The sequence below is a fragment of the Phoenix dactylifera genome, chromosome 4, assembly GCF_051530095.1.
Source record: "Phoenix dactylifera cultivar Ajwa chromosome 4, Ajwa_hap1_PhDact_Kaust_v1.1, whole genome shotgun sequence".
Taxonomy (NCBI): domain Eukaryota; kingdom Viridiplantae; phylum Streptophyta; class Magnoliopsida; order Arecales; family Arecaceae; genus Phoenix; species Phoenix dactylifera.
In genome coordinates, this window is record NC_143193.1 from 44,026,634 (window position 1) to 44,130,975 (window position 104,342).

Here is a 104,342-nt window from a genome sequence, read left to right on the forward strand (position 1 = left end):
CTTAAGAAAATTAATAACAAATACTAACTAAACTTGTATGAACATGTAAAAATTGTGTACAATCACAAAATATCATGATATAAGTTTTAAAAACTAATATTGGATACTAGTTGACCTTGTATAGGCATGTAAGGACTATATACAACTACTGCATATTAGGTACTACCACTAACTTTTATTGCATAAGTATAAAATGTATGCAAATGATAAGGGATTCCCGTACAGTCACGAAATATCTTGGTATTAGCTTAGGAGACTACTAATGGATACTAATTGACATTTTGTAAGCTTATATGAACCGTGTACAGCAACTAAAATTTATGCATCATTATCAAGCTCTACAAGAAAACTGAGATATGAGTGAAAATGTTATATTATTTTGGGTAAACTATTGGATGTGGGCCTAGTCCAAATCCAAGTCAACAAGAACATAAAACTGTCAGGAGTTTGAGAAGACATTGTAACAAATTTAAAAAGAAGAAAAAACTAAACAAGTGATGCAATTAGTAGAAATTTTTTTTATTACTATGAGAAGAACAGAGACAAATTTTTAATGGAAGCTGAAGTCCCTTTGTTATGCTAATATTACAATTATTTATACTAAAAAGATCCCTAAAAATTCTTAACTAAAAAGATTGAGAGCACCAACGTGCTTCTAAATTTATTCAGCAAACAAAGACTATAAACATTCAAATAATTGACTCCTAAATAAACTGAAGACTAAAACAAACTTAGATTTATTCAGCAATTCCTAAAAACTAGGATATGACAGTAGTCCAGTAAGTTTCACTAATTTGCAACGCACCCCCTTAGTGCAAACTTACTGTCAACAATGCCAAGAGCACTTCGAAACACTTCAAACTTTGCTTTGGCAAGAGCTTTGGTAAATATATCAGCAACTTGATCTTCGGTTCATATTTTCTGTAGCTGAATATTCTGAGTTAGCACCTTTTCTCGAACAAAACGATAATGTGTTTCAATGTGTTTTGTGTGAGCATGAAACACTAAATTTTCAGCAAGCTTAATTGCACTTTCATTGTCATAGTGAATCGTAACTGGATAGTCCAATGCAGAAATCATTTCTTGAATGAGCCTTTTAAGCCAAAGACACTCTTGAGTGGCCATAGTAGCTGCTACATACTCAGCTTCACAACTTGAAAGAGCAATAGCAGTTTGCTTCTTATTGCACCACGAGATTGCGGCTGAAACTATAGTGAAACAATACCCTATTGTGGAGCATCTCTCATTCACGTCACCAGCCCAATCTGTATCTACAAAACCATTCAAAAAAAAAGTATATATTGTTTGTACAGTAATCCAAAATTTTGAGTGCCTTTTACATAATGAAGAATCCTTTTTGCTGCAATTAAATGACCTTCACATGGATTGTCCATAAACTGAGAAATGACACCTACAGAGTATGCAACGTCAGGTCTTGTGATAGTTAAATAGAATAAACCACCAACAAGCTTTCGAAAAAGTGTGGCATCTTCCAGTGGTTTTCCTTCATCTTTAGTTAACTTGAGACAAGGTTCCATGGGAGTTGTCATAGCTTTTGGCTCCCCCATACGAAAACGATTCAATAAACTTGCTGCGCACCCTTTTTGAGAGACAAAATAACCATCCGATTTTTCAACTTCCAAGCCAAGAAAACAGCTAGCTTCACCCAAACTCTTCATTTCAAACTGAATGGACAAGGCATCTTGAAGACGAGTTATTTCAGCATTGTCATCTCCGGCAATGATCATATCATCCAGATAGAGAAGGAGCATTGGGTACATCGAGGATGTTTTCTTAATAAATAAACTTGGATCTACATTTGAAGACTTAAAACCACAAAAGTCAAGATATTGAGCAATCTTACCATACCAAGCGCGTGGAGCTTGCTTGAGGCCATATAATGCCTTCTTGAGTCGGCACACGTGATCAGGAAACTCCTTAGAAATAAATCTCTGTGGTTGTTCCATAAAAATATCACGTTCTAACTCCCCATAGAGGAATGCATTCTTCACATCTAGTTGCCACAATTTTCAGTCTTTATATGCAGCCAAGGAAATAATAGTTCAAACCGTCACCATTTTAGCAACAGGACTGAAAGTCTCCTCGTAATCTAGACCATATTGCTAAGAAAAACCACAAGCAACAAGACGAGCTTTATACCTGTCAATAGTGCCATCAACCCTTTTCTTCAACTTGTAAACCCATTTAGAAGTAACTAATTTAGTGTTCTTTGGCTTCGGAACAAGCTCCCACGTGCAGTTCTTGTTTAAAGCTGATATTTCGTATTGTATTGCTTCTTCCCATTCAAAAATACCTTTAGCTTTATTGTAGGATTTAGGCTCATTTTCACAAGAATCTCCTATAAGAAAGTAGGACAAAAAGAGCAATGATTTAACTAAAATAATCAGTTAAATATTCAAGTTGCTTTCTTTGTCTAGACAACTCTCGAATAGCAGCCTTAGTAGTCTCATGTTGCTGAATGTTTTCCTCGGTTGGAGAAATATTGCTCCCCTTTTCACTGGATGTAGCATCACCAAAGAAAGGTGTAAGATTAATTGTGCCTCTGTCCGCATATGCATCAACTTGATGTGATGACACTTTGTCAAACACCACACCACGGGAAACAACAACTTTTTTTGTTTCTAGATCCATACATCTCCATCCTTTTCTGTGAGTGTCATAACCAACAAAAATACAACTCCTTGCCCTCGGGTTAAGTTTAGTCCGATTACTTTTTGATATATGGACATAACAAACTAAGCCAAAAACTCGAAAATAACTCACATTGGGTTTGCAATGATATAGTGCTTCAAAAGGAGATGACAAGCAGACTGAATAGTTACTGCCCACAATTCTTTCGGAAGATTCTTTGCATGCAACCACGACAAGCACATAGTTGTTAGATGTACCAACTTGTGCTCAGCAATCCCATTTTGTTGTGGAATTTCTGAACAAGTCATTTAACGTTGAATCCCATGTTCCCTGCAATATTCAAAGAATTGATCGGACATGTATTCTCCTCCATTATCTGTGCGCAAACATTTTATTTACAACCCAAATTCTTTCTCCACATGCTGCTTGAACTGAATAAATTTGGAGAGAGCTTCACATTTGTGTTCCAGAAAATATACCCAATTGAACCGAGGAAAGTCGTCCACAACAACCATCACCATGAGATCAGAATGGACCAACTGAAGTGCAGTAGAGGCTATATTCTTTGAATTCGGGAAAGGAAGACGATGAGATTTTCCGTATTGACAACTAGGACAAACCACATCATGATGAATTTCCTTAAAGAGAGGAACTCCATCAAGAAGTTTCTTTGTGGAGATTTTCTGCGGCAATTGATAACCAACATGGCCTAACCGAGCATGCCAGAGTGTTGCATTTGCATTCTATCCCGTCTTTTCAACATATGCATCACTTGCAGACAAAACATATAATGATTCTTTTCTTTTCCCAGTAAATAAAACATCAGCTGCAATGTGCTTTACATTAGAAAGAATCTGTACATCATCAGGACCAAAATGAACATACCTCCCAGAATCGGCTATTTGAGAAACTGAGGTGAGATTCTTCTTTAAGCCTGGAACATGATAAACATCTTTGAGAGAAACACCTCTGTCATTTGAAATATTTGCCTTGACATTGAAAGGTCCTTTTATTACAGGATATAATGAATTATCAGCTGTCACAATGGCTCTTTTCCCTCAATGCGGACAAACATTAGAAAGTAAAGAAACATTTCCCGTTGCGTGATGAGAGCAACCGGAATCAACGATCCATTTATTGCTGTAGTCTATGAAAATATTAGCTTCTGTTTGTGCATCGGTCTGGTGCACAACAAAAGTCACATTAGTCGGTTGATCAATAGCTTCAATGGATAAGCAATGCTCCCCTTTGGGTTGTTCAGACTCACTATTTTCATGTGCAACATTTGCTTCTACTTTCGTAATTTTGACACGACAATTTGGTTTAATATAGCTTGATTTTCTGCATCGATTACACACAATTCTCACATGACAATCGCACTTTATGTATCTCAGTTTTCCACACCAGTAACAACATTTTGAATTTCCTCTGAACTACCCCTCATTTTTGGACTGCTTGCTATCACCTGAAGAATGCTTAAAGGAGTTCTTTTTTCCTTGGTCCTTGGTGTAAAGAACATCCTCCACTTGAGAGAGAGGTTGTTTGTTATTACTGGTCATTTGTTTCATCAAAGCTTCCTAATTAGAGAGCAGATTCTCCAACTCAATGATCGAAGGTTGATTTGCCCACCCTTGTACCGAAGAGATAAAGGGCATAAACTCTTTTCGTAGTCCACAAATAAGATAACAACGCAAACATGCATCACTCACGGGCTCCTCCGTATCCAATTCTGAAATTTCAGCACACAAGGTTTTAATTTTTAGAAAATATTCTAAAATTGAAAGATTACCTTGAGTCATCCCAGCAAGATCATTCTCCAAGTGCAACCTCATCGTATTCTTTTGAGTGAACAACCGTTCAAGTGTCTCCTACACTTGCTTTAGCAATGTTACATCACAAACATGCTCAATATAGTCTTTACTAGTCGAAGTTCGCAAAGCAAATAGAGCTTTGCCGCACTTGATCTTCCACTTCCACCGCAACTCAGCATTTTGGGGTGTCTCATCTGGAATTACAGCTTCATCACCAGAGATAAGATCCCACAAATCCTACTCTTGTAGATAAGCTTCCATGCATAGCTTTCGATAACCTTAATTGTTACCAACAAGCTTTTCTACAGAGGTATGAGAGGCGCCACTTCCACCATTCATCTTTACTGAGTAATAAGATCAAACACTTGGTAGGAATCTGGCACTAATACCCTGTAACAAATTTAAAGAGAAGAAAAAACTAATCAAGTGAAGCAATTTAGTAGAGAAAAATTTTATTACTCAGAGAAGAACAGAGATAAATTTTTAACGGAAGCTGAAGTCCCTTTGTTCTGCTAATATTACAATTATTTATACTAAAAAGATCCCTAAAAAATCTCAACTAAAAAGATTGAGAGCACCAACGTGCTTCTAAACTTATTCAACAAACAAAGATTATAAACATTTAAACTGACTCCTAAATAAACTGAAGGCTAAAACAAACTTAGACTTATTCAGCAATTTCTAAAAACTAGAATATGACAGTAGTCCAGTAAGTTTCACTAATTTACAACAGATATTGCACATCGAAGAAAGTATTTAACCATAATAGGAATTCTTGATTCATATCACTTTGTAAAATGTAAAACATCTTTTAAAAAGATTGGTGCAAACCGACATAATTTAATTTTTGGATATATAAAACCTAATATTAGATATTTCATAAGTCAATAGAATTATAATCCAACCTCAAATAATTTTGTATTTTATCGTATCTTTTGTGGAGTTAGCGCAATGCATGATAAAGATTCTAATGGGCCCCGCTCTGCCAGGTCACCTGCTCCAAAACCGGCAATTGTCGGCCGCAAAGCGCCTTCTCGTTTCCCGTTTCCCGATTCCCAGTTCCGTGCGCATTCCCTCCCGTTCTTCGACCATGGCCGCCGCGGGGGCTCTCCTCCACCGCGCCTCCACCGCCGCCCCCGGCGGCGAGGCTTCTCAAGGCGCAGGCCCAAATCCTTTCAGGCGGAGGGTGACAAGCCGAAGCGAACCAATAACTTCTCCATCTACTGCTGGAACCCCGGCGATCCCTCCAAACCCTACCTCCAGGACTCCCGGATCGACCTTTCCGAGTGTGGGTCCATGGTTCTTGACGCCCTCATCAAGATCAAGAACGAACTCGACCCCTCCCTCACCTCCCGCTGCTCCTGCCGCGAGAGCATCTGCGGATCCTACGCCATGAACATCGACGGCGACAACGGGCTCGTCTGCCTCACGAGGATCCCCTCCTCGGCCACCAGCATCACGCCTCTCCCCCACATGTTCGTGATCAAGGATCTGGTGGTCGACATGACCAACTTCTATAGCCAGTACAAGAGCGTGGAGCCCTGGCTCAAGCAGAAGGACGCGCCGAAGGAGATCCCGCAGAGCAAGAGGGACCGGACCAAGCTGGACGGGATGTACGAGTGCATTCTATGCGCCTGCTGCAGCACCTCCTGCCCTAGTTACTGATGGAAGCCCGAGTCGTATCTCGGCCCTGCGGCTCTCCTCCATGCCCACAGGTTTGTGCCGTTTCCTTCAATTTTCTTTGTAGCTTATAGGGTTGGATTGGAATTTAGCTGTTAGTGTTGGAAAAATTAGATTTTTCTTATGTGCTACTGTCCATTTTCCTTCTTTTCATTTGATTTTGCTGCTAGCTATTGTGATTTGTGTTTGTTCGATATCGGTTGAGTGAATTATACTGTTATCGATGGAAAAATTTGATTTTTCTGATGGTGAATTGTTCATTTTCCTTCTTTTCTTCCGGTTTTGTTATCTGGACTGGTTTGGTTTTGGTTGATCGAATTTTAACTGGTAGTGCTGGAAAAATTAGTTTTTTATTGACGGTTATTATTTATTTGATTGTTTTATGAGCCGGACCTGCTGTTATAGATTGGCGGCTTTTGTGATCATTTGCATGGTATTTGGGTGTCTGGTTGATGTTTATCTTTTGTTGCGTCCATGGATAGTGGTGATTTGCTTCTTGTGTTATGATTTTTGCTAGTAGAGGAATGTGGATAGAGTATAAAGATTTTGATTTGGTAATAAATTTCTATAAGTTGTTGGTTGATGATAGGTTTATATGATTGCTGAAATTTGGTGTTTGTTTGACTGATTTTGAATATCATTGCTTGATGTTTGGACTTGTGAGTTATTTTTATTGGTGGGTCAATAGGTCAGTTGAAAGTGGAAAGTGATAAGCTTCTTGTTTGATGTGTAAGTATGTGGTAATGTTAATTTGTAACCTGCGAGATCACTAATCAGTGATTTATTAAGTGGTGGTGCTATATGTTATCTTGTTAAAAGAAAAAAATGCAAATATTTTTTGGTCTGATTGGCATCTATAGGGGCTTTATGCATGTGTAGGGGCTTTATGCGTGCGTGTGTGCATGGGTGGGTGCGTACGTGTGCATGCGTGCGCATGGGTGCATGTGTGTGCATGCATGCGTGTGCAATCGTGCAATGAAATCAGTTTATGAACAGAAACTTTGAGCCGGTGAAAGATATGATTGAATGGCAAGGTCTTCTTAACATGTTCTGAAAGATTGCATTTTGCCGGTTTACTTAATACGCACAACCCATTTTCTTATGAGATGGACTTTGGAGTGGCCACTATTGTGTGCTATTATTATTTGCCTATGTCACGTGGAGTCGTGGACCCTGTGGATAGATGGATACAGGTGTTAGACTACTGGTGTGACAAATCAACATAGGTCCGTAAGAAGAAATTGTAAGATTTTGGAAATCTTGGACATTTAAACATGTATACTTACTGAACACAAATTCCTGTGTCCATGTAAAATGGATTATTGCTGTTAATATATCTACTTAAATGTCTAAGCTTTATATCGATTCATGTGATATATTTTGTATCACTATAGCACCACTAAAAATGATAAACTTCACATTTAACTGTAAATTGCTTCTATACTGGTAGCCATGAATGTCCATTTGTTCCTGATTTAATTATAAAAAATGGTAATGATTTTGCTAACTTTACTGTAGTCATGTTTTATACTGATGCTAGTATTTACAATGGATCACCTTCTTCAATTAGTCTGCACTGAGATGGTAGTTCTACTTCAAGACTTGAGCTATTTTTTGATATAAGTGAAATGCAAAATGAATTTATAGATGACATTGACGTAGATGCATGTTTAGTACTAGCAATCTCTTGCAAACATTGTGTTTTGTGGAGAAGTTGGAGATGTAGGTTGGTGCCACTAGTGTTAATAATTTTGTGTAGCTTCTACTTTCCTTCCTTTGTGGGGTGTGTTGTGGGGTGTTGATCTTACCCTCTCTTATTTGTTAAACCATGTTGCTGCACATAGTGAATTTGTATGCTACTTCAATCCCCAACACTGTTAAATGTAAAAAGATCAAACTTTAATATTCTCAATTATTTTGACTTAGAGGTTACAAGAAAAGATAAATTTCATTGTAGTTTCGAAGAAACGTAAGACAATATAGATGATCTATGATCTATCAATTAGAGTTAACAAAATAATCAACTGAAAAAAAAAGATATTCTTGATTCCTCAAGCTGTTGTTCCTTTAAGATGTAAAAGATCGGATTCACATCATAACCTTTCTTGTCATGTCATAGAAGCCATTTGAATTACGTTATCCTAATCCATATAGATGCTTAATTTTTTTTGATATATTATTTGATAATTCTCTATCTTTGGAAGCATTTCATTGTTGTTGCTTAAGTGCCTTCTAAAGTTTTAGTTGTGTTAATCACTTTGTCATATGTGTAGAATATGCCTTCAAAGTTTTAGTTGCTAACCACTTTTTTTTTTTGTAAAAAAAGTAAAGTTTCTATCTGTCTTTAAAATTTTTTAGGGCATCTCAGGAATTGATTATAGGTGGTTTACTTGAATCATATTTTTCAGATTATGATCTAGATTTGTTGCGCAATATTAAGTCATTTACTAATGTATATTGGGCATTTTCTAGGACTTAAATTGTTCAGAAGAGAGTGAAGTAAGCATGTGAAATTAGAGCTATGCTTTATCGCAAATTGCTGAACGGAAGTCTGTCCTTGCATACGATATGGCTGTTATGAACTCAATGTTTTCATTTGCTTCCTTCTTGCCCATCTTTTTTTTTTTTGGTGAACCAACGTCTCACTACATGCCATGAGTACGCCTAGAATAATTAGAGGACAAAACACGCTCTAGTGCCATCGGCACATGCTCCAAGACCCCCTATGCGACGATCCCAGAATGATGTGCTGTAAAGGAAGCGACCCAGTCCGCCGCACTGTTCGCCTTCTGAAAGATATGCGAGACTCGGAAGAAGTCAAACTGCCCCACAAGATGACAAATATCATAGACTAGAGGGTGCAAGTCTGTCCTGGCACGCCCGCTCCGAATCCAGTCGACCACTGTAGCCGAATCACCCTCAAGAAGGACCCGTCGAGCACCCAGGTGCACTCTGGCCTGAACGAAGCCCTTCCATGCCGCACACAGCTCCACCACTAGGACAGACTCATCAAAAATACGCCGTCCTCCAGCTGCAATCAGCCTGGAGTTGTGGTCTCTGATCACAAAACCCACACCGCATCTGTTGCCGCCCTCTGAGATGCTGCCATCAAAATTCACCTTGAGAAAACTAGGAAGTGGGGGCTCCCAGGATACCAAAGGTATCATCGCATGCCTAGACGCTGTAAGAGCCAAAGAGGAACCCCAGATGTCCCTGTCACCTTTAGGTGAGCTCACAACTATAGCGCTCACCAGCTCGGCTACATGTGCGAAGGCCCTGTCCACGACCGATCTCGGATAGAACCCTCGGCCATCGAAAATCCGCGCATTTTTGTCCAGCCATATGTGATATGCCACATATGCCTATACCACCCCCTCTATACCATATTGGGTCTCCGAGCTGAATTCCTCAACTGGTGTAGGAATGTCTCCGAAGAAGTGAAACACTGTCGATGAGCCGAGGCGAGGCCCCAAACTTGCATTGCTCGCGTGCAAGTAAACAACACATCTTGTGACCAATAGACTCCTCCTCCCCGGACAACCCTCACAGTCGACGGGTAGGCGAATCTCCCTCCGAGCCAATACCCTACTGGTAGGTAGTATGCCCTATGCCACCCTCCACAGGAATAGAGCCACCCGTGGATGGACTCGTAATCGCCAGATCCAATGGCCCTCCAACTGACGGTTGGGCCCCGAGTCCAATATAGTCTGGAGATCCCTAATTGTAATTCCCGCCCTGCCAGTCGGGCTCCATACCCTCCTGTCAACCGTCCGCTCTAAGAGTAGGGGTGTAGCCAATATGCTCTACGCTAGGGCATCACCAAAGAGAAGGTGGACTTGGTCAACATCCCATCTACTCTCTTCGGGAACCAGAAGATCACACACTCTGCAACCGGCTACTGTAGCCGGGTCGAACATGGTAGGCCATCTGGATAGCAGCAATCCAGCCATCCAACTGTCCTCAACAACATCAATCCTGCGACCATCCCTCACTGCCCACGAGATACATGGGAGCACCTGTGGGGCTCGGGCACACCATAAATCTGATCATTCATCCTATAATTCATGATCCTAGCCTTGGGTTACATCTATATCTCTTTGAACAGCTCCAAGATTTTTTTGGCAGCTTGGTCATATGTAGTATGTTCATGTGAATTTTTCATGATGATTCACTGAACAATTTCCAGTCACTAGTTATTAGTAGCTTCACATTGTCCTTTGGAGGCGCTTGTTATTCAGACCTGTTAAATAACCTTGTCTACTCCAAAAGCTTGCACCTAACATGAAGATGATGTTTCAAATAAATTGATCTTTGTCCTTTCCCGTAGAGAAGCATGCAATGCTCTGATGGAAATTAGCCTACCAAGAAGGGTGCTTCATGGCTTTTACTGCTAGTATGTCCAAATATTCTTGAAACTAGGACTAAAATACTGTTGCTCTTGAGTTTTAGTCTAAGAACATGGCCAGTTCTCCATTGTAACATGCCATATTTATTAAAGTAGGAACATGCAATATTTATCAGATTTGCTATCACAAATTTCATAGTTTTCAATACACTAGAATAGGGAGATTGAGTGCTTCCTGTTTTAGGAGGAACATAATATAAGTTAAATTAGTTAGTGTAATTTCTTGGTTGGGACTGGGAAATGACTGAAATAGTAAGAAGCTAGTTAATTCTAGTTGGGAAAGAACAGAGAAGTAGGTTCTTCCTCCTAAGTCCTAATAAATACTAAAAGAAGCCTTGTAGCAGGGAATATTTAAGACTTGGCCTTTTTTTGGAACAATGGAAGAGCTACAGAACTAATTCCAAGGATTTGTTTCTTGGCCTTCAATGTCTAGCAATGTGGGAATAAATTTGCAATGGATCATGAATTGTTTACCATCCTAGGACACATTTGTTTGCTATATTGTTTCTTGGAATAAGAGTGGTTTGGCTTTGGGTGATCTTGAGAGAAACCATGGGTGATGAGGAGCTTGGTGGCTTTCTTTGACATATCTCCTTTGTACCAGAGATAGACAAGAGACTCTTCAAGTTTGTGTAGACATCGAGGCAGAAAGTTCTGTTGAGCTGTGTTTTTGGTGTTGGCCATATAATATGAGGAGTATAGGTTATAGTTTTTTTCCTTGTCCCATAACTTCATAAGTGGACTTCATGGCTCTGTTTGGGTATTTTTTGGTCCTACCAAGACTGAAAATAGGTGAGAGTGGGGATTAGGGGACTGGGGCAAGGTGTTATTAGAATTTGGTATGTATCAAGAGTAGTAGGATGGACTGATTGCCTTGTAAAAAGATAAAATTGTTGACCAGTTTTTCTTTTAAGAGTAGAGAAGGGGTCGTTAAACATGTGATGGAAGTCTTATCCAAAACATTGGTTAAACCATTGGACTTGCATTTCTTTGTGCTGGAAACTCTGACAAAAGATATGGAAAAGCTTAAAATAACACCACAGATAGCCTAAACTAAGGAATTAGTTGCAAACCAGGATTTGTAATGTTGACTTCGGATAGTTGCAGCAAGCTTGGATTGTTGTGGTTATAATTCTCTAAGCACAATGTTATCTTAGAATTTGCTAGCTAGATTTCATTTGTTCATGTATTTGAGCTATGTGCTTCTATTTGTTTTGTGCTTGTCGAGAAGGGATGCTTCTCAAAGGCATTAAATTCAGTCTAATGGATACAAATTCTAATGATATTTGAGCACTAGCATTGTAAGGCAAGTAGTGGTTGATACACCAATCTGGATTATCTTTGATTAGATTTGAGGTAAAGTGGAGATTCGAATTTCAACTCCCTGTAGCGAGGACCCAATCTTGGTCAAGCTATTAAAACCTGAAGGTTTAGTGCATCTCTTCCAAGTAAGGGTGATTACGGGTCGTCCAGATGATGCGAACTGGCTATCTCTGTTTTTACGCACCCCTAATTGTGTGTAGTAGGTGCAAGTATAATTATCATAATTTATTATTTGTTATTTATTATTTGTCCATTCCAACATGTCACTATAGTTCTAAATGTTTGGAGTGAGATGGACATAATTGATCTAATGAACAGTCCTTTATAAACATTATAGATACCATTTATTTTGCATTTAACTTCTGAATCTCAACAAATGAGTTCTATATTTGGTGGTTATTAGAGAATCTTTGATTTAGTGGACATTTTATTTATGTCTGAAAGTCATCAGAAGAAGTCTTGAGAGTTGAGACGATTTTGATTGTTATAGATCACTAAAGGATATCTAGAATTTGAGGGATTTATTAGGGTTTATTTTATTATATTTATTGTAGTTTGTGTTACTAGAACTTTGACATAATTGATTGTATTGGAAGGAGAAAACTATTGCGTTGTGTCTTCGATGTTCTTATTCTGCAGCCATTGCTATTGTACAGGATAATTCTAAAATCAGCGGGTGTCTGTAGTCCACTTGAGCATGCTATACATTCACTGAGCTGCTCTGGAAAAGAATTGAATGAGAAAAATTTCTTAACATATTTCACTTAAATTGAAATAAATAATCTGCCATCTTGATTTGTCCTAGAGGAATTATGACACGGGCAATCTTTGAGGTGGGGCCAAGGTCAAAAGAAGAGTGAGGGTGGTTACTCCTTTTTTTGAAGCTTTCTCCTCATGGTCGAATCACTGCAGGATAAAGCAAAGGTATAGGGTCCAAGTCGAATGGAGCTAGAATAGGACTTTAGGGCCATTAGGGTGGGCCAGGTGTAGATTTTGTTGGTTTTCGATCGGCAGGATGGTGCAATAATTTAAAAAAATAACATATCAAAGGATTTAGTGTTCTTTATCATTTATTTCTCTTGTTTGTATTGTGGTTTCTGCATGCAGACTTTGAAGAGCATGCTAGTCTTTTTGCACATTGTTACTGTATCAGTTATATGATATGTTTCATCTGGGGAAGATCACAGAAGTGTACAGGTTGATCCTGCAGCACATACTGATCTGGTTATGATATTTGAGTTGCAGTTTGACACCGAATGGGAATATAAGCACTAGAGGATGATGTTCAATTTTTAGATAAAGTGATAAGTTAAAAGCATGGAATTTTTTGATGCGTAACTATTATTTGTTCAGGAATGCAATATGCTACAACCCCAGCTGTAGGACATTGTGACAATGGGATACATTGCAAAATTTTATTGGCTGTGCAATTATGGCCCACTAATACAACAGGGAAGGTGGTTATGAATAGAAAAAGAATCTTCCCAGATTCTTTTGTACCCAAACAAAGTCTGCCATGTACGAATTTTCCGCAACTTAGGGTATGTTTGGATATTCCCGCAAGAATATCCTGCAAGAATCGGGCCTGTTGGCCTGCCCAGCCCGTATTTTCTAAGGCCTGTCCAAGTCCTAGCCTAATTCCCAATCTATGGGTCTGTTTGTCTGCAAAAAGGACCATGGAGGTCTCTTTTTTCTTCTCACAGGATTCAAGCTGAGAGATGTTGGGTTGGTATAAACCATGCTTAAATAGGCAGCCTAATCTACGAATCCAGCAGGAAATTCAGCCCAATCCTACTGGATTACCCAAACAGGCCCTTGGGTTGGAGGGGATCCGTTGCCTTCATTTAAATAGTCCTTTAACTATGTGAAAGAATGTCTTTACATCGCAAATATTATAGTTACTAGCATACAAACCATTTTGTTGGGTTTTAGCCTTGAATGTCATCCTAGTATGGGGTCGAATATTGTCTTACCATAGCAGACAAATTCCTGGGAAATGTCCTGGGGAATATGTTGAATCCCAAGGGATGCTAAGAGGTAGAAATGCCTGGAGACCAGCTAATACAAGCTCTTTTTCTTGTGTTTTTTCTGATTTTCACGCACTTTTTGCTGATCTTTTCCCACTTAATTCCTGGTATTCTATCATCAATTCCAATTGTGGCAACCTCAACAAAATCTGCTTGCATTTATGCTTGTTTTCTATCGTACCTGATTGTTAATTTCAGCAGATTTACCAATGTTCATATATTTATAAAAATCTTTGACACCTGTGAGATTTTTTCCCCTTCTTTGTCATGCAGGTGGATACAGAACAGCCGTGACCGGTACATAAAGAAGCGTCTTGAGGCAATAAACAATGAGTTCAAGCCATCATTTCAAGCTATATCGCTGCCACACTATAATGAACTGTGCTTATGCCTGCCCCAAGGGATTGAACCCTGCGGAGCAAATTGAATCAATTAAAAAGCTCCAACTTCAGTAGACATTAATCGAGTAAATTTTTCATATTCCTGCATTTCTAGATTTAGATCTCCATATTGGGATGTTTTCGCCACTCTCTGAACTGCTGTCTGTGTCAGTAATAATCAAAGAATGACTGTGTCTTGCTGCAGTTCCTACTGCTTGTTTTGTACTAAAAGAAATAAAGGCTTGTAATTTTAACTGCTGCTGTCAGCTTTCAGCCGTCTCATTCGTGCTCTGTCAAATGGTTTTTCATGTTTTTCATTTAACTCACGACTTGGCAGCATGTAGTGAAATTCTTGAATCATTATTATCTGTCTGTTATCTTGATAAATTGGAGCGGATTGAGGATAAAGATTTTGGTGACCTTCGGAAAAAATCTGCTATAATGGTTGAAATTTGTCACGTTTGCTTATTAGAGTTCAATCATTTTTTAGTAGATGACCACAAAACTGTACTTGGTATCTGGTCTTTCCTGCCATTTTTGTTAGAACCAATAGTTCCAAATTTTTGATGATTGTATTTATATCATGAAGAAGCATCTTGTGTGAATCTGTGATATTCATAGAACTCTGAAAGGTCTCTTAATTAACTTTGACGAAAACTCTCCTGCTATTCTGGGTGTGCTTTTACAAGTCTGCCAATGGCATAGTCATTCAAGTTGAATCATAGTATGCTGTCCTTGAGAAAAATAATACTTTGAGGTATGTTTAGTTTCCATTCCATGTGTTGTCGATATCAGTAGTATAGATGGCTATGAAACAGTACCATGCCATGAAATTTTCTGCTGTTGTTCTTTTTCATTAGATGGCTGGACATCATTTCAGATCTGATTTGGTTGATTTGCATGCGTACCTGGGTTTTTCAGGCACAGTTTCGGGTATAGCTTAATCAAGGTTCAGGTTATACTGGTTCCAGTGCAAACCTGAAGATGAAAGATCAGTCCTCCAATCAAATTGTCCACTTTGGAATAAGAATAATAAGTTTAATTTCCAACCTAAATAACCTTATTGGGTTAGCCAAATCAAACCATTATGCCACAACCCATTCTCTGACCAAAAAGTCACTGAATCTTTGAAGAATTAAGAAGTAAAAATACAAACAACTACTTCACACCTGACCGGTGCTGCTGTTGTTTTCATTGGTATTGGACACCAGATAATAAATAGATGTCACAAGATCTATACCAGAAAACTGTTGTTTTCATTGGTACTGGATACCGGATAATAAATAGATGTCACAAGATCTATACCAGAAAATATTTTAACATGGCAAATAGGGATAAGTAGGTGAAATAGTTCTTGTTCCTTCCTAAATTCAACCTACAACATGAGACCAAAAAGAATAACAGACCTATAAATAAACCATTAAACCCGCATGATAGCCCACAGGTCAAACACCAAGTGCCTGATAATTTTCAGAAAGTGTGGTTAAGGCAGTTGCAATGAATTCATGCAGCTCAATCATTCTTCTTTTTCCTGGTTCTCAGGTCTTGCGCTGTACCAGTAAGCGTGGATTCCATCACTGCTCCCCCTAAGCGCCATTACCAAATTAAACCTCAGGAGCTTCCTGCGTCGCAGTATGTAGTCATAACTGGTAAGCAACCAAACTTCCTTCAATCCGGAAGTTCCGAATCTGCTATCTCCTTTTCAGCTTCCATTATTCTCAATAAATCCTTACCATCTAATAGGACACAATATGATTGCACCTGCTGACAAGCCAGCAAGTTTGCTGGAATTAATTAACAAATAATGCTTTCTGATCGATCATTCATGTTCCAGAACATGCAGCCTGCAAGTAAACTAATATTGTCTCATGTATGCAACACAAGGATGTGGCCACTCCCTGATATGGCAAGGGTTTTGGACCTGTACTCTAGTTGGCTTGTGCTTGCACCTTAGTAGGTGCAACTAAAGTAGGAACAACTAGGAGGAGGTGTGGGACTGAGATCTTGGCATTCTAAAGTAACTGGAAGCACCTGAGGACAAGATTTCAGCTAATTAGGTTTGAGATGGAAAAAGTATAGATAAATACAGTGGCTGATTGATTCATCATGTTAACAAGAAGCTAACATAAATGGACACTTCAGAATCTTTTTTTTACAGTAATCGATTTTTCAAACGGCGATTGAACTGAAAAATGAGAAAAAAAAAAGTTTGTGTCAAATCCAAGCAAAAAAACTCAATCACATTCCACCATCTCTTCACCCTTTGAAGTTTTATGGTCAGGTATGGTCGACTTTCCAGGCTGTCCTTGTTACCTTGGTTTGTAGGACCTCTCCTACTTGATAACTTTGTCATGGGTTTGAGGATGGGTACCTCCTTCCCCCTCAAAAAGGTAATATGAGACATCAAATAGTGGGCGAATTCCACAATTGGGGGTCCATGGCTGGTGAGCAGTCATCATAGCTCAAGCATATTTTGCATCATTTTATTTCTGACACAATAGTGCCATGTGATGAGGATTACGAGTTTGAGCTTGGTACAAAGCTACAAGCCAGGGCTCACCCCAAGCTTTGATACCTCTTTTCTTTTCAGTTCAAATAGCTGCAGGTGGGGCGCTATATGAAATGTATGTCGGTCTTAATTTAGCCCTATTGAATGTTGGAATACTTGTGTATAATCAAAGAATAAAAATTAGACACCTTGCAACTTTCCTCCTGGTTTTGATTCCTCCTCTAAAATGATATTGTATGCAATATTCTTACACTTGATTTATAATCTAAATTGCAGCATTAAAGATTCTTGCTATCTTTGTAATCTCTAATTGCATTCAGATTTCAAAAGTCCACCAAAGTTTTAAATGAAATGCTATTATAACATCATAATGGCTCTTCTTAGTACCTGGCTAATTACAGTATGGTCCCATGGATGAGGTTTTTACTATGAGAGATAAAGGCACAAGGAAAGGGAGATTGATGGAAGGAAGATTACCATATCCTGCAACAGAATCACCAACAATAAAACACTAAACCAAAGAGCTATAATTCAGTTCTAATTGATAGATAACATCATATACTCATCCGTTAAGCCAGTTACATAACAGGAGTTTTCCAATCAATATCATGAGTAGAGGCAGTTTAACTCAGCAAGTTTTTCGAGCTTGCACTGTGGCAGCCCTGTAGGTCATGTTTTATGAGATTCAAAAAGAAAGGAACAAGGGACTAGGTTTTCATAGTTGTAGTCTACAGGTGGTGCATATGCTAGATGTATATACAGATGGTACAGATACATGCAGATCAATTTGTTGCATCAATTTTACAACAAACAATGAAAACATTCCAGCACGTTATTTTTCGCTCATATCAGGCAGATCCTGTGTAACAATATACTCATCCGTCAATTTTGCTCCACCATCATGCATGGTCCTGTGGATCCTCCTGTTATGATCAATGCTTAGGTCTGCAAAAGGAACTGTTTTTCAGTTTCACCCACAAAAAAAAAAGAAATTTTCCTTAATTTTGTTTATATTAGTTAATAGGCTACAGAATGTGTCGAGGAAAACCAAGTCACATATGAATATAACTAACATGCTTTGAGTGTCAAAATGTACAGGTAAAATGATAGCTTACAAAACACTAGTTGGGTAGATGTTCATAATTTTGCTTCTTATATAATTGATTTCTGCCTTCAGTTTGCTATTACAAAATGTCCATGTAAAGATGCTGAATGTACATGAGAGAATATATCGAACTTCAATACTTAAATGCATATAGTGCGGACTAACATTTGAGCTTATCTTGCCTCATGTAGGTTGCAATAATAACTGTGATATAGCTTGCTGCTATTGTAATATCCACAAATTTCCCCCATTTTGTGAGAAGTGCTGTGTACCTTCATACAAGTGGCTATTTGATAAGCATCCAGCAAAGGGATATGCTTTTCCGCACAACACTCATTAAGATGGTCCGAATCATGATATCAATATGAAATTCCACCATCTTACTGGAACTTCCAGGTGCAGTTTTTGGGTGTTTGAAGCCTCACAGTAATGCCTATGAATGTATGACATAACCTTTTATGTAAAAGTCGCTTCACAAAAATTTTTCATTTACAAAGATTTTGTAGGTGGTATGAAGCAATCATTAAGGTTCTACTATTAGACTTGGAAAGAGTTCTAGACCAAAGGGAAAGATGAGAAAGTTTTATATAAGGAACAGCCTTTATGTTTGAGAGACTTCAGTGATGTCTTGCATAAAGCAAAAAAAAAAAGTCTAGCTGAACTAGTACATAAAAAGCTTCATCTTTAAAGCAGGGCAGACTTAATAGTTTGGAAAAAATGGGTAGAACATTAGGGTGAAATATAGAAGGGGTTGGATTTGTTTGTCCAACAACCTCTCTGCGGTAACCATATAAGGAAATACAAATAAATTGTCATGTACAGCACCAAGGACAATGATATGGATTATATTAGAAAGTTGGACCAAGATAACAATGCTTCATAATTCCCTAAACAAAAAATACCAATGACATGAGAAAAGCACTGCTGTGTAAGTGAGTATAAGTCCAGTTTAAATGGAAATGAACAGAGTAATGACAGAGTATTTACATAAATAACATATAATACAGTACATAGAAAATAGTATACAGTAGTGTTTTAAATGTAAAAGGGTCTTACCAGGAATGATATAATTATTCATTTTTCTCCTGTGGAGTGGATGTGAGGCGCCATAGGAGGCCTCCTATAAGATTGTTTAACGAATGCGAGATCATTGCAACCACAACATTTGAGGAAATAATTGTTGCTACACCATAGGCAAGGCCAACAAATGTCGCCCTGAACAATTCGCAATACAACAAGCAGTTTAAATTATTTAATTGAGCTATTGTTTGGAGGAAATTCTGTAAGTATCAGCTAGTAATTTTGAACCATAAGGAAGGGCAAGGATAAATTGGCCAGCTTAGAATTATATACTTAATGCTACTCCTGCCATTTGGTGGGAGGGGGTGAGGGTGCACAATGGGTGTGATGCAACACATGCCCATCGTGAGCTCAGCCCTGTCTTGGCCTTATCCAAGACATCAAGATTCCAGGAAGAAACTTCAGAAGGAATTTTTCATATTTCTAATTCTACCTATTGTTAATCTCTGTAGAATTGCTCTTTGAGATGCATAACTATTTACCAGACTGCATAAGAATATCTTCGGCCACTGCCCAAGTGAAGACCTCCAAAAATAGCACCAATTGCCAGGGCACTTTTCCAGTTAAGGCCAAAGAGTGGCAGCAGTGCCCCACGGAAAAGCAGCTCCTAAGATATGATAAGTTGATGTGATATGAAAATATAATATGGGTAAAGTTTAGAACCAAAAAAAATACAAGTCAATCATAGCTTCAGCTATGTATTAGAAAGTTTGCATGGAAGGACAGGAAAAATGGATTACATGGTAAAACAGATAAAAAATTATACAATTGTCAAAGATGATACATTATGAAAAGATACAAACATTGAATTGCTGATTATGGGGAAACTGAATTATTTTCTGAAAAATGACTACCTCACTGATCCCAGGCAGAAATGCCACAATAACATAATCCAAAGGCTGTAGCGGACCAAGGATCTGTAATTTAAAAATTGAAAAGCTTTAGAAAACTGAAACTTCATCAGATTTTCATGCAGTAATCAGTGAAAAGTTGAAATTCTTCTTTCTTGTTCTGTTATTTCTTTTAACGATATACAAATTTTCTGTTGTGATGTGCAAAAGTTCAGATATGTTCTTCAAAAAAATTAAATGGAAGCACTAGAGATTTCTTTATGCTTCTTTAATGGATAAATGATTAGATATTAGTATACTGGTATTAATCAATCAAGAAAGTAGTTGTGCTTTTCTAGTTTACACTTAAATGTTAACGCCAAAAAAAATAAAGAAAAAAGAAAAAGAAAGCAGAAAGGTAAATGTCATGCATACTTGTTGGTTGGCAGCTTTGCTGGATTCTGAAAAATCTGGCCATATCCTCAATAGCATGTATCGGCAAGATGATATCAATATAACCAATCCTATGATTAATTCAATATGCCACGTCTCAAAACCAACTGTAGCAAACCAAGTGGTGGAAGAAAAAGAGAGAAAACAAAAGCTCAAATAATGAAACAATCAACAATGCTGTAAAGAGTAAAATGGAAACAACAGTGTATGCAATGCCCATTTGAGCATATTAAAAAAAAAAGAAATAGAGCATAAAAACCACTGGCCTATAATTTAACCACCATACTTCATACACTTAAAGGAAGGTCAAACATTTGATGCAGCATTTTTATACCATGCAAGCATGGATATTTAAAATCTGAAGGCGCAAAGTATTCATTTCCTCAGATGTTAGTTAAACATCAAAAAAAATTAGTCACATAAACAGATATAATTTTCAAGTTAGTCAGGTAGAGGAAAAGCTTTGCACAAACAATGAACCATGGACGTGAATAAGATATGTATAGGAATAAACAAACATGATTATATATAGAACTTGAATAATCTGACAGTGATATGTATAATTAAGTGTTTGAATAGCTTAACAATGATATGTGTAAGTTGGCATGCAAAATAGATCCTATTCAGGTCAAGTCATTGTGGCCAGCATCCAGTATCTAGAAGGAAGGATGGATCAATTGACTCAGAAGTGCTTTCCTGCAAGGAAAAAAGAAAATTCGGTATAACCTTTAACATAGGTTGAATTCAGAACAGTAAAAATAATATAAAAATGGCTGTGGTAAACACAAAGCTTATGGATCGAGAGGATAGAATCCTAAGATTCATTTAACGGAGCAAGCAACTACGAGTATGGTAACGAACTGGAGTACGTGAGAAGGCAATGTGCCATCAATCTGCAAGAGAACATGAAACCTGGAATTAATCTAGTTTAGCATAGTCATGGTTTGCTCCCTACCTTAGCAACCAAATAGGCTGATGGAGCGGCATGTATCATAACTAAAACAACTAGCAGTGGTCCATTGGTGGCTTTTTAAACTAAAAAGATTGAATATGCCAAGGCGATGACAAGTCACATAAGTCATTTACAAAGAAAATGTGAGAAAATGAATATTTTTTCTTAAAATTTTCTATTGAAGGATGAAAGGGCATAAAAGCTTACATGATACTTCCGTATAGGAGTCAAAAATTGCCCACCCTTCCATAGATGCAACATGGGAGGCCTGAATGTCAAAACAGGCAAGGAAAAGTAATCGTTTACTCATAAATATAGTAAAATGTTAGACAATGCATGAACATACAGTGCCAAGTCCGGACAACTGGGTCCTATCAGTTTGCTTGTAAGATCAACTGCATGGTTGATAGCTCAGAATCATACAACTATGAACTGTTTACTAGACGAATGTATGTGGGGTCTACAGAGAGAGAGAGAGAGAGAGAGAGAGAGAGAGAGAGAGAGAGGAGAGAGAGAAAGAGAGAAGAGAGAGGTTATAGTTGCTTTTATTATTCCTTTCCTCTTGTAAGATAATATGGAGGATATTAAATTTCTTAAGCCATCACAAATTACTTTACAGTGAGGCTGGGCCTTGATGCAATGGTACGGTTGCTCCATTGTGACTGGGCATCATGCATTTAAAATATAGAAATAGCATCTCCGCATGTGGGGATAAGGCTTTGTACATCTCACCGTCCTCAGACCTCGCAGTGGTAGAAGCCTCGTGCACTGGAATGCCCCTTTTTTTATCATAGATTAGTTTAAATCACTTATCCAAAAAGAAGATTGCAAAAATCTATTGACATCTATCATACGTAGAAACCATTTTCTTATCTTTGTTCCAGTTTAGCATCACTTTTTGAAATATAAAAATCTTTTATACTAGCTTACTACTTTCAATTACTATGCATATTCTTTCATAAGTTGTCCAAAGGAATGATGACGAGCATCCCTACAGCTAATAAGTGCAGTGATTTACAACATTCTGGTACAGTGAAAAAACCACCTGTCGAATTATTGCACCCAAAGCAAGTATCAGGCCAGAGCTGACAATGCAAGCTTGAAGAACGGCACCTCTAGTACGGCGTGCAGTTAGATCATTTTCATTCAAGTTACTGCTAATTAATTCAACACTAGTGTCACAAGTATTGTCATCTCTTGTTAGAATCTTATCCGACAAATCCACAGTGTCTTCTGAAGAAAGTTGTTTACTTTGCTGCAAAGTTTTACTTTTAGTCTTGGATAACTTCAAATAGTTTCTTTCTTTCTTCTCAGATTTCCTTAATGCAAAGGCTCTAAATTGTAGCCCAAAACCCTACAAGAAGAAATGCCAAATTATTTACATTAAGAATGCTGATCAAATTGTGATAACCCAAACAAAATAGCATCAATCCAATAAAATGCAGAGTAGCACTTACACTGCACACGTTAGCAGGCAGAGATTTCCTTGTAGAAAAGAGGACATTAGACTTCCTCCCTGGTCATATACGAGTTATCCATTTAAGGAAGCAAGATCAAGACATAACGAATGATGAAAACCACTTACAATTCTTGTTTTTGCAAAATCAGAAAAGAGTTTTGAGAAAAAAAAGACCTTCAACAGTTGAAAAAAAAATTAAGATGCAGAAGCATGATAACAGGGCATCAGAACATAATTAAATGTAAATTCTCAAAACTGTGAATTGCATAAATCAAAGCCAAAAAATATGATTAAATGCAGCTCAAGTTTTATAACAGCAAACATCTGATCATGTCATAACGAAGTTAAGTTGTGATTAGGCAGCTGCAAGTAATAAAACCACTACTTTGCAAGCAAGGCCTTCAAATTGTTTTTGCTTTATCCCTAATAGAATTATGTTAATATTTTAATCTAGTGATGCAGGAATTCAAAAATCATGCTATACATGTAGAATTTCCATGGCTTCCTATTTCATATAATTACAGTCCAAAATGTACCTGAGACTTTCAAGAACTAGCATACTACCATAAGACAACTAGATACGACCAAGATATCAAAGACCAGCCTTCTGCTTCATCAAAAAATTTCATGAAATCCTAAAAGTATATGTTTCGACTACACCCTTGTCATCTAGTGATTTCTGCTCCTATTCAGTTGTTCTGTTTTCCATTTGAACTCCTGCTAGAAGTTAACAATGTGAGTCGAGGAAATTTTGGTCACAAAAAAAAAAATGTTGTCTAAGGGCTAAGGATTGTAAAGCTTTGAAAAGCCTTCAGGCTTCAGCAGTATGATCCATGTCTATTAACCACACTCATGCACAACTATATCTGGAAGAGGGAGTAAATGCGTATCCCAACCAACCATGTACCCATCCGATATTCAATAAACCTATAAAGCAACGAAGTGTAGGAGTTCTGTAGAGCAAGAAGTATATGTATGTGTCAGTAATTGTTGCTTTCCATTTAACATATATCTAGCCGACACAACATGAAAAATCATTCCTAAATTATGCTGGTACTACTGAAACTGGCAAGTTATTGTTCCTGATACAAGAATTCAACTAGAACTTTTCAATTTTTAGTTTCTATGGGTAGGATCAATCAATTTGAATTCTTTGCATCATTATACAAGAGTTTGGACTTCATGTCAAATCGCCAGGTTTTATCTTTATATAACTTGGCAGCAGTTCAATATTGCACTACTTGAAGGCATTGTGGCCAGACAAGCGATATGCAGAGTCTCATTTATTGGTGGTAACCCTTTCTTTTGCTGCTAACAGCCAGCCTCTGGCTGGTATTTGTTACTGAAATTTCCATCCAATACTTGTATACCTTGCTAGAATTCATAGGATTTTTCTCTAATATAAAAACAAGAAAGATTTTACACTTCCAATCCCAACAAAGCAGGATCCATGTCTCAAGTCCAATTAAGGGAAGACACTGCGAAATGGCACAGTTCTTGCTATATGAAAGTCTGAAAGCCCATAGCTTAACAAAAACAGAGTCCTTTCAACAAATTCATCGCAAATAATAGCAAAACTGATACTCTTATCAATTTTTACAAAGCTGCTTCAGAATACACAGGACATAATTCAAGTCTCTACGATAATAGCTGCATCAAAAATTTTACGTGCCGTTGGCCAAAGGAACAAAGAAAAAGAAAGAATGGAATCCAGCAAGCAGCTGTGGGAGTTCCAAAGAAGGAAACAAAAGCCATCTAAGCTAAGACAAACGTTCCTTCAAAATAACTTGCTTCAAAATAAACAGCACCGTTGAAATATTGCGATCAAAAAGCAAAGTCGCTCCTTGAATCAATTGTGTATGATGGTGGAGAAAAATTTTGTGAGTATTTGAGCTCAAGCGAGCGACAAACCTTGATGCGACGATAACAACTGATGGCTCCACAGAAAAGCAGTCCCGTGTCTCAGCAATGTATTCACTACAATCATTCTCGTGAACTCTAAATTTCTGCCTTGATTTTTTAAGCTTCGCAAGCTCTACGAGCTCTGCAGTTCAGCCCCGCTATCCACCGCAAGCCAGATGAATGGAGGAGAAGGGGGAGAGGGAGAGGGGTCTGATCGTCAGATGGACCAGGCCCAGTGGACCAGTCCAATAGTCGCTCGCCACATCACCGCTTTCTAGGGAGTGCCTCTCATCGACCTCGCCGTCCCAGTCTAGGAAGCAAGCCCAAAGTACTTATCTACGTCTCTTTGTCATACTAGCATGTAGGTATATAAGATTCATGTTTAGTATAGAAAATAAAAATATAAATAATATATATATATATAGAATAATGGATTAAAAATATTTATTGGTTATAAAAAAAATAAAAAAATTTGAAATTAAGTTTTATTATATGACAAATATTTTTGACATTTTGTCAAATGATTGTTTCATGTAGTTATTGTGCATTCGTTAATGTTTGGCTATATTAAGTAGAAAAGTAAAATTACAAGTATTAACTAGATAGAGTACAAATATAAAATAATACATACCAAGAATTAATTTTATCATAAAAGTTGATGAAAGGTATGAATAAATACAGTTATCCATTTATCCTCTTTCATTTTAATTTCAAATAGTTTATCTATTCAGGAGATAAATTAAAACTTTTTTATTTGTTTTTTCCTTTCGTTTCCAATCAGCCTCATAAAATAATCCCTTGATTTGTAAGAATAATTAGATAGGTGAGAAAAAATCCAATTTCAAGTCTGCTTGCTTAATTTACTCATGTTATAACTATCATATAATAAAGTTTTTCCATAAAATTAATTAATATTTTTTTGGCAAATTCAAAAGACTCCCAAATGCTCTTTTAATGTAGCATTAATTTGTCTTTTTCATATGAAAACTTAAAAATTGTGTAAGATCTTTTCTATTAAAATTCTTTTGCACGTATAGATGGCAACAGAAAATATATTTATGAAAAGTTTCATTTTTGGAATTTAGCTTTGTGTGATTCAATATAGATGTTTCATTTATATATAGTAGATATAGTAGATAATTGTAGATTGTTCTCAATCTAATTTATATTAAAAAGGAGAACTAATAATAAATGGTTGTAATCTCTAATTCAATTAATTTTAGGATAGGGTAAAGATACTCTTAATTTTTGAAGCATGCATTTTTATTATTTCTCTTTCTATAAGTAAGAATATGACTCTAGGTACATATTTTCCATGTTAAAATTATGAGTAGATTTGCAGAGATAGTATATGACACTATCAGTAATATTATTGGATATGATTGATATACCATGAAGTGAAAATACTTTACGGCACCAATTTAGTGCATGAAAAACCTTCCCTATGCCCACTAAATTAATATGACTCAACTTGACATTCAACTAGCCCCCTATGTCTCATGAATTCCTATATTTACACCATTTTCCTCATATTATTAGGGCTGCAAATGAGCAAGGCTGGCTCCTGAGATAATTTAGACCCAATTTGATTAGACTTGTCTTGATCTATTCCTTAAAATGAAAACATCCAAGCAAAGAATGTCTATAAATTGAACAGTGCTCGTATTTTAACTTTCTGAAATGCAAAGACGATCCATTACCATCAACAAATCAAAAAAATGTAAAACGTTCCAGCTCTAGTTTGTGAGAGTGCATTCTCTCCAAAGAGAGTTCCATTGAACCAAGAAATCCCTAGCCTACTTGACAAAGAAAGTTGGATGGATCATAGCTCGGAACGGGGCACGGACTAAGATCCAAAAATTAGAGCAAGTGATAGGCAAAACAGTCAGCTAAAAATCTTAGGTTGAGATAAAAAAATTAAAGGTTGAAAATCAGCTTAGGCCTGCATTGTATAATTTCTGACCTAACTTGGCCCAAATTGCAAATAATTTTGTCCTTTTGGGACTAATAAAGGATATATCCAAACCAACTTAGACGAAATCATATTAAAACAAGCTCATCTTTCTCTCTAAACATCTTTCCCCATTAATTGATTAAACTTCATGTAAACCAATCCATATATCCCTTCACCCCAGAGGCTGAACCTTTAAACCTTCTCTCTCTCACTAGGTTGTGTTAAGAATTTACTTTTTGTCCACATGAGCTTATTTATAATGTTCTCAGATATATTGATTATTTATTATTTTACATGAATATTATTTATTTTATTAAAATTGTAATTTGCAAACTTGATTATTGAATATGTTCATTTGTTGGATCAAATTTATAAGTTCTATTTGAATGAAAAATTCATGTTTAAGTTAACGTTTGTTTAATTTTATTTAAAGTCTTTACTGATTTTATATTTGATAACAAATTATTATATTTTTCTAGCTATAAAAGGATTGCTAAATGCTTCACCCAAACTATAGATCTGTCATGATCCCGATCTAGACTCGAACATTTTGGTTGGGTCTAGGTCATGCATCACCCCAATTAGATGAAATGACCTATTGGGTCTACAATTTTCCTCATGTGCCCGACTTGACCTATCAAGACAACACGTTGGGTTTGGGTTCAAAATCAATATCCAAAAAATAACCTGTGTCAGGTTGTGGTAAAGTCCAACCTGACTCATTTGCATCCTTATGGTAAGAGAACTTTTCATGCCAAGGAAATGGAACAACCCTTCCCACCACCTGCTCCATCCCCAATAATGGTATGATGATGTATGGCTGGGTAAAATTCGTCCTATGTCCGGCACAAAGCCTTTAAGCCAACACATTACAAGGAAGCTCAACCTGGCCTCCATGTAAACCTCACCCAATAACAGAAGGAAAACAAATGACAGAGTATCAAGAAGACTAATAATCTAAAGGAATGATTAACTACATAAAGTTGATGCAAACAGCAACTAGTTTCATAAATTCCAGTAAAGTTCGAGCTGGTTTGACCTGGTCCAAATAAGTTCATATTTAGATTGTTTTTCTTTGTTTTTTTTTTTTTGATCCAGTTCTGACCGAAACGACTTTGGTTTGGACTGGACCAGATTATTTTTCAGTTCAGATTCCGGATATGAAACAATTCAGTCCAATTCACTTGAAGCCTGACCTAGAGGATTCAGATAGGTATAGAAACCCCAAACCTGTTTCAACCTGTTTTAGAGTTTACCTCTCTACATGCTTGCATTGAGAAGCAGTCCATTTGCCTGACCCTTTTAAGTCAAAGATCTGCTCAAGACATCTGTGACTGAACTCGGCGGAGCTGGAAAAACCTGATACATAGAGACCTTATCTCGCATGTTATCCATCTGGTATCGGTCCATGCCGAGATATGTGTCCAGATATTTGACTTCAGCATCAGGTAGAGTGGTTGCCAGAACCGTGACTAGCTCACCATTAGATCAAACCAAAGCAATGCATCCCCAACTTGAATGTACCCAAAAGTGATATTATTCTTATGGACTTATATCCTTGACTTGTATGATATCCAATGAATGACCGAATACAGATTTAAGCGGATGAGGGAAAAATGAATGACTTATAGATCATATGTAAAAATAAAATAAAATAAAAATAAAACATTCTATGGTACAATTTGCGAGTTGTAAGCGGTGGCTACTACTTTGCAATGTTACAGAATGGTGCCCAACAGCCATAGATGCAAGAAGATCCAATATGCTATGAGACCTAGCCTTGCTCCTGGGCGACTCATTAATATCCGACCTCCAGAAACCCTGCAAAAGCACCAAATGCAGAATAGAATAACTTCATCTGCTTAAATTTAGAAAAGCTGATGATCTTCAGCCATAAATAAGGGCCTATTTCGATGCCCGATCACCTATATGTAAGATGTCATGTTGGGAGCTATGTTGCCAGGTCCATTAGATTTAGAAATTGAAAGGATGCAACAGATGGAAAAATACCAGCACCTGAGACATGAACCCGAGTCCATGTAACATAAGGTGGGAATAGCAACCCAGGGAAAGGGAAGAAAGAGAAGTAGGATGGACTAGAATGTCTCCCATTCTAGATGGGGCCTCCAAGACAGAAGAGAGACAGGAGGAACCAGAACTCATCCTACCCCGTTCCAAGTTGTTTGGGACATTGAAATCCACCCAAACAGGTAATTCTGGAATCCAAAAAAAATAAAGGGTTCGCAGGACTCCAATGATCCCCATCCCATTTTTATCCTTCTTTCTCATGTCTCCACCTTCCCCCTTGGTGGATACTAACAGGTAAGCTAGTTGGCAAGCCAAATAGATCTACTTGTTGATACTTGATACAGATGTAAATCCTAAACAAAGGCAGCTTTATCTTTATATCTACGTTTGGTTTTATCAAACTAATATTCAAAAGAAAAAATGGGTGGACAATCTTATTGCAGAACTGATTCCCAAATATCTGAATAAATAAAATTTTGTTTTGTAGATTTACTACTCAAGGATCAATCATTGCATGAATGTAAAAACAAGTAGAAAGCATAAGCATCAGTGAAGTTAAAAGATGACAAATTTACCAGATACCATCAACCCGATCTGCAATCAACTTTCCTTGCCTTGGAATGAGACCAGATGTGTTCAGAGATTTGAAAACATGACCTGACATGAAAGGAATTGATATTCCATCAGGAAGGTACTGCACATAGAACTACAGTAAGATCACAGAGGCTGTCAATATCAAACCTTTATCATCAGTTTCCTGGGCCGCAATTAACCGATCGGACTCAGAATCAATACTAAGAACCAGATGTTCATTTGAGCCCTTCCGCATTGTTCTCACATGTGCAGCAGTGGTGACAGGTGATATTGAGTTCTTTCCAATTGGCCCCTGCATATATGCATAAGCAAGTTCAGGATCTCCAGTATGAATAATTAAAATTGCATGCACGTTAGTATTTCAATGATAAAATACTATGTTGCAATTTGGTTTCATAAATCTGATGATCTATGATGTACTGGATAAACTGATACTGGCCCAATAAAGATACTATCAGCATAGAGACAATGACAACAGCTGCTAATTTTGGGAAGTGCTCGGATGCATAGAGGGATGGGAAGGCAGAGAAGATGAAAGAAATGAGACGGTTTGAGTTGAAAGAAGAGATTAAGACTTAATTGGAACAAACAGCAAAGGATTAGTCTTGCTTGTTATGGTTTTGTGGTTATATTTAATTTGTCTGTGTTGTGTTTGGAAACAAGAAAATGTAGATCAAAGCGTAACTAAGAACTTGAAAAGGCTTGGTATGATTATGAATGTAGCCATAAGCTCTAAATTTCCATGGAAATGGACAAGCACAGAATAAGCCTTCTTCGTTACATCTTTATGACTATGAATATTGTTATCCCTGCATACTCTGAACGTGACTAGAGACGCATGCTTTCAGCGCACATGTTTACTACTTGCATGGAAGAGGACATGTTTATAAGTTATAACCTTCATCCTGAACTCATCCAAACCCAACACTCTCCCTCCATCAGAAGTTAAGGGCAAGTGGCAGTTCTAGAGTCACTTCACTGATGACCCTCTGCAGTTCCAACGGTCCACTGCCTACTCGAGAGTCTCTGGCAGCCCAAACAACAGTTACCTGACTGCTCAAAAGCCCTGGACAGGTATTTTTCCATCCCATTTCCACAAGATTCTACCTCTTTTTCATCCCCTTCTTCATTCTTCTTTCTTTGCTCTTTTATCCTCCTCTTATTTAATCCTTTGTTGTCTCTTTTCCTATCCCTCTTTAATTCTTGTCATTTCTTTTACCCTCCCCCAACATCCCACCATCTCCCATACAACCTGCCTTCTTTCGTTCTTTATACTCCTAGTTCATCCCCCCACAGCTATATGTTCTCCACCCCCACCCCTCTTTTCTGTAAATCTGTTTTTATGCTCCCTTTACTCATATGCTTTCCTCTGTTGTTTTTCGCCTCTTCCCAAGTTGCACGCTTCTTTTATCTCCATTCTTCTTCTGTTGTATTTTCTGTTTTTCTCACTTCATCTATGTTTTCCCATACTTGTTTTTTCATCCTACCACAATAGCTCTCTGTTTTTACTTTTTTAGCATGTGTCTACATTTCATGAAAGACTAATGAGTTGACATGCTGATTATGCTGATTGTTTTGAGTTGTTCTCTACCTGTTAGTTGTTACAATTCAAATTGCATACCAAGCCGATAATTCAATCTCAAATTATAATGGTTTTATTTAGTTATTTATATGTATGACATGAAAAAATATAAGTTAACAGTGTTAATTTCCAAGCTTTTGTTGGTCTTTTGCCTTTCCATTGAGATGGATTGGCTAAGTCATTAAGCAGTCCACTTTGGAGCATAGGTGCCCTTCGGCAGTCAAGGAATTCATTCATACGCCTTTGATAATCTCAGGAGAAATTGATACAAGATGCATTCTGGTCATTTTCTTAGAGATTGGAAGCATCAGTACCATTTCTTAATAAAATTGCAAGCTTCAAATCCAGGCAATTTCACCTATTCTTGCTTTCTCCTCTTTTAGCACTTCCCCATCCATCAGACTCTCTAAACATACATTACCTCTGCAGATTCTGGAGTACAGCAGAATCTTTTCATATCAAACTTTCAGAATAGACAAAAGATACCAAGGATGTGAAATGCAGTTGTAACTTCATCAGGGAGACACAATAAAGCAATATTTACTAAAGAAGTGGTAACAGGTAATAATACATGTAGTCATGATAACATACAGCCCCTCATAAGTGTATCTAAAAATAACTTGCAAATAGCTAATTCCTACTTACTAATAACCACTCTTTGTGCTCAACAGCCTCCCGCTTAAGTGCTCTGCATAGCCTATCTGTTGAAATCACAAGAAATTCTTTCATTTCTTGAGACTTCTTACATCTTATGCCAGAATCTAATACATTAACGTACAACCTCATAAAACAATATTTCACACTCCCTCCCCCCTCTCGTGAACTCCAAGAATTCTTCTAGTGGATATCAAAGACATGATGGTTGGTGATATGGATCTTCACAAAGGGATCTAAAAGCTCTCAATCGATTGGATGTTCTGAAACTATTCTGTAGATGATAAACATGGAGAGCTGAGTGATAATAAAACTCCATTTGTTTTACATGTTGCCAAAATCCAGACTCGAGCTCTTAAAAAAGCATTATGATGCACACGGTAAAAGTAGGAAAATGAACGATAATAGTCACCATACCTAGGTTATGAGAAAATCAAGCCAAACAGCTTCTCTAATGATATTGAGCATTGCTCCATACTTGGCCACAATTGTGACGAGAAGCTATATACAGCTTCTTGCCTATCTGGGAGATGAGAATCTCCAAGACATGAAATGCAATGTCTAGAAATAGGGTTTTCATTAATAGACTCACTAGCCGCAACATCAATTAGAGGCTTTGAACTTGCATAAGGAGGTCAAAGAGAGAATATAAGAAGTTATGTTTCCTTAAAGGCAACCAAGAAAGCGCAAGGTCCACCAAACAAGAAACATGAACAGGATAGCCACCACATCAATTATATGAGCATTTACAAAACTGCAAACAGATCTGAACACTCACCAATTGAAAATATGCACCAGGAATATGTAAGGGGTTTATTATCAACAACATGAAACTTCAGGTAACCATCAAATCAATAGAAGGTGCATACTCCAAATAGATGCATGCTATTAATCCAGTTGGGAACACAGCAGTTGCATTCTATTGTGGCAACACCATCCACAAGTTTGAGAAACCTCAACATCCAAGTAGGGAAGGGCTCAAAGTCCATCCATCTATTGCTTTTGAAGGGCAATGAGAATAAAATGATGGCATCTACTTACGAGAGCAGTTTAGAATGCTAAGGGGAGTATCAAATCAGGATAAAATGTCCATGACAGCTTTTGGTAAAGGGGAGGGTTACAAATGGATTCCATGGGAGATTAACGAAACACAGCTTTTTGTGCCAATCAAAAATAGAGGAGTTAATTATACACAGCAGTCAATGAGCATAGTGGTCAACTTTATCACAAGGCAATGTAATAGCATAAATGATGTCAAGAATTCAAGTGGGAATATGCATAAAACAAACAACCCATGCAGTGCTCCACTAAACCATCTGAATGGGTTGCTCAACTGAAACATCTGAATGGGTCTTGCTTTGGTAACTCACCTTGAATCTAATAGTGACCTTCTATGAGGAGGATGAGACAAAATTAGGTTCACTAAAGAGCATATAGCTCCAGTACCATGGTGACCTGCCCCTCTAAATGTTTAACTTCTTCATAAGATTGGAGTTCATGATGGCCACTAATGATTAAAGGACCAAATTTTTCACAGCTACAAGTTAAACATAAGAAAGCCGAGACATAAATTGTGTGTAAAGGATTACAATTGCGCAGGACATGGGTCACCGTATATGTGAGATGAGGCAATGGGTGAAGGATGCATCAGACTATCAGAGAACATTAACAAATGGAGGGATCAGAATATAGGAAATGGTAGTAAATGCTTAAGCTCGACATAAAATAACATGCACAATAATGGTTGAATATCAGATAAGAGGATGGAAAGGCCAAGGATGTGTGGAATGACACAGAAAGGGAAAAAAAATATGGAACCTAAATGGAGAACAATAAAGATTCAGCAATGATATTCAAGGCAGTCTAAATTTAATAGGTATGGACTAGTCATCTGAAAAAATAAATGGAAAATCAAATGAACCAAAACCAATATTTGTAAGGGGACAAAAGAAATTGCATTGAGTTGTTGAAAGGAAAGGATATCTCATGGACAAGATTCATAGGAGATCCCATAGGTAAGGACAAAGAATCAAAATGGTTCCAACAACTCCATATATAGCACCATACTAACTTGGATTGAAGCCAGCAATAGAAAACGGATAAACCTATTACTGATAGACGAACAACAAGGGTTAAATAGCCATACTCCTAAAGTAACATGATGATATAACAACATGTATGTTGAGCTGCTTGATAAGACAGGTCAAATCCCTATGGCTTCAAGCTGTTATAATCTTTTTATAAACAAAAATGTTATTTTTAGAAAACTTAAGATTTAATGAAATTTCAGTTGATTTCATCAATATGGAAAATATGCAGATTAATTTTTTGGGTTTAAAGGTTGGCCAATCTCCCCATCCTTGATCAATTAAAGAGTCCGATTTGTTCACCTCTGAGGTGTGATCATTGAAGACCAGTTCGTATTCCACTCAATCTATGCTGCCTCCTAGTTTGTGTTTCCAATCCAACGTACCAATACACAAATCAGCTTTCTTCCAAAAGTAATTAATCTATATCTCATGTTTCCATTTTTAATCATCCTTGACTTAATCAGTAACCAACAAGCTCCACCCCAACAATATAGAATCTACTTTGTCAATCATTTCTACTGCTACAAGCTTTATAATAGCCAAATTTACCATTAATTTCTACAGCATTTCCTCCATGCAACTTTAGGTCTTCCTCCTTTCTAAAACTTGTTACATGTCAAACCACGTTCTTGTCACAAACACATCCTCAGACAGGATACACCTATATAACACCAATTAGAACTCAATTACTCATTGTCATCTCACATGCCCTTTAGTATACTCCTTTTGTAAATGTATCCTTTCTTATGTTAATACACATCCAATCCAGCATTCCCAACTTTCCACACAACCGTATGTACTTAGAACATGGTTACTATATTGCTGAACATGTTGATCCATGATTTGTTGGCCTATCTTTTAATTTCTTGAATTACCACCCAAGTATAAATGGCATACGAGGATTACATAATACTGTAGAATGACCCCTCTGGTTCATCCAACCTATTCTTTTCCTATAAGATATCTATCCCTCCATTCTTTCCTATAATCAGATAAGTCTTGTCATATATAGTTGTCTTTATTGAGAATAACCCTTCCTATGTCTACCCATCTACCCCCTACATATATAATGACAGAAATCAAATAGAATATGCTTAATTGCTAATAAAGCTGGCTGGTGCATTCCCCTACAAGCACAGCACAGTAAAACTCAAACTCTCTTCCCTTACAGGGTCAGCTTTCAGGAGGAACCAGAACTACCCCTAATCTGAAACCATAATGCTCAGGTCAGTTATGGTTGGTACCAGCTGGCTACAGGTAATTAAAAATAGATCTTTCCATGATTTGTACACTCTAATGGAATATATTTGAAGAATATGGAGACAAGGGATAAGAGGAGAAAAGAAGGCGATTGCAAAATAAATATCCATCTCCTTTTGTAAGTCATATGTGACATTTCTTGTCCGGTGGCAAAGGAAAACAATTTACAACATAAAAACAACTTCAGTCTATTGCTTTCAAGGACGTTGAATAGCAATCTAATACACGTGCACTAACTTTTGTTGGATCTATGCATGTATGATTTAATTTTTTATTTACAATCTTGAAGTTTAATTCTCATTCAAAAAGTTCATGATTGAAAAATATATAAGGCATCAATATAGGATTTATGATGTGAACAAATTTATGCATTCAATATGCAGAACTATACATGAGAATTCCACAGCATACACTTTCAGTGCAAGCTTCTATCCTCATTAAGTCATTTTTCTGCCTTGACTTTTAGATTTTAGATTTATGAATGCAAGGTTTGTTGTCTCGGTACCGGATCCCGTACCGGTGCCACACTAGCACAGTGTCGGTATGGTACGATACAAAAATTTTTTGGCGTACTGAGTGTCGGTACGCCACCCATATCGGGCACCAGTACCGAACTGGTACGGTACGGTACCTCCGTACCGTCCAGTACGACATACTTAATGAATGTATAATCTCAACACAATTCTAGTTTCTTTCACTCCATATATTTTCAGAGTTAAACATGCTCAATTATATTCGAAGAAATAGATAGCATAACTTTATGAACTCAAGTATTAACGACTACTCATTAACTGTTTTTAACATCTGTTTTATGTTCAGAACTTCAGATACTTAGTGAGTTCTAAACTTTTTATTGATTTTTATATATTTAACATCTTTCTTTTGAGAGGAACCTAGTTCATTGTGCAGCAACCAGTATATCACTCAGAATTGGTCTTGTACCCTTATCAGCTTTGGCCAACAAATCAAGTAAAAGGACTTTGATCCCTCAAGATAAAACATTTTAATTTTGTTCCTACCCATTTAAATTCTTGCAAGGATGCAATAATCCCTAATCTGAGGCATGCCTCCATCAACTCTAATAATTAAACATACTCAATAGTAAAGATAAAATATTCCTCTCCAGCTGAAAACAGAAAGGACATAAAAATGAATCGTACCACATCTTCAATCTCAGATATCTCTGATCCTGTTGCTGCTGGAGATGCTTCAAAGGCAGTCCTTTCTTTTACAATGTCAGTCTGTGCAGGGCGAGAATGAAATGACTCTTCAAGCATCTTAATTTTTGCTGTCAATTCATCCACAGCCTTTTCCTTTGCCTGCAACTTAGCTCCCAGTTCCTGTATCCTTGACTTGGAATTTTCAGAATCCACACTTGAAGCTATTGCCAGTCTTTCCAAAACAGTTACAAGGGCTTTTGCCTTAGGTTTCTGATCTTCAATTGAATCACTTCCTCCCAACATCTGTATAACTTTTTCCAGACCAACAGTCAACTCAAATAACTCTGACCTCTTTGACTCAAATTCCTGATAATTAGTACCAATGGCCTCAGCAGCCTTTTTCAATTGTTCAATTTCGTGAACATGCGATGCATGAATCAACTGCATATCCTCATTCTCATCAGTGAGGATATCCAACCTATGCAGCAGCTCACTGAATTTATCTATAATATAAAAGAGCTTGTCAACAGGACTTGAGAAATGAAATTCTTCACTCTGTGTTTCCAACTCGCTGAAAGGAATCTCCATGTTATTGATTTTATGAATAAGGGTTTCCAGTTGGTCTTGTGAGAACAGCTGATCATCTATCCGTGAAAAGACAAAAGAAGTACAAAAAAGATGAGAACTGAATATGCTAGCAAGGACAAATGTCTAGGGAAAACAAAAATGCTGGTTTGCACTTACCTCTTTCTTTTTCAGTTAGAGTGCGTTGTAGAGACAAAAGTTCTTCTTCTTTATTCCTCAACATCTTCTCTATAGCCTGATAATTCTCTATCTGAGAGTTCATTTCATTGCAGGTAGCTTGCAGTGCTTCAAGATCCCTCTCCAATGTAGAAACTCTTTCTTGGCTCAGATGCCGATCTTGAATGGCAGTGTCAACAGTCAACTCAGCTTGTTTCAATTTATCTTTCAGATCATCTATGGTTGTCACCCAGACTTCCTTGACATTGCCTAATTGTTGACACTGAATTTTGACTCTCCTGGCAGCATGTAATAAATCATCTGCTGCCTTAGCATAATCATCAGCATACCCCCCTTCTACCCCACCTGAAACAGCTTGTCTGAATCTTGAGTCCAGGCTAGAATTCATTATGTCCTCCTCTGTGTTAGAGTCTAAATTCATTAAATAATGGAATTCAATTTGAAGTTCTTGGGTAGCATCCACGCATGCTGAAAAAAGTGCCGTCACCGCTCTTTGTAAAGAAACAATTTTAGCTTCTTGAGACTGGTTATGAGCTTCCAACTTAACCAAATCTGAGTTCAAAGATTCTCCAAGATCAAGCAAATGAATGAATTCACCTCTTGTTGCTTGCAGACCATGCAACACAAGTGCAAGATGGTCATCCATATATTTAGACAAACCTCCAAATCTGACACGGAGAAGTTTTGCTTGAGCATGAAGTCCTTCTATGATTGAAGTCAAGGATGGAACATCACCTAGGTCAGGTGTGCTTGTCATGTTATGAAGTATGTTATCACTGAGAAAATCCTCAAATCTTGACAGGGAGAAAAGCTTTGTAAACTCATGATCATGCTGCAGATTTCCACATCGGTAGATCAATCAGATGGGAATTCAATGGTATGAGACTGTTTAAAAATAAATACAGAGGAATGAAATAAATGGGATTGTTAATATGTCACAGTTTAAGATAAAAAAAGAGAAACAAAAATTTGAAAAGTACTTGAACATCTCTAAAGTTTCTAAACAAGAAAAATGAGATCATGATATTTTTAGCTGAAAGACAGAAAGGCCTAAAAAAATCATCAGATCAACCTAGTGATTGCTTTCAGCAATATAATACAATACTTTTGAAAATCAGGACTTAGACTGCCTATATAATTGTGGAAATACTCTGTCATGTTCCTTTATAACTTGAATAAACCAATAAGTAACTCTGTTAATGCCAGCCTCATGTCCAGCTATAAAGAAGTGCTGGCATCTAGTCAGGTGTGGATCATAAACATTTCGCCAAAATGTAATTTTTGACCCCTAAAGAAAAATGATGCTATGAACTTATACAATAAAATATCTTCCCAAATTATAAACATAAACCAAAAAAATCAGCGGGACACTCTTTTTTGCCATCATCTTTGATTGTAGCCCTCATCTTTCACTTTTATTTTCACTAATTCCTATTCCAAAAACAACTTTGTGGAGCCAAGACAAAGCAAAAAAAGGAAGGTGAGAATGTGACATTGTTAGTAGCTATAAATATATGATCAGTTACTGTATAATGATCATATCCATGACAAGATAACCATACGAGAAATATATGATGGCCAAAAATGAAGCTCTAAAGAAGCAATTATCATGCAAGAGCCATATTACAATGTGATGTAGTGGTAACACTAACACATGACAAAAGGCGCACAAACCACTTGCTGAAAATAGCATAATTAAATGCATGGAACTGACATCATACTTTGGATGGATGTCTATACCCTTCAAGTGCACACACTTATAAGTGCATAACTTTTATTCATTAGATCAGTTGAATACAACCTACCAAGGATAACAAAGAGAAAAGCATGGTGGAAAAATATGGCCACGTGGCCAGTTCAAAATATTGTTTTAATGATAAAGGAAAATAAAGATTCCTTTAAAAATAATTTTCATGTATATTTCCCTCTTTACAAGTGATGTAACAAATCAATAGTTTATCCATGGAGAATCAAGTTCATATCTTATTCCATAAAATCACATTTATAAAAGATATATTCAATCAAACAGTTGAATTACATTATCTCTCTTTGTTTTATGACACTCAGCAGTAAGTTGTAATAAACCAAAAAAGATCAGAAAATCAAAAGAATATGGGTTGTCTTGTCCCATAACATGACAAGATATTAAGTCTAAATTAAAGAAACAAAAGTACAAAAGAAAAGAAACCAAACAGGTAACTACTGAATAAATTTTCCCCTACAAGATTAAGATTACATCACTAAGGATGGGAAAGTGGCTTCATAAACCTAGCAAAAGATGAAAGACCAGCCCTTTCACCATCTGCCTGGCATCTTATATATTATTATATATTGTTATTCTTTTCTCTCCTGAAAAGAATAACTGAACAATCTGATGGTGCACAATGAATCAGTACCAACCATGCTTATGAGTTCCAGCATAATTTACCAAAGAAGAACCAAGAACTTTCAGTACATTTTTCCAATATGGAAAGGTCACATCTGCCGAGGACAATGTGTGAAGTCTCCGACCAAATGCACATGCACAGTAGAAGAAAATTCAAGATAAATTGAATGCATGGGTTCATAATCAACTTAAGCATGGTTTAAGTTGGTCTGAATAATCTAATTCATTGATTGATATGGCACAGCCACAAGTGCATGGCCCATGCTTGCCACGCTGTGGTGCCCATGTGTGCCTACCAATATGGCACAGCTTGGTATGTACCTGCCAATATTAGGCTGGCACAGCAACATGAGATATGTCATTCCTTGAAGAAACCTTGCTGTCAAGTTTGAGAATTGCTTTGTAGACTGGCATGAGTTTTGTATGCATAAAGAAACTAAAGATGCACTAAATGATGAAGGGTTGGCATTTTAGTAGACTTCAGCTTCCAAAAGATTTGAGCATTTCAAATATGGTAGGATCAGTTTATTGTACATTTAGTATAGGCTGAATAACCTACAAGAGGCTGGTCATTCCTAAATTTAGTAATAAAAAGTTCCACTAAATCCACAAGAACATGTACCTGAGCTTTCCTCAACCATTTAGTCACTTATCAATTCCTCATGCTCACATGACATGTCATAGTGTGTAGGCTGATTTGTCAAGCGCTCATGCATATGCAGAACTTCTCTTTGTATAGATATATTGTGGGACAAGATTAATTTTAGAAAATTCTATGAAGAGCACTTCTCACCCTGCCGATTCTGTGTTCATGGCTCATGGAAAAACTGACTTATTGCGATTCAACCAACCCCAAGTGAATCATAACAATTCCCTCATGCCACGTCAGGACGAGGAATTGATAGATGACTAAATGGTGCCATATAGCATTATGCTCAATAAAGATTTAAAATCTCAGTCCTAAAATTGGTATTGATCAGGGACTAGGATGGTGCAATATTTAATGATATCATACTTTTAGTTGGGACGGCCTGGTGTCCTAGTAATTCAATGGGATGTCATTTTTCTCCTTTCTGTTGTTTTTAATGACTTTTTAAAGGATTTTTTCAGGGTTTGGCATAATTTAAGGTTTTGAGCTTATGAGTTGCTCTATGGTGTTGGTACTAGTATCGTCACCAATATGGCATTATTTCTATTTTCTATTTTTTAAGTGTTTATTTGGATTGACTAGTGCTATTTGGGATACAATTTTTCAGTTTATTTGTTTCTTACATTGTGTTACAAGTTTTTACAGTTGTTTGTTAGGTTTCTTGTCCCTTTCTTTCCTCCTCTCGAATGTGTTTAAGGAAAAGAAAGAGATTTGTGCAACTCATTTTGATGCATCACCAACTGGTGTCGGTTACCACTCCAATTCATAATGCCCAATACCAACTAGGACAACCTAGGATCTGTGCTGGAGTCACAAACCAAACCCAGCACTCATCAATTTGATTCGAAACAATAGGGATAGGCCAACATGTTCTAGGTATTCAATCCTTGCTCTTGATTATATTCCAAATCTTGTGGGTCGGATATCTAGATTTAGTAAAAATCTAGAGATGCAGACATCTTATTTTAATCATAAAATAATATATCAAATTTAATTTAGAAAGTAGTGACTTGCTGTAGTTATGTAATTTTGGTAAAATATTCTAGAATTCTATGTAAGGGAAAAGATGTGGTTCCTAGATGAGCTGGTCATCTCAGTTAATGATGATTGCATAAGTTACTAAAAAATGGAAAGAAAAGATATTTCATGGTTGGATTTTTGAATGAATGACAACAATTGTTAAGTTTAGTTTCCATCTTTTTCTATCATTTCTAAACCAAGAATTGTGGACTAGTTTTTTTTTCCACTAGTATCAATGTATTATTAGTAAGGAGCAAGGTATGCGGTACCACTACCAGCACCCGTACTAGTTGGCCGCATTACGGTATCGTGCCATGCCATTCTGGCACGTATCGACAAAGGAAAACTGCAGGAGGGGGAAAGGAAGGAGAGAGAGGAGAAAGAGAGGAAGAGGAAGGGAGGAGAGGGAGAGGGAGGGGGAGGAAGAGACGTCGAGAGAGGTGGAGCAAGGGCAGAATCATGCCAGTTCGCCTTGGTACGGTTTGGAACATCCTAAATCGGATGGTTTGGGATGGTACCGTGTTTCTTGGTTGGGAGTGAGATTTAATCCCCACCAACCAGCAACCCCAAGCTGAAATAAGGAAAAGATGCAGAGGTGGAGAAAGAAGGCCAATAGGATTTTGGCACTTATGACAAGGGTTTAAATCTCGATGCTAAGACTCATCCCGGTCTAGGGCTGTTCTGGGGTCAAATCGATATGGTACTAGGATAATACTGAAAAGGAATAGAACCACTATCTACAAAAAAGAACAAAGACAAAAAAATAAAAAAAACAAAATTAAATTTAAAAATTGGTGTCCATGGGATAACAAGTTGTCCCAAATGTCGAGACGCAACTATCCCAATCCATCCCAACTGGGACAAATTGGGATAACCTACTCTAGAGAGACTTGAAATCCCAGATGCATCGCAAGACCTAGTGTCCTAATTATATATGGTACAATCAGCATAGTCCGGGTCCTATAGTCGATTTCCTCAAAACAAAAACACCATAATTGTTCATTATAATGGAGGCTAACTTGAAGTCTAATTGAAGCTAACCCCATAAAGATGCGATAAGGTTAGCAATTATAGTAAGGTTAAACAATTAGAAACATTATGAGAGAAACTTGATCCTTCTCGCCAATTGCAAGATCCCTTTTTCATGTATGAATGGGGGCAAGTGAATATCTTAAATTTTGTTGGTGTGCCACCCTAAGTGGAAGATCCTTGCTGGTAAACCAAACCTCTATTCACTATAATGAACTTAATCACTCCATCAAAATTTTCATTGAATTAGACAAACATTCTTGCTCTTGTGAATTTTTAATAATTCTTTGAAGTCATTCAGACTTCCATTTCTACAACATAATCATTCTCCTCTCAAAATGTGGTGATGAAATTTAAAATGTTATTAGCATAAATCCATTGAAATCCTTTGATATGTCTCCATTGAAGTTAGGTAATTTCTCAACCCTTCATCATGAAGTGCTTCCCTAGTAGCTACATTATCCAATATCAATCACCCTCTATTGGAAAAATTCTAGGCTTTAACAAGACGACATGTGTATGTTGTTTATAGACAATCATTCATCATCTCCAAGTCATCTATTAGCCATAAGATTTTGATCAAAAGGTGACGATGCGGTAATTCAAGCTGGGAAATAATTGAGTCGCCAAAATTTATTGTGTGTAAATGCCACTTTGTTTGTGGTTGCAAAGGTTCATCAAGGATGAGTTTTGAATTGTTGAATTTGCTTTGTTTGAAGAGCAGAAAACCAGTCATCATCAGCACAAATGCTTACATTTGTTGTTCAAGGTTAGAATTGAAGAAAAAGTTTCAGAAGTGTCAGCCATCGTCAGCAGAAATACTTACATTTGTTGTTTAAGGTTAGAATTGAAGAAAAAGCTGTGGAAGTGTCCAGGTTGCCCATGACCTAAGCTTTGCGGGGTTATTAAAGAACTGGATCCTTTGCGTTTGTGTGGCAGCAGTGGAAGTCCAGCATGTAAATCATCTAGCTTGAAGTAACAGTCGGATCATTGATTTATTAGGACCTATTGTTCTATACCTAAGGAGAGGATATAGACCACTAGATTATATTTTGAAAGGCTCATTGACATCTTTCAATTTGTTTCTTAAAACCTTCCAAGAACCTGCACTACTAATTCAAATTGGCTAGAAGGCTTGGACGTTGCTCATCAACCACTAATGGAGCAACATTCAATAAGGTCTACATTTATTTCAAACTAGTAGCACTAGCAGAGAGCAGGACCCGATGCCCTTTGTACACATATGACATTTTCTTTTCTTACTCCTTCCATTGTATGTTAAAATATACTAGGTTTTATAGTTGATTAGTATATGATGCATTAGATGCTTCCTCCCCAATATATATATATATATAAATGGTAAGAGAGCCCTCTCAAGCCACAGTTGATGCTTCCAAGCCCAAAATTTGTTGATTTAGGCCAAAGATAAACTCTACGTTGGATAAGTTTGAGACTTCATTAGAAACACCAGAGCATCAATTTTTGACTATGTCACTTCGTTTTATTAAAATTGTTCTGCACATATAAAACCATAGGTTGAACCTATGGTGAACTATTGAGACAGTCGTAACAATTATAATGCTTTAAAAATTCAAAATTATATTCCAAAAAAGAAAAGTTTGATCCATTATAATGATTGCTATCAAACATTATACAACAACAATAGCAAAAAAGATGCTTTAACCCATTAAGATGTGGTCCACTATGAAGAGGAACTCAAATCAAAGGCTCCACATTAGACTTACGAACCTACTATCTAGCAAATTTCAATCTACCCATGAATTTGGCTAACATTCTAGATTGTGCCATAAGGCAATTGTGAGAAAGAAACATCAAAGAATGTTGAGAAAAGGGGATGAGCAGGGGAAGGACAAAAGGAAAACTACATGGAAAAAAAATGAGAGACCAGAATAGTAAATTAGAAATATTAAGGGATATAATCTGCCTACCCCCTACTACTATGCAACATCTTCCTATCATCAGGTTAGCATGGATATGTGTGTCAAACCACAAGATGGACACAAGCATGAAAATAGCAGCTTCATGAAACCATATTTACAGTAACAAGTTTACTTTTCTTTGGAAAAAAGAAGCAAAAAAAAAAAAAAAAAACTATAATCATAGTAGGTTTCATTACAAGAACAACAAGATCAACATACTAACCAATCACCTATAGAGCATCACATTTACTAATTTAACCACTGGATTATTAGAATAAGTTTCAATTCCATCATAACTTTTAAAACCGATATTTTTTCCTAGCACTAAGGACATAAACTCAAGCCATAAATTGTTCTAGTACTTGCTTTGTTTGTATATGAATATAGACTACGTGCCATAGAAGTATCATATGGTGTTGTCGTTCTTCAAAGGCTCCACATGACATTTATGACCCTACTATCTAGCAAATGTCAATCTACCCATGACTTTGGCCAACATTCTAGATTGTGCCATATGGCAATTGTGAGAAAGAAACCTCAAAGAAAGGGGATGAGCAGGGGAAGGACAAAAAGAAAACACCATAGAAGAATGAGAGACCGGAACAGAAGTATTAAAAGATACAATCTGCCTACCATCCACTACTATGCAACATCTTTCTATCATCGGGTAAAGCATGGATACATGTGTCAAATCACAATATGGACACAAACACGAAAATGGCAGATTCTTAAAATTTAGTTTGCCTTGGTAACATGTTTAAAGTAACAAGTTTACTTTTCTTCAGAAAAAAAGAAGCATAAATTAAAAAAAAACTATAATCATAAAGTAAAGTTTTAGGTTTAATAACAAGAACAACAAAATCAACATACTAACCAATCATCTATAAGACATCACATTTACTAACTTGACCACTGGATTATTGGAATAGTAAGTTTCAATTCCATCAAAACTTTAAAAACCGATATCTTTTCCTAGCACTAAAGACATCATCACTCAAGCTATAAATTGTTTTCGTGCTTGCTTTTTCACTTGCTTTGTTTGCATATGAATATAGACTACGTGCCAGAAAAGTATCATAAGGTGTTGTCGATATATGTGAAAAATTTTAAATCTACATCTTATATCCAGAGAATATACTAGATTGCAAATAGTATGTCGCAAAAAGAGATAAAGATGGACCACTTGTGATTTATGAAATATTTATCATGGGTCAAACCAGAAATAAGCACAATACACCTTACAGGCACAATTTATCAATCAGAATGTATTTCCATATGGACCCCTAGCTAGTTCTATGTCTAAGAGACGTGCATGGTGTTTCTTAACGATGCTCTAGTTAGATATCAATTAGTTTTCGACGAAATATCTTGAATTTTATAAAGTTCTTCGATTAGGTTCTGCAAAATCATGATCCTTTGTTTAGAGACCAATGAATCCTACATTTATTGATCCTCATGCAGTTGTCAGTACTCTCCAATACTAACACCTCAACCACGTAGAAGAATCCATCTAACAATAAAGCACCCTCTTAACTTCCGTCAATGACCTTCACGTGAAACTATGAAACACCTCTGCACATTCATTTTCTAGGTTATAACCATGTGAGAGGTCCATCCACCTATTCAAGAACTGCCTAGGCAAGAAGAGAAATGAACCAAGTAACAAATTGGTTAGGAAATTGTAAATAACAGGTGGATGTGTTACCTGTTGAACTGCAAGCTCTAATAAGGGTTGACTGTATTCCAATACCCTATATCAGATAATGATAGCCTTAGAGCTCTTTGAAAAAAGAAAGAAAGGAGCCCATGCAAGAAATTGCCTTTTTACTCAATTGGCTTGGCAGAAAACCAAATTTGTCCCATGAAATGCTTATCAGCTATACCATTCTTTTCTCTACCACCCTTTGCATAATCTGGTAACAATGCTTGCTTTATTTTTGAAAATTATGTACATTTCTAGATCACCTCTATAAATACAACAGGATACTACTACAATTCTCTGTAATATACATGTTAGGAATCTTCTTTGGTTTTAAAATTTTCAAAAATTTTGTTAGCCAAACTTGTTCTAGTTCAACCATAATATTCTGCACTTTATCGTAGTACCCATTATTCTTACATTCATAACTCTTCCATGCCTTTCAAAGTCTTTCATTACTTTTGGTTGTGCTATCTATCAATTTTCATCTGGCACCTAGCAAAAATTATCTTAATAGAGATCTCAAATAATGGGAACCATAGTATGCTGAACCGACCGGAACCGGTCGTTCAGCCCGTACCGGACCAGTACCGATAGGCACCGGTCCGATATAGCCCTTGAAATCGGTTCCAACCCTATCTGGGTCAGAACCTATCAGTTCCAACTCCATACTAGTGCGAACCGGCTCAGTTCATGTTAGTACATACCCGTACGGGTGCGAACCGGCTCGGTTCGCATCGGTACGGGTTAAATATTAAATTTGCTGCACGCCGGGGCCGAAACCTAGCCGAACTAGCCTAACCGGTACGGTACCGGTTAGGTTCAGTACGGTACTAGTACCGTACCAATGCCCACCGGTACGTCGGTACGGTCAGTACGCAGACCTTAATAGGAACTGATGTGAGTCTTGTTGCTTCCAGCATACTATGGCATATCCTCTCTATCCTTTTCTTTTTCCAATTTGTGCTCATCAAAATAATCAACAATGATCCAAAACCAACTCATGTAAATATGAGATCTTTGAGAAGAGAAAATAAACAAACATATAAAAAGATCTAATAACTATAGCAGAAAATTGTAGCAATAGACAGTAAGCCAAAAAAAGGGATGCCCAAAAAGCCAATCATAGACAAGTCAATATAAGAAACAGCCTGGCCTGTACAACTATCCTTACACTTTTCTTTTTGTAGATGCAACAAGAGTTTATCAGTTCCTCAGCAACTGAGTGAGTCCAACAAAACAAGTAGCCAGAATAAGTCAAAAACAGTTGCTTCCTATATAATTTAAGCTTACTTGATGACTCCAGCATAATCTTAAATCATTTTGCAAATAGTAATATAACTGCAATTAATTCTCCTATCAGTGCGGGGTTTTCTAAAATTGCAATAACTGTCACTAGCCATTGTAGAAGCATGTATTGTCTTATAACAGTTATAGAACTTCATATGAACTTTTAGTAAATAACTATATGTTACATATGCATCAAAAAACTCATATAAGAAAATGCTAAATATGGAGAAACCACAAATGATTCATTACAGTCATTATGAATAATGACTTTAGCACACATTAGACACTCATAGCATAATAAAGGGCACCTGGAAACATAAAATGTCATTGTATATGCCAAGTAGTACAACCTAACAGGGATCTCTGCTGACAACAACCAAGTCAGCCATCAAAGATTGGTCTAAAACTTTAGCTAACTGGGTTTTAGTAGACATCAGATCATCTCTTTTTTTTTAAAGAAAACATTTTTAAAAAAATTTCTCGACTGTATGAACTAATCCAACAAGAGAGGAAAAAGGAAATCCTAAAGAAATAATCGTTGGATGGTTAGGTTGGTAACTGTTTTGGTCTGGGTTGATGCATTTGGGAAGTAAATTAGGAAACTAAATTCTTGTACATGTTTCCTCTCTTCTGCTCCATATCTATATTAGATGGCCATTAAAACCATAACAAACTTTCAACAATTTAAGTTGTTCTAGTGTACTAAATGCTACTTTCTTCAATAAAGCATGCACATTCAGTGTTGAAAAATGATGAGGAGTGACTGTATTCTTGGTCTTCTGTTTCACTAAGTTCTCTCAAAGATTTGGCAGAAAAAGAAACTAGAGACTTTAACCATTTACTTAACAACAATGTTCTTGCAGTGGATCCGGTTGTGTTATTATCTATATATGCTATATTTGAAGCCTGTGTGAGGCTCCTTCCTGATGTCTTCAAAGCAGACATAACGTGACTCGATGTATCAAAAGTTTTCCCATTTAGTAATTAGGAATATAAGCTCCATCATATCATAAAATGATATAACTGCATTCCTTTTGGAGTTCCCATCAATCTCAATCTAGGTCTATATCATGATGCGTGAAATCTAAATCCAGCAATAGAAAGCTAAGCCACATAATTATACAACATGATAATGTCTATACTCTATAGTATTATTTTCCTGCCATTTGCTGTATATTCCTATCCTGTCTCTTCATCCCTTGGGCCTGCTTATGTAAATTCAATTCCTACTAACATACGGATACCTTACATTCTTTTCTATCTTTATTATATTCATTTGCTTATAAGTTTAAAAAAGAAGAAATTATTTAGAACAAAGACCGGTAACAATAAAGATCATGGACAAAAATAATGAGAGATAACATGTCAAATATAAGTAATTAAAATGGTCATAGCTAATGAAAACAACCACAACTAGCTCCAGATCAAGATGAGTATGTAATCCTCTCAAAGAACACTTTCATGCAAATTCTGAACAGAAGGTTCCTATATCTCAAGCCCTCAATCTTCCCTATGTTTTTCGGTCATTAGATCAAACAAAAAAAAGGATTTTCTTTCTATTTCGTGTGTATTCCTATTGTGCCTTTTGCTTCTCCCTTGGGCCTCCGCATACCAGTTTGGTATGAAATTGCTTCCTATCCCATGGGGCTTTTAGGTAGTCTTCTACCTTTATTGCTTCATTTGCTTTATGGTTTGACTATGAAAATAAATCATTGAGTACTAGTCACCAATGGTGATACTAGTAGCCATACTGGTTGGAGATGGGGGCAGTATGGTAGTGCTGCATACCGTACCAACATGGTATGCTAGTTGGTGCTGACACAACAAAAAGTGGCACTAACTACAATGTGTCAGTAAGGTATGGTACCAAGGGACATACCTGGTACCAGTCCTCTACGGATACAATATAGCACTGCTGGGACAGACTGGTACATACTTCAACCCTTGACAGCAACCAAAAGCGATAGAGACAAACTGATGAAAAAATAACATCTGACAAACACAAATAACAACTACCTCAGGATGAAGATGTAGTCCCTTCTCAGCAAACTGCTCATGCATATTGTGAATTAGAAGTCCCATACTTCTCAAATTTTCAACCTTTTTCCTGAACTCTTCAGTCATTAAGGATAGTAGGCCTTCATCCTTCACAAGCATCTGAAAATGTCCTAAGTGGCTATTCAGCTGAGCTGAATAGTTTTCTAAACTGCCATGAGTTCCTGCCAACTCTTCCATGCACTCAGCTAGTTTGGCATTCAGTGCAATGATCTCCTCTTTGCTTTTTGATTCTGCTTCAGTCTTTTCAGCAACCAGTAGAGAACCGTTTCTTTCTGCCTGTGATAAGGCATCTTCCAAAGATTTTATAGTTGCATAAGCATCTGCTAACTTGCTAGCCTGCATATAATGTTCCTCTCTCATTTTCTCCAACTCTTGCTCTATAGAAGCTCTACCAAGTTGCAGGTCCTTTTTTTCGTCAGCAATGAAAGAAATATGCTTTTCTGCATCAGCTAATCTGTCCTCTAGTGATTTTATAGTTGCTGAGGCATCAGCAAACCTGTTAGAATACAAGGTAGCTTCCTCTTTAACTTTATCTAGCTCTTTCTGCATATGAGCCTCAGCAACTTGTAATTTTTTAATGTGCTCTGCAATCCAGTTCAGCTTTTCTACGGGCCCCACAAAGATATCATCTGTAGGAAGGACAATGTTTTCTATAGAATCAACTAATCTTTGCAATGTACTATTGCTTTTCTGCAAGATCTGTTCACTTTGATCTCTTTGATTTTTCAAGGAAGCAATATCTGACTCTAGCTTCTGAATGTGCTCTGGGAGCCCAGATAAACTGTTGATCTGCTCCTGGTAATCATGGATAGCAGAATCTTTTAGCTGCAGGTCATGTTTTAGCTTCTCGATTTCAGAACTTTTTTCATCCAGAGAGTGTTTAAATCCTTCACGTTCTTGCACCAAACCCTTTCCTTTCTTTACAGCCATGGACAACTTTTCCCTAAGAAGAGAAGATTTTTCTTCCGCTCGCTCAAGCTCTTTTTGCAAGGAGTCTTTATCACTTCTCAAAGCAACCAGTTCCTCTGACACTCTTCCCAACTCATCTGATAGCCTCATCATTGTGGACCTATCAATCAGATCTTCTTCCAGAATCATCTCACAAAGCTTCAGCTCCTGACTGCTTAGATACAATAAACTTTGCACCCTTTCTATCTGTTCACTCTCAGCAAACGAGATTTTGATCCTTTCTCTGATTTTAGCCATGCATTTCTCTATCATCACATTCATGTCAACAGATGGTTGATCATCCAGCGTGATTTCAGAGACCTCTAGTAATACCTTCATTAACCCATCCTTCTCAGAAGAAAGAATAGACAACTTTTCAGCTATCTCTTCATATTTGCATCTGAGGTTTTTGTGCTCGTTCTGTAGATATTCCTTTGCTTGTTTCTCTTCCAAGATAGACTTAGTCAGGTGATCTATTTCCCTGTGTGTTTCCGAGAATTCTGATTCATGTGATGCTACAGCGAGCTGGGTGCTAGCAATTTCTTCCTGGAGCTTGATAATATCATCTTTAGCCTGGGTGAATGAGTTCACTAGCCAATTGATTTGAGAGTTCAATTCACTTGATGAAATGCTTTCTGGTAGCCCAATCAAGGACAAGGCATCTTTAGCTTTGTGATTTTCCAGGAAGATGATATCTGCAAGCCTTTTTTGATTTACAAACCACCTTACCCTATCTATGGCCTCCATGGAATGCAGCTCTTGTGTGGAATCAGTTGACATAATTTCTTCTATTTCCCGAAGAACCATGTCTCTTTGTGAGAGTGACTCTCTTAGGGAACTAACCAAACTGTGTGTTTCACTCAGTTCCTGAGTTCTAGCATTAACAGTCTCTAAGGCATCAGATTTTTGTCGCAACTCTGCCAAGCACTTCTCGAGCTCACTGGTCTTGTCCGCTAGTAACTGCTTTAACTCCTCAGCAGTGGCTTCTGCAGTTTGTAATGTATCAGATTTTTGTTGCAACTCTGTCAAGCAATTCTCAAGCTCACTTGACTTTTTGGCCAATAACTGCTTCAATTCCTCAGCAGTGGCCTCGGTACTTTGCAAATCATCATACTTTTGTTGCAAATCATGCAAGCACCTCTCAAGTTCACTTGTCTTCTCCGCTAATAACAGCTTCAACTCATCAGCACTGGCTTCTGCAGCTTGTAAGGCATCAGACTTTTGTTGCAACTCCCGCATGCACCCCTCAAGCTCACTTGTCCTCTGAGCTACCAACTGCTTCAGCTCATTGGCACTGACTTCACTAGCTTGTAAGGCATCAGACTTCTGTTGCAGCTCCAGCATCCACCCCTCGAGCTCAGCCATCTTCTCAGCTACTAACTGCTTCAGCTCATTAGCACTGGCTTCACTAGCTTGTAAGGCATCAGACTTCTGTTGCAACTCCTGCATGCAGCTCTCAAGCTCACTCGTCTTCTCAGCCAATGACTGCTTCAAGGAATCACGATGTTGAACCAATGATTTTCCCTTCGACACAGCAATGCTAAGCTTCTCTCTGGCTGCTGCCAACCTGTTCTCTGTCTGCTCAAGTTCCATCTTAGTTTTGCTTGTTTCTGCATTTGCCTCTCCTAAACTTTCTTTCATCTTCTTGACCTCTTGAGCCAGTTTCCCATTTTCTTCCTCGAGCTTAATCATCCTCTCCTGAAGAAAAGCTTCCTTTCTCTTGCTTTCAAGCAACTCTTCGCGAGCGACACTAAAGACAATACCTGATTCATTCTCTGGTGAATTTGCAAAGTCAGGCCTGATCTCTGCCAAACACTGCCCAACTTGTTGGATTTCTGATAAGAACTGCATGTGCTTCTCTATCAACAACAAGGTCTTCTTCTCAATAAGAGAAATTCCATCAACAGCAGAATCTTCCAAAGAGCCATGTTCTCGTCCAACTACAGATGAAAGGGAAGCTAACAACCTATTGGAAACAACATCAGATGACTCTTTCAAAGACTCAGACCATGCCTCCCGAAGTGCATCCAAGTAAGAAAGGATGACATCACGAGACATCAAAGATTCTGAGGCTTTCACATTGAGGTCTTCGATCTCTTGATCTTTGACATAAAGAACAGAACGAAGCTCCTTGACTGTGCTATCATAATTTAACTGCTCACCAAGAATGCCTTTCAAATGATGGATAAACTTGGAGCAATCACCTAACATCCTGTGTAATGGAGTGGGAGATGACAATGCTTTGTCCTCCTCGCGTTCCTCTGTCTCCAGCTGGTGAAGATGTTCGACCAATTCAGCATTGTTTACAGCAAGTACTGATTGTTGATTAATCATATCTTGAAGTTGTTGGCGTAGACTGACAACTTGCCTCCCAAACAACTCCCTCTCTTCCTGAATCAAATCTACTCCTTGATGAATAAAAATCAAAAATCATTTGTTTTTTCTAGGTGAACAGAAGGGGCACCTCACCTTATACTTTCTGCATTCGGCCATGGTGTCCTCAAGCCGAGCCCGCACCCTGGCAAGATCGCTGGTAGCCAATCTCCCCGGGGAACTCTCCCCAGTCTCAATTACGGCCATTGACTCCTCGAGCCCGCTGCTCCGACTGCCCACGACGCCCAGCTGGTCGGACGCATCCTCGAAAGTCTCCTCCTTCCCCGCATCCTCCCTCCGGTCCACCTCGTCCGGCGGCTCCTGCATCGATCCATCGATATTTACCAGAATGCCACTGTCACGATTCCCCCGCAACCCTCTGGATTCCTGTATTCCGAGTTCTTCAGCATCAATTCAACAAGAGAACCAAATCTGAACCCACAAAAAATCCCATCTTTAACCAAAAAAGAGACAACCTACCTGATCTGGATTGCCCGGGAGCTCGACCAGCACTCCATCGCTGCTCCCGCTCTCATCAGACGATTGCTGGCCGGTGCTCGGGGATTCGGGATCAGCGTACGCGCTCGGATCCTCGCCGGCCTTGGCCGGCGTCCGGATTGCGCCAATCGGCTTCTCCTCCTCGCCGCCGGAATTGGAATCAGAACTGCTCGAAGCCTTCGGACTGGAATCGGTATCCGAGTGATCCGCCATTGGCGATCAAGAAGAACTCCAGAACTCCAGCCACTTTCAACTCAAATCAGAAGCGGCAATTGAAACAAACAGCGAAAAAATAGAGCTGGAATCGACCGGACTATCTGCAGAAACCCTAGATCCAACGGATTCGATCGAATTCGAGCTGGAACCGATGGATCAAAGAATCGAACAAATTAAGAAATTACGAGATTTGGAACCGAGAAACAATATCGAAGAGAGGAAAAGAAACGAACAGGGAGTACAGAGAGACTTGGGGATGCGTTAGGATTATACAACGGATGGAGATATACGAGCGTTGCACGAATCGCGGAGGTGAGGCGAGAGATACGGTTCTCCTCGGCTGAGAGTTAACTTTATGTGGGGCCCGCGTATTTGACGGGAGGGGCTGGGATTTTGTGGTCCGGACGGAGGGAAGTCGGCGTCCGGGGTGGTGGGGCCCGGCCGCGCGGGGTGCACTTGGAGTGCGGTGGCGAGTGGGATGACGCCATAAGTGCATGAAAGCTGGTTAAAGCTCTGGCCCAGTTTGGCACAATGGATCATTAAATTGGCAGTTAGCATCTTAGTTTATTTGTGTCGCTATTATATTTTTTAAAATAAATTAAAAACAAAAATCTTTTTTATTTTTTTAAAATTTTGTAAATAAAAATATAAAAATTTTTTTAGGCCGGCATTAGCCAATGATAAGAGAAAGGAAGGAAGGATGGAGCCGGCAATATGGAGCCAGCAATATGGGTGAGAATAAGAAAGAGCTCGATGTCAGGTGGAGAGCAGCAAAGAAAAAAAAAGCATTAGATTGGTAACATGGCCAGACACTTGAGAACGAACAATGAAGCTAACGGTGAGATTGGGACCATTGGGTGAAAGAAGGGAAGTTGGAAGGAGGAAGGTGCTGAACTAAAAAATTAAAAATAAAAATTTTTTAAATATAAGTTTTTTAAAAATAATGAAAGTTATTTAAAAAATGAATAAATAAATAGAATAACCAAATATTTTTTCTATGTTGGTTATATATAAAAAAAAACAAAAAAAATACAATACCAGACGGATCCTAAGCTGATACTTTATTATTTTTATTTGTACTTTTTATATTGCTCTTGATTCACAATTGGCACGTATGAAGAGTGCAACGTTAGGAAAGGTGGGTTGAACGGCAGTCCTTCAAATTGGCTCTAATCCTGGAATGTACATGTCTGATTGACAGAAAGACTAATTTATAAAAAAGATGTGATTTCTATCAATTGGCGAAGCCATGAATTTTTTTTTCTTCCACATGTATATGAATTAACAAACGCGCCGTTACGTTTCATTGGTGTAATATAAAACTATAACCAATTATTACCTTAGTAGATGTGGCATCATGAAATTATATCGACATGGCTAATAGCAGTGGAAAATTTGGCATAAAGTCCTATGATATTAGATCCATGCATGAACTATGCATTTCTATTTATTAACCTAAATATGATGATGATCATCGATCTATGCCCAATCTTGAATAGTATTCTTTTGACTAAAATATAATTTGATTACACGTAAAAAATATTTTGGCAAAAAATCTTAAATTTTTTATTATTTGGTAGGATCAGAAACGTCCTTCATTGTATTTCTTCCAAAATATCCATAAACCAAACATTTAAGATGAATCAAGTTGCCGTAGAAAAATAAAGAAAATAAAAGGCTATGAGAAAAGAAAACAATTAGGAAAAAAAGTTGTCGATAAGTATAAGTGAAATAGGCTTAATTAAAAGGCATGGTTTAAAATAACATCAATAAAACAACACTCATTTTCCACTGCATTATATATCATATAATAGGCAAAAGGATAATGACAATTATGATAAGTTATTTAATACTATAATGACTTATTATGATACAAATAACAGTCATCGTTTAGCAATTGCATCCATTATCATTCCATCATCGAGGCACTAACTATACTCATAACTTATTCTAAACTGCCACCACAAAGTCAATATTTTTTTTAACTCAAAAAATAATATGATGAATGATCGATCATTTCTTGTCAATTTTCATTATTTTGATATAATTAAAATTGAAAGTACCTAATTTTTGAGATGATTTTTTTGTATTAGGTAACTTCTTTTTATGATTTTATATGTACAACTCTTTTTCGTATATATTTTTGAGATAAACGGGCATGGAGCTCAGGACCCATCTCACCAAAGTCAACCTTCCCACCATAGATAACGAGGCAACTCTCCAACCCTCAAATCGCTCCAAGATGCGTTGCATTACAGAGGCACTCAATCATCCGCAGTCTCCTCCCAGTGATGGGAACACCTATGTAACTCTACGACCCCTTCTGCTCCCTCATACCAAGGAGTTTCCTAATAGCTTGCTTCACCTGCAACTTAGTTTTCGAATTGAAATAGATAGTGGACTTATGAAGGTTCACTTTTTGACCTAATGCCTTGCAGTAGTCCTCCAAGACGCCTCTAAGGGTCAATGCATCGTTCGTTCTCGCTCTAACTAACAGAAGACAGTCATCTACAAATAGAAAATGAGAGATCGATCGGGGACTGGCACATAAGCGTCCATCACCCGCTCTCGACATGCAGCCCGTAGGAGTCGAGATAACATATCAGCACACATAATAAACAGGTAAGAGGACAAGGGACAACCTTGATGTAGCCCGATAGTGGAGTCGAAAAAAAGCGATGGCGTCCCATTGCTCAGGATGGAGAAGGACGACCTCTGCACACGGCCTAGAACTCAGTTGATCCAGGTCTCGTAGAAGCCAAAACTCTCCAATGCAAATTTGAAAAAGTCCCAGCAAACTCTATTATAAGCTCTGTCTATATCCAGCTTCAATGGTATGTAACTTCATCGACTTAGGTCTCACTGCATATCCTACATCATCTCTTAGGCAACTAGGATGTTGTCGGCAATGCTATAGCTCCCCACTAACGCCCTTACTCCTGGCTGATGAGTCTAGGCAGCAACATCTTCATCCTCCCTACCATAATTTTTGTCACTATCTTACAAAGTGTAGTGCAAAGACTGATCGATCTGAAGTGGCTAGGCTCCATCACTTCCTGACGTTTCGAAATAAGAGCGACGTAAGTTTCCTTCTAAGTATCTGACATCGAAGTCGTACTGAAGAACAACTGGACTACCTCCACTATTGCCCTCCGGATGGTGCACCCTTCTAAAGAAGAACGGGGGAAAGTTATCTAGCCTTTGTCCTCCACCAAGGCCCAAAGTGCCCCTCGCACCTCACTCTTAGAGACCGGCCCAATGAGGCCCGCGTTTTCCACCATCCCAACTCTAACGTCTAGATGCAGAAAGTGGGGGCTACCCCTAGGTTGCTGTCCTCTGTCCATATGGAACTGAAGAAGTCAAACAAAATCTTTCTTACACTATTCTCCTCCTACACTCTTTGCCCATTCTCATCTCTCAAGGATCAGATCATGTTCCTCTACCTCCTGATGATGGTCGACTGGGGGAAGAAGCAAGTGTTCCTATTCCCTTCTCTGATCCACTAGACTCTGGGCTTCTATCTCCAAAAGACCTCCTACTGGCCAGCTTCCGATGAAGAACAGCCACATCAGCCTCCAATAGCTCGCCACTACCATCCTCTCTTCCTTGAATGTCAACAATGGAAGCTTCCACCTCATCCAAGCGTCTGAAGATGTCACCCACCACCTCTCGATTCTATTTTCTCGGCCTACGTTTGGTAAGCTCCAACTTGCAGGTGACTCTCTATATGGCATCCCCTTACACCGGGGTCCCCCAAGCCCCCTAGACAATATCCCAAAATTGGAGTACGACAGTCATACCTTCTCAAACTAGAAAGGGTTGTGGTGGTTGGAGCTAGAGATAGGGCTAATCAAAAGAGGGCAGTGATCCGAAGTGATTCGGAGAGGGTGGCAAATCTAATAGGTGGGGAAGCACTGGACCCAGTAGGCTGACACAACAGTCTTGTCGATGCTCTCCCATACTCTAGCACGATCTGAACGATTGTTGTACCATGTGAATCTCGGTCCAAAGAACCTAAGATCCACCAACCCATTAGCTGTCAAAAAGTCACGAAACTTCCTTCTTTCTATCTTGTCTAATATAGGCCTTGCCTCCTCTCTTCTTGTGGGCCCTTAGATGCAGTTGAAATCACTAGCAACCATGGTCGGAATCCCCTGTATAACAAGATTGGTAACCTCTCTCCAGAAGACCCTCCTCACCCTACAATCAGTGCTAGCATTCACTCTCGACATAATTTAAGGTGTTTCATTAAGTTCCAAAATTACCATTACAACTTGCTGGGGATAGTTATGGAATATATCCACAGTGGTGGCACCCCACTTCTACAAAACAATGATGCCCCCACAAACCCTGGGACTCAATAGCATAGAACTTCCAAGTGGCTGAAAAGCGACACTGAGCTCGGCGGAGTCAATCTCCAGAAAGCCACGTCTCACACAAGAAACAAATATCTAGGCCATTCACCTGAATCAATCTCCTGAATGAGGTAGTGAATGAGGTAGTGAAGGAGGGCATACCCGCTCCTCTGCAGTTTCCCACAAAAATCTTCATTCTGCGACATGCAACAAATCAGGACCCTGCTTCTCGCCTCATGGGCCCCCACTTCCTTGATCTCCTAGTTGGGTTGGCCCACCTCCATCTCCATCTTCAACTTTCCTTCCCGCAACACCCCCCAAAACAATAGCCTTGGCCCTCCTCACCATTACTTGCTGATTCACTCTCACAGCAGGTGGGCCCGAGTCCGGCTAGCCACCCACCAGAGCCCCACCGTCGGACGCCTTCCCGGCTGCCAGCATCGCCGCCTCCCTAGCCGAGCAAGGGACCGACGCCATCAGATCAGGACCAACAAGAGCACCGCCACCAAAAATGGCAAGAGCTTAATCGGCCCCAAAGGTCAGAGTCTACGAAGCCCTTAGTAGTGTCGGAGAAGAGCCGGGGTTTGCTAGAGCAGGAGACACCATCATCGGGGAGGACATCAACGCTTAGGTGGAGGGGGGCGGCAACCAGCTCCCGCTCACTAGGGCCCCATTCGATCCCAGCTTTCCACTCAGGAGCCTTGGGCGAGCTAGGCCCATCCGCCCGAGTAGCCCAGTCCGCACCATCGGGCCGGCCCAAATCTTTCGGGCCCAGGCCCACACCAACCAACCTAGTCCCTGGGCTCCTGGGCCTCTTATTCAACTAGGCCATGCCCATGTCCACCATAGTCACCTCTGGGCTGGTCTGCATAGTATCCGACCCAACTCCACTTGAGTCATCCGCCGAGTCGACCAGGTTGTTCAGTAGGTTGAAGCTTGACCCAGTTCGTCGGCTTCCCTGAGTCGCCCCAAACCTAGATCCCGAGTCGGCACCCTCACTGGCCTACCGGTCCTTCGGGGGAGATGGCCGCCATGCCATCTTTGCCGACTTCTTCCACCTGTCCAAGTTCAACAAACCAGGGGAGTTCGACCGGTTAGGAGGGACCACGACCTTAAGGACGACGACCCTGGGGTTGACTGAGCCGTCTTCCTTGGTTGCGGCAGCCCCTTCACGGCTCACAGCGGTCGGATCTTCATGGCCTCCAACCAAGGGTCGATGATCGGCCGCCGGGCTATCTTGTCAAAGCTCAAATCCGGCTCCCCACCTCCTTCCAAGTCTCCACCTGCCTTAACTACCATGGGAGCAGGGGACTTTGTTTGATCCTGCACATCGCCCTCCACCATTGGGGCCGGGAACTTGCACACCACTTCAGCGTGCCCGATTTGCCTGCAACCGTAGCAGAAATTAGGCACATTTTCATATACAAAGGGTTGCCAGAGAACCTTGGACTTGCCTTTGATCTGGACTCCGGGCCGTAATGGACTGGTGGCATCGATGACCACCTTGACCCTTGCAAATCCTATCATCTTCTGCTGCTTCGTGATGCCATCGACGACCAGTAGCCGGCCGACAACCGTGACAATTTTGCAGGATGGTCTCACTCGCCTAGTACTCCACCGGGGAGCTTCGGCATCCGAATCTAGACCATCGTCGTCTTCTTCGTGTCCGACCTCATGACGAAGTCGGGAGCCCATGGCTTCATGGCTAGCAACTGCTCCACCACCACCCAAGGATCGCCGGTGAGGGCGATGTCTCAGTCAGCCGCCGTCTTGAAGCGAAGGGCCAAGTAATTCTCGGCAAGTGGCATAGCCTCCATCTCATGCACAGCCCCCAGAACCGGGCGGCCAAGACTCCAAATGACCATCGCCCAGTTTTCTCAAGCCTTCCTCAAGGCTTCAATCCACTCCTCCGGTAGTTCGAGAACCACTGTGAAATGTCGCCAAAGATTCTCCATCGCCTCTTCTGAGATTTGGCGCGTAGCCCATCCCTTCGGCTTCACCCAGCCTTCCTTCTCCTCGCCCGTACCGTCAGTCCCTAAGTCCCACCGACGGCTGAACTGTCCGCTGCCTTACCCACTATCTCAGCCATTACCGATCGCACACGAATATTGATGCAATCACTAACTTGAGCGAACTAACTTCTAAAAATGTTCTTAAGCCTTTAGGTAGAATATGATAATTTTTTTTGTTAAAAATATAATAAATATTTTATATATTTTTTCCAAAAAATAAATCCTAAACCAAACGTAAGCTATTTTCAAATATATTATTTTTTAAATATATTAAACAAAAATTATTTTTTAAAATATTATATATTCAAATATAAGTTTTTTTAATATTTTAGCATGAAAAATTATCCCTGCAGGCCAAACAAGTCCAACCTATCAGGCGGGACAAAATGAGTTGGTGGGTATTTTCTCTCGTTCTTTCCTGCCTCTCTTGACTCCGCCTCACGAGGAAGGGCAACCGCCGTGGCTCTGCCAGCGGAAGCGAGGACTGCAGCATCCCCCCTCCCCGAGACACCTTCAGACCCAAGAGCAGGTACCCTCTTCCCTTTTCCTTTGTTCCAATCAGTACTCCACCCCGGAAAGAACTCTTATGCAACCCGAATCCCTAATAAATCACAGACTCCTTTAATCTTTCCCCTAAATCTTTGTTCTTGATCTCATCATCTTCTTGCCAAGTCTCCGGAAATGTTGGTACGAGTGGCAGATTATTTCATCTCACCATCTTTTTGCTCCGATGGAAGAGCAAATTTGTTCTAGTCAATGCCATTGTTCGCACCCGTGTTTCATGTTTGTTATCGCCGTCCATGTTTAAAACTTTAATCTTTAGGTTTATGAGATAAGCTTAGCATCAATCTTGTGCTCAAGAGGGGCTTCTCATGAAAGAGTTGGTGGGAACAAAATTTTGGGAATAAAATTTGATCAGAAAAGAAACTGCAGAAGGATTTTTAGACCTGAACCGAAGCTTATCGAGTCATGCTTGTTTTTTAGGGCATGTTGAGAAGAAGGCATCAAAAACTTTTTTTGCATGGGAAAATGATTATTCTGGTTGTTTAACTTACAGAAAGGCATGTGATAACAAAACAAGCGGCAATTTTTGTTTTCTTTCTCAATTTTCGGATATGTAAAATTTGACCACCCCCACCCGAAAAAAAAGAAGGGAAAGGAAACTGTGGATTTAGGGCGTGGAGAAACCTTTTTTTTCTTTTGACGAAGCAATGGGTACTGTGTTGAAAGAATTTTATTAAAAGAGGCGTAGAGAACTACTTCTGTTCAAATACTGACTTTTTAACTGGACTAATTTGTTGAAAAACCGAATTTCCCTTTTATTTCCAGGAGAATAAAAAAAAGGTTACCTAACTGAACTTTGATATGCATGGATCTGGTATGGCAGTGTAAATGGGAACAAAATTGGAGCAAATACCTCAATATTTTCAACTCTATCATCGGGGTGGTCAATTATTCTGCTTAGGTCCCAAATGGCCCCTTATTATGATTTTGCCACTTAGCCTAGAAGCTCCCATGTCTTAGTTAGTTGATTAGATTCCAAGCATAAAAGGGAACATCAGAGGAAGGATTGGTCTTGGGTGGGTAAAATGCAGTTTTGAAAGGCAGGTCATAATACGTTGCAGGTTTGCTTCTTTTTGTGTGATAACTGCTGAATGAGCAACACATGGGAGGAGAAATTAAGTGGACTCTTTTGCATGGGCAACTACTGGGATGTGGAAAGTAGTCTTCTAGTGGATGGTGGATGATGATGCTTCAAAGAGTTCCTTCATTATTGCTCTGACTTTTATATTGTAACTTGGAGATGAATTTGATTTCTTATGTCAAACCCAGTCATTTGCTTGTTTAAACTCATTCCTAGCCTTGGGAATTCTTTTTTACTTGCTTTCTAGAGGCATATGTTTAATTGTGTCATCAACAAGGTTGGCCTTTCTGCTGCTAACTATGCTTTATGTTTCAGGCTAATGTCTCTCTCTTTTCTACAGCTGCCACTGTTGATAATTCAAAACCAATTCATGGTTGGTGGGAATTAATTCATAACATCTCGATTCTTAGATGGATAATATTTTAATTGATATAATGACCCTATCATCTGAGGCAAGACCTGGTGGCAAAGTGGCTGCATGCTATTTATAGGATTGATGAATACTCTATTGTCCATCTGTTGCAGTTTGACACCAATTATCTCTGGCATATACTCTATATTTTTCTTACATGATATTCAGCTCATTTTCAGACCAAGCCATATAGTTAAGCTCTAGAGCTGTAGAAAATATGTTAAGGTGTTCCATTGACAACTTTATTTGTTATACTTATTCATAGCAGATACCTTGGAATAAGGGTTTACAAAATGAGATGCCTTGAAACAACATATATCTATCATTAACCTTAAGTTGTTTTCTTCAGAATTAAAAGTTTCACTTAACTTATTCATAGCAACATCAGATAACCTGTGACAACCAACGGGAACTATCATGCTCAGCTTGGTTTCTTAGTCACTCACTGCTTTTTGTTAATAGTCGCTTTTCAGACCCCTGCTTTTTGTTAATAGTCACTGCATCAAAGGCAGGCAGTGATCATAATATGCTCAAGGCCATCTCTTTAATTCACTGTCCAGTCTGATTTTGTTATAGATGCCTTTTTCATCTCTGCATTTGATAATGGAATAAAGTAACAATAGTTGTTTTTTTCCCCTTGGTAGCTGTTATAATTGCAGTCACAAAATTTGTGTTGTTAGTTATGAATGAGAATGATTGCACCATTTGGTCAATTTAAAATTTGGCCCATGTTCTTTAGCATTCCCATTGTAAATCCAAATTGGCGTTCCCTCCTCCTCTAGTCTTATCATTTATTGCTATCACATATACAAGTTATATGCATTAGTGTGCCCTCCCTTGAACAGCAACAGTTAGTGCATTAATATTTTTCTTTTTGCTTTTTTCTTTTTTTTTGGTAGAGAGATAGAAGAGTTAGGCTGAAGCCTAACTCAAATTTATTGCAACTAAAATTGAACTAGGTCAGCAGGGGCTAACCGACCAAAGGAGAGGAGTTAAATAGGAAATATGAAAGAGTATGGTGGAAGAGATTAAGGTAATAAGGTAAGAACAGGGTCCATCTTCCTTCTCATTTTATCAATGCAAAACCTTGTCAATCTTCCTTCTCATTTTAGCAGTGCAAAACCTAGTCCAGTCCCTATCAGGAAGTAGATGTTGTCATAGACTATTGGGATGTTCTACTATTGCTTCTAGAAACTATTGAATTCCTTTCCAATCATAGACACCAGTTTGTAACTGAGATGATAACATCCCATCCAACCCTCTTTTTCTTGATCTCCAATCAGTCCACAGCTCTCATATTGTTGTAGGGAAGTCCATGACTCCAAACAAAGATCCAAGCTGAGCCTGGATATCATTGAAGTAGATGCAAACCAGAAATAGATGATCTGTCAACTCCTCATGGTTCTAAGAAAAGGGCATGTTGCCAGATGACTTCAATTTCATTTTCTTTAGTTTCATGCAGATATCTTATTAAGAATTAGAGGCCAGTTGAACAACCTGACCTTCTAAAAGAACAGGACACTTCCATATCTTCGATGGATGCCTTTCTTGAACTCCTTGGTTATTTAAAATTCTGTATGCCTTATTAACAGAAACTATTTAGCCACATGTCATTCCAATATGTAGGTCCATCATCAACTAAAAGACATCCTCTTGTAGTGGATGCCAGTATCTCTGATAAAAGAAGCTGGGAAACCCATTCAACCCTGGAGCCTTGTCAGTAGGCAAATCAAGAACAGCGTTCTTCAGTTCCTTTGTCAAAATGTCTTCCAGTGAGTATAGATCCACTTTCTCTTCTACGTACAGATTACCCAATCAGCAACAACGCTACTCTGTTGAAGAATGCCAAACGACTTTGAAAAGGAGTGGAATTGATCTTCTATTACTTTCTGCTCATCCACAATATTGCCATCTGTGTCCAGATCATTTATCTTGGAAAAAAGGTTTTTTTTCCTTCTCATGTTAGAAGCGGACCTATGAAAAGAGGATGTATTTTTATCACCCTCTTTGACCAAGTCATGCGTAAGGTTTCCTCCTTCTTAAGTACATCTTTTAGTTCTACTTTGAGATTATACTACCTTTAATATCTTTCCTCCAGGGATACAAGGTGCTCATCTTCTTCACAGTCTAGCCATCTAATTTAGGAGGGAGTTTCTTTTCTTTTTTTTTGTGGCTTCATTATGTAAGCCTAGTAATTAGAAATCAATGCTTAGCCACCAGCCTAGCTGCTGGTGAGTCCAGATTTTGTCCTTCATTCAACCATTTCTCAATTAGTTGATCAAAATGTGGATATTCTAGCCATAGCTCAAATTTGAAATTTTTGCTGAGCTTCTCGATGGGGATCATTCTGAGCATCAGCAGTGCATGGATGAATGAGGAATTGGGTAAAAGGAATTGCCTGAGAGATAGTAAAAATATCATGCTGCTCTAAGGATACTAGGAATTGATCTAATTTGGTGAAACTAGGGTCCTCTCTTTTGTTTGACAAGGTAAAATTTATCCCTACCAAAGGAACATCTATTAGATTCCACTGCTTAACAAAGTTATTACACTAAAATTTGCTAATTCTGCCACTAGCTATGCCCTTCCACTCATTGCTGAATCTAGCACTATTGAAGTCACCGGCATATACCAAGGACCGGCCCATAAGGATTACACAGCCCCCAATTCCTCCTAGAAAGTATCAAATTGAGATCTCGTATAGGGTCCATAAACATTTTAACAACTCAGGCTTGATTGGTAGACTTAGAAGCAGACTGATAGAGAGAAAACACCTTTCTGAAGACAAGCACCATTCAAACTCTGAGTCTCAGCAAGTCAATATAATATACCATCTGAAGAATTTCTTTCTCATCCTGCAAATGAACTAGAGTGCTTGATTCCTCTGCAACACATGCATTTGAGTGCATTTTGGTAGGTAGTTATGTAATGTCCTGACTCCAATAGAGAAGAGACCAGGTAAGGACACCTCACAATTGCTAGAAGCCTCTCCTTTAAGAGAAGAAATGTTGAGGCAATAAAGGACCCACCTTGGTTTGTGGAGTTTTTTTGTTTGTTTTTGGGTAAAACAAGTTGTTGAAGTTCAACCTGTCGGTTAATAACTCCCTTAAAAGCAGAGTAAATGGGTGAGGAAGGGGACTTGATATCTTCAGTAGAAAGAGGATGGATATTCCTTCTTGCAACATGCCTGCTTGGTGGGGATCCAGAGAGAATAAATTTGAAGGGCTGAACGTTACATTACTGATCTCTTCAGAATAGTTATGGGATAGTGGTTTTAATAGCTATCTAGCTGTTCCCCTGCAATTATGGTGCCCTTCAAACTACACTTGTGACAGCTGCTATGGATATCTCCAAATTGACCTAGTAAGGTGCTTTGATTTCTTGCTAACCCCCCAATCCTCATTAAAATAAATAAATATTGTAATTTCCTTCTGTGTCCAGATCCTGACTGTGATGGATTTTTATTTAATAGTAATAAGGTCTTCTCCAGTATATTTGTACATATCCAATCATCTCTATCTATAGGAGCAAAGATAGGCTGTAATTGTTAGTTGAAGCAAAATTTTTGATTCTTTGTTGTCCACATACTTGTTGGAAGGTTGGGAAATTAACTGCAGCAGTGTTGCTTTTTAACTGGCGGGCAGGATCTGCACTCTGGAAATTGAAACCATGTTGAGAGTTCGAAAATAGAATTTATATGCCATAGCTGATGCAAGACCATGGTGCAATATTCTTTCTCCTACTCTTCACTCTCTACCTTTACTCCTAGAACACCCATTGCTATACATTCTCAGTTTGTCTAATTGTTTGTATATTATTTTCATCGGTAATAGTTCAATCAGAATTGTGTAACTTGGGAATTTCTTTCTATGTGATGATGAAAACCAAAAGTGTTTAGTCTTCAACACAATCAACTTAGTTTGCCATCTAATTTTCTTGATCTTGATAGCTTTAGATGTTGGGATTACCTTGTAAGATTGTAATAATTTTATCCTTCACCTGACCATGAAATATATTGAAGCAGGTCGTACGGAAAGGAACTGTGCATATATTCTAAAATCTCAGCAAGACTATTGGCAGAATAGACAGTGCTTTCACATGTTTGATATACATAGTCTTTCTGCAACATTTTAAAAAGACTGCTCTAACTGTATGATATCTCGCTATGGATTTATATTGTTCAATGACCGGTTCCTTGCTATATTTTCTGGTTTCTCTTTAGCACAACTTCCTAAGAGGAACTGATGGCTGTGGAGGCATCATCAGAACATACAGTGCAAGAGGGTGCACAGCATGTTAAACCACGGATTCTCCTGGCTGCTACTGGAAGTGTAGCTGCTATTAAATTTGAAAGTCTTTGTCGTAGTTTTTCTGAGTGGGCAGAAGTGAGAGCAGTAGCTACAAAGTCATCCTTATATTTTTTAGATAAAGCATCGTTTCCAAGGGATGTGACTCTTTATACAGATGATGATGAATGGTCTAGTTGGAATAAAATTGGAGATGGAGTGTTGCACATTGAATTACGAAAATGGGCAGATATTATGGTAATCGCCCCATTATCAGCAAATACCCTAGCCAAGGTATGTTTGATATAATCCATTAAACTGCTTCTTTGGACTTAAATGGCTCCATAAATCTGTGTCAAGGGGGATTTTGAAGTGTTTGAACGCATATTCATGTAGTAAGGCAATGCAAAAAGAATTTGTTGTTGATTTCTGTTGATCATTATGTCTTTCTTCACTGAAGTACTAGCAATTCCATAGTCTCTGCTACTGTAGTTTTACTTGATACGTTGCTTTATATGGTGTTGATTCATTTTCTTCTTCCCTTGAGTAGATTGCAGGAGGACTGTGTGGCAACCTACTAACATGCATTGTGCGAGCCTGGGATTACAGCAAGCCTTTGTATGTTGCTCCTGCCATGAACACCTTCATGTGGCATAACCCCTTCACAAAACACCATCTGGAAGCAATCAACGAACTTGGTATAGTCTTGATCCCTCCCATCACGAAGAGGTTAGCTTGTGGAGATTATGGAAATGGGGCAATGGCTGAACCTTCCATGATCTATAACACAGTGAGGCTTTCTTACAAACCATCACCTGTAAATGGATCTGGGTGACACTTAAATGTTCTTAGGTGTCAATCAAGTTTTCATCCTAACATTTTCTCTGCAGCTGCCTTGTTATGTTTTGTATAATGAAATATTTTATTTTAAAAAAAATGCTTTTGGTGTTTGAAGTTTCAACTTGTTAGATTTTAGGTTATCCTCACAGGAATGTGGTTCTTTTTTGTTGCTTCTAACTGGAGTGACTTTGTAAGTAGAGCTGTTGAATACTTCAAAAATCTTCTGTAACCTTGAAGGGCTGTGATATGCAGGAACGAAATGGACTGCAATCGATCTGTGATCCCAATTTTAATGTGAGTAGATAGATATCAAGATAGTTGGAATACTCGTTTGGTTTACTGTTCTCTATAATAGTCTTTAACACGGACCTGTAATTAGGAATCGCTTGACAGGTTGACAGAATTTTTCCAGTCACACTCTCTGAGCTTTGCCTATTGATTGATTAGATTCTGTATGGATGAAGAACGATTGTCTAAGGGCTGTGAGGAAGAAGTAGGATTTAACCAAATCCAGTAGATCACTAGAACAGTCGTGGACTGCTCTGGCATCCCTGGATAGGCTCGGAGAGGGTTTTTGAGCAAGATACATCATATTTGAAGGCTAATTTCAACTTCTTAATTTTTGGTGTCTCAAGCATTAAAACTAAGCTCTCCATAAGTATTATGGGAATATGTTTTTCCCCTAATCTTCAATAAAATAGGTTAGTCAAGATAAAAGGTTTTTTTTCAGGTGAAATTTTGATCGGCTGTGATTCATAATTCGGGAGGAAGTGGGAGACAAAATTGATATACGAGTCAAAGATTTAACTTCATAAAAATTATATATTTTTTTATGATTATAGTCACTAGTTATAACTATTTGAGGAAAATTGTGATTCCTTCCAACTATAAGGGAATCTGATATGGATTTTGTAAGGGTTGATCTTTTTAGTATGAATAGAGACATTATAATAAAAGAAAAGGAGATTTAGATCCTTATTTTTATATTTTTGTTATTTTATTTTAAGAAAATCGAGTTGAACAAGTTAAGAATTTTTTTTTTAATTAGATCACTGTCCAGTTGCACTATATATTTATGGAGATAAAAGAACATGTTCAAAATTATTGGCTTTTTTTATTATTTTATTCTAGAATGCAAATTGAGCAAGTCAAAGAAAATCATTTCTTCTTCTTGATTGGATCGCAATCCAGTTGTATCATATATTTATGGAGACAAAAGAGCATGTCCAAAATCATTGGTTGTTGGATACATACATACATGTAGTGTGAGGTTCAAGTTACATCTAATATAACTTTTGTAGAATTGCATCTTTTGAATTGGATGATAAAGATTCTACATTGACGATGTAAGCTATTGAATATGATCTACTACCTCTAAACTACTTAAACATCAAATATCATTTGATTTAAAGATTTCTAGCTTATACATCAAGTGGTCAACAATTGAACAATTTAAATAATACAAAACGTTTTGACAAATTAACACATTGTAAGGAGTTTCCAAATTACATGAATTTTAGTGTGTGAGTAACTAAGATAGTAGATCTCATTTAATGGTTCAGATCATCAATGCAAGACCTTCATCATCCAATTCAAAAAAAGGTATAACTTGATCCTTACCTATATATAGGTCTCTCTCTCTCTCTCTCTCTCTCTCTCTCTCTCTCTCTATATATATATATATATATATATATATATATATATATATATATATATATATATATATATGAGATAATTTATAAGGGTATACACATAAGTAACAAAATTGTAAGGATATTCACATAATTTTAAATATTAAGGATATACATGCAAAAACCCTTATAAAATAAATACATCTTAAAAATAAAATTAAATTACTACAAATGAACATCACATAATCATGTAATATTGATAATTAGAGTAACATAGTTAATCTAAATTATACCAAAACATTAGATATGCAATAAATTATCGTGACAGGTAAATAGACATTACATATCTTAGTAAAATTAAATGCTAAATAAAGATGGACAGCATATAATTATTTATATACATATATAAGATCATTTTAATCTATATACTCAAATTTATTCTAATTTTAGAATTACATTAAATGATGAGCATAAATATTTTTTGCAAAATAAAATCATTTTAACTAAGGATTATTTGTTTACATCATGAAATGTTAAAAAAAAAGTTGCACTTTTATTCAATTGGGCATAAATACAAGGACATACAGATAGTTAATGAAGAGCAAAACGAAACAAAAAAAAAATTATATTATTTATAGGTCATATCAACATTATTCTTTTCTTTATTGATATTTTTTCAATCGGCAGGATGAGAAGTGGTTTACTGTATGCACCCTTTTTGAAAAAGTCCTTGACTTTATGCTTTCCCCCATGAATTTTTGCAATAGACTAACGAACACTTAAAAAAGCTTGATATAATACTGGTGGAGAAATTTGATAGATAATATTGTCACATTATATATAGGGATTAGAAGGGTGATCTTGAAAAGTTGGATGGCTAAACCGACAGAAGTCGTGATGGAAATAATAATCATATTTGGAGCTAAATTCTCTTACAAACATTCTTGTTCTATAGCTCATTATCTACCGGCTCCTTCTATCAATATTTTTTTTTTAAAATAACGGATGCTAAAACATCAATTTAACAAATTAATTCTATTTTCACAAAGGTTTAGGGTATTAGAAGTATTTGGATATCGAATCCTCCAAGTTTGGAGGATTAAGTATATGTAGAGAAGGGATACCTCCCACATGAATTTAACAAATTAATCCTAATTTCACCAAGGTTTGGGGTATTTGAGGTATTTGTGTATCAAATCCTCCAAGTTACAAGATGGCAGCCATTGTAACAAGTTCATTTGGCACAAATAAGAACTATTAATTATAACCTTGGTAAAATAACATCTCTCTTCAAAATTTAAAATTTTAAGAATTTTCTCTCCAAATTTTGTACCACCTTAATATACATAACTTTTGATCATGTAAACAGTGATTTGGATAATAATGCCTGCTATTATCTGTTATTTTCCATTTCAATGCTGCTATAACAGTTATTATTTTAATATCATATAGTTTCAGATGCCATAGAATGGGACAAATACAGGTTATTATAAACATCATAACAATCAATAATAATTTTACAGTAAAATATATATATTTTTTTATCTTACCATATAATGTTAATTCTTGTGATGTGCCGCTGTAGGTGTTCCCCACTTCATTCATTTTTCTTTTCGTGAGAATCTGTGCGGTTATATATTTAGTCCTACATCAGTTATTTGCTGGAAGATTTTAAGTATTTATACAAAGCTAAATAATTTAAAATATACCTTTTGACTATTTTTTTATATATGAGATTTTAAGTTACGACAAATAGTATAAAAGCCGATCCATCCGATAGCCTATATGGACTAGGGATACTACAATACGAATTCATTAAGGCTGATCATGAATCGATAATTATACTTATGATTAGATTTAAATAGATTTGGACCTTTAGCCTAAGAGAACGTCAAAGCTTCAACAGAGAAGGATGTGAGAACCGTGCGACATATATTTAGTCCGATATCGATTATTTGCCGAAAAGACCTTGGATACTTATATAAGCCTAAAAAAGCCAAAAATCTGTGCGGCATGTGTTAAATCCCATCTCAGTTATTCATTAAGGACACCTTAAGTATTTATATAAGACTAACGGGTCCAAAATATATTTTTTGACTTTTTTTTTTTTAATGCGGTGCCAAGCAGTGTTACGTTTTCTCATTCCTATCTCATCAAAATTAAATTGACGTGTAATCACAAATTCTAAAATCCATCTTTTTCTTATAATAATTATTTATTTTATGTAAATAAATCTTTTTACTATTTTTTTATAATATAATCAGACCTTGTTCTACATGTGTGTAGTATTTATTATTTTATTTTTAATACAAAACGCATGAATCTCACTTTCCCAGCGGTTATTGAAATCGTGAACCAGATAAACTTTCTTAAAAGTCACCTCCAGTTGGTGCAAACGCGTCCACATTCATCTCCACGACGCACTTGTCCTACGTTCCAAACCAGCTTCATCCAAACCCCGCATACATCGTAAAACTCCAACATCAGCTTTCCGGAAATACCTCTCTTTTCAGCAACAATAACACTTCCTACCGATATGGTTCCTCCGTAAATAATATTCAAATCTAAGGGCCTTATTTCCGACAGTTGGCCACGTTAGTTCTTCCTGTTATTAAGTATCGAAGGGGAGAAAAAGAGAGAAAAATTCGTAAAAAGAGAGAAAAATTCGTAAAAAGAGGGGAAAAAAATGGCTTCTTGGAATTCTATACACCTTGAGGTTACCTATGAGGTTCTTGGATGGATCGCATTCGTCTCATGGTCATTTAGCTTCTACCCTCAAGTCATCCTCAATTACAGGCGAAAAAGGTTCGATTTTTTGTGACTCTTGTTGTAATTTTAGCCTCAAATTCCGTTTTCTGGCGGAAAGATTGAATTTTTATGGTGTATTTTGATTGTTTTTTGTGCTTTTCTTGGGTTTTGGTTGCTGTTAATTGACATTATTTGGCTTTATTGGTCGGGCATTGCAGTGTGGTTGGGCTGAATTTTGATTTCTTGGTGCTGAACATGACGAAGCACTCGTCGTATCTTGTATACAATGCGGTGATGTTCTTCAGCCCCACAGTTCAAAGGCAGTATCATGAGAAGTATGGATTTAAAGAGGTAGGTGGTCATTAATATGTGTTTGTGTTTCTGTGGATTGGAGCACTTTAGCTGATTGCTTAGTGTGGAAGTGTGTGTGTCTTTGGAGCTGGAAAACAAAACTCCATGCAAACATAAAATCTATATGACTCTTTCTATTGCTGCCGAATCCGGGCTGAGGTCGAAGCGGAGCTCGATCCTAAGGTCGGCTGGAGATGAGTTGAGTGGGTTGGTCGAGGTACTAGGGGTGGATCTCCTCCGTGTGTGGTCTGCAAAAAGTTTGCTTGCCGGAGAGTTTTTGATAGAGGATCCTCCGATACCTAAGTCAGAATAACGAGGCAACAGCATAGAAGGGAGAGAATTTCAGCAGAATGTAGTCTCTGTGAATAATATTGCATGCGTATCTAAGGTCCTTTGGGCTCCCTCTTAATATAAGGGTGCCCACGTTGTCTTTATCTAGCCTGACATGGGGTGCAATAATGACCACGTAACAACTGGTAGTATGGTCGCGGCATAGGAGCAAGTCCACTAGGCGGCGGGCAGTCAATTAGTAGTTCAAACAGGGGTTCTTGAGAGTTAATATTCCATGCTATTTAAGAATATTAGTAAGAAAATGCAGATATGGATATCATTCTCCATAATTACATGATATGGAGGTTCTGTATTCACCATGTTCACAAGTATAAAAATAAAATATTGTAAACAGTAACACAAGTCTCCTCAAAGACATATGTTAGTAAGATACCTTGTTACCAATAATACACCTTTCATGAGGATTGTCATATGAGACCTCATTAGTTTTGGTGCATTGGCTAGTTCATTCTTGTTTGCCACTTTTGCAATTTTTTGATGCGTTTGCTTTAAAACTGGGCCAAAGTGTTTTGGTATCTGGTCAAACTAGAACTGAAACTTTAAAATTTATGAGGGTTTAGTTGCATGCACATTCAATCCTTTGCATAGTGTTTTGGGCTTTCTTCATGGTGTATATATATTTATATATTTTAATTCCAATAGGAAGTGACGTATGTGGATCATACTCAAATCTGAAAATTTGGTTGACTTAAAATTAGTAATAAAATGATTTATTTTTGCTATTTTAAATGCAGTCTAGAATACACATAGATTCTGCTTTTGTATTTTAAATTTGGAGGTTGACCAGTCACTCCTCGCTTAAAAAGAAACAAGGCTGAACGGTATATTTCACATTGTATTTATATTAAATTTAGTCTATGTAATGAGATGTGATCCAATAGGCTATGCTGTTTCTAATTCAACGTTTTCATATCTCTAGAATCTGTTTTTGGGCCACTTTAAAACGATAATGACTATTTATGGTGATGCTGATAGTTGATCATGACATTACCGTAGATTTTTGGTTACAAGTATTTCCAACCTAAACACAGTATGTAGTGATAATACATGTAAATAGTTCATCTATACATCTTTTCTTTCCCCCATCATGGCAGATGATTCCTGTGGCTGCAAATGATGTCGCTTTTTCAGTACATGCTGTTGCATTGACAGCTTTCACTTTGTTCCAAGTTTTAATCTATGAAGTAAGTGATCCTATCTTAAACTAACTAAGCCTTTTGGCTTCTAGATTAAGTGACAACCCAATCCCTCATTGTAAGTACTCACTTTTCACCTTGTTTTTATGTCTGTTTACAAATGCAGCATGGCAATCAAAAGGTCTCAAAAACTTGTATTGCAATCACTACAGCTATTCTGGTTTCTGCTGTGGTCTGTGTGATCATAGCCTCGCCGAAACATTCGTGGCTCTGGCTCATCTCTGTATTCAAGTAATTCTTTATAGTTACCTGAAGAGAAACATTTATAGTGGCTCACTGTTGTGATTTTTGTTTGGAGGGCAAAGAAAAAAGAAATAAGTTATCACAAATATTTCTTCAATTTTTTTTGTTGCAATAATCTGATAATGTGATTAATCTTTCCTTATTACCATGTGTGTTTTAGCGCAATACAAGTAATCATGACAGCGATCAAGTACATTCCACAGGTAAAGATACTTCTGTAGTTTAATAAATTTTCTATTTCCTGTCGATTGTTCTTGGTTTTTAAAATATTATCATATTTTAGTGTGCAATTGTAGGAATACGATAAAATTGGCTTTTTCATCGGAAACTTGCAAAGCGTAAGTTGATGAAGTATAAAGTTAACCTTGATTGACTAATTCAAGCTTTATGAGAGACATTCTAATGTGATTACCAATCTGAAAATAGAGCAATCATATATTAGAAGTTAGAATTCTGAAGTTTCCTCTCTCTAATAGCTAATTCCATTCAATTCCAAATTTGGCCCGCATAAACACAAAATAGGAAAAACATATATTTAAGGAAAATAAAGGATGAGATAGAAGCATTTTACCCTATGCATTGTGAATAACTCATCTCCCACTTAAGTTTCTATCCCAATTCTACATTGGAAATGCACCAGTATGTTAGCTTATGCTTTTTTCAGCATTCATATCTGAATGGTCTTTATTGGATTGAGTTCTACTTACGAAAGAAACTACTTCCATTTGTAATGGTTAATTTTTTGAAGATGAAGGCTAGGTGGCCAACTTAGGTGATTTCAAGTCTAGAAAGCACTCTTTTTAACTTAGAATATAATTGCTTTTCGAGTTAGGAGATTTGAATTCCCTATAACCTCAACAGAAAGATATGTAAACAATTCTGAAGTTAATCAAAATAACTTTCTCTCTTTCTCTACCAACTAGCCTTAGCTCAGCTGGCTGTCATCCCTCTCCACGTAGGAGAGGTCCAGGATTCAAACCCTGGTGGTGGCATCCCTAATTTTATAAAACTCTAGGTCTTCTTTTGTACAACTGTCAACCAATAAGTACAGCAGGTTGTCAAAAAAACTGGCTGGAAAAAATAAGATTTATAAGGATGCCAACTAGAGAATAAAAGAACTCGGATCATATTTCACTTAAGGGCATATTCCTTGGGAAGGAACTTTAAGTGACCCAAGCACTGGTGCTTCAAGTTGGATGCTTTATTTGGTAAACCCTTAGGGATCACCACGTATTGATGTCACCATAATAATGTGGAGTTGAACAACAACAATGGATCAAATTTTTTACTTGTGATATTGATGGCTATAAATTTAAAGTTATATATTTGAATCCCTTACCTCATTTTAATACTATATGAGTCAGAAGATCCATTTTCATTAAGAACGGATAGCCTGGTTCTTCTAAACTTAGGGAATTGGTAGTTTTCCATCCAGGTAATGTACAGGAATAGGATGTACTAGGTTTTATGGAGCCAAATTATCATGTCAAGCAAACAAGGTGCTTATTAAGTGCTCAGATTTGAAATTTGGCTGGAGTAAGGTTTTACATAGATGAAGGAAACAAATTTTGGTTCAAGTTATCCAATGGGAAAAGAATATTTAATTTAAGCATAATGATATTAGTGTATGGGAGTATCCATGGTAAATTAGGTTGTAAATCTGAGGGTTTGAGAAATTTATGTAGCTTTGAAGATCATAATATGTAAGAAAGAGTTGGTAGGAAGAAAGTTGACCAATTTAGATGAACAACCAGGAAAGTGATAACTATAAGAACCTTTTAGAAGTAGAGATGATATCTGGTGTTGCTGGAACACCTTAATACCTAGACATTGTAACTTGACTTTTAAGGCATCATGCCTTCTTTACAAGCACATTTAATTAGGTAACGGTTGCTAAAAATATCTGGGCAAAATTTCTTCAAAGTCAATTACTTGAGTAATATGCAACTATTTGGTGAGTTGAAGGTCATTAGCATCAGAGTCTGCTTTGGATTCTCCCAATTTGCAGAATTTCTGTCGGTGGAACTCAAACAGGTTGATGTCAAAATTTCAGTGGGTATCACCACATGTGTATCAAAATATATTAGGTTGCTTTCAAGCTTTAAGGAATCCAACTGTTCCTCTGACTTAGTCAAAGTCCGGAAAAGTGTTTTCTGTGGAAGTCCTTCAATATAGGAGCAGAGCCCCTCATTTAGGTTCTAGAGGTTTCTGTCTTTACATGTTAAGGTCTAATGAGGATGTACTTATTTTGAGAAATAGATTAAAAAAATCTCCATTTTGTCACTTGTGTTGGTCAAACCCATCTACTTGATATGATTTTGCTGGCTACATATTACCTAACCTAATCTTAGAAGAAAGAATCAAGGGAAGGAAGTGGTGAAACTTCCCATGGGTCTATCCTAGCATACAATGACACTTTTTCCTCTGTATGAAGTCCCAATCCATGACTTGGAAAAAAAAGAGAAGAGACACTAACCCCCCCCCCCCCCCCCCCCCCCCCCCCCCCCCGCCCCGCGGGAGCCAATCACCTAAGTTCTGCTGAATCTATCATCGGCTGCATCAGATGCTCAAGAAGAAGATAAAGTAGGTTCTCTTAAGATTGCACAATAATCTTATTGTGGATGGATGATGAGCTTGGTAAAAGAAGGATATCAGAATATATATTTTTCTTAAGAAAGTGTATCTTAATGAGAGTGCTAGAAAGCTGGTGATTGATGAGCTTGAATAGTGAATTATCAGTGATCATCTATAAGCAGTGGAAGAGAGATAAGGGCAGATAAGGCCTCCAAATTTCTGAGTGTCCTTGCAAGAGGTTGTTAACAATATCTTTATGTAATTGCTTGGTAAGTTATTCAATACAAAGCTTCATAAGAAATTTGCCCTTACTGTCGTATTTGTTTCATAAGGGGGGAATGTAGGAGTTTCAGCATATTAGCGTCGCAAATGGTATTCATATTATTTTCGCTATTATTTTAGCAAATTAAACAACTTTCTAAATGATTTGATGTTAATGGAATACTGTTGTGGGGCACGGAATCATAGATTTTGCCTTAATGGTTTAGTAGCGGTTAAATTCTAGAATCTAGATTGAGAAAGTTCTGGGTTTTGTTTCAAAATTGATATGAAAAAGAATTATGTAAGAATAGTACATTTGACAGAGGAAAGTAGGTCTATGACTTTGAACTTCTTCTTGATTCTCTGTCGCTCTAGTATCTCTTCTTAAGAACACCACTTAGAGGCATCATGACTTCATGGCAGCAATTTTCATTTCTCTTTCTTTCATTTCTCTAGTATCAATAGCAAAAACAAATAAATATCTTCGTCTAATGGCCTAATGTCCACCCATCTCTCAAACTTTCCGACGAATCCTAAAGATCCTAAAACTTAAGCTCGATCAGACTATTTCAAACACAATCCCTAGGAATCTGAAACCTGAGCTCTGATACCACCAAATCTGTCATACCCCGAGCCCGAGGCGCGGCAGACGCCGCACGCCTGCACGGCGGGCCGCACAGGCGTGCAAGGCATCGGAACATATCGGAACAATCACAGATGTTCAAAATTGACATAAATTTTGAAAGTCATCCAAAAGCAGTCTTACAAAACTCCAAAATAACATATGCTTACGTAAGTCAAATGTCCAAACTAAACTAACTAAAATGCCAATAACTGAAGAATCATCGGAAACTCTAACGCACTCCCCAATCCCGTGCGATCAAGCCTCTGGATCTGAAAAATGGAGAAAACAGAATAATGAGCTACACTAGCCCAATAAGCAACAAAATATCCCAGAGTGGGGTCAGAGCATATCAGATCAAAAATACAGGATAATGTCTGGAATAAATCACAAATAATATCATTTTTCTCTTTTCAAAACTTATTATCATTTTTCCAAAAATCTGATACCAGAATCTCAACATGATAGGCTACGACCATGTAACACAGTGGCATGGGTTGCACAAAGTGCCAAATCCACTATTTTTATCCACCGATGGCAGCCGGTGTTGCACAAAAGTGCCAAATCCACTATATTTACCCACCGATGGCAGCCGGTGTCCAAAAATCACTATTCTAATCACCGGTGGCGCGGTGTCGGAACCGGTTCCTCACAGATTACAAGTCGACAGGTCCAACGTATAATCCCCATTGGCGGGGCCAGAACAGAATAGAATAGATCATAGCCATGCTGAGAATACATATATATAAAAACAGATTTCATAAATTTTTCAGTCATAGTTTACGGATTTCAAAGCATAATTTTCAAATGAAATTTAACATGCCAGACCCATTTTACTAAATACAAAACATATTTCAGAATTTAATCTATTTATCAAATAATTTGGAAATCACACTCGAAGTATTAAGTTACTTACCTCTTCTCGCTTAATTCCTACTTCAGGTAGGCGGATCAGGTTCACCTGTTAACATTTAATTAATTCCTTGTTAATTTCAGAGTTAAGCAAAATTCAGAAATAATACTACTGGGTACGGCCCAACAGGTCCTAGAGTTGGCCCATAATGGGCATAGCCTGATAGGGCCCACATCGGACATGGCCCAATGGGCCCGCATAGACTCGGTCCAATAGGGCCCCCAAGGTTGGCCTCTAATTCATTTATAAGATTCATTTCAGGGACCAATATCTAATTACAGAGTACTGTTCCGTAATAAAACTTGGATAAAAGGACCATAGAATTATATTTGAGGACCTTTATATAATAAATCTTTCTTTTAGGGATCGAACATAAATTTCAGAAGATCCTTTTGTGAAATAACATACTGTCAAGGGCTTAACTGCAAAATTCTATTTATTGGCCAAATGGGTTCGGGTTTCGGGTCTGAATTGGGTTTCGGGTTTCGGGTCTGAACTGGGTTTCGGGTTTCGGGTCTAAACTGGGTTTCGGGTTTCGAGTCTGAACTGGGTTTCGGGTTTCGGATTTCGGATTCAGATTTCGGGTTTCGGATTTCGGATTTAGATTGGGCCCAAGTTGGGCCCACCGTGAATTGGGCCCAAGTTGGGCCCACCATGAACTGGGCCCAATCTTGGCCCAGTTCGGCCCATAACGGGCCTTCTTCCTTCCCAATCTCCCCACGGACAGGGGAGATGGGAAAATAGGGGAGGAAGGGGGGGCCGGCCTAGGTGGCCGGACAGTGGCCCGGCCGGCGGCTCGCGAGGGACACGGCCGTCGGTAGGGCGGTCGTGGCCGGCGGCAGAGTGCCACGGCAGCTCGGCCGTGGAGGGAGGATCCGAGGATGACCTCGGTTTGGGGCTTGAACAGAAAAAAAAAAATGAAATACAGGGCAAGAGAAGGCTTACCGGCGGTCGACGGAGGCGACGGGAGGAAGATCTCGGCCGCGGCTGTTCGATCCGGCGGTCAAGCGACGGTGGTGTTCGAAACCGAGAGAATGGATCTTGGAACAGGGGATGGCCGCGAGGGGGATCCGGACGGCGCTCGGTCGGGAAGAGGACGCCGGTCACTCGGGAGGCAAGAACAAAGGAAGAAGAGGGAGGAGAGGGAGAGGAGGAGACGGAGGAGAGGGAGGAGGAAAGGGGGGTTTTATAACCCCATTTCAACAGCTCTCCGCCGCGAAAATCGCGGCGGTGGGGTGAAATCAACGGCCGCTCGTGCGGCCGTGGGGTGGCTGCGGAATGACCGCGGGGCTGCCGCGTAACGCCCGCGGCGCCCCGCCCTCGCTGCGCCCGAAGAAGCCGGAGGGGATCGCGTCTGCGATCCCCTGCTCTGGCTCCTTCCAAAAAAGGAAAACGGGGCTGAAGTCGGCTGGGGCTGCCGACTTCAGCCCGTATCTCACATTCTCTCCCCCTTAAAAAAATTTCGTCCTCAAAATTTAAGAGATCTAGGCCTTTCAGATGCTCAGCCCATTGAGTAATATAAATCCAAGATCTCATTCTCCTCGATCAAAATCAGTGTGATAGATAGCTTTGGATCAACTATCAAAAATTCATAAAATTCGCAAGATTAACACTAGATAAGTGATTGACTAAAATCTCATATTGAAATTATCATCTTGATGCATGTTCACTAGAGATTGGATCAGGATCGATTCACAACAGGATTGATTAAAATTAGTTGTGTTTGGGATAGAACTTGAAATGAAATAGATCTCATACACTTATCATGGTAGTGTGCTGATCCCTCAAAGGATAATGACCATCCTTAGAGTCAATCATTATATAGCTAAGAATGTAATTCACAAAATGAACATGTACTGATGATCATTAGATAGCAACAGTCTATCTCAAAAATAATTTGCATCAAATCACAAGAGCAGGTCTGAGAAGGCAAAGTATTGATACCATGATTCAAAATGCCACAAAGCTTTTAACTTAAACTTATAAATCATAAGATGAGAGCAGATAATGCATGGTTTATTCAGATACTTAACAAATTAGACCATATTTGGTCAACAATCAACTAACCCGAGTCATGATACGCTCAATTATTATTATTATTATTTTCTTAGCATACCCAAAAATAGCAAATTCTATCCAAGAGATAACATAATCATATCATGATTGACCTGAGAATCAATAGTATACACCTTCCCTTATTAACAAAATCTTTCATTATTGAATAACATAGTCTTTCATAATAACATGTTACCAAAACATAGTCAATATTTTTGATCAGTTTAAATTGACTCAGTCCATCATACTTTCGCTGCGCAACTCTGATCAATATTCTCCAAAATTTCTTAATGATCCCAGATCATCAACATTTTTTTTTTTAATAATATCCAAGCAAAATTTTATCCTTGCTTTCCAAGTACACTAGGTCATGATTAACCCTTGAGATAGTTGTCGTATTTGTACCATCATATAATCAAGTAATCATATTCTAGATCCAAATTTGAACTAAGCCAATTCTAGTTTCCCTTGACAATTCCATTATACAAGTTGATATTTATTCTAAGCTTCGATAATTAAAAGATTCTAGATTAACTTACTCAGGAGCTTACTTAATCATTCTGAATCTTTTCTTTTAGGCTAAACTTATTTGGGCCTCTCATGAAATCCCACTTGCATTTCTTATATGGTGATACAAAATCCATAATCAACTCATGGCCTTGATTTATAAATATTTAATTCACAAGAATCTAATAATCTAGTTCAAAGATTTACAAAAAATTTCCACCAAGATATAAGCTCTATGATTTTACATTGAGATCAACACCTCAAATAAGTAAAATATTTTTATTTGCAGTACTGCAAACATTTCGGGATCTTGTAAATCTACTAGACTTAGAGAATCTACTAATAACACAATGATATCCATATCGATCAAAATCAAAAGAACTATACTTTCCAACGATCTTTTTTTTTTTTTTTTTTTAAACAAGGAAAAGCATCAAGAACTTTTCCAAATCAAACAAGTCCTATTTTCGACCAACCCAAAAACATTTTAATCCGCCAATATTCTCAAGATTTACTAATTGACTTTCCATCAAAATATCAATCTTAATTGTTTCAAGTCTCAAGTAGAGCCAAATAAAAATTCTTAAGTCTCATCCCCAAGTATATTTTCCTTCTATATACGAGTTCCATGCATGATCCACATACAGATTTCAATAAATATTTTTTAGTCCAAGCTTAAAACATCTTTTTATAGATGAATCTTAATTTGCCACCAAAATAATTAACTTCAACTAGAAGCAATATCCACAGTGCCTGATATCAAGTTAAACTTTCAAAATAATTATATTGCACGATAATATCTCATGATTAATATTCCTTCACTTAATTTAGTCAAAATCTAATTAATCATAACTTGAAATACAAATTGCTCTACCAAGAAAACTACCAGAATAACTTATTCACACTTTGGTTACAGCCATAATTAGGTTGCATTCTAATTTTAGCATTTCAAAATTCTGATAAAATAATATAAATTTATCAATAGCAAAAGCAAATAAATATCTTCGTCTAATGGCCTAATGTCCACCCATCTCTCAAACTTTCCGACGAATCCTAAAGATCCTAAAACTTAAGCTCCATCAGACTATTTCAAACACAATCCCTAGGAATCCGAAATCTGAGCTCTGATACCACCAAATCTGTCATGCCCCGAGCCCGAGGCGCGGCAGACGCCGCACGCCCGCACGGCGGGCCGCACAGGCGTGCAAGGCATCGGAACATATCGGAACAATCACAGATGTTCAAAATTGACATAAATTTTGAAAGTCATCCAAAAGCAGTCTTACAAAACTCCAAAATAACATATGCTTACGTAAGTCAAATGTCCAAACTAAACTAACTAAAATGCCAATAACTGAAGAATCATCGGAAACTCTAACGCACTCCCCAATCCCGTGCGATCAAGCCTCTGGATCTGAAAAATGGAGAAAACAGAATAATGAGCTACACTAGCCCAGTAAGCAACAAAATACCCCAGAGTGGGGTCAGAGCATATCAGATCAAAAATACAGGATAATGTCTGGAATAAATCACAAATAATATCATTTTTCTCTTTTCAAAACTTATTATCATTTTTCCAAAAATCTGATACCAGAATCTCAACATGATAGGCTACGACCACGTAACCCAGTGGCATGGGTTGCACAAAGTGCCAAATCCACTATTTTTATCCACCGATGGCAGCCGGTGTTGCACAAAAGTGCCAAATCCACTATATTTACCCACCGATGGCAGCCGGTGTCCAGAAACCACTATTCTAATCACCGGTGGCGCGGTGTCGGAACCGGTTCCTCACAGATTACAAGTCGACAGGTCCAACGTATAATCCCCATTGGCGGGGCCAGAACAGAACAGAACAGATCATAGCCATGCTGAGAATACATATATATAAAAGCAGATTTCATAAATTTTCCAGTCATAGTTTACGGATTTCAAAGCATAATTTTCAAATGAAATTTAACATGCCAGACCCATTTTACTAAATACAAAACATATTTCAGAATTTAATCTATTTATCAAATAATTTGGAAATCACACTCGAAGTATTAAGTTACTTACCTCTTCTCGCTTAATTCCTACTTCAGGTAGGCAGATCAGGTTCACCTGTTAACATTTAATTAATTCCTTGTTAATTTCAGAGTTAAGCAAAATTCAGAAATAATACTACTGGGTACGGCCCAACAGGTCCTAGAGTTGGCCCATAATGGGCATGGCCCGATAGGGCCCACATCGGACACGGCCCAATGGGCCCGCATAGACTCGGTCCAATAGGGCCCCCAAGGTTGGCCTCTAATTTATTTATAAGATTCATTTCAGGGACCAATATCTAATTACAGAGTACTGTTCCGTAATAAAACTTGGATAAAAGGACCATAGAATTATATTTGAGGACCTTTATATAATAAATCTTTCTTTTAGGGATCGAACATAAATTTCAGAAGACCCTTTTGTGAAATAACATACTGTCAAGGGCTTAACTGCAAAATTCTATTTATTGGCCAAATGGGTTCGGGTTTCGGGTCTGAATTGGGTTTCGGGTTTCGGGTCTGAACTGGGTTTCGGGTTTCGGGTCTAAACTGGGTTTCGGGTTTCGGATTTCGGATTCAGATTTCGGGTTTCGGATTTCGGATTTAGATTTCGGATTTCGGATTTTCGGATTTCGGATTTAGACTGGGCCCAAGTTGGGCCCACCGTGAACTGGGCCCAAGTTGGGCCCACCATGAACTGGGCCCAATCTTGGCCCAGTTCGGCCCATAACGGGCCTTCTTCCTTCCCAATCTCCCCACAGACAGGGGAGATGGGAAAATAGGGGAGGAAGGGGGGGCCGGCCTAGGTGGTCGGACAGTGGCCCGGCCGGCGGCTCGCGAGGGACACGGCCGTCGGTAGGGCGGTCGTGGCCGGCGGCAGAGTGCCATGGCAACTCGGCCGTGGAGGGAGGATCCGAGGATGACCTCGGTTTGGGGCTTGAACAGAAAAAAAAAATATGAAATACAGGGCAAGAGAAGGCTTACCGGCGGTCGACGGAGGCGACGGGAGGAAGATCTCGGCCGCGGCTGTTCGATCCGGCGGTCAAGCGACGGTGGCGTTCGAAACCGAGAGAATGGATCTCGGAACAGGGGATGGCCGCGAGGGGGATCCGGACGGCGCTCGGTCGGGAAGAGGACGCCGGTCACTCGGGAGGCAAGAACAAAGGAAGAAGAGGGAGGAGAGGGAGAGGAGGAGACGGAGGAGAGGGAGGAGGAAAGGGGGGTTTTATAACCCCATTTCAACAGCTCTCCGCCGTGAAAATCGCGGCGGTGGGGTGAAATCAACGGCCGCTCGTGCAGCCGTGGGGTGGCTGTGGAATGACCGCGGGGCTGCCGCGTAACGCCCGCGGCGCCCCGCCCTCGCTGCGCCCGAAGAAGCCGGAGGGAATCGCGTCTGCGATCCCCTGCTTTGGCTCCTTCCAAAAAAGGAAAACGGGGCTGAAGTCGGCTGGGGCTGCCGACTTCAGCCCGTATCTCACAGATGGTGAATCAAGATGTGAAGCTCTCTGCATAGTCTTGAACTGTTTGGCAACTCTTTTAATTATTAATCTGGTTTATCATTCACACATTGATTTTCGTAATGCTTTTCCTGAACAAACTAGTTGTGTTTATTCTACACTCTTATGTTCTACGCTATCCATTACCCGAGGTTATGTTTCTGTAAATTGATCATGCTGGTAGTAATAGTGGAGGCAGACCTAACTTGAAGGATGAGTAATTCATAGAGAAAATAGACATTGAGACATGTAGACAAAGATATGCAATTAACCTGTAAGACTATCTTTCTTTAGGTAGGGAGGTGATATTAAATAAAAGATATCTTCTCTCCTCATTACAACATAAGCATGCATTCTATTCTTTGTCGAAATTTTTATGGTTATGTTATATTTCATCTAACATAACAACTATTTTACCAGTTAGAGTAAAAGACTGCAAAATACATAATTAGACATTAAAAAAATTGATGTTCTAGTTGTTATGATTTTCTTACATCAATACCAACATACTCCTATTGATGAAATGCAAAACCATTCATAAATCAAGGCTTAGTTGGGCATATGAAATTAGTGAAGGTCACTGTAGGTAAGATTATTTTCTGGAACTTCATATTAATATTCAAGTAGGGCCACATATGAAACATTGTTTTCTTTCCTTTATAGGAAAAAACACGTTATGTTATTGATAAAGATTTTTGGCTTATTTAGTGGAAAACAAATATTCTATCTGGTCTCTATGTCTATCCTATTTGTTATATTCAGCTCATTGATTCTTTACTTAGGTTTATTTACTTTCTTTCTGAATAGTTCTTATTTATGGATATTACCTAGCTCTCTTTGTTAGGCTGTAATGAACTTTAGGCGCAAGAGCACAGTTGGCTGGAGCATTGGCAACATTTTACTTGATTTGTTGGGAGGCATGCTGAATTTTGCTCAGATGGGTGTGCAATCTATAGACCAGGGTGAGTTCCGTGTTTCTTACATGAAGTTCTCCATATGACGTACAATTTTTTTCCATTTTCTTGATCAAACTCATCATTGGGCAGATACATGGGTAAACTTCTATGGTAACTTTGGGAAAACACTGCTTTCATTGGTTAGTGCTATACTGTTCTCAACTCTTAGTCTAATTTTTTGTATGAAGGAAGATAATGGAAGTTTTTGTTTTTTCTACAGCTGTACTGGTAATGCATTTTTCAAGTTCTAGAGTCTTTCCTTTTCCATTATTATATCTCTTGTTATATACAGCAGTTTTTGACATATAACATGCATATTTTTGGTAGAGCATATAATAAGCTTTTGATTCATTCCATGCACATAGAGTTCGCTATACCTGTGATAGTGAATTTGGTTGGGAAGGAAGCAATTCCACTGATTGTTATTCATAATGCTAGAGGTTAAAGAAGTCTAATGGGTAGGATGACAGTGTTAGGTCATGTTTAATTGAGTCAACCTATAAAGTTGCCTATCAACACTACTTCTTCTCAAAGTGTCTGCAATTCCATAAGCTGAATAAATTCAAAGGATGAAGGTTGTATTGCACTAAGATGAATTATGGACCCTCATGAGAAAGCCGCCTTATCTTTATCTGTGTATGATGATTGTGCGAAAAAGAGCAACTCTTTTAGTGAGAAAATGAGTAGTTTGGTTTGAATCATTTCTTAAGGCTTCGTGCTTGTTTTTAGCAAAACTTAGTTAAGCAGTCAACAGTCTTGCAGGAAAATACTAGAAGAGGCAAAAGCTACAAAATTCGTAATGATCTATTATTATCTGAACTGAAATCTATTATTATCTGACTGAAAGATGCATGAATGGTGGTTCCTAGCTTAAGTCTGTTGTTGATTTAGGTACTATTGATCTTATGAGATCTAGATTTTTGCTTCTGCTTTAAGTTTAAGCCAATTGATTTCACCATAGGAGTATCTCGCTAAGGAGTAAGGACATTACTGTATGTAATTTGATGGCCTGCCAGAAATCTTTGGTCTTGTCAATGAAGTTGGCTCTTCTCAATGGTCTAATTATTCAACTTATCAATTCAACCCTTTTTACACAATAAAATAATCATGTTGTTGGATGCTCCCTTGTTGGTGTAAGGTTGTCTTTTGTAGAAAGAATCTTGTTGATACCATTCCCATGAAAAAGAAAAAGAAAAACTAAAGAAAAAAAATAAAAAAAGAAGTCTACTTATTCTCTTTACATGAGCAATATAGAAGGGCTAGGTTGAAGGTTGATTCCCTGGCCTTTATCGTCTCCAAGGCTACCAGGCAATCGAAAAAAAGAGGAAGAAAATCAAGCTTGTGTCAGGCAGGTGAACTATTTCTATGCGTGTCATTTAGGATTACCCTCATAGGCCATAATCTGTAGAAGGAAAATAGATTTTTAAATGTTTGATTTCCATTCCCCAATTTATTGGACTTCTGCACATAAATACATCACCATAAAACCCTTTTGAATGTAATTAAACCCCCAACTTCTTAATTCTTCACGGATTCTTATGCATTGATGCTAAAGTCCTCCTTGCTTCAGTATAAGGCATTGTATTCTACCAAGACTTTGATCAGATGCAAATATTAGTTGAATTCCTTTGTTATATGAAAATGCTGTGGATATATTTTAATGTAAGTGGATACCTATGCAATCATATTTTGCTTGCACTGAAAGCACTGATAGTAGAATATGTTGAGTATTGCTTGATGAGCTGATTACATGAGAATTACGCCTAAAATATCTTTATCTCAGTCCTAACATAATCCTTGAGTGTCCAAAATTTGATAGCTTCAAAATTGGTCGCTGAGGTCAATTTTCTTTCAATAAATATGATTTTTTAAACTGAAATATATAAATTCTTTTCTTCAGGAAGTTGTATTTTTCGACCTTCTCTTTATCTTCCAGCATTATATACTCTATCCTGCCAAAAAGGAAGAAAGAAATCAGACAATTGTGCAAGAGAGAATCGGCCCACTTACCAAGTCTCCAAACAATTCTGTATCAACAAATGTATAAAGGGATATCTTGGCTTTTTAATGTTTTCTTTTTATTTTGTGAATAGAATGGAGGGGAAATTCCTCCAGAAAACATCTTTTCATTTGATGTGGTAAAACTAGTCATGTGCAGATGCGCTTATCTATATGCCATCAGATAGCATTCCTTATTTACAACACAGAATTCAGGTGATAATAAATAGACTAATTTATAATCATGCAGTTTCATGAAAGCGAAATGCATGGATGCTCTTTTAGCATTTATGGAGGTGATGGTGGAATAATTTACATGGATAAGATTGGCTGACGTTGATCTGATAGAACTTGTATGATATTGTTTCATTATTTTTTTTAGAGTTCCATCAAAGAAACCTTGATCGAGCAGCATATAGAGAAGGATAATGACATGAGAGTCTTCAAGTGTTCTCTCCGGAAGAAGAAAATCTTGAGAATTTGACTCTCTCTCTCTCTCTCTCTCTCTCTCTCTCTCTAGGGGGAAAAGCCATCTTTCTGTAGGAGAAAAAAAATCACTTCAATCATGGTATAGAATTTCCTTCTGTGTCTAATTTGAGTGTGTTATGGAAAAAGTAGCCTCATTATTCACCTATTGGTCACAAGATTCATGTAGACCTGCATTTCTTGGAAGCTCGTCTAAGTTCATCTCTGTTATTCTGACCAAGCTCCCATGTAATATGACAATCTCCCATGTTTGCCTGGTTGCAGTGCATCCTCTAGGATCAGTTGGAGCAAAGTGCAGGTCCGGACTGATATTAGATGCAATTTCATGGTCAATAATTTTTAGTCTGAAATATCAATAGTTGTGTCGTGGATCACTGCATGAAATTTATGAATGATTTGAAATCGACTATTTTGACAATAAAAAGAAATTAATTTCGATTTTTATTGTTGGTTTGTAATGTTATTACCGACGTATGACCTGAATTTGTTACATTATTTTAAACATATACATGACTATATGTACTTCTGGGATTACTATTAAAACTAGAACTATTAGAGTTCATCAAACAGAAACTAAAATGTAATATGTTTTGGATAAGATACTCAAGTAATATCTTTGCTTTATTTTAGCTGTTTAGAAAATTATGCTGCAATTTAATTTTATGGGCATCTAATGCTGCTGCTATAATATGCAATTGGGACAACACAAAACCCAATATGTCAATCCAAGCCATAACCTCATCTTAAGCTTGATTTAAGTTGGGTTAGATTGATGACAGGTTGGAATTTGGCTCGAGTTGTCTTGGGATGATTGAGTTTAATAGAGGTTAAAACTCTCTCACCACCATATCATTATGCATCATCCCACCCCAATTAGCAGATTGGACCGAGAGGATTTAAAGTTGTCCTAGTTGTAGCCACATTAAAGATTTCAAACATTTCAAAATGTGTGTTCCATGAAATTTTTGATTTTATAACCCATCCAATTGGGTGTCAAACATGAACTTAAGTACTTCTTTGGAACCGGATTCATAGCAAATTTAGTAGTAATTGACTCATTAAAAGTTTATGTAAGGTATAGATAGATAAAGGAATTTGAAATTCCACTTAGGGTTGGGCTTGGCATGCTTTATTGAGGTTGACAATTATATATTTATATTTCATATTTGGGCCATATACTGTGGACTGAACTGTTATTTTGAAGCTGAATGTTCTACTGAAACTAAGATGATGCAATGATTGAGTCCAAGACATGCCTTGATTAGATCTGGCGGCCTAGGTTTATACTTTGTGAATCTTCATAAAAAATCTTCAATTTATGATTGATAGCAGCTTTAAGCTAGCTCACACCAAGTTTAGCTTTTAATTGTCCGTGATTGGGATTAAATAATCTTTGTTATAATAAATGAGATCAAACCAAGATTGGGTAAAACCGTGAAAAATATTTTTCCAAAATATAATTGATATAATTAGATTAGGCTTTCAAACTAGGTTTTAGGAAGACGCTTCTAGGCTGAGGCTTTCGAAACTAGGCTTTCCAGGCTACTAACGGAAAGCGCCATAGTGCTTCTTAACGTAGCGAGCCTACACAGGCGGGTGCTTTCGCGTTGCTGCCATGGCCAACACAGGATATTCCTCTAACTCGTTGTTCCCACGCGCGTGTCATCAGTGCAAATTTCGAAATCATCTTACGCATAACTCTTCACTCTGCTTGGGAAGTGTTCGGAGTAGCACGAATATCCTATGAAGGGGTCGATCGCTTCGCCAATGGGACAGCTAACTACGTACTCAATTTGTTCTTGAATAAGATGTCCTCCTACTTCGAGATGTTAATAGCAGCTCATATTGGCTCAAAATTCCACTTAAAAGAGATTTGCCTGGTGGAAGCAATTTAACAAGCCAACTATCAGTCATAATTTGAGCACAGATTGAAAACAAGGCGAGCATAAGTTGGTCCTAGGTAACTCATGTCCAATTCAATATGACTCTAAATAAAAATAAATAAATATTAATTTATTAACTTTGTGTTTATAATTCATATATTTTGACTTTTTCTTATTTAAAACCTCCTTAACTGGCATATTTGGTTCTAATGGTTGGGATGGCATAGAGACCGTGCGTCCATATTGAAAGATAAATTGATCGATTGCTTTGATCGACTCTATTGCCGCTGAATCCTGGATTGAGGTCAGAGCGCAGCTGGCTGACCCTGAGGTCGGCTGGAACCGAATTGAATCGGCTGGTAGAAGTGTGGGAAAGTAGATCTCCTCCGAGGATAGCCGGCAAAAAGTCCACTTGCCATATAGTTTCTGGCGGAGAACCTTTTGATGCCTAAGTCAGAATAGAGAGGCAACAGTATGGAAGGAAGAGATTTCAATAAAGTGTAGTTTTCCGTGAGTAAGTAGTATTGTCTTGCGTTGTGTACTTAAAGTCCTCGGGATCATCCCTTTATATAGAAGAGTCCATTTGGTCGAGGGCGGCATGATGTGCACCAGTTGCCAGGCAACGACTGGTAGTACGACTATGGTGTGGGTAGCATATGACACTGATCGTGTGCCGAATATAGAGTTGCCACAACTGCCAGTTGCTTTCATGACGACCGATTGCCAGAACTGTCAGTCCTTGTCGACACGTGTTGATTGGCTTCTTGATCGGAGACGAAGTCGCTCATCTCGGTTGGTTGGCTCATCGACTGGGGTTGAAGTTGTCCACCGCGGTCTGTACCGAGGTTGTTAAGGCGGTTTGGTCCGAGGTCAAGGTGTCCAGTATTACCCCCATCACTTGCCCCCCACTTCCAAGGTCGAGTTGCATTTCAATTCGGGCAACAAAAGTCACGTCGTCATCTCGATCAAGGACAGGACTTTTGTCAGGGGCAATAAAGGCATTGTTTGGTCTTTTCAAAGCATCACTGAATGTGGGGTATCCTGGGGCACCATTAATGTAGGGCTATCTTGAGGCGTCATTACTGTGGCGATATTGGTGAACCGCTCGTACCGTACCCTGAGTTGACAAGTGTTTCGATTTACCCGGGTAGCCGAACTAGCTCTTCAATCAGGGACATCTATGGCTCTATATAAGGGTGGCCCCTCCCTTCTGTTTATATTTCTTTCTTCATTTGCTCCTCCACCTGCGTGCTCAAGTGTCCAAGCTTCTTGGTGGTGCTCTGGCAAATTTTTGTTTCTCCGGCACTAACATCCTCCATGCTTCTCCATTTTCGGTAGGTTTCCGTTCCTTGGATGCTTGGCCTCTTCCCTTTTTCTTCTTCTTGGCTTGCTCGTCTTCCTCTTCACCTTTTTCTTCATCTCCTCTACTATCATGAGTGGAGCCAAGGTTAACGCTTCGGAGGAGAGTTGGTCATCCGACCACTCTTCTCGAGCTTGACAGCCATCACCCCCGAGTGAGGCTGAGCCCGAGGTATGGTCGAGGCCGGATTATGAGATATATGTCCTTACCCAAGAGAAAATAGATCTCATCCGAGCTCAGCATTTCATACCCCATGAGTTCACTTTTGAGCTCACCAGTCCCCATGCTGGGTAACCAGTCCTCGTCCTTCTCGATTCAGCCTGTATGAGGAGACTTTGAGGGCCAGGCTGAGACTCCCTCTCCACCCCTTCTTTGTCCAGTTGATGAGGTCCTACAGCCTCGTCCCAACCTAACTGGTCCGAACTCCTAGTAGGTCCACATCGGCTTTCTTTCTTTTTGTTTCCTTTGGAGCATCTAAGCCTTGGTTTTTCATTTTTAGGGATGCTTCACTCTAAAGAGGCATCCTCGAGACAGCAACTAGTAGTACTTTTCTCCTCAAAAAGGCCGCTAGTTGCTCCGAGGTATTCCCTCTTCCATCTATGGATGGAAAAGGAGAGTTTTTTTTCATTTCTTCCAAGCAGCCATGGCAGTTTGAGACCATAAGGAAGACACCTCGGAGAGATTTAAATCGGCCCCTGAGGTCGTCTAGACAAACTTCTACAATCTTAATCTAAGATTTCTGCCTTGCAGGAGTTGTTGTCTGAGGCGATGCTGATCAACGCCGATCTAAGTCCAGCTGACCCTTAGGGTAAGCTTCTTCTGAATTTTCTCTAACTTTTCACCTTGTCACATTTCTTTTTGACTTTGTCCTCGATTTTGCAGCTCTTGTCGCCATGAAGATTGACCTTACGATGATTCGTCAAAGAAGGAAGATGAAGAAGAGGTCGACCGTGGATGCCGAGGGTGAGGCCCCCTAGAGGACAAGGTTGAGGGGGGATTCCTCCTCGGCTCCTGCTGCCGAAGCTACCATTGAGGTCGCTGTCGAGGCCTCGGTTTCTGAAGTCTCCCCTTGTAATAACCCCAAAATTTTTTTTTATATAAAAAGGGATAGAATAGTCCTTTAAAATTGATATAAGGGGTAAAATTGGAAGGAATCAAAAGATAATGGCATAGTTGTAGATATGTTGAAGTGTTAGGGGCAAAATGGGAATTTAATAATATTAAACAAAGGTGAATAGTGCTTTGATGTGATTTAAATGGGGTGGTTGGTGGCTCACGGGAATGAAACCGAGAGAGAGTCACAGAGAGGGGGTTCTCAGGCGTGGAGGAAAAGAAGGAAAGAAAAGGAGAAGATTAAGAAGAAGAAAGAAGAAGAGGAAGGGGATTCGAGGAGGAGGGGGATCCCGGTTGCACTTTCAGCTGAAGGAAAAAACGTAGATCTCCTTCCCCTCTACGCAAGGACCTCGATTTCCAAAAAGAAAAAGGTAAATATCCGTCCCTATCTAGTCTTTTGATGACATTAGGCTATACAAAGGGTGGATATAGTCTAGAGGGGTCGGATAAGGGTTGTAGAGGTGGTTAAAAGAGGAAGAATCGGATTTTAACAAATTTTTCCGGCACTACGGAAAAACTGTGTCGAAGTCCCAACTTCGGCGAATTATTTAGGGGGTCAAACGGCCTCCGATGATGATGCATGTTATCTCTTTGGAATCCTCTATGAGTGTAGAATATTAGGTAAAAATTTCATCAAATTTGGAGTCCTGAAAGTGGATCAAAACCGGGATGAAGTAACCCACTGTCAGATCGGGTTACTGTTTATCCGGGTGGAAAATAAGGGATTTCATGCCATAATAGGGTATTAAGCCTAGATTAGGCTAAGGGAGACCTTGTACTCGTGCAAGGGAGTCCCTAATACACATAAATGATGAGTTAATTAATAGAAAAAGAAAAAGAGAAAGAAAAGAAAAGATTTAGGGAACGGAGGAGTTGAATCAATTAAAGTTTCCTATATTATAATTGGCACGTAGATTATGACCTTGATACAAGACTAAATGTATGGTAAATGCATGTCACAGTTAGGCAAGAAGCTAGGGAACGAGAGGAAGAAGTTCTCCACTGCCTGCTGTAGAATTCTAGAGGCGTATCGAGGCCGTGCCGGATTGGCAGGTGAGTGGGAGTTATGTACTTTGCACCATGAGCATCCTTAATTCATTTTCATGAATGTCGCCAAGTGTGAATTGATTCCACTTGAGCATATTGATTGATATTGTAGTAGATTCCTCTATAATCTTGATTCTCCATGCTTGATTATTCTGTACATGCATTTGAGGGAACATTGAGAGGAATTACGAGGGGTTGATGAGTAATCAAATTGATTCCGAATTGTGAAATGATTTCTTTTGTAAATTGATTTCATTTCCTCTATTTTAAAGACTTGTGAGTCGTAGCTTGATTATACTCTTTTATGAGTAATTAAATTGGTTCCAAATTGTGAAATAACTTCTTTTGTAAATTGATTTCATTTCCTCTATTTTAAAGACTTGTGAGTCGTAGCTTGATTATACTCTTTTATGAGTAATTAAATTGGTTCTGTTGCTGGTGGTCCAAATCGAGAACGATTGGCACAGCGGTGTGAACGGGGTTCCCTTTGAGTTGCTTTGGTTGCGCTCCGCCCTCCGCCGTGAAACCTGCAAGCAAGCCTCGCACCACCACCGGGGTAGTGGGGGCCCTCCGACGATCAAGTCAGAGGAGATCGAAGGAGAAGGAGAAGGAGAAGGTAGCAGGTGAGATGATACTCTGGAAGATATATCTTACCCTCCCCCTTCCCCCCCAGCCTCATATATATCAGGCTGGGGGGTTTTTCCGGGGATTCGTCATCGTGTGGCACGATGGGGCTGCCACTGACATGGCCGTTACAGGGCGTCGTGGGGCAGCGCTGGGTACAGCCATGGCAGGGCATAGTGGAGCTCCGCTTTGTACGGCTGTTACAGGGGATCGTGGGGCAGCGCCGGATACGGCCGTTGCAGGGAGTAGTGGAGCAGGGGGCCGCGGCGTGCCTCAGAGGAACAGTCTGTTGTTGTCGAGAGATTGCCGACTCGGGTCCGGATTGCTGGATCAAGGGGCAGCCGACTCGGGGTCGGGCTGCGGAGCCGAAGATATCCGACCCGAGGTCGGATTGCTGGATCAAGGGGCAGCCGACTCGGGGTCGGGCTGCGGAGCCGAAGATATCCGATCCGAGGTCGGATTGCTGGATCAAGGGGCAGCCGTAGTCTTCCTGGGCGCGCGTGCCGGTCACGTGGGGCATGGTGCCTAAGTTCCCCCGTAACAGTAGCCCCCCACTCCCGAGCCTGGAACCAGGAGGGGAACGGGTGAAGGGAGTGATGCTTCGAGATTGCCGCCATCCCTCGGAAAGGCGCGCGCGCTCCGAGCTTCCCGCCTTCTTTATGGCGTATGGCAGTTGTCGCTGATCTGGCGGTCTGCGGATTTCAGCGGACATCCTTCCTTAATGGCGTCGATTCGCCTTTGGGGCGAGAACGATCCTTCGGTAGCCAGGCGTCCTCTGGCGTCACCGAGGCGTCACCCGCCTTTCTGCCTATTTAACCGGGGGCCCTCCCCCGTCCGCCTTTCTCTTCACAGGCATCCTCGAGTTTCTCCCTTGTGCTGTTGCCGTTGCCGTCGGACTGTTCGTTCGCTCATCCTTTTAACTCTTGGTAGCGTCTCGCCGACTCCTGATTCTTGAAGTTCCTCCGGCACTAGGCCAGGCATCCGAGGGTTAGGCCTCAGGAAATTCTTCCGGCGCTTAGGCCAGGCATCCGAGGGTTAGGCCTCAGGAAATTCTTCCGGCGCTAGGCCAGGCATCCGAGGGTTAGGCCTCAGGAAATTCTTCCGGCGCTAGGCCAGGCATCCGAGGGTTAGGCCTCAGGAAATTCATCCGGCGCTAGGCCAGGCATCCGAGGGTTAGGCCTCAGGAAATTCATCCGGCGCTAGGCCAGGCATCCGAGGGTTAGGCCTCAGGAAATTCATCCGGCGCTAGGCCAGGCATCCGAGGGTTAGGCCTCAGGAAATTCATCCGGCGCTAGGCCAGGCATCCGAGGGTTAGGCCTCAGGAAATTCTTCCGGCGCTAGGCCAGGCATCCGAGGGTTAGGCCTCAGGAAATTCTTCCGGCGCTAGGCCAGGCATCCGAGGGTTAGGCCTCAGGAAATTCTTCTGGCGCTAGGCCAGGCATCCGAGGGTTAGGCCTCAGGAAATTCTTCCGGCGCTAGGCCAGGCATTCAAGGGTTAGGCCTCAGGAAATTCTTCCGGCGCTAGGCCAGGCATCCGAGGGTTAGGCCTCAGGAAATTCTTCCGGCGCTAGGCCAGGCATCCGAGGGTTAGGCCTCAGGAAATTCCGCTCATTGGTCGGCCAAGGCTGGCGCAAGCCGAGGCGACCGGTCGGGGCTTCAGGCTAGTCTGCTCCCAGGATGATCATCGGGTTAGCCTGGCATCCGAGGGCCGAGCCTCGGGGAATTTCGCTTGTTGGTCGGCCAAGGCTGGCGCAAGCCGAGGCGACCGGTCGGGGCTTCAGGCTAGTCTGCTCCCGGGATGATCATCGGGTTAGCCTGGCATCCGAGGACCGAGCCTCGGGGAATTCCGCTCGTTGGTCGGCCAAGGCTGGCGCAGGCCGAGGCGACCGGTCGGGGCTTCAGGCTAGTCTGCTCCCGGGATGATCATCGGGTTAGCCTGGCATCCGAGGACCGAGCCTCGGGGAATTCCGCTCGTTGGTCGGCCAAGGCTGGCGCAAGCCGAGGCGACCGGTCGGGGCTTCAGGCTAGTCTGCTCCCGGGATGATCATCGGGTTAGCCTGGCATCCGAGGACTGAGCCTCGGGAAATTCCGCTCGTTGGTCGGCCAAGGCTGGCGCAAGCCGAGGCGACCGGTCGGGGCTTCAGGCTAGTCTGCTCCCGGGATGATCATCGGGTTAGCCTGGCATCCGAGGGCCGAGCCTCGGGGAATTCCGCTCGTTGGCCACGCGCCTGTCGCTTGCCGCTCGACGGGATTTCTCCGTGGCCAGCTACGATCGTGTTTCTCCTATTCTCCAAGCGTCGCCTGGGGAACACCAGAAGGGTATTAAATGCTAATTGAGGCGTTACCTGGGAAATCGGATCGCCAGTTGCTGCTTGCAAGGAGTGTCAGTTAAGCGGCCGCGATACGCGCGCTCTTCGAGGCGGATGCGGCCTGGGCGCGAGCGGAGATACGTGGGCCGTGGGATACACACCGCCCGGAGTGTCCTGCATGAAGAATGCAATTAAGGAGAACGACGCTTATGAGGTCGTGGGAGGATACGCCTCGAGAGCCGGAACGGCTCCGGATTCGATGCGCCCGCATTTATTGGAGCCACCCGCATCGGAACGACCGGGGGGGCACAGTTTGGCTATAAATATAAGGGCAGGTGCGGTGATCGGTGCCAAGGGGACAGAAGGGACTCTCTGGACGTTGGCGTGGCGCTGGCAGGCGTCGCATTTCCGTACGTGATCCTTTGAGTCCTCCAACAAGGTAGGCCAATAATAGCCTTGCCTCATGATCTTGTGCGCCAAGGACCTAGCCCCCGAGTGCGATCCGCAGACGCCCTCATGGACTTCGCCGAGGACGTAGGCCGCCTCCGAGGGGCGGAGGCACCTTAAGAGGGGGGCGGTAAACGAGGTCCGATACAGCCTCCCTTCATAGAGTACGTAGTGGGCGGACTTCTTGACGAGTCGCCGAGCTTGATCTTCGTCCTCAGGGAGGATCCCTTCGGCGAGGTAGGCGACGAGCGGGTCCATCCAAGACGGCTCCGGATCAATCGCCATCACCGCTCCAGCCTCGCCGATGCTCGGGGCATCCAGGGTCTCCAGGTAGATTGCCCTCGACAAGTTGTGCGCCTCTGCGCCCACTAAGCGGGACAACCTGTCGGCCCTGGCATTTTCACTTCTGGGGACTTGCTGGATGTCGACACTGCCGAGGTCGGAAATGAGTGCTCGCACCTTCCGGACGTAGTTCTGCATGGTCTGGCTCCGGGCCTCGAACTCCCCACGGACCTGCCCGACCACCAGCTGGGAGTCGGTGAAGACCTTCAAACGCCGGATGCCGAGCTCCCCGGTGAGTTTGAGTCCTGCGACTAGGGCCTCGTAAAACAAGATATCAGCTGAGCTTCCACTATCCACAAGAACACGCCTTACATCATAGTTTGCCATAGTGAGGGAGATCACCATGGCGTCATCGTGGGGGGTCTGAACCCCCTTTACATCCTCATCACAAAAGGTGATTACATTGCCGACCCTCTGCCTCTTTGCGACGGCCGCCCCTGACGCTTCCGTCGAGCCCCCTGAGTTCCTCACGGGCCGAGGGCAGCCCCCAGTGATAGTGTGGATCACGCCCGCAACGGGTCGATTCTGCTCCCGAGGCTCCGGAGGGGCCGGGTCGGCCGAACGCGGGTCTGCGGGGGGACGTCGGTCGCTCACATATCGACCGAGACGCCCCCGGCGGATGAGAGCCTCGATCTCGTCCCGAAGCTGGAAGCAGTCCTCCGTGTCGTGGCCGTGGTCTCGGTGGTACTCACAGTACGCCCGGGAGGGCCTCTTCCCAGGGATCTTCCGCATCTGTCTCGGGGCCGGAAGGTCCTCCCGCCCCTTGATCTCCATAAGGATCTGGGCCCGGGGGGTTAGGAGAGGGGTGTACCGGTGAAAACGTCGGGGCGGAGAACGAGGGCGTGGGGCGCCGTGGTTCTTCGTCGGCGACGGGCTTCTGCGCCGACGCTGAGGCGTCGGGCTCCTCCTCTGGCGTGCCTCTTTTCGCCTTTTCTTCCCAAGCTTTTGAGGGATCTCGGCGGCCTCCTTGCTCCGGTGGGCGGCCGCCTCCTCGGCGTCCGCATACTGGTTCGCCCAGGACAACAGCTCTGGGAAGCTCCGCGGTAGGCGTTTGTCCAGGGAGAATGTGAGTCTGCCCTTCCGGAAGCCACGCTTCAGGGCCGAAAGAGTTACCTCCTGACTCAGGTTCCGGACCTCCAGCGTAGCCCTGTTGAAGCGGGTAAGATAATCCCACAGGCTTTCTCCCTCGTTTTGCCGGACATCAAAGAGGGAGTCGGAGACCAGTCGCCGCCGGCTACTGACGGCGAAATGAGTGATGAAGAGGCGAGTGAACTGGTCGAAGGACCAGATTGAGTCAGCCTCCAGCCCGGCGAACCACGCCCTCGCCGGGCCACGGAGGGTTGCCGGGAAGGCCTTGCAGAGAAGGGGATCTGATGCTCCGTGGAGGAGCATAAGGGTCCTGAAACTCTCGACGTGATCCCGCGGGTCTGCCGCCCCGTCATAGGGCTCGATCGCCGGCATTTTGAACCCCGGGGGATTCGGGGTTCGCAGGATCCTCGAGGCAAGTGCCGGCTGGGAGGAGATCTCTAAGTCGGCGAAGGGATCTTTGGAATGGCCCTTCAGGACCTGGAGTTGTCGGTGGAGATCGTCCACCCGCCGGTCCAGGGAGCGCGACCGGTGGGTGGGAGACAAGGAGCGGCGAGTGGGGGACCGACTGGAGCGCGGGTTCCTCGAGGACTGGGGGGTCTGGGAACGCGCCCGGGCCCGCCTCTCGTACCCCGCGCAGCTCCGATGGGAAGGTCTCGGCAGAATAGACCGTGCTCGAGAATCCTCCTCGCGCCGGCGCTCCTCCCCATGGGAGAGGAAGGAGCGCGGGTTGAGGAGGACAGGCGAGCGCTCAGGGAGCAGTGGCTCCTGAGCCCGCTGCGGCGCCCGGGACATCGCACCCTGCAGATTCTGCACCGCCTCCGCGAGGGTGCGAACCTGCTGGGCTAGCTAGTCGAACTGGGCGGCTTCGACCATCTGAATGGGCGGTGGGGCGGTGGAGTGTTGCTGAGAGCGTGTTGGAGATGCAGCGGCCTCCCAGCCAGTGGCGCGAGAGGCCCCGCGACCGGAAGCATTGGAAGCTCCACGACCACCTCGCCGTGCCATTACGATCGCTCTGAGATCCGGCCCTCCTTCTAGCGCCAACTGTTGCTGGTGGTCCAAACCGAGAACGATTGGCACAGCGGTGTGAACGGGGTTCCCTTTGAGTTGCTTTGGTTGCGCTCTGCCCTCCGCCGTGAAACCTGCAAGCAAGCCTCGCACCACCACCGGGGTAGTGGGGGCCCTCCAATGATCAAGTCAGAGGAGATCGAAGGAGAAGGAGAAGGAGAAGGTAGCAGGTGAGATGATACTCTGGAAGATATATCTTACCCTCCTCCTTCCCCCCCAGCCTCATATATATCAGGCTGGGGGGTTTTTCCGGGGATTCGTCATCGTGTGGCACGATGGGGCTGCCACTGACATGGCCGTTACAGGGCGTCGTGGGGCAGCGCTGGGTACAGCCATGGCAGGGCATAGTGGAGCTCCGCTTTGTACGGCTGTTACAGGGGATCGTGGGGCAGCGCCGGATACGGCCGTTGCAGGGAGTAGTGGAGCGGGGGGCCGCGGCGTGCCTCAGAGGAACAGTCTGTTGTTGTCGAGAGATTGCCGACTCGGGGTCGGATTGCTGGATCAAGGGGCAACCGACTCGGGGTCGGGCTGCGGAGCCGAAGATATCCGACCCGAGGTCGGATTGCTAGATCAAGGGGCAGCCGACTCGGGGTCGGGCTGCGGAGCCGAAGATATCCGACCCGAGGTCGGATTGCTGGATCAAGGGGCAGTCGACTCGGGGTCGGGCTGCGGAGCCGAAGATATCCGACCCGAGGTCGGATTGCTGGATCAAGGGGCAGCCGTAGTCTTCCTGGGCGTGCGTGCCGGTCACGTGGGGCATGGTGGCTAAGTTCTCCCGTAACAGGTTCCAAATTGTGAAATAACTTCTTTTGTAAATTGATTTCATTTCCTCCATTTCAAAGATTTGTAGAGCCTTTTTAGTGGTATATTGAGTTGTATTGCACTTCCTTGACCCTCACTCCTAACCCTGATGTTAGTTTATGATTGGGTCATGATCGAGTGAGTGGTAATCTTGATTATACTCCTTTTTAGTAGAGTATTGGGAGGGTGCATTATGGCATTTATGCATGGCTTGGTAGTATCTGCAGGACACCTATAGTCGATGGGGTTGAACATCGGCCTTTGTGCACATAGTAGCCTTCTGGGTGGGCGGAGCCCAGTCCCTTCCTAGGGGGGACACGGCCCTAGGCGTAGGATCGGCCGGTCCTACGACTTATATTCTGCTTGCCGCTGGGCATAGTAAGACCCCGCGAGGTGCAGTATGGCTTTCCGCGGATGTAGAATTCCCGCGAGGTGCCGTTTAGTATGTAGATGTGAGATGGATTTCTGTTCTGGATACTGGCCGGCATTTACATGATTAGTGTGGTGTCTTATCCTACATATGCATGTGACAGTAAGGAGTTGTTGCTGGTTCGCCTGGGGCGTAAAACCCACCTCCCGACAGCTGTCTAGTGATGATTTCAGCATATTGACACCTGATTTGTATGTTCCAGCATTATGATCTGTTGAGCATATTCATGAGTAGCATATATGTTTGCTTGATTATTCCATATATGCTTCAGATGAGTTGATATTGATTGTGGTAATATTGATGATTTATTCCATATTCTCTATGTTGAGTTCATGTTCATGTTGTTATTGATCTTGAGATTTCATCTCGAGCCATGATTATATTCTGTCTCATGTGCATAGTACTCTCTATTCCACTCACTGAGTATTCATATACTCACTCCCCAGTTTGGTGTTTTTGATTGCAGGGCAGGTATTGTATAGAGAGGAGCAGGGTTAGAGATTGTCTGCTTACTGTGCCGCTCCATAGTATAGTATAGTATAATGTAGATAGAGGTTTATACCCTTTTGGTGTATTATAAACCTTCTGTTGTATATAGTGTATAGTTACAGTCGTAGATCCTGTTGTGGATTTGGGTTTGACCATAGATGGAATGGGAACCAGATTTTTATACATATGAGTTATATGCCTGAGATAATGTATTGATATATATTGTCCAGGTTCATTATGTGACGGATTATGTGATTGCTGCTCTGACAGGTAGTGTGTTGTATGTATTGAGATAATCCTGACAGGTCACTATAGAAAAAGTGATCATTTTGTGCATGCATCATGCCAAATTTTTCAAGATTCATTGATGATTGATAGGTAGTAGGGTTCTACGCGGTGGCTGGTGGCCTTATGCCTACCCGCACCCTAGGACCGTCGCGGCGGCCCGCCGGGAACGGGGCGGGGGTCGTGACAAAGCTTGGTATCAGAGCAAAGGTTAAACAAGAGTCCTGTCAGAGCAATAGGGTGAGTCAGGATTAAGTATAGGATTATACTATGGAGCATAGGATTTTTCTGTATATTAATTTATGAGTCATTTACAATTCAGTAAAATATATTATGGCTCTGTGTAACGACTGTCCTCTCTTTTTGACTCTTTTAGAGACATATAAAGAATACTTCTAAGGAGAATGGAGCCAGATATAGCATTGGATGCGGGTTCCGCACATGTCGAGCCCCAAAGAGAAAAATCTCCTCCTGCTGATAGACGGAGGGTTGATGATCAAGGAGAGGTAGGAAGTAGAGATGCATTAATGGAACAGTTACTGGCAGAGAATCAGGCTCTGAGAGAGCAGATTGCTCGGGGGAAATCTCCTGCCCCGTCAGTAGTATCCATCCCACCTCCTGTAGTTGTGCCAAGAAGTTTGGCCAGGCGGGCTCTAGATGATGAGGGGATTACTGTACAGGAATTTCTGAGGCTCAGAACCCCAGAGTTTAAGGGGGAAGAAGGTGAAGATCCTCAGAGATTCCTGGAGGAGACTGAAAAGATGATACGGAGACTGCCCTGTTCTGATGCAAGGGCAATAGAACTTGTAGGGCTCACAATGAAAGAAGATGCCTGGGGCTGGTACCAGAGGCACGTGGAGGACAGATTGTACAGTAGGAATCCTCCAACCTGGGAAGAGTTCAGGCAAGCAGTGATGGATGAGTTTTTGTCTCCGGCTGAGAGGCAGAATCGGGCTCTTCAGTTTGAGAGGCTGAAGCAGATGCCCGGAATGAGCGTATCTGAGTACGCTCGTGAGTTCACTAGATTGGGGAAGTATGCTTCTTACATCATCCCCACTGAAGCTGCCAGGATAGAAAGATTCAGGCGGGGTCTGATTTCCCCGCTTTATAATGCAGTACTGGCAGTAGAGGTCCCCACCTTGTCTAGGCTGATTGATAAAGCAAAACAGTGGGAGATCAGAAACAAAGAGGAAAGGGCTGAAAGAGAACAGAGGAAAATGAGTAAGGGGAAAGGGCAAAGCAGCCGAGGTAGATCTGAGGGAGCAAGTCTTCCGGAGGGCCCGACAGAGCAGTCTGTACGCTCAGCTCCACCTGCCCCACGTAAGAGGAAGTGGAGGAGAAGAGGTCAGTCACAGGATGCTTCTTTAACATTAGCACCTCGTCCTCCGGTCACTATGGCCAGAACTGAATCTAAGTTCCAATCATGGCCAATGTGTGGCATATGTGGGAAGCAGCACCCTGGCAGATGCAGAATGGGTCAGGGAGTGTGCTACAGATGTGGACAGCCGGGTCATTTTGTCAGAGAATGCCCGCAGGGTGCCACCCAGCAGTTTGTGCCTTTAACATCCTACCCTTCTGTGCAGATGGACAGGCCTAGTAGTAGGGGGCCTGTAGGCAGAGGCAGAGGTCAGACACCAACGTCACAGCAGAGTGTTGGACCATCTCAGCTGTTAGCTCCAGCAGGCAGAGGGCAAGGAAGGGTGTTCACGGTAAATCCACAGGAGGCACAGGCATCAAATGCAGCTGTGACAGGTATGCTCCTCATTGATAAGATTAAAGCTAGAGTGTTATTTGATTCTGGAGCTACCCATTCATTTGTGTCCCCTTATTTTGCTAAAAAGTTAGCTAAGGATAAGATATTGATGCATATTCCCTTAGTTATTAGCACACCTGTAGGGGATAGTATAGAAGTGAGATACGTGTATCCTACCTGTGTGGTAGAGGTAGAAGGTAAGACACTCCCAGTCGATTTGATTGAGTTGGCAGTGTTAGACTTTGATGTTATACTGGGCATGGATTGGTTATCAGACAATCGTGCCACCATTAACTGCCAAGAAAAGAGTGTTATTTTCAGACCTTTAGATAAGGGGAAATTTACATATCAAGGGGACAGGAGTGAGATCCCAATGAATTTGGTGTCTGCAGTAAAAGCAAAGAGGCTGCTGAGAAAGGGGTGTCAAAGCTATCTAGCTTATGTGATGGACACCCAGGTAGAGTCTGTGGATCTGCAGCAGATTCCAGTTGTTAGGGAGTATCCTGATGTATTTCCAGGAGAATTACCAAGATTGCCACTTGATAGAGAAATTGAGTTCAGTATTGAACTTCTTCCTGGTACAAACCCTATATCGATTGCTCCCTATCGTATGGCACCTACAGAGCTGAGGGAGTTGAAGGTCCAGTTGCAGGATCTGCTAGACAAGGGGTTTGTTAGGCCCAGTACATCACCATGGGGTGCCCCAGTTCTGTTTGTGAAGAAGAAGGATGGATCGCTGAGATTATGTATAGATTTTAGACAGCTGAATAAAGTGACCATCAAAAATAGATACCCACTCCCCAGGATAGATGACCTGTTTGATCAATTACAAGGGGCTGAGTACTTCTCGAAGATTGATCTGCAGTCTGGGTATCATCAGTTAAAAATTAGAAAGGAAGATATATTGAAGACTGCATTCAGAACGAGATATGGGCACTATGAGTTTCTAGTGCTTCCATTTGGGCTGACAAATGCCCCAGCAGCATTCATGGATTTGATGAATAGGGTCTTTAAACCCTATCTTGACAGATTTGTGATAGTCTTTATAGATGATATCCTCATATATTCTAAGAGTCAGGCTGATCATGAAGAGCATTTGAGGATAGCACTACAAACCTTGAGAGAACATGAATTGTATGCCAAACTTACCAAATGTGAGTTCTGGCTACAAGAAGTTGGATTCTTGGGACACATAATATGTAAGGAAGGAATCAGGGTGGATCCCAAGAAGATTGAGGCAGTTATGGATTGGCCGAGACCAACAAATGTAACAGAAATCAGGAGCTTTCTGGGTCTGGCTGGGTACTATAGGAAGTTTGTAAAGGACTTTTCAAAAATAGCTACCCCATTAACAAAGCTGACTCGGAAGCAGGTTAAGTTCACTTGGACAGATTCTTGTGAACAGAGCTTCCAGAAGCTGAAAGATTGCCTCACATCAGCTCCAGTTTTGACTCTACCCACAGATACAGGCGGATTTGTAGTCTACTGTGATGCTTCTAAAGTGGGATTGGGATGTGTGTTGATGCAGAATGGCAAGGTGATTGCATATGCATCCAGACAGCTAAGAAAGCATGAAGTAAACTATCCCACTCATGACTTGGAAATGGCTGCTGTCATATTTGCACTAAAGATATGGAGGCATTATTTATATGGTGAGAAATGTGAAATATATACTGATCATAAAAGCCTCCAGTACATTCAGCAGCAAAGAGATTTGAATCTCAGACAGAGGAGATGGATAGAGCTGTTGAAGGATTATGACTGCCAAATCCTGTATCATCCGGGCAAGGCTAATGTAGTAGCAGATGCATTAAGCCGGAAGTGAATGGGCAGTTTATCTCACATCTCCATCCAGAGGAGAGAGATAGTCAGAGATCTGGCAGATTTATTTGCTCAGGGACTATCTTTTGAGTTATTAGAGGTTCGTCCTTTGATTGCACAGTTTCAGGTGAAACCGAGGTTGATAGATGAAATCAAAGTTTCACAGGATTTAGATCCAATCCTTGTGAAACTGAAAGGAGAAGTGCAATCAGGACAGTCAGAAAGGTTTCAGATTGTAGATGGAATGTTGAGGTGTGGCAGTAGGCTATGTGTGCCAAATGTGGAAGATCTGAGACAGAGGATTATGCATGAAGCACACAATACTCCCTATAGCATTCATCCTGGTTCCACCAAAATGTATCATGATATCAAAGGCATATATTGGTGGAACGGATTAAAAAGGGATGTGGCCAAATATGTGGCTTCTTATTTGACTTGTCAACAAGTGAAATTTGAACATCAGAAGCCAACAGGGCTTTTGCAAGAGTTACCTTTGCCCGAGTGGAAATGGGAAAGGATAACTATGGATTTTGTGGTCGGGCTGCCCAGAACACAAAAAGGATATGATTCCATCTGGGTGATTGTGGATAGATTGACAAAATCAGCCCATTTTCTACCGGTGAAAACCACATATTCAGTAGCTCAGTATGCCGAAATATATGTGAATAAAATAGTATCTCTGCATGGAGTGCCAGTTTCTATTATATCAGATAGAGGTTCACAGTTTACCTCTAGATTTTGGCAGAAACTCCATGAGGCAT

At 40.0% G+C, this 104,342-nt stretch overlaps 4 protein-coding genes and 1 pseudogene across 10 annotated transcripts; 3 read left to right on the plus strand and 2 right to left on the minus strand.

Annotated features, from left to right (window-relative positions):
- Window positions 1-5,375: 5,375 nt before the first annotated feature.
- On the plus strand, window positions 5,376-14,558 carry LOC103711606 (succinate dehydrogenase [ubiquinone] iron-sulfur subunit 1, mitochondrial pseudogene; annotated as a pseudogene). Its single transcript, XR_015977200.1, has 2 exons — window positions 5,376-6,178; window positions 14,172-14,558. The product of XR_015977200.1 is annotated as a succinate dehydrogenase [ubiquinone] iron-sulfur subunit 1, mitochondrial pseudogene (transcript).
- Window positions 14,559-17,317: 2,759 nt separating this feature from the next.
- On the minus strand, window positions 17,318-24,903 carry LOC103711607 (CAAX amino terminal protease family protein). Of its 4 annotated transcripts, XM_008797826.5 has the most exons (9): window positions 24,578-24,903; window positions 22,665-22,723; window positions 22,253-22,561; window positions 21,415-21,475; window positions 20,238-20,362; window positions 19,827-19,889; window positions 19,455-19,579; window positions 18,949-19,107; window positions 17,318-17,732 (listed from the first exon to the last, which is right to left on the minus strand). In XM_008797826.5, exons 1-8 carry the CDS (start codon window positions 24,651-24,653, stop codon window positions 18,963-18,965), a joined length of 963 nt encoding a protein of 320 aa, XP_008796048.2. In that variant the 5' UTR covers window positions 24,654-24,903; the 3' UTR covers window positions 17,318-17,732; window positions 18,949-18,962. The 4 variants fall into 4 exon arrangements, with proteins under 4 accessions (XP_008796048.2, XP_008796050.2, XP_008796049.2 ...); XM_008797828.5 differs by lacking the exon at window positions 22,253-22,561; XM_008797827.5 differs by lacking the exon at window positions 19,455-19,579.
- A 3,133-nt stretch (window positions 24,904-28,036) lies between these two features.
- LOC103711608 (trans-Golgi network-localized SYP41-interacting protein 1-like) lies at window positions 28,037-53,124 on the minus strand. Of its 2 annotated transcripts, XM_008797829.6 has the most exons (8): window positions 52,525-53,124; window positions 52,141-52,431; window positions 48,682-52,062; window positions 36,635-37,484; window positions 35,891-36,534; window positions 29,292-29,436; window positions 29,126-29,207; window positions 28,037-28,343 (listed from the first exon to the last, which is right to left on the minus strand). In XM_008797829.6, the coding sequence occupies exons 1-8, from the start codon at window positions 52,753-52,755 to the stop codon at window positions 28,241-28,243; spliced, it is 5,727 nt and encodes a 1,908-aa protein (XP_008796051.4). In that variant the 5' UTR covers window positions 52,756-53,124; the 3' UTR covers window positions 28,037-28,240. The 2 variants fall into 2 exon arrangements, with proteins under 2 accessions (XP_008796051.4, XP_088576136.2); XM_088720010.2 differs by lacking the exon at window positions 52,525-53,124 and having other exon boundaries at window positions 48,682-52,073; window positions 52,141-52,280.
- Window positions 53,125-59,458: 6,334 nt separating this feature from the next.
- Window positions 59,459-66,422, plus strand: LOC103711609 (phosphopantothenoylcysteine decarboxylase-like). Of its 2 annotated transcripts, none has more exons than XM_008797830.6 (3): window positions 59,459-59,654; window positions 65,405-65,762; window positions 66,019-66,422. In XM_008797830.6, the coding sequence occupies exons 2-3, from the start codon at window positions 65,427-65,429 to the stop codon at window positions 66,301-66,303; spliced, it is 621 nt and encodes a 206-aa protein (XP_008796052.4). In that variant the 5' UTR covers window positions 59,459-59,654; window positions 65,405-65,426; the 3' UTR covers window positions 66,304-66,422. The 2 variants fall into 2 exon arrangements, with proteins under 2 accessions (XP_008796052.4, XP_008796053.4); XM_008797831.6 differs by having other exon boundaries at window positions 59,515-59,654; window positions 65,207-65,762.
- Window positions 66,423-70,572: 4,150 nt separating this feature from the next.
- On the plus strand, window positions 70,573-86,441 carry LOC103711610 (cystinosin homolog). The gene is made up of 8 exons (XM_008797832.5): window positions 70,573-70,744; window positions 70,906-71,038; window positions 72,484-72,573; window positions 72,692-72,816; window positions 72,989-73,031; window positions 84,128-84,245; window positions 84,330-84,379; window positions 86,140-86,441. The coding sequence occupies exons 1-8, from the start codon at window positions 70,626-70,628 to the stop codon at window positions 86,284-86,286; spliced, it is 825 nt and encodes a 274-aa protein (XP_008796054.4). The 5' UTR covers window positions 70,573-70,625; the 3' UTR covers window positions 86,287-86,441.
- Window positions 86,442-104,342: the final 17,901 nt, after the last annotated feature.

Coding starts and splice junctions, on each gene's coding strand:
- LOC103711608 (XM_008797829.6), bottom strand. CDS start 52,755: ATGGCGGATCACTCGGATACCGATTCCAGTCCGAAGGCTTCGAGCAGT. Junction 52,432..52,524: donor TCCCGGGCAATCCAGATCAG/GTAGGTTGTCTC, acceptor CTCGGAATACAG/GAATCCAGAGGGTTGCGGGG. Junction 37,485..48,681: donor GACTACATCTTCATCCTGAG/GTAGTTGTTATT, acceptor GGAAATCTGCAG/CATGATCATGAGTTTACAAA.
- LOC103711607 (XM_008797826.5), bottom strand. CDS start 24,653: ATGATTGTAGTGAATACATTGCTGAGACACGGGACTGCTTTTCTGTGG. Junction 22,724..24,577: donor GTTGTTATCGTCGCATCAAG/GTTTGTCGCTCG, acceptor GTATATGACCAG/GGAGGAAGTCTAATGTCCTC. Junction 19,108..19,454: donor AGATATTCTTATGCAGTCTG/GTAAATAGTTAT, acceptor CGAATTGTTCAG/GGCGACATTTGTTGGCCTTG.
- LOC103711610 (XM_008797832.5), top strand. CDS start 70,626: ATGGCTTCTTGGAATTCTATACACCTTGAGGTTACCTATGAGGTTCTT. Junction 70,745..70,905: donor CTCAATTACAGGCGAAAAAG/GTTCGATTTTTT, acceptor CGGGCATTGCAG/TGTGGTTGGGCTGAATTTTG. Junction 73,032..84,127: donor CGATCAAGTACATTCCACAG/GTAAAGATACTT, acceptor TCTCTTTGTTAG/GCTGTAATGAACTTTAGGCG.
- LOC103711609 (XM_008797830.6), top strand. CDS start 65,427: ATGGCTGTGGAGGCATCATCAGAACATACAGTGCAAGAGGGTGCACAG. Junction 65,763..66,018: donor CAGCAAATACCCTAGCCAAG/GTATGTTTGATA, acceptor TCCCTTGAGTAG/ATTGCAGGAGGACTGTGTGG.